The sequence below is a fragment of the Malaclemys terrapin genome, chromosome 4 (assembly GCF_027887155.1).
Source record: "Malaclemys terrapin pileata isolate rMalTer1 chromosome 4, rMalTer1.hap1, whole genome shotgun sequence".
Taxonomy (NCBI): domain Eukaryota; kingdom Metazoa; phylum Chordata; order Testudines; family Emydidae; genus Malaclemys; species Malaclemys terrapin.
The window spans coordinates 152,130,403-152,274,581 of record NC_071508.1 but is presented as its reverse complement, the minus strand read 5'-3'; positions in this window follow the sequence as shown (position 1 = coordinate 152,274,581).

Sequence of the window (144,179 nt, the reverse complement as noted above, 5' to 3'; positions counted from 1 at the left end):
TATTACTCAGAAGATGTTAAAGATAATAGGAAGGTGTCAGTCTGCAGGAGGAAAAAACACCAATATTATCCTTTTCTTAAAATCAAGGATTACTCCAGCTGCTCTTAGTCTCTGTGAGGAAACAAAGAAATGTGTGGTCTGTGCTGTTGTAGGCCATAGAAGTGACTGCAAAGCTCTCAGATGAAAAACACAGAAATGATTTTAAATTCCACTTGGTTACATTCAGGGTCACTGTATCAAAGACAAAGCCTGATTATTAAAAAGGAAGAGAGGAATACTCTCTCAAGGCTGGCTACACCCTTTCCAGTAGCTCTCTAGCTCAAGCTCCATGAAACTCAAAGTATGTCATTTTCATAGTAATTAGTTTAGGTTGTCTGACACATTAGCTTTCTATCACTGGAGAAGTGTCTCAACAACCTGTTTTTCACATAGTGTTGGTAATCCGGGATAATCACCACAGGGTAAGGAACAGAGATGTGCTTTGTTACAGATACTTATGTAAGAGGGGGAATGGTCCTGATTTCTGCACTACCCCAGTGAAGTGGGTAGCAAAAGGCTCTGAGTCCTCGCTCCCACTTCCTTTACCCAGAGGCCTGCCTGCCCTTGAGGACTCCCCTTCCACTCTCCTGTCTGGCAAAGTCCTCGTAACCCTAACAAGGCTGGGCCAAGGATTCCTGGGGGGCTCGACCCCCAACCCTGCTGTGGTCACCCAGGACAGGGGCTAGGGTGTCCCCACTCCGGGGTGCTCTCTCTGCACTAGATGCTTTCCTGACCCACTGATCATTACATACGATTTAAAGCAAATACAATTTATTTAATCAGCAATTAGTTTAAAAAGGAATAAGGAAAACTGGGAAAGGTGAAAGGAAAAGCTGTCACCCCGCTCTGTGGCCCGGGGACGTCACAACCAGCAGCTCCGGGATGCCAGGGAAGTTCAGTCTGTTCCTCACACGTCCCAGGCCCCTGCCCAGGCCCTGGCTGTGCTGCAGGGATGCTGTGGGTCGGACACGTGATCGGGCAGTTCCCACGCTCTCAGGCTCTAGGTGGCAGGACCCTTCTTCCCAGAGTCACCCCCGCCCTGTTGGGGTTACGATCCCCCTCCAAGTCTGGCCTGCAGAGCCTCTTGGCTGAGGCGTCTCCCTGCGCTGGGCCCACTGCCCAGGGTCCCCCTTCTCTCCCCAGCTGCTCCCCGCACCCAGCTCCGGACGTCTCCAGCCCCAGCTCCAGCTCCCTGGGCTGCTTGTCTGGCCCCGCTGGCTCTGTGGCTGCAGCTCCACTCCCAGCCCAGCTCGGGCCCCTGCTCTCTCCTTAGCTCAGCCCCACTCTGTCTGACCGAGGCAATTCCAGCTCCCATGGAGGGCGGGACCCCCCTGGCCCCCTGTCAATCAGGCTGACCTGGAACATTGGCCTCCCCCCATTGTTCCTGGGGACTATCAGTCTCAGGGTCCTGATTTCCCATCGACCCTCCCCCTTTCTTTTGGCACTCGGAGCTAGTAACCAAAACACCCCCACCGAATGTTAGTAAGGGGACACGGTCCCCTTCCATTTACAATGGGTTTATACAGAACTCCTCTCAGATACCGACCCACACAGGCTGCACAATATGGATCGAGATGAACATGGGAATTGACAGACTGGATCAGACCACTGTCCACTTCTGAAATATCTGCTCTCAGCCACTATCAGAACCTGTGGAGCAGTGGGTCCCAAACTGGGGTTCGCAGAACGTTACAGGGGGGTTGCCAGAAAAATTTCACTAATAGCGGACAGAGGACCCGGGCATTGGAGACAGCAGGTGGGGCCCAGTTGCAGGGCAGACACCCCGAGCCCCAGGGAGAGCGGGGCCGGGCAGTTGAGGCTGGCAGCCCGAACCCCAGGGAGAGCGGGGCCGGGCAGTTGGGGCATCCATCACACTGAGGAAATTTAAACTTAAATCCCTGAAAATATTCATTTTTAGGAGGGGGTTCATGAGATTTCACAATTTAGTGAAAGGGGTTCGCGGGCTGTTAAAGTTTGGGAACCACTGCTGTAGAGGAATGGGAAAGAAACCCCAAAGTGGACAATTATATAAAAACCTGCCCACAGTGAAGTTTCTGTCTAACTCAAGATTGTTAAAGGTGATCTTATTCCCCACAGCATGAGGGTTTATAGAGCAGCTGTGTGGAGGACAGAATGGTGTGTTGAGGACATTTTGTGAAGGATTTTGAGAGAACGAAATGTGGCTTCATTCCAAATTGGAATGAAAACTAAAATGTTCAAAATTCTCTGCAAAATAAAATTCTGGCAAACAAAATGTTTCAGGTTGATTGAAATAATTTGTTTTTATTTTGACTTAAGATTTTTGTATTATATTGTAACATAGTACAATTTTATATATACACACACAATATATAATGATACTACATATTATAATGCAGAATAAAAACATTTAATATGAATAATATATTCCAAACTGAAAATCAAAATGATCAGTTCCAAAACGTGCTAATGGGGTGTTTCAATGCTGTTGGAACTTTTTTCCCACATTTTCTGAACTCTGGTGAGACTGATGCAATTTCAATAAGTGTTTTGATTTAAATAGAACTGCATATTCTGATGGAATATTGTCTAATTAAAGCTTCTCTTACCAGCTTTAGTTAATATAGTTTAATAAAACTCTTTTTTTCCTTCTCTTTAATTGTACTGTGTATGTTATGATTATCCATACAAATGTCTAATCCCTTTTTGATTCTCACTAATCTTTTGGCCTCAATGATATGCTGTGGCAATGAATCCCACTGGCTGATTGTTCATTGCATAAAAAGTATTTCCTTTCATCAGTTGTAAATGTTGTTTGTGTGACGAATTATGACCAAAAGTATCTGTATTAATTGCATATTTCAGTCTGTATCCCAAATGTGATTTCTCCGCTTGACTTCTAAGATGGCGTGTAAGACGGACAAAGAGGGGCAGGCAGTTTGAATGCCTTCACCTGCATAGGAGACACAGCTCATTGAGACTGAATGGGTCTAACCACCTTATAAGGGAGCAGCCACACACAGGCATTCTGCGGGATAGGCCCTGATGAATGCTCCCGCCGACTGGAAAAAAAGTTTGAGCAGGAAGAGACTGAGAGCCCCTCAGTCTCTGAGGGTATGTCTACACTACCTACCGGATTGGCGGACAGCGATTGATCCAGTGAGGATCGATTTATCACCTCTAGTCTAGATGCGATAAATCGATCCCTGAGCGCTCTCCCGTTGACTCCTGTACTCCAGCTCGGCGAGAGGTGCAGGCGGAGTCGACAGGGGAGCATCAGCAGTCGACTCACCGCGGTGATGACACCACGGTAAGTCGATCTAAGTATGTCGATTTCAGCTACGTTATTCACTAGCTGAAGTTGTGTAACTTATATCGATCCCCCCCAGTGTAGACCAGGGCTGAGAAACAAGCCGGGAGAGAAGAACAACACAGGACATGCTGACAGTTGTAACCAAGGTTTGCCACAGAGACCTTGGTTGTGAGCTGGACCTGTTCTGTTGCTGTAGCTGAGGAGGCAGGCCGACCTCACTGAACACGTAGTGGTGAGTGTGATTGCACGAGACTAAACAGGCACGTCGGCCACTTGTTGTTTTAAAAAACCCTTTTCTCTAATTCTGTGTTTCACCAAAAAATACAAATACAGTCTTTTGAGGAGGCTATTGGTCATGTATCACTGAGTGGGGGTCCCGAAGGAAGGGACCCAATCCTACCCAGTCAGATTTGCAGGGTGGTAAGTAGTTGGTATGTCGGGCAGCGTCCCTGTGTCTTAGGCCTGGTCTACACTAGGGAGGGGATCGAGCTAAGTTCTAAGTTATGTGAATAACGTAGCTGAATAACGTACTTAGATCGACTTACCGTGGTGTCTTCAATACGGTGAGTCGACTGCTGCCGCTCCCCCAACGATTCTGCCTGCGCCTCTCGTGGTGCTGGAGTACAGGAGTTGATGGGACGATGGGAGAGCGCTCGGGGTCGATTTATCGCGTCTAGATTAGATGCGATAAATCGACCCCCACTGGATCGATCGCTGCCCGCCAATCCGGTGGGTAGTATAGACATACCCTCAGGCAGGTGAGCACCACCATTGCAAGACTGATGTGGGAGAGAGACAGACCAGAAAGGAGACAGAAGTGGAGCTACCCCAGTAACTGAAACAGTTCCATTGAACGTCCCCTAGCCTTGTACTCCATCAAAGGGTAAGTAGGAGTTCAGACCAGTCTGCTCTATAGTATTTTAATTTACCTGTATTAGGAATGTGCTTAAAAGTCCCAGTTTCTCTAGTCTGTCTGCATGTAGAACACTTTCCATGCTTGTAATAATTTTCCTTGCTTGTCTCCAGACCTCTTTATTTCTGCTATATCCTTTTAAATAGATAAATATATATGCCAAAGCCAGAAGGGACGACTGTGATCACCTAGTCTAACCCCCTGCATAACGCAGGCCACCGGATTTCCCTGAAATAATTCTGGTTTGATCTGGAGCAGATCTTTTAAATAAACATCTTTGAGATAAGATGACCAGAAACAAACATAGTCTCCCAGGTGATGGCCATGCTCTAGATTTATTTTTATAAGTGTTTACAATATGGTTATCGTTTCCCAAGCCATTCTTTGAGTGAAGACGATGTTTATGGGCTTTGTAACTTATTTGGGGTGCAAACATGGCTCTTTGAATGTTGCTGAGCTCTCTGGTGTGCATGCCATTGCTTAAAGAGGAAAACAAATCAGGTCTGTCAGTTATACCAATAGATGTAGCAAACAATAAATAATGACACTTCATGTGACTTGAAATCAATCCTATACTCTGCAACCCACCATCACAGACCCCACCTGCCACAACCTACTGTTACAGATCCACGCTGCCTGCCACCACAGACGCCGCCCGCCTGTCAACTGCCCCCACAGACCCCTCCCACCTGCCGTTACAGATCCACGCTGCCTGCCACCACAGACACTGCCCACCTGATGGCTGCCCCAGACACCCGTCCCGCCTGCAACATGCCCCCACAGACTCCTCCCACCTGCCAGCTGCCCCCACGGACCAATCCTGCCTGATGACTGCCTCCACGGACCCATCCCACATGGCTCAAACCACCACAGGTCTAACCCATACACCAGCACTGCTCTCCACAACCCATCCTGCCTGTCACCACCCCGTTGCCATAGATTCATCGCACTGTACTCCCTTCTGCCACAGACCTATCCCATATGACTAGGGTGACCAGATGAGAGACGTGAAATATCGGGATGCCGGCAGGGGAGGAAAGAACAAAAACAAAAGCAAAAAAAAAACAACCCAAGAACCGCCGGAGCATAGGAAAAATTGGCACCCACCGGCAGCTCCACGCCCTGCCCCCCCGCACCAGCTCGCCTCCGCCTCCCCTGAGCGGGCTGCCGTGTTCTGCTTCTCCCCCTTCCCTCCTGCACTTGCGCCACCAGACAGGTGATTAGCACAAGCCTGGGAGGGAGGGGAGAGGAGGGGGAATGCGGCGTGCTTGGGGAAGAGGCGAGGCCAGGGCAGGAATTTGGGGAGGGATCCAATGGGGGAAGGAGGGGGTGGAGTCGGGGCAGGGCCGGGGCAGAGTTGGGGGGGGGGACATGAGCCCCCTCCACCTGTGCGCCGGAGGGCAAAATATCGGGACAATTCATGTCCTGATCGAACATTGTTCAGGACGCGGGACAAACAAGTAAATATTAGGACAATCCCGATAAAATCGGGACGTCTGGTCAACCTACATATGACACAAACCACCACATACCCATCCCCTAGGCCACCACCCACCAGTATAGATCCACCCAGGCCACTGCCACCTGCCAACGTCTTGCCACAGACCCATCCTGCCCTCACCACCTGCCAAAAACCCACCCCACAATGCTACCTGCTGCCACCCATTATCATAGACCAAACCCAGCCACCACAAACCACCACAGACCCATCCTGTATGGCACCGCTTGCTGCCACACACCCATCCTGAACACCACCCGCTGCCACCACAGACTGTCCCACGCACCACGCCATACGGCCACCCACCATCACCGATGCTGCCATCCCACTGATACCCACCCTCACAGATCCAGTACTCAATTCACCATCACAGACAAATCCAGTGCCCAAAATGCCATCCTAGACCAACAAATTAGACTTTTTAATATTTGGTTTTTGATTAAAGTAACTTAATTTAACAAGACAGCTGAGACCTCGGCTGCGAGTCCAGAAGGTACAGCATAGCCCCAGCAGGGCATGTCCTGCCTTCCTGCCAGCTGGCACGTATGCTGCAGTCATTAACATATCTGAGCTGGGGACACCTCTTCACAGGGAAAGAAAAGTGAATCCTGAAGTGCCTGATAGCTGCCAGCCCTGAGCCATCCAGCCATATGCTGGCAGGATGATTCTCATAACAGACATATATCTGGGCATCACTCCACAGCTCTTCATCCCCAGGGAAAGCAAGATTTTGCCCTCAGACATTACAAGCATGAACCACCCATTTATCCAATAATGTGAGCATCAAGGTCTATCTTTCTGTATTCCTGTCCTATAATGAAGCCAAAGCAGTCACACATAAGAAAAAAAATGCATTTGAGATAATTTAGCCATTTCTTTACACCTACCCTCTTTCCAGCATGTCATGATTCACCTTTACATCATATAGTGGAAGATAAATTAACCTTTGTCTGGTCACTTAAATCCACAGGGAATACAGAATGCAAATTTCTCCTTAAACTTGTGGCCAGCTAAATATTGCCGGTGGCATTATACAGAGGTGAAATATACAAGTGAATTCATCTTTAAAAGTGTGATGTATAGTTATCGATATTGATATAGATGAATAGTAATAAATCGAGAGTAACTTGCATGAAGGTTAATGAAATAGAGATAATATCAGAACTGATTAAGAACATAAGAACAGCCATACTGTGGTCAGACCAAAGGTCAGTCTATCTAACCAGTATCCTGTCTGCCGACCGTGGGCAGTGCCAGGTGCCCCAGAGGGAATGAACAGAACAGGAAATCACCAAGTGATCCATCCCCTGTTGCCCATTCCCAGTTTCTAGCAAACAGAGGCTAGGGACACCATCCCTGCCCATCCTGGCTAAAAGCCATTGATGGACCTATCCTCCATGAACTTATCTAGTGCTTTTTTTGAACCATGTTTTAGTCTTGGCCTTCACAACATTTTCTGGCAACGTGTTCCACAGGTTGACTGTGTGTTGCGTGAAAAAATACTTCCTTTTGTTTGTTTTAAACCTGCTGCCTATTAATTTCATTTGGTAATCCCTAGTTCATGTGATATGAGGAGTAAATAACACTTCCTTATTTACTTTCTCCAAACCAATCATGATTTTACAGATCTCTATCGTATCCCCCCTTAGCCGTCTCTTTTCCAAGCTGAAAAGTCCCAGTCTTATTAATCTCTCCTCATACGGAAGCTGTTCCATACCCCTAATCATTTTTGTTGCCGTTTTCTGAACCTTTTCCAATTCCAATAAATCTTTTTTGAGATGGGTCGACCACATCTGCATGCAGTATTCAAAATGTGCACTGCACATCTGCACTGCTACAGACTAGGGACTGAACGGCTAGGCAGCAGTTCTACAGAAAAGGACCTAGGGGTTACAGTGGATGAGAAGCTGGATATGAATCAGTGTGCCCTTGTTGCCAAGAAGGCTAAAGGCATTTTGGGCTGTATAAGTAGGGGCATTGCCATCAGATCAAGGGAAGTGATCATTCCCCTCTATTCGGCACTGGTGAGGCTTCATCTGGAGTACTGTGTCCAGTTTTGGGCCCCACACTACAAGAAGGATGTGGAAATATTGGAAAGAGTCCAGCGGAGGGCAACAAAAATGATTAGGGGGCTGGAGCACATGACTTATGAGGAGAGGCTGAGGGAACTGGGATTGTTTAGTCTGCAGAAGAGAAGAATGAGGGGGGGATTTGATAGCTGCTTTCAACTACCTGAAAGGGGGTTCCAAAGAGGATGGATCTAGATTTTTCTCAGTGGTACCTGATGAGAGAACAAGGAGCAATGGTCTCAAGTTGCAGTGGGGGAGGTCTAGGTTGGATATTAGGAAACACTATTTCACTAGGAGGGTGGTGAAGCACTGGAATGGGTTACCTAGGGAGGTGGTGGAATCGCCTTCCTTAGAGGTTTTTAGGGTCAGGATTGACAAAGCCCTGGCTGGGATGATTTAGTTGGGGATTGGTCCTGCTTTGAGCAGGGGGTGGGACTAGATACCTCCTGAGGTCCCTGCCAACCCTGATATTCTGTGATTCTATGATTCTATGTGGGTGTAACATGGAGTTATATGGAGACAATATGATATTTTTTGTCTTATTATCTATCCCTTTCTTAATGATTCCAAACATTCTGTTTGCTTTTTTGATGGCTGCTGCACATTGAGTGGATGTTTTCAGAGAACGATCCACAATGACTACAAGATCTCTTTTATCTGCCATTTTATTGCCCAGTCACCCAGTTTTGAGAGATCCTTTTGTAGATCTTTGCAATCTGCCTGGGACTTAATTATCTTGAGTAGTTTTGTATCATCTGCAAATTTTGCCACCTCACTATTTACCCCTCTTTCCAGATCATTTAGGAATATGTTGAACTGGTCCCAGTACAAACCCCTTGAGGACACCACTATTTACCTCTTCAATTCTGAAAACTGACCATTTATTCCTACTCTTTGTTTCCTATCTTTAACCAGTTACCAATCCACGAGAGAACCTTCCCTCTTATCCCATGACAGCTTACTTTGCTTAAGAGCTTTGTGAGGGACCTTGTCAAAGGCTTTCTGAAAATCTAAATACACTGGATCTCCCTTGTCCACATGCTTGTTGATCCCCTCAAAGCATTCTAGTAGATCATCGAGGCATTATTTCCCTTTACAAAAACCACGTTGACTCTTCCCCAACAAATTATGTTCATCTAGGTGTCTGACAATTTTGTTCTTTTCCTATAGTTTCAACCAGTTTGCCTGGTACTGAAGTCAGGCTTACCGACCTGTAATTGCTGGGGTCACCTCTGGAGCCCTTTTTAAAAACTGGCATCACATTAGCTATACTCCAGTCATTTGTTACAGAAGTTGATTTAAATGATAGGTTACAGACTACAGTTAGTAGTTCTGCAATTTCACATTTGAGTTCCTTCAGAACCCTTGGGTGATACCATCTGCTCCTGGTGACTTATTACTGTTTAGTTTATCAATTTGTTCCAAAGCCGCCTCTAATGACACCTCAATCTGGGACAGTTCCACAGATTTGTCACTTAAAAAGGATGGCTCAGGTTTGGGAATCTGCCTCAGATCCTCAACCAGGAAGACCAATGCAAAGAATTCATTTAGTTTCTTCGCAATGGCCTTATCGTCATTGAGTGCTTCTTCAGCATCTCGATCGTCCAGTGCCCCCACTGGTTTATCAGCAGGCTTTCTGCTTCTGATGTACTTATAAAAACATTTGCTATTACTTTTTGAGTCTTTGGCTAGCTGTTCTTCAAATTCTTTTTGGCCTTCCTATTGATATTTTTACACTTCATTTGCAAGGGTTTATGCTCCCTTCTATTTTTCTCTCTAGGATCAACTTCCACTTTTTAAAGATGCCTTTTTGCCTCTCACTGCTTCTTTTACTTTGTTGTTTACCACGGTGGCAATTTTTTGGTTCTCTATGTTTTTAAATTTGGGGGTGTCAAGGCTGGATCCCCACTTTGAACTTTAGGGTACAAATGTGGGGGCCTGCATGAAAACTTCTAAGCTTAACTACCAGCTTAGCTCTGGTTCGGCTGCCACCATTTCAATGGATTCCATTCCTGGGAAACCTTGAAAAACCTTCACCAAATCCCTGGTGAATACAAATCCAAACCCCTTGGATCTTAAAACAAGGAGAAATTAACCATTCCCCCTCCTTCCTCCCACCAACTCCTGGTGAATCAAGATCCAAACCCCTTGGATCTTAAACAAGGAAAAATCAATCAGGTTCTTAAAAAGAAGGTTTTTAATTAAAGAAAAAGGTAAAAATCATCTCTGTAAAATCAGTATGGAAATTAACCTTACAGGGTAATCAAACTTAAAGAGCTCAGAGGACTCCCCTCTAGTCTCAGGTTCAAAGTACAGCAAACAAAAATAAACACTCTAGTAAAAGGTACATTTACAAGTTGAGAAAAACAAAGGAAAACTAACACGCCTTGCCTGGCTATTTACTTACAAGTTTGAAATAGGAGAGACTTGTTTAGAAAGATGTGGAGAACCTGGATTGATGTCTGGTCCCTCTCACTCCCGAGAACGAACACACTCCCAAACAAAGAACACAAACAAAAGCCTTCCCCCCCCCCCAATATTTGAAAGTATTTTGTCCCCTTATTGGTCCTTTAGGTCAGATGCCAGCCAGGTTACCTGAGCTTCTTAACCCTTTACAGGGAAAAGGATTTTGGAGTCTCTGGTCAGAAGGGATTTTATAGTACTGTACACAGGACAGCTATTACCCTTCCCTTTATAGTTATGACAGGGGGATACATTTAAGTTGAGCCTCTATTATGGTGTCTTTAAAAAGTTTCCATGCAGCTTGCAGGGATTTCACTTTTGGCGCTGGACCTTTTAATTTCTGTTTCACTAACCTCCTCATTTTTGTGTAGTTCCCCTTTCTGAAATTAACTGCTACAGTGTTGGGCGTTTTCCCTGCCACGGGGATGTTAAATTTAATTATATTACGGTCACTATTACAAAGCAGTTCAGCTATATTCACCTCATGGACCAGATCCTGTGCTCCATTTAGGACTAAATCAAGTATTGCCTCTCCTCTTGTGGGTTCAGGACCAGCTGCTCCAAGAAGCAGACATTTAAGGTGTCAAGAATCTTTATCTCTGCATCCCATCCTGAGATGACATGTACCCAGTCAATATGGGGAGAGTTGAAATCCCCCTTTATTATTGAGGTTTTTTTTTTTTTTTTTTTTTTTTTTTAAATAGCCTCTCTGATCTCCCTGAGCATTTCACAGTCACTATCGCCATCCTGGTCAGGTAGTCAGTAATATATCCCTACTGCTATATTCATATTATTATATTCAAGCATGGAATTACTATCCATAGAGATTCTGTGGTACAGTTTGGTTCATCTAAGATTTTTACTTTGATTATATGCTTTCTTTCACATGTAATGCCACTCCCCCACCAGCATGACCTATTCTGTCCTTCCGATATATTTTGTACCTTGGTATTACTGTGTCCTATTGATTATCCTCATTCCACCAAGTTTCTGTGATGCCTATTATATCAATATCCTCATTTAATACAAAGCACTCTAGTTCACCCATCGTATTATTTAGATTTCTAGATTGAAATACATACTAATATAATTATGGCTAAAAAGGAATAATCACAAATAATCAGCAAGGTATGACAGAAGAATAAGCAGTATGGCATATTGAACAGCAAAATATACATTGACAAAAACTTTAATATTTTACAGTAAGAGCTGGGGACAAGTTAAAGTTTCCTTGTTTATGAAGTTTAATAAACTTTTAATCTGAAATAGGATGGCATTCCTACGTTGACACGTCGGCTATCTTTTTCCTTATTTCCTTTACTTCATTATCTCTCTGATGCTCAAATATGCTCCTTTTTATGAATAAAAATCACACCATCTCATGGCAGTTTTTGAGGGTGTGTTGATTTTTGTTTGTTTTTTGTGAAATCTCGATGAAAGCAAAACCCCTCAGAATTCCAAGTGCTCCGCTTTTGTGGAGAACGTTTCTGGAAGCAAGGCTGGAAAGCCAACGCCCTTTTCGGGTGAATGGGAACATTTGCATTTCTCTTTAGGATGAGTTTGTCATCTGTGGAGCTGCAGAGTCAAAAAAAGCAAGGCAGTCGTTTACGCAGGGAAGGTCGCAGTCACAGCCAGGAGTCCCAGCCACACTTTCTCTTTCAATAACTGTTTAGAGTCTGGAGAACCATCGGACTAGGCTATGCTAGGCCCTGCCGTAAGAAAGCATGTCTCCACTGAAGCACCTCACACACTGCCCATTTACACCAAGACTGAATTTTGCTCTAAATCCTACAGTTGCATGGATTTTACACAACTCTGCGGTTCCATTTCCCCAGTTCAGAACTAACCATTTCAATTGGTTACAGTCATGAACTGCCTCACTGGAGCAGAGTCATTTCAAATCCATGTTTCCCTTTGTTTTCATTCTTTAGAATTATTGAAATTCTTATTGTATGCATTTGTTCACATGACAGCAAAATAGACTTACATTTATGCAGAAGTCTGGCAGGCAACGCATAAGGACAGAAATGTATTCCACCAAGCAATGACTGAGCCAGCAGTTTGTATTTTAGGAATGTGTTTCAAATGAAGCCAGTGAATATATGTATTTAGTGATGGAGGAATAACCTTGCAATAATCTCCATAGTATATGTGGATCATATAAGAACATAAGAACGGCCACACTGGGTCAGACCAATGGTCCATCTAGCCCATTATCCTATCTTCCAACAATGGCCGACAGGTGAACAGAATCATCAAGTGATCCATTCCCAGCTTTGGCAAACAGAGACTAGGCATGGGGTTCTCACAACAGATTTTTTGGTGGCCTCAGAGTGTGGCCACCAACTTCTGCTGGCATGGACGGTGGGTGGAGCCCCCCTTTGGGGAGGCTAGCCCCCAGCTCTGCCCCTTACTCCCGAGCCCACCTGCAGCTGGAGCCCTGAGACCCCCCTGATCCGCTGCAGCCGGAGCAAGGAGCCTCCCCCAGCCAGAGAAGCCCTGAGCACCCCCCCCACACCCCTCAGCCAGAGGTGTACCGGGCTGGCCGGAGGCCCAAGCGCCCTCCACCTTGGCCAGAGGAGTTCCAGGCCTCCCCTCCCCTCTCCAGACCCCAAGCCGCCCGTGAAAAGTCACAGCGTGACAGCATCTCTCCCCCAAGAAGAACCTGAGCTTTTGAAATGCCCCATGCAGGTTACGGGGCGGCTGAGAGGAGATATCTCTCTGGAGCCCAGGGAAATTACTGATGAATCCAGAGAGCTGAACAACACATACCACCTCCTCAGCCACCCCAGAACCTGCATGGGGCATAATAAAGCAAAAACATCCCCCGCCCAACTCGCAACTGGCTGTCGGGCAGCGGCAGAGCCCCCCTGCCCTACTATCCCCACCGCCCAGGCTTGCGGGGGGCCACTCTGACAATTTTTCCCAAAAAGCCCATAATTAACGTTAGGAAAAAACAAATAAATATGTACATACACATGTCCAAATCATTGTGAAAAGTGACATTAACAAACATACAAATATCAGATTTATTCAGCCCCGGCAAGCCCGGGGACAAATTGAGCCCTGGACGGGGAGGTGGGTAAGAAGGGGCCAGGAATGGTGGGGAGTGGGGGGGGGGGGTTGAGCCTGGGAGATGGAGACCAATGCGGAGCTCTGAAGCTGAAACCTGTTGCCCACCACCCCAGGGTGGAAGTCTGACCCCACCACCTCTGGGAAGGTGGGAACTCAGTGGCGCCTGCTCCTCCAGTGTTTGTGTTTCCAGAGGGGGCAGGGCCCAACCCCTGCTAGGGGTCCTGGGGGAGGGTCCACCGCTTTGTTCCCCTGTGCTCCCCCCACCCCCATCACTGCCCGGGAGGCTGCGGCTGCAAGAAAAGCCCCTGCTGGCTGTATGCAGCCATGATGGCCGTATTTGAGAAACACTGCACTAGGGACACACACAAATACATCCATAGCAATACTGTGGCTTTCCCCTGCTGTTTTCTCTTTGTGCCCATGACTGTCTGGAAAAAAGAACTGAACTGCATCATTTCCTCACCACATTTAGCTTCCTTTTCTGCTCAGGAAGTGTCCGTGTGCAGAAGGAGTCTTCCTTCGAAAGGACTCCGCGCATTTTTGAAAGGGTTTGGCTTTCCACCTATGGAGTGAGCACTAGCTGCTCTCTCTGCTTATTACACACTTGACATTCAAAACGTAAGCTCTTTATTAGCTGCAATTGGTCACGAAAATCACATAGTATTGTTTCCACTCCCAGTCTGAATGAGCACAGCTCTTCTACTCAGGAGCAGGCTAAAAGAACCCAGCAGGGCTTTTAACAGCAGTGTAGGGAGTGCCGGTCAATACACAGGATTAGGGGGCTTTAGAAAATATTGAGCCTTTTCCTTTCTGAACCATGCACAGGCCTTGCCTGAGGTGCCATCCCTGGACAAAAGTAAGCTACTGTAAATGCCCGACTTGACTCAAGAGCAGCCTACAATTCGCTGTGGGAAAGTTCAAATCATGAGATTGATGAGATCCACAGCTATTAAAAATAACTCTCTGGGCTACAAAACCAGCTCTGGACAAAGGCTCCACCGCTTGCTAGCTTTCTGCTGCCTTCCCTAGGGGTCTCACACATAATAAGGAGCCAATTGTATTTGCTTTTAATCAGTTAGAATCTCCAGGCACTGAATGGCTTCGAGATTACAGAATGGGTATCCTGCAAGAAACAACACGGTGGCTGAGTAATAGGCATAATAAATATACCTGTTGTTATGTTTGCGCAAAAAGTGTTTTCGCTCACCTCTAGCAATGCCATGTTCAGATTAAGTCTGTAAGTGCTGGGAGGGAACAGAGGTTTGAATCTCTTCCAGATCTCCCCCTGAAATTGGCCAGAGCATCATAAAATATCATTATGATTTTCTGTCCTTTCACAGAGCTGTAGCTCAGGCTTCCATTGCCAACGAAATTGTCAGATTCCTGTAGTCAGGAGATTCAGACGTCAGCATCCAGGGTGAAAGGCTGGGATTCTAACAAGGTTCATTAGCTTTATAGCTTCCCAGGTTCTAGCAGCCAAACTTGCCTCCCTTTTCCACAATCCTCAAAAAGATTACAATTAAATGTATTCTCTAAAGCATTTCCCAGGGAGTCAGTGAAAAAAATGACACTTTGGAGGATCCTACTTAAGGTGGTGTTTTAGAAGGAAGTGTAGCACAAGACAAAGCAGTAGGATGGAGAACAGCTGGGGGATCATTAGTTGAAGAACTGTGAATCTTTTGCATTTTAATGTATATAAACCATTCTCCCTCGATGTATTTGTTTTGCTCTGCAAACTAAGAAGGTCTTGTATGAAATCAGAGCCTTTAGAATTTCCCCAGACATAAGTGTCTCAGCGGAGGAGATCTAGGCAGCTATTGCCTGAAGACTCCTAGACGCAGTTTAAGCTTGCATTGTGTCTCATCTGTGCGATAATATTGTCACAGAAATGGATAAACATTGCATCCGTTCTGACTCAGGTTACGTTTTAAGGCTCTCCTGAGACTGCTGCTCTTCTGTGCCATTTCTGTTCTTGTCAAAATCTTTATCGCATTAATAAGTTATTATCAGAGCAGTGCTTAGATGAAAATACTTAGCTACTCCCTTCCCTCCTAGGAGAGGCAAACTATCCACTTCTCCTAACTGAACTAATTTGAATTAGTATTTGCCCATTTGTCATCGGATTTTTATGTATTTATTTATTTTCCTACAATGTGTCTTTGCTTTAAAAAACTAGAAGGAACATTAGCGGCAGATGCAGTGTCAGTGTATAGAGCAAAGACTTTCCATTCAGTGGCGAGTATACGAGGGCAGTGGTTCTCGATCGGGGCACGTGCACCCCTGGGGATACTCAGGCGTCTTCCAGGGGCCCATCAACTCATCTACATATTTGCCAAGTTTTACAACAGGCGACATAAGAAGCACTAGCGAAGTCAGTACAAACTACAATGCCATAGCGATAAGGACTAGATACTATACACTGAAATGTAAGTCCAATATTTATATTCAATTATATGGTAAAAAATGAGAAAGTCAGTAAGTACTATTTCAGTAAGAGTGGGCTGGGACACTGCTGTATTTTTACGTCTGATTTTGTAAGCAAATAGTTTTTAAGTGAGGTATAACGTGGGGGTATGCCAGACAAATCAGACTCCTGAAGGGGTACAAAAAGAAGAACAGGAGTACTTGTGGCACCTTAGAGGCTAACAAATTTATTAGAGTATAAGCTGTCTGTAAGCGAGGACAGGTCTGTCTCCCAAGATCTGTGAGTATTCTCACACTTCTTATCAAACTGTCTGTACTGGGCTAGCTTGATTATCACTTCAAAAGTTTTTTTCTCTTACTCAATTGGTCTCTCAGAGTTGGTAAGACAACTCCCACCTGTTCATGCTCTCTGTATGTGTGTATATATATCTCCTCAATAATTATTCCACTCTGTATGCATCCGAAGAAGTGGGCTGTAGTCCACGAAAGCTTATGCTCTAATAAATTTGTTAGTCTCTAAGGTGCCACAAGTACTCCTGTTCTTCTTTTTGCGGATACAGATGTGCAGGATAAATACCATGAGGGTGTTACCACAGGAGCAAACATTTGAAATACAGGTACATAGTTAATATTCACAACTTCATATATAAAAATGATAAATGCATGTAAATGGCACAGTCATATTCGGTGAATCATCACTTTTCCATAGACACCTTATTTGACACACTTTGTACAAGGTTTGTTGAGATTATCTTGATCTACATGCTCATATTTTAATCAGATAACATCACAAAGGGCACCTCAGAATGCTGAGAGGTCCTGTTTGGATAAGAACCCCAAAGTTCATGTGTGTATCTACACCACTGTGGGTGCCTCCCTCTCCTATGTATCTTCCCTGCCACATGACTGCCGCTTGCTGCTTCCGAAGGAGGCCATGCAGCCTGCATCTACTCAGCAAGCATCACTGGGGGAAACGCTCCACCCTTTTCCCTCAAAGCATCATGCCTCTTCCGGGCAGGCTTTGCATTCCATTCCTTGGTGCACTTTCCCCTGTCCACAGAGGTTCCATGCTCCTTCACCATACCCACGGCAGTGCTTTCCCTTAGCTTCGGTGTCCTGGCCAAATTCCCATGCTGGAAGTTGCATTCCCATTGTCCATATGCCCTGCTGTACTTTCAGTCATATGCAGCATTTTTCACTCGCTGTCCAATGTTACTGAATATCGTCAGTGCTCAGTCACGCAGTGTTCACGCTCTAGCCCAGCGATGACTGTGTTTCACTGGTGAATGAGGTGATGCCTGTATACTGTTAAAGCCCAAGACAATCGGAAACCAGAATAAAAGGGGCATTGTTACTCATTAAAAATCTCTCTGCTGAGATTTCAACAGCACCACTCTTAAAGCAATGTGGCTGTAATGTGGTTTCTTACAAACTTGTTCACCTTGGCCACTAAGGATAGAACAAGAAGCAATGGGCTTAAACTGCAGCAAGGGAGGTTTAGGTTGGACATTAGGAAAAAGTTCCTAACTGTCAGGGTGGTTAAACACTGGAATAAATTGCCTAGGAAGGTTGTGGAATCTCCGTCTCTGGAGATATTTAAGAGTAGGTTAGATAAATGTCTATCAGGGATGGTCTAGACAGTATTTGGTCCTGCCATGCGGGCAGGGAACTGGACTCGATGACCTCTCGAGGTCCCTTCCAGCCCTAGAATCTATGAATCTATGAATGCATTCAAAATGATAGAATAGACATTTAGTAGCTATTATCCCAAACCACAGACTTCAAGAAACTCTGGTGCAGGGTGAGGAAAGAAGGGGAACTACCCTATCTAGCTTATGTCAGGTTTGGAAGATACAGGGCATCCTCGTAGCAAATCCACAGCATTCCACATGCCGTACACATCTCTTATTAAAGCCACTTGAACCTGATTTTGAAGGACAAAAATGAGCCCAGTGTTGCTCCCTTACCACCCCAGACTCTGAGCTCATTTACATGGGTGGAAAGTCACTGAATTCAGCAGTTCCTCCAGATTCACCCCAGCGTGACCGGAGATGAGGCTCCAGCCCCCAGAGGGAAGACCAGGGTGCGGCAGTGTTTGGCCTGCGCTGCCCCCAACAGCTGTCGGTTCCACAGCCGGAAGCAGGAGGCTGTAATGGTGCACAACCAGCGCCTCTGTGCCTCTGGAAATCCCTGCTCCTCCGGTGGCACTGCCCTGCCTAGGAACCCGGCCCAGGTGGCTCCCTCTCTAGCCCCCCTTGTGGAGCTCTCTAGTGTGGATTCGCCAGAGGATCTGACGGGTGGGAGAAATCGTGGGCGCATCGCCTAGCGGGACCCTGGCCTGCACACTGGGCACTGGGCAGGGTTCCGGGGGACCCCGCTGGGTGACGACCTGGATGAATAGGTGAGCGCAGAGCTCAAGCTTCCTGCAATTACCCTGTGGGGTGCCTCCCTTCAGCCCAGCGCGGCCGCAGCCCTGACTCCCAGCAGGAGCCCGGTGACGGCGAGAACTGCCCATGCCAGTGAGGGCTACAGAGCCTCTCTGGGGGAGGGGACGGGGATGGCTACACAGCAATGTATATAACAGCCAGGCACTTACAGCCCGTGTGGGGGCATTGGGCTCAGCCTTCCTACATTCTTTGTCTGTACTCCATATAATGGCGGCTATTCACAGCTTCCTCTCTCCTTCCCCACTCGCCTTCTGAGAATGGCAACAAATGCAAGAGAGACTGATATACCCAGGGAGCCCAATGTTCTCCTTAGTACCTAGTCCAAAAACGCTCCGAATCCACCTCACTTGTGATGCAGCTATCGACCCAGCTGGGGTTCCTTCCGGACCCCCAAAGCTGATTGAGTTAGACTGAGATGTCTCACAGCAAGGCTCTGATACACCAGCCCTTGGTGAATTGTGTTCTTGGTTCCTTGTTCACAATCCCCTCTGCTATCCCTGGGAGTAGCGCGCACGCGCGCGCGCACACACACACACACACACACACACACACACACACACACACACACACACACACACACACACACACACACAGGATTTGGCCACAAAGCAGCACTGAGCTGCTTCATAGACGGTGCTGAGTGCAAACAGATGAAACAATTCCCCCCACACACACCCTTCCAGGGACGCACATTGCATATATCCGTTTAAAGACTCCGTTACACGCTGAACAACATCTAAACAGAGAAGTAGCCAATGAGTTCACCCTTCTCATGCTACATTCCCAAATGACTCCCTCATCGGCGACGGAAAGCCAGCTGAACTTTCCAGGGTGAAGGGGAACACGGTGTTCCAGCCTCTGCCAAGCAAGCCGTGGATCCCGCTGAAGAAGGGCTGCACTCTACTAAGGATAAAGCCAAACAATGCAACCTGTGAGCGGCAGACAGCGGAGTACTGGCAGGCAGAGCTCTGATGATGATCTGTGGGAACATTCTGTCAAGGAGGTCGTGACTAATATGCAAAAGGAAATGTATAGCACTTCAAACATCATCTTGTTGGGCTTTTTATTGTCCGGAGGGTGCTGGCTAGGACAAAAGCAGATGCAGGAGTAGGAGCGGACTGTTAAGGGCCTTTGTGCTGTGTTTAGGGGTAAAATCTATTTACTACGTAGTGTCTCCTTTTGTGTTCCTTGTTCCAAGCATAAGATTTTAACCTGAGGTGAAACAAACCAGCCTCTCATGACTGAAGAAGAAATTCTACTGCTAGCCTCCCTTTCTGGTTCCCTGAGCAAGTCTGTTTAGCAAAGCTGTGTAATAACCCAAACATTGTCTGTAGGCAGGAGGTACCGTCTTTAAGAAATCAGGCAGACCAAAACGGGAAGAAGAGCCAGACTGAGCTGATCAGAATCTATTCAGCCCTTCAGTACCGTTCTGAGAAATACCATTTTGCATGTCATTGTCCTGTGCTTTGCAACAAGCTGTCTGCATTGGATACATCATGCTGGATCTCACGCACGGTGGGGTGCTCTGACCTAGATTTAGAGTAAGCCCAAAGCCTAAAGAGCTTTCATGGGAAAGTGTTTCAGAAGCTGTAGGATCATAGTATCTTTAAAAGCTAGCGGTGAATTCACCCCTGCACGGGGCTAGCCCTAGCTGCTAAACTATTGGCTACTTGAAGGGGGCATCTCTCCTTTTCCACAAATAGTTTTGAAAGGTTTCATTTTCATTTCAATGCAGAACAAAAAAGTGCAGAAACCTTGACATTTTTCCGGGAATGGAATTCTGGTTTTCCGACCCGCCCTACTTGGCACAAGGTTTGGGCACCGCTTAGGCTATCAAAACGTATGAGTGAGGCCTAAATGATGCTCTGCCTGACGCAGAGCAGGGAGCCCCGGGAAGGACCCTACCACCTGGGTTGGACCATAAATTCAATCCTGAACCTATGAAACCTTCCCATCAAAAGCTTCACCAAAAACCAATACCGTGCCATGGAAAGTCTCAGGTTCAATGAATTGGCATTGTCTAACAAACAAAAAAAGGTTCTGTCCAAAAATTCCCACCCAGCTCTAGTGCTGGCTTCCAGATCAGGGTGAATTTCACCCAGAGAGATGGAAATGGCCAATTAGATCATTGTCAGCACTTTGGAGTCTGGCTCATTGTTTTGTGCTGTGTCTGTTCAGTGCCTACCTTAGTGGGGTCCTGCTCCATGACCAGGGCTCCTAGGTGCTACAGTAATACAAATTTAAATTAAGGGAGATATCCTATTTCCCAGAGCTGGAAGGGACCTTGAAAGGTCATTGAGTCCAGACCCCTGCCTTCACTAGCAGGCCCAAGTACTGATTTTGCCCCAGATCCCTAAGTGGCCCCCTCAAGGATTAAACTCACAACCCTGGGTTTAGCAGGCCAATGCTCAAACCACTGAGCTATCCCTCCCCCCAAAAACTGAGCCTACATTGCCTAGGTCAATGCCAGGAAGGAGCACAGGCAGCACATATGGGAGGGGTACAGTTTAGGTATTATTGATTTAGTCTTTTATTGTCCTGATCCCTTGTCCCCGATTCTGAGTTCCCCGGAACGAATACAGCTCTGGTTACTGTTTTATCCAAAGTGCACAGCTTGGCAATCGGTTTTCTCTGCTTTCCACCTTGACTACAGAACCGCTTACCGCACCAAACACTGTCAAGTTTTGTGGTGAAACTGTGCGTCATGACCCAATGCCAGCATAGCTCAGTGTCATTCTTGACCACACACTCACCTTTCATGAGTACCTCCAAAAAGTAGCCTCCAAAGGGAAGACTCAAATCAACACCATCCAAAAGTTGGGGATCCACTGTCCCAGTGCTATGAACGTTGGCTTGGCCCTGGATTACTCAGTTGCCTAGTAATGTGCACCAGTGCATACCAGAAGCTGCCATGCTTAACTTGTGGCTAGGCAAGTGAAGCAGACCCTGTGACTCATCCCAGGAGCTTTGAAGTCAATGCCTCTACCGTGGCTTTCTGTATTAGCAAACATCAGGCCTTCCGCTACCCGTCAAAACATAGCCACAGCACAAGAACGTAAATGTGCCAAAGACTACCTGAAACTTCCCATCCAGCAGATAATGGACAACATACCCCAGCAATGCCTGAAATCGCAGAAACCAGCCTGGACCACAGGCAATCACCTCATGTCTCTGGATCTGGAACAGGCATGCCAAAGTCTCAGGAACTCATTCACCATTCCAACAAGCATCATTTATATCACTGACCCAGCAAGCTGTCTGCCCGGGTTTGACCTGCCACAAGACTTTGGACCACACTGAACCACATCCAAACAAACCCTATAAGATGTGGCTACTTGATGCACAAGTGGAGAATCAAAGACTCCCCTTCGCGACTGTGGTCGGAACATCCAAACCACTGAATACCGTATGATGCAGTGCCCCAAATATGGATTGGTGAACTGGATGATAGCCACAACCTCAGAGAGGAGGCCTCAAAATGGCTTTTGGTCCTACAACTGCATCTGCAGACGCCATGCATGCGCACATTGTATTACTCTGGGGATTGTGATCGCTATTTGAACCAGGGCTGGGTTACAGTCCTGTATTCCCCAACTGGCGGGAGAGATCCAGCAGCGGGCATGAATCAGCCTGTTACATGCAGAGGCTTTTCCAGGACTGGGGGGAGCAAGAAACAAGGAGCAAAAGAGACGCCCTGCTCCATCCTCCTGGGACATGCACAGACACGGGGGGGGGGGGGGCACCGACACTGGGCAATGTGGGGGGCACACCAGAGGGTAACCATGGGAGTGCACACACAGGGGTCACTGGCCCACACTGAGCACATTGGGTATGCACATGGGGGACACAGCAGAGGTTACTGAGGGGGCAGATACACACACAAGAGGAATACTCATCATATGGGAGCTTCCTGCTTGGTGATGGGGAACGTGGGTTGCTCAGGCCGGAGAGGGCAGCCCCAGCTGCTCCAGCTTCAAGGAAAGACAGACACCGTGGAGAGACCTGGAGCCCCCGCCCCCATCCTGCAGCAAAGCAAGAGTGAGAAGGACGTGGTGAAGCCGTTGGACTCAGCGGTTCCTGGGTACTCCTCCAGGAAGGCATCTTCGGGCAGGGGAGCTTGTGGAAGGACGAATGGTGTTTGGAGACAGTGGATGAGGGGGCTTTGTGTGGGGCTCCCCGAGGCTCAGGACTCAGCCGTCTCAGTGCTAAGAGACACCTGGACTTGCTGAGGGTTTGATGACGTGGAAGCGTATTAATGCCACGGTTTAAGGTGCATCCTCCTCTGCTCTGCAAAATCCTTACACGGCTAAGTACGCTCCTTTCCTCCCTAGTGCGCATGCAGGGATCCCCAGCTGAATGGGCTTACCTCTCCGCATGGTCCCTGACTGTGCCCTGCGGCTGTGCCGGCAGTGACGGAAGCTGGGGGTGTTCACAGCACTAAAACCAGCCCCTCCCACTTTTCTCTTCCCCCAGTAATTAGTCGGGAAATATTTCTTCCCCAGAGCGGCATTCCTGTGCAGGTAGCCTGCCCCAGGAGAGCCCTGATGTATGTTCAGGGCAGCCCGCACTATCTCTTCAGTGTTACGAAATGATGGGGTAAAATCCGCATATCAGCTACCTGCTGGCACCAGGCACGTTAAGTGCTAGGCAGTTTAACTCACCCAGTAATTACCTGGCTTTGAGTTAAAAACGCTAATGATCTGAATTAAAGTGCCCAGCTTCTCTGCGGCACAGAGCTTCTGTCACAGGCCCACAATGGGCTGAACGCCAGTAGAGCATGGCCAGGGCGGTGTACTCCAGCCATACCTACCCTGCACCATGACAGCAAGCACCCTCTGGCCTGCTGCTAAGGGGGGGAGCTGATGCAGGGACCAGCTACCCTAGGTCTGTGGCACCTGAGAGCTCATCCAGGCCAGCCAAACACAGCCACTTTCCAGCCCCTTTGCATTACTCAGGCAGCGCAAAGGGGCTAGAATGCCACGGAGCCCCTGGCCGGATGAAATGCTGGCAGCCTGCCCCACTGCCATGGGATTCAGGGTGAAAGCAGGCACAGCGAAGGGGGCTAAGGGGCGGTGGCGGGCCAGTGTACTTGCACACCCCACTCCCTCTCCAAAGGACCTGACATACATCTGACACAACACACATGACCAAGCTATGCACACTGTGAAGGAGCTGGAAAATAATAGGCTGCCAGATAAGAAAGAAATAATATCCATGAAAATAACAATGAAAATTCGACATCACATGCAATGATCTCAAGGATGTGTAAGTACTACACTTCAGGGGAAAATGATTCCTCTTGAAAATGTGAGGAAATTGGGCTCAAAGCTGTCAGAGAAAATGCAGAGGGCAACCCTTGTGTCTAGATCAGACTTACAGGAGAACCGATATCCATTTATGAACTGGGGGTGTTGAATTTGTACCTCAAATTCCTATGAAATAGTTAAGAGCATGGACCCTTACTAGCACACAAAGAGGCACTTACAGCAAGTTTCAGACTTAATTTGAAAACAAACTCTCTTCTTTTTTTTGAACATTTTATAAAAATTCACTTAGCTCAGGACTTATCCCTGAAAGCTGGACAGTGGTCAAGGTATTGGCATTAGGTTAAACCAGGCTTGGCGAATCACCAGGCAATTAAAGGGCAGTTAGTTTCCCTCCCAGTGAATCAAAACGAATCAAAACTATTCTATGAGCTCAAGCAGGGGAACACTCTGAAAAATCAGTTTGATTAAGAATAACCAGCCCCATCTCCTCTCCTGTTTGCTGGATGCCTGTGAGAAGCGACTGTCGGGATCCCAGCAGAGCACGGTGGACATCAGGCACTATATAAAATGCTGATTGTTTCAGAAATCAAGTAGCATTTCACTTTATAATTCACAGTTAAGATGCAGAGGTGCAAATATGAGACTATTTGGATTGCTGCTATAGGCAACCAATCATGCTCCATCCCCAAAATCCTGCAGGTGCAGTGCAGAGGTAGGCACCAGAGTTTTTCAGCTGTTTGAAGGGTTAAAATCCATGTGCAGTTTATATAATAACCTGGCATATGGATTGTGCCAGCTCTTTTACAGGCCCCAAAGGTCCAGAGTTTGGTCAAGAGACCAGAGGGCTAGCAAATAATGATCAGCTAAGAAAAAGTGGAATAAACAAAAGATAACCTTGCTTTGCTAAAATAAGCCTCGTCAGCAAATTGCCAGGTGTTGGAGCTGAGCACTGACTAATTCTGTCTTATTCAAGTTGCAAATTGAACAAAGAACCTGTTTCTGTTGTGTTAGTTTCTTTTGTAGGGAGACGTTCTTCCCACAGATCCAACCTTGAGTTTATGAAAGGTTGGAACATGTCAGTATAAGATATGGCCTCCTCCCACCTTCCTTTCCCAGGGACCAATGCCTGCCTTAAAACACAAAGGAGACAATCTTTATTGCCATATACTTTCACTGTTTCTTTGCTTTAACCCCTAGGAATGTATCTGTTGGACAACCAAAAGAGCTACTTCATTCCTATGGACCCCAACTCAGAATTCAACATATATATATATATATATATATATATACACACACACATTTTATCAAAGTATTAACTAAATGTTAACTTGAGACCATGGGCAGAGACATTATGTAACCTTTTAACAATTGGCTACTGTGCTATCTTGTCTTGCTGCTAGACCTATCCAGGGGTGTGGAACTGCCTACCCCATCACTTTTCCCCGTCCATGGAAAATCCATATAGAATCATAGAATATCAGGGTTGGAAGGGACCTCAGGAGGTATCTAGTCCAACCCCCTGCTCAAAGCAGGACCAATCCCCAACTAAATCATCCCAGCCAGGGCTTTGTCAAGCCGGGCCTTTAAAAACTTCTAAGGAAAGAGATTCCACCACCTCCCTAGGTAACACATTCCAGTGCTTCACCACCCTCCTACTGATATAGTATTTCCTAATATCCAACCTAGACCTCCCCCACTGCAATTTGAGACCATTGCTCCTTGTTCTGTCATCTGCCACCACTGAGAACAGCCGAGCTCCATCCTCTTTGGAACCCCCCCTCAGGTAGTTGAAAGCAGCTATCAAATCCCCCCTCATTTTTCTCTTCTGGAGACTAAACAATCCCAGTTCCCTCAGCCTCTCCTCATAAGTCATGTGCTCCAGACCCCTAATCATTTTTGTTGCCCTCCGCTGGCCTCTTTCCAATTTTCCCACAATTTTTTCCATATATTCCATTGTAATCACTCCGTCAGTGCTGTACGTAATAAACTCCTATGTTTGACTTCTACACGGTGTGGATTTATGTTCCTTCATGTTTACATAGATGTCCTTCTCTGAAGGTATTGACAATAAAGTACATTACAGAAAGGTCTACTCTTATACAACAATGTTTTATATTTCATCCTTACTTAGAAGACAAGAGACTGTGGTTCAGCACAGAGAAAAGTGAAAATTGTAGGTCCTAAAAGAAAACAAGGTGAAAAATAAAATATGTCCTTGAACAGAAAGATATTGCCACATACTAACCTAGAAATAGATACAGGAATTTGTAAAAAGGGGCTTCTTGTTGGTCTTCTGCTTTTGTGTGTCTTGCTAAAGGAAAACAAAAGCACATGAGTATACATCACTAAAGAAAGGCAACTTACCAAAGCTTTTGTTTCTAGTTTCCTTTGCTTTCTTAGCAATGTTATGTTTTCTTTTCTTTAGTTCCATTCCAGCAATGAGGATGCCCCCCTCTATCCACACACCCCTAGGGAACCCAGAGTTGCCAACACTATAAACACCAATCCCATGGGAAATTCTCCAGAAAGCCGGCTGAGTGGGACAGGAGCGTTTTTTGGGGAATTGAGCTTATTTTTAATCACTGGCTCTGCCCCCACCATCACTTTCTTCGTTTCTTTCACTTGCATTCTATCCTCCTGAGAAAGAAACCAGTGGCCCAGTTTCCTGAAACTCACACAAGCCTCACTGCCCAGCAATTTTGGAGGTGGTGAAATACTTTTATCGCACTGCTTCAGCTACAGCTAGGAATAGACTCCAAACACCTATGCAGTCATTGCAAAGGGCTTTTTATGTAGTGGGGCTGGGTCCAGAAATGGGAAAAAATTCGGAACATGCCTGTGATTGTGAGTTGTGCGGCAAAGAGTTCAACCTCTGCATTGTGCTCCACATGTTGTGTTTGTCACATGACATTCTGCCAAGTGCACATGTTGGCCAGTCCGCATTCATGTAGAGATTACAGCTCTGATTGAAGTCTGTCTCGTCTCTGTGTGGGTTGGATGAGAAAGAGTAAGAGAAGTCTAGATAGGGAGCTTTGGATGTGTCAGTAATATTGATAATGTATTATCTGTCTTACCGCAGTGTCCAGGGATCCCAGTGGAGATGGAGGAACCCATGTGCAAGGCATTGTACAGACTCGTAGTGAGAGGCAGTCCCTGTCCCAGAGAATGTACAATCAAACTAGACAAGAGAGAAAGGAAGGAGAATTATGTCCACTTTACATACATGGAATTGAGGCACAGGGAGATTAAGTGCTTTGTCCAAGGTCACAGAGAGAGTCTGGGGAAGATCTGGGAACTGAACTTAGATCTCCTGACTTCCATTCCAGTGCCTGAACCACAAGACCCTCCTTCCTCTCTGGTTGGTTTTGTTTGTTTGCAACCCCTGATGAAGCTGAATGAAAATTTCTAAAACACTAACAAGTAGACGTGCTGTTTGTCCCAGGCTCTGTCATCCCTGAAATGTGAAAGCTGCTGAAATCTGGACCTTCAGTTCCCTTCTGGGCTCATCTGTGGCAACAAGAAGGCAGCCCCATTCAGTCCTTTCTCACCGTTTCTTCTCGCTTCAGCCAGAAAGAGGTTAACTGTAGAGTTCAGCATTGTCAGACCCTCTGTGGATAAACACAGAGATATTGTGATTGCCTTTGTTTTTTCGGAACCTGCTGGAGACGGGTAGGCTGCCAAAGCTATCATACACAGTGACTGATAAGATAGCAGAGCAAGCACAAGGATTCACCAAGGGCAAGTCATGCCTGACCAACCTGATTGCCTTCTATGATGAGATAACTGGCTCTGTGGATAAGGGGAAAGCAGTGGACATGATATACCTTGACTTTAGCAAAGCTTTTGATACGGTCTCCCACAGTATTCTTGCCAGCAAGTTAAAGAAGTATGGGCTGGATGAATAGACTATAAGGTGGATAGAAAGCTGGTTAGATCATTGGGCTCAATGGGAAGTGATCAATGGCTTGATGTCTAGTTGGCAGCTGGTATCAAGCGGAGCACCCCACGGTCGCTCCTGGGGCCCGTTTTGTTCAATATTTTCATGAATGATCTGGATGATGGGATAGATTGCACCCTCAGCAAGTTTGCGGCTAACACTAAGCTGGGGGAAGGGGTAGATACACTGGAGGGTAGGGATAGGGTCTAGAGTGACCTAGACAAATTGGAAGATTGGGCCAAAAGAAATCTGATAAGGTTCAACAAGGACAAGTGCAGAATCCTGCACTTAGGAAGGAAGAATCCCATGCACCGCTACAGGCTGGAGACCGACTGGCTAAGTGGTAGTTATGCAGAAAAGGACCTGGGGATTACAGTGGATGAGAAGCTGGATATGAGTCAGCAGTGTGCCCTTGTTGCCAAGAAGGCTAATGGCATATTGGGCTGCATTAGTAGGAGCATTGCCAGCAGATCGAGGGAAGTGATTATTCCCCTCTATTCGGCATTGGTGAGGCCACATGTACTGGGTCCAGTTTTGGGGCCCCCACTACAGAAGGGATGTAGACAAATTGGTGAGAGTCCAGCGGAGGGCAACAAAAATGAACAGGGGGCTGGGGCACATGACTTATGAGGAGAGGCTGAGGGAACAGGGTTGTTTAGTCTCCAGAAGAGAAGAATGAGGGGGGATTTGATAGCAGCCTTCAACTACCCAAAGGGGGGTTCCAAAGAGGATGGAGCTCGGCTGTTCTCAGCATTGGCAGATGACAATAGGGTGACCAGATCACAACAGTGAAATATCAGGACACATTGGGGTGCCGTCAGCCCCGCTCACAGTCCACCCCCACTCCTCCCAGGCTCCGCCCCCCAGTCTTCCCCATATCCCTCCCCCTTCCCATTCGGCCCCCCTGACACTGCGCCCTTCCTCAACCCCTGGCCATGGCTTGCTGCATCCCTCCTCAGTCCCCCACCCAACGCTCATCTCTTCACTCACCCGCCCGTCTGCCACTTGCTGGGCCTATGGTGCCGACTTACCCTCTGCCCTGTGGGTGTTCCCCCCTGCCTCTTCCCGCCCCTTCACCACCCTTGCCCCGCCCTCATTCCACTCCCTTCCCCCAAGTCCCCGCCACGCCACACCTCTTCTCTGCCTCCTCCCCTGAGAATGCAGTGTCCCCAACCCTCCCCTCCCTTCCGGAAAGTCCAAAGCACCGCCAAACAGCTGTTAGGTGGTGGGAAGTGCTGGGAGGGAGTGGGAGGAGCAGGGACGCTGCGCACTCAGGGGGGAAGGCGGAGGAGGAGGTGGGGCGGAGGGTGAGGGGAGCTTGGCTGCCGGTGGGTGCGGAGCACCCATGGGGAAAAATTAGCGGGTGCTCTGGGGCTGGAGGACCCACAGAGTGGGCACCTCCTTCCCGCTTGCCTCCTTACCTGAATATCAGGACAAATGGCATCCCGCTCGTACATCGATTGAGACGTGGGACAAAGGGTTAAATATCAGGACAGTTCCGATTTTATTGGGACAGCTGGTCACCCTAGATGACAGAACAAGGAGCAATGGTCTGAAGTTGCAGTGGGGGAGGTCCAGGTTGGATATTAGGAAACACTATTTCACTAGGAGGGTCGTGAAGCACTGGAATGCGTTACCTAGGGAAGTGGTGGAGTCTCCTTCCTTGGAGGTTTTTAAGGCCCGGCTTGACAAAGCCCTGGCTGGGATGATTTAGTTGGGGATTGGTCCTGCTTTGAGCAGGGGGTTGGACTAGATGATCTCCTGAGGTCTCTTCCAACCCTGATATTCTATGATTCCATTTTAAAAAAATGCAGCAGTGCATCACCTCAGAATATGAGGCCATCAAATCCACCCTCCACTCTCTGCACTGGCTTCCCATGGAATATTGAATCAAGGTCAAAAATTCAGTGCTTATCTCCAAGGCACTTCAAGTCCTGAGCCAAGCAGATTCGTAGCGTTCAAAGGCAGAAGAGACCATTAGATCATCTCGTCTGACCTCCTGTATATCAGAGACCATTACCTTTCACTTGTATTCCTGTCCTGGTCGTTATTTACCACTTCACCAATCTTTGTGTCGCCCACAGATTTTATCCATAGTAATTTTATATTTACTTCCAGATCATTGATGAAAGCGCTGAATGGTGTCAGGCCTAGAACTGATCCCCATAGACCCTCAATAGAAAAATCCCCATGTGGTGATGATTCCCCATTGATGACTATTTAACTAAAATAGCATAAAGTTCTGGGCTAGGGGGTCAATAGCTCTCCGCCTCGAGTCCCAGGGAACTTTCTACCACAAGTGTAAAGCTCGTCTGTGCAGGGGACAGAGCTTTCTCAGAGTTGACTGTGCAAGAAACTCCCCCAGGAACTAAGGACCATCGCAAATGTCACCCCTTCTACTCCAAGTGCAAGGAACACATCTGTGACCTGCCTTTACTAATATTAACACAGAGCATTCTGGACCCATTTATAAAAACAAAACCACTGTGCACACAATTCTCCTCGGAAAAGGATGAAAGAGTGAATGAACCACACTTGACAGATTTTGGTCACATTGGTTAACGCACATATGGAAAGTTTCAGAGTAACAGCCGTGTTAGTCTGTATCCGCAAAAAGAAGAACAGGAGTACTTGTGGCACCTTAGAGACTAACAAATTTATTAGAGCATAAGCTTTCGTGGAGTGGGCTGTAGTCCACGAAAGCTTATGCTCTAATAAATTTGTTAGTCTCTAAGGTGCCACAAGTACTCCTGTTCTTCTTTTTGCACATATGGAAGGCAGTGAAGACGGTGGGATAAGAACCCACATAGACTAGACTAGACTCATATTTTACAGCTCCATATTTTCAGCCCATAAGAACGTTGCAGGTGCATTTTCTCCTATCATACAGATTCCTTTATGCATCCTTAATTAGGACATGCAGTTTGTCAGATTGCATTTCTAAACACATCCCGAAGCTGTAGGATACCTGGTCTGCCACATTTGCCTGAAAACAAACCAGTTTAATAGCTAGCAAATTAGGAACACTCCTGCTTGTGCTCCATGGCATAGCTCATTTTGATCTCTCTGTGATTACTTTATTCTGAGAGCACCCTGCCTGATCAAACACGAATAGTCATTATCAGTTCACAGTCAACTTTTAATGAATTTCCATGGCAAGTATCAAAGCTCTACTATAAAAGGTAGATGTGAGTTCTATAGGAAGAATAGTTTCAATAACACCATTGTGTAGACACGCCTCACCTCTAGAGCACCTCCATGTGGTCAGGTGTGGTGTTGCAGGGAGGTTTTCAGGTTAGCATCCCCTTCAGCTGTTCTGGTTCCCCAGCAATATACCATTTTCTGTGGCCTAGACTTCTGGCTAGTTCACTGCTCAGTCCATTCCCCTTCTGGGGGTCAACAAAAAAATAGTCCAAAAACCGGAAAAATAAAAAATCGAATGGCCTTCAATCCAATCTCCTGACATCTATCTGGAATTTGTCATTCTTGGTGTCGTTTAATACCCATACATCCCCTCTTTGTCAGGGGTAGAGATGGGGGAACCCAGCCTCCCCCTTTCCGATAGGTTTGAGCCCATGGACCCTGTTTCAGGTGGAAAAGGACTCTGTTTCTTCAGTCCCTCCGCCACTTTCCTGAGCTGGTCCAACCTTCAGCCTACTTGCCAACATCTCTACTGGGTCCCTGGACTCGGCTCTCCCCACCTGGATCAGTGATTCCTCACGGCTTCTCCTTACCCAGCTACGAAGGTACTTTACAAAGACAACTCCCAGCCCTATGCCTGTCTCTTGTCTGTCTCTTGGCGTTAGAGTGCTCGCTATCTCCCTCCTCCAAACAGGAGTTCCTCATCAGCCCTCTCTCTAGGGCTGGGGTTTGCGTCTCAGGCCTCTTGCCTTGCAGCAGTCAGCTGCCAGGCTTTCTGTCAGCTCACTTTAGGCTGAGAGCGGAGGCCTGGGTTGCCCCATCCAAGGGAGGTGATGGCATAAGGAGTGTTGCAGGACTGTGGTTCTGCCCTCAAAACCCATATACTCCCCAGGGTCTGCAAGAACCCTCTGCATGGCAACCTTCTGTGGCCGCCCTGTGTCCAGGGCCTGGTTCCCTGACAGCACAGCTCAGAGAAGCCCCACCTGGTGCAGCTGCTCAATGCTGTTAAAGGGGCTTTCTCCTCTCCTGAGTGGCCACAGAAAATGTCCTGCAGCCTCAGGCTGTACTACATTGCAGCAGTGATCTCTGTGGTCCCGTTGCCAGACCATCGCCCCGACATGGATGCCTACCATGACCTGGATGAAGGGGGTGGGATAGTTCAGTTGCGGAGGCAGCTGATGAGGGCTTTCTTCACTCTCCCTCGACTGATCTGGGTCAAACTTTGGCCACTAACCCTGACAATGAAGGGTTACAGCTGTAAAGGGTGTCAGCTGTACTTCAAAGGGTTGTTCGATAAAAGAGGCCTCCTGGGGTACCATGCTGACTGCATCTCAACAATCTCTGGATCAAATCTACTCCATTTATGAATAAACTATGATGTTGCTAGCTACCAGCCCTACAAATTCTGCCTGAGGTCTGAAAGTCCAGATGGGCTTCCTCTGGGATCACATGTCTCCAGCAATGGAGATTCTGGAACTGAAGCTTAGATAACAATTCTGTTTGGACGCTTGAGCCAGAGAACAATTCAGAGGATTCTCACATGGCCTTATCATCTCTGGAGGACAAAGAACATGACACTTGTTATGGCTCTAATGTAAGCACTTCCAAAACACACAAGCAGATCAGTTGAGTGATGAGAAGGTGGTATTTTTCATAATACACAATGTTGTTTTGAGGTGAAGGATTCCTGAATTCTTAAACTTGAAGGAAAGAGTTACATGAGTTAGTAAAACTGTATTAAGTCATTATTTCTTGATTAGCCTTTAAAACAGACGTAGTTATAAATAATTTATTCTTTATATCCCTAGACAATGCATTAATTGTTTAATTAGTTTAAAAAAAAGACACATGAGAATGACACATTTTACAGCAAGATCAAATCGGTAGGTTTAGTTAGCTTGGAAGTTATCATAGAATCATAGAATATCAGAGTTGGAAGGGACCTCAAGAGGTCATCTAGTCCAACCCCCTGCTCAAAGCAGGACCAATTCCCAATTATCAGTCTGGATGCAGTTTTATTAACTTAACGTTAGATCGGTAGTTATAGGATTACAATTTTGTAAGTATACTAAATTCACAGTAACTGGCAACCCGTGTTGTTTCATATATACTGATTCTCCCCACTTAGGAAGGACGGCCCATTTTTAAAAAATCATTTTCACACTCTTTCCTTCCAAAAGCCTTTTTCTGCGTCATTTTATTGTAGTGGAAATGGAAGGAAAGCCCCTAGATTTCTAATGTTGTTTGTGTGCATGTGAGACAGAGATGGAGACACTGGTCACAACTTTACTGTTAGAGTCAAGCAAAGCAGCTGGAGTGGGGGCTAAGAATTGGGCTTCTGAAGGTTTTTGTCTCTGCTTATAAATATACCTCTTCACAGGGTCTCGCCTTGGCTGGTATAAAAGGCCAGCATGGATATTTTACAGGGTTTGAGAGGACAGTGTTCACTGTCCCGGTTTCCCCATTCCCTGACATACACACTCCCACTGCTCTGTGCTTCTCTATGGCAGGGGCACCTGCAGCTATCCCTTTAAGGAAGCTGTTGGCTGCTCTATGAAGTTTTTCTGGACTGGTGGACAAGTATCTGGATTATTGCGTTAAGAATCATGGCACCACACTGTCAACTTTAGATAGTATTTCTAGCATGTCAGTTGTATTTACATATATTCCCACTAAAGCAATTAACAAGTTATGCTATACCAATGGTTCCACAATAATCAGGTCTCCAGATGTGATAAATGTTGCATTTTGGTTTATGGTATGTTCATAAACTTGCATGAAAAATAAAACTCTTCAAACTTGTTATTGGGCCTAAAACCATGTAAAGGACTCGCCCTCTCACTTCTCCCAAGACACATGCTCTGTTTGACCTTGTCTAAATGAATTTCCAGTACTTCAATTTTTGAAGATTCAGAAATCATAGACTCATAGGAACCTCAAGAAATCAAGTCCAGCCCCCCTGCACTGAGGCAGGATCCAGTAAACCTAGACCACCCTTGACAGGTGTTTGTCCAACCTGTTCCTAAAATCCTCCAATGATGGGGATTCCAAAACCTCCCTTGGAAACCTATTTCAGAGCTTAATTACCCTTAGAGTTAGAAAGTTTTTCCTAAAATCTAATCAAAATCTCCATGGCTGCAAATTAAGCCCATTACTTCTTGTCCTATCTTCAGTGGACATGGAGAACAATTACTCACAGTCCTCTTTATAACAGCCCTTAACATATTTGAAGTCTGTTCCCAGGTCCCTCATCAGTCTTCTTTTCTCAAGACTAAACATGCCCAGTTGTTTTAACCTTTCCTCATAGGTCAGGTTTTCTAAACTTTTTATCATTTTTATTGCTCTCCTTTGGATTCTCTCCAACTTATCCACATCTTTCCTAAAGCAGGGTGCCCGGAATTGGATGCAGTACTTCAGATGAGGCCTCACCAGTGCTGTGGAGAGTGGGACACTTAATTCATGTCCTTCATACAAAACACTCCTGTTAATACATCCAAGAATAATATTTGTCTTTTTCACAACTGTTGAATCATATTCAATTTGTGATCCACTGTAACCCCCATCCTCCTCAGGAATACTACTGCTTAGACAGTTATTCCCCATTTTGTAGTTGTGTATTTGTTATTTCCTTCCTAAGTAAAGTACTTTGCACTTGTCTGTACTGAATTTCATCCTATTGATTTCAGACCAATTCTCCAATTTGTCAAAGTCCTTTTGAATTCTAATTCTATCCTTCAAAGTGCTTGCAACCCCTCCGAGCTTGGAGTCATCTACAGATTTGATAAACATACTCTCCACTTCATTGTCCAAGTCATTAATGAAAACATTGAACATTACCAGACCCAAGACTGAACTCGGCAGGACCCCGCTAGATACGCCCTCCGATTTTGATAGTGAATCATTGGTAACTACTCCCTGAATACATATTTCAACCAGTTATGCATCCCCCTTATATTAATTTCATCGAGACCACATTTGCCTTGTTTGCTTAAGAGAATGTCATGTGGGACTGTGTCAAAAGCCTTACTAAAATCAAGATATATCATATCTACTGCTTCCCCCATCCACTAGGCCAGTATCCTGTCAAAGAGTGGTCTAAACGAATTGAAAGCTCTTCTTTCATTACCATGGATCACTATTCACATTTTCACGAATTTTTGCAATTCAATTACATTTTTTCACAAATAATTTTTAAAAAGTTTCACCAAAAAGTGTGACTGTTTCTTTTCATGATAATAGATGCCTCGCTGAGGCAGCTGGTTGGTGCAAGATAAAAGCTAAAATTGATGGAAGAAAATCCTATGGTCCTTATTCAGGAAAAAAATCCATTATTTTCAAAGGGAGGTTTGCCTAATTACTCATGGTCCAGTCCAACTTCCTTTTAATTCAGTGGAAAGGCTCATGGTTATTTCAACTGAAAGTGGATCAGGCCCACAGCAAAGATGATTGGTCCCTAAAGTTTTAAAATGTGAGCAACTCAGGATTTGCTGAAATGGCACCCCTTTACCAATGACTGTGGGTAAATGTACTCCAGAAACAGGTCATATCCCTTCCTAGCCCGTCATACATTTATATTTGGATAGGTTATAATTAGAGCTCGGCAAAAATTTTTGGAAGAGTAGCTTATTCAGCCAAAAATGCATGGCTCTGTCGACCTGAAACTATTTCCAAGTTTGACACAGTTTTGGCCGTTCACAAAATGGCCAGAGTAGGAGGAGGTGGTCGTGGTGCTCCCCCACCCACCCACCCATCCACACTTACCCCGTTTTATAACGTTGACTCAGGGCCACTCAGCTGGGACATCAAAGACCCAGCTTTAACTCCCTGCTCTGGAAAAGACTTGATATGGACTTTTGTGATTGATGAAAAATTTGGAAAAAATTCAGATTCAGTTCAACCTGAACCAATTTTTTTTCAGTTGTTCCAAACTGCCACTAAAGTGAAAAATCAATTATTTGCCCAGTTCTAGTCATAACGGTCACTAATCTTCTTATCTGTGTCACTTCACACACAGCGATTGAGAGTGGTAAGAAAAGGGGCAAAAGCAAACAACTTGAAATATTTGGTTTATATACGTCTTGGCAAAGCAAACAAAGAACAAGAAAATAAGTGTCCCCCCGCCCCCCCCCCCCCCACACACACACACAGAGGGCAGTCATCATTGTCAAGTTCTTAAATATCTCTACTGATCAGTTAAATGAAGCCTAAGGTGAAATGTGCCAACTCTGACTATCCTCAAATTGTTTAAGGAAACCTGTTAAGATGCAGATCTGTAGCAGCCTCAGGGCAGGAGAGGAGCCTATCTGTAGGCAAAGGGGAGCCATCACAATTTGCTTTCTTTAGTCTACACTTTGGCAATAATCGTCCATTACAGAGTCCAGCAGGAACATGCAGAGCCACATTGTGCCTCCTGCCCTGTAGTTCTATGGAAGATTAATTTCAGTGTAACACAGTTTACTGCTTGTTGATTTATCTTCTATTTAGGTGCCCTAAACTATGACAGATTTGCCCTGTCAATCAGACTAAGAACAGAATGGCACGGCTAATTTGGCTTACCATCAAGGGAATAAATCTTGTCACCAGGCTGTAACAAGTGTTTTCTTGGTCATAAATGGTTCCCCTCTAAGTAGTCTTGGAGCACAAGGTCCCTCATTGGCTTCAGGCTTCCTACAGGGCTCAAAGATGGAGCTATGCCACACCCTTGCCCTCCCTTTGCTTATCCAAGCAGGGAGCAGATCCAGTCCACGCTGGCCTTTAGCATTAACTCACTGGGCCCCTGCTGTATCTTAAGGCTTTGTCTACACTGGTACTTTGTAGTTTGGGGGTGTATTTTTTTTAACATGCCGAACGACAAAAATTTTTCCGACAAACATTTTACCGATGAAAAGTGCTGGTGTGAACAGTGCTTTGTTGGCAGCATCTGAAGAAGTGAGGTTCTTACCCACGAAAGCTTATGCTCCCAGTACTTCTGTTAGTCTCAAAGGTGCCACAGGACCCTCTGTTGCTTGTTGGCAGGAGCTCTCTCCTGCGGACAAACAGCAGTGACACTGAGCGCCTTTTGGTGGCACGGGTGTCCGAGCATGGCCATGTCGCTAAAAGCCTCGTAGTGTAGCCATAGCCTAAGACATTCAGTCCTGAACAAAATATTCCCTCGCTCTTGTGGGTTTGTTTCACACCAACCACATTATTATTGTTTGGATTTTAATTGTATATTCATTTCTTTAACCTTTAAGCAATCGGCAGAAGGACTGTGAGCAGAATTTACATTTCAAAGCTGCGACCAAGACTGTTCATTAGCATTATCACAAATCTGAAGGAACAGGAAGAGCAATGAGACAGTCTGGTGGGCTGCCACTCTCAACCTGTGTTTGCACTAACCATGCACACACTAGCCATGGTTAATGAAGCCGGAATGACAGTGCCTTGCGTTCTGCTGGACATGGCACTCAGGAAGGGAAGGAAGGCTGCCCCTCTCTTATTTACCCGCTGTTCACGTTTTAACAGGAATTGATCTAGGTTTTGGTGAAGGTTTTTTAAAACCTGGTTATCATAAGGTGGCGATAGTGGTGTGGTAGCCCCTGCCCACAAGCCTTTGGCTGGGTGGGAGGGATAGCTCAGTGGTTTGTGCATTGGCCTGCTAAACCCAGCGTTGTGAGTTTGCTTCTTGAGGGGGCCACTTAGGGATCTGGGGCAAAATCAGTACTTGGTCCTGCTAGTGAAGGCAGTGGGTTGGACTCAATGACCTTTTAAGGTCCCTTCCAGTTCTAGGAGCTGGGATATCTCCATTTAAAAAAAAAATGGTGACCAAACCAGGTCATTATCTGTGGACTGTTCCTCCCTTCTCTAGCTTGTATTGAAAGGATTTAAGTCTATGCCTGTCCCCAGTTAGTGCTAAGGGAACACTCAAGAAAGACAAGACCATTGTCGAGAAGCTAAGTGAATTCTTTGCATTGGCTGTCATTGCAGAGGATGTGAGTGAGATTCCCACACCTGAGCCATTCTTTTTAGGTGACAGATCTGTCCCAAATTGAGGTATTGATAGAGGAGGTTTTGGAACAAATTGATAAATTGAACAGTAATATGTAATCAGAACCAGATGGTATTCACCCACAAGTTCTGAAGGAACTCAAACATGAAATTGGAAAACTACTAAGTGTGACATGTAACATATCACTTAAATCAGCCTCTGTACAAGATGACTGACAGATAGCTAATGTAATGCCGATTTAAAAAAAAAAAAGACACTCCAGAGGCGATCCTGGCAATTACATGCCAGTAACCTTCCCTCTTATCTCAGGATTTCCCTCTTTGCCTAAGAGTCTTAGGTGTAATCCCCGTTTCTTCCCTGGGTTACTCGGGAGCAGGCAACACTCACCTGTGTGCCTGGGCGCCTGATGTTGTTGACGTTAAAGGAGATCCTGAGTATCCCAGTGGTGCTGTTGGATAGGTGGGAATCCTCTATCCACCCCTCTGCTGCAGTCCCTTTCCTCCTAGAGGAATTTACAATGGGCAGTGCCTCCACCTGGCTGTCCTCTGTACACGCTCAATGGCGTGCCTAGGGAACCTCCAGGAATAAACCTTTTCTAATAATAAATCATAATAATCTATGACCTGGGTCTAACTCAAAAATACCAATTATAAATAATATATGTCCCATATACTTAAATTAGGGTTAACACAGTTTTACTTAACAATTTAAAGAAACAGGGTATAACAGATTAAGACTATATGTCACTACTATTTTAAATCCAGAGGGGGCAGTTGAATAAGATCAATTAACGAATATAGTATACGGTGATCAATGAAACGTCTGTAACTGGCATTTACCCTGCCACCATTGGCCCCACCCTGCAGTGCGCACTCCGCCGGATTGCAGAGTCTGAGGCACTGGCGTGGGCGCGCTGGGAGATCTGCAGCTGGAGACAGAGCTCTGTTGGGTGTGTGTCTCGCTCCAGCCAAGGCAACAAGCCGCACAACCCCGCTGACGATTGGAGCTGGCCCCACCAAATGTCAGCAGCTCTGGGCCCTAGTTCGGTGGGACGATCCCTCGGCCTCTCCTCAGACTCAGTCTCTGCTCTGCCCCCCTTGCAAGTACTTTCCCAAGCCAGAGCGGGGGTTACTCACTGTCCTTCCCTGCAGGCCCACCTCAGTCAGCTCCAGGCACAGCAAGTCTCTGCCCCGCTCCAGTGAAGCCACCAACAGCCTCTGAGGCTTCCTGCTCGATCAAAGCCCCGGCAGGCTCCCAGCAGCAGCTCCTGGTACGGCCAGAGTGCCACAGCAGCAATCTCACTCCTCCTCCCAAACTGGAGCCCACCGCCGGCTCTCCCTGCCAGAGCACGTCTCTCCCTCTTTCCCCAAGTCATCATGGGAGTAGTGAATCCATCCATCTCCCACTAAAGTCAATGAAGAGAATGAGTATTGGGGAACTGCCCTCTAGTAGGTCCCATGGAGGTCTGCAGTCAGCTAGATGGACCTTTGGTCTGTCCCATTATGGCCATCTAAGTGCCTATTGCCCTGGGTTGAGGGAGGTTTACTCCAGCTCTTTTTAGCTTCTATGATAGACTCACGGGGCCATAGGCAGCACAGCATATGGTTGAATCTAGCTGATACTGTCCATGTTCGCATCTCATTCCATTGTTGTTGAATAATCGAGCTGTGCTCTTGCAAATGTTTGTGGGAAAACAATTTAAGGGTTGCATGTGTGAATATTCCCACAAAGCCAATTTTTAAATCACATGTATATTTTCACTGGAAGTGCTCAGTGTGTATGAAACGCACCCCCAATGCACAAGAACTATACACCACTTACATCTCATTTCAGCCTTTATAAACCTTCTACCAGCCCCTGTAAGGGTCAGTTTCACCCTGTTGGTCAGTTCCTATTCCCACTGAAATTAGTGAGAAAACTCCTGTTGACTCATTTCAGAGTAGCAGCCGTGTTAGTCTGTATCCGCAAAAAGAACAGGAGTACTTGTGGCACCTTAGAGACTAACAAACTTATTAGAGCATAAGCTTTCGTGGGCTACTGCCCACTTCTTCGGATGCATATTCTTCGGATTGACCCTGTTGACTCAGACTCAAATTCCTGGTCCAAGAGATCTTTCTGTGTAGATCAGTCTGCAGGATCAGGACTTTAAATCATCCCGGATCAGGCCTCATCCGGTTATAGGACGGAAACACCACCATGTGACTGATGTGGCCAATCACATGGCTCTTATTTCAAGTATGGAGTATCAAATACTCTTATGCTATGGCTACACTACAAGCTAGTGTGACTTCCTCTGCTCACGCACATGTAACTCTTCTGCCAGCTGGAGCCGGCAGCAACCAGGGCTGGGTTCAATAGCCAGGGGTTCCTTTTCAACAATACAACACAGAGCCGGCTTGAGCCCCCACCCAGTAACCTGGGAAAATTACACATCACACCTGGGCACCTCTGAGAGGCAATACTTCCCCTCTCGCAAGCACAGAGTCTGAGTGTAGAAAATAAACTTTTAATGAAAGGAAGGAAGTCACCCGACATTAATTATGGAAAATGCCACAAGCGGGATTCATAATCATAGAACTATGCAGAGGAAACGCACGCCACAGTGCATGGGGCAGAGCCTTCCGCCTCATGTTCTTGAGTTCTACACCAAAAGTTCCTTTTCTGTGCTCCTCTCTGCTCCCTCACCCCACCCCACTCACAGGGGTTGTCTTGGGTCAGTGAGGACCCACGGTTCAGAGGTGCATCTGTGTGAGTTCACCTCCCACCTGGAGAAGAAGGCAACTTGCTTGCTCCGCCATCTGAGCACTTGCTCTGGCTGGCTGCCCCGCCAGCTGCTGGTCCTCACTGCCCTGCCGCCCCGCTAGCCGCTGCCCCTTGCTGCATGGCTACCCAACCAGCCACTGTTCCTCACCGCCTGGCTGCCCTGCCAGCATCTCCTGATGGCCAACTGCTTACCACTTTCACCGGCCACCCGTCAGTTACCTTCTGCTGCTACCTGCCTCTCTGCTGTGACCTCTGTAGGTCAGTCTCTTAAAGATTTTTAGCTCTCAGCAGGCTGGGCAGAAACACTGCCCCACCACCAGTAATTTCAGCTTTTATTGAGTACTTAATGAATAACAAACGGCTCTTAATGAAGCCTATTTAGCTCCATCTTTGAACAGTGGGGAGGAACCAGGGTTTAACCAGGCCAGGGACCCTTGGGGAGAGTCCACACCTGCCGGCTGGGGCATCTCTCCCCACCCCTCTTACTTTCACAGGAGTCTGGTGTTCAAGCCCCTGGCTTAACGAGGTCCTTTCAGCTGAGGGTGGCCCCCCTCATTTGGGACAGTTCTGCTCCCCTTTATTCAGACAATAAAGGCAACACTTCACTTACCCCTGCATTCAGTACTAAAGTGATTTGTCAGCCCAAATCAGCCAAAGTGGATCACTTTGAGCAGCACAGCTCTATCTGCTGGATATTTTGGCAGCGTAGGTGTGTTCATGTAAATACAGTTTGCTCCTGAAGTCTCTTCCCGGCCCCAATTAGCTGTCAGAGGAGAGTTCATTCAGACCCTGCTTACATCCTGCACCCAGCCGAGAATGTGCTGTCCCAGCAAATCACAATCCAGATTTTACCAACTGCATGAATTCTCCTTAAAGGGTCTGAGGAAACCTACTATGGCTACTACAACCCGGAACCCAATATGTACTATGGCTACTACAAGCCTGTGAGCTAAGTGTATCACTTCCTCACTAACCACTCCAGGTACATCGTAAGTTAGCCTGTTTCCTGGCCTTATAACCCCATCACGCCTATTGAGAATGGGCACGTCAGGGGCTGGGGGGGCTCCTTCTCAGGCTAGGGATGGTGAGGGTTCCCTTGAGGGTGCCCCCACTACTGGCACACAGGCCCCTGCATCTCTTGCTCTGGTACTGGAGTGCCCAGGGCACAGGGACACCTTCCATTTGTAGGTCCCGTCTGTCCACCAACCTAGGGGTGTCATCACAGGCCTGTTTTTCTTCCAGGGGGTCTGGGAAGGTTGGTGGGAAAAGCTCATTGTCCCAGGCTGGTGTCATTGTTGATAGGGATGGTGGCAGCAACAGGTCTAAATGCTTCTGCTCTGGGATTTAGAGCTGAAGAAGTGGAGCTCTCCCCGGGTTCAGCTGAAGAAGGCCAGAATCTGGTCTTCCTTCTTGGATGCTCCACGGGTAGTGTCGTCCTCTTCAGACTCGCTCTCAGTTGTGCTAGATCAGTGTGGATTAGCCCCATAGGGGCCACTGTGCGTGTTGAGTGGTGGATTTGGTCCAGCACCCTTTTTTCACCCAAATCCCATGTCATGGTCCATTCCATAAGGGGCGCCTACCAATTCCCCCAAAGGCAGTAGGAGGTTTCTATGTATTGTCTTTATTTGCCCTGGCCCCATCTCACGTTTAATCTTGGAGACCAGCAGATCTCCCAGCTTTTCCACCACCACCTCCATCTGTCAGCAATCTTGTGTTTCCCAGCAACACCCAAATTTCGCAGCAGAATTCTGTCTCCTGGTTGGAGCTTCTGCGAACGCACTCTTGCATGACACCGGTGCTTTTTATTATCTGCATTCTTGTGGGCAGCAGCTGTAGTCAAATGATAAGCATCCTGCAGTTTTTCTCTCAGGAAACATACTTCAGATGTGTCTCATAGCTTTCTCCATCCTCTGATACCCAGAAGCACAGGTCTAAGGGTAATCTTGGCTCTCACCCAAACATCAAAAGATATGGGGTGACTCCTGTAGCATCGTTCTTCATGGCATTGTAGGAATGCACCAGAAATGTAACATGCTTGTTCCAGGTTGTTTTCTGCTTCCCAGCATATCCAAAAGAGTTCAATTAAATCACTCTGTCTAAGGGTCACCTTTCGGATGGTAAGGTGTTGTTCTGGATTTCTTAATTCCCGCCATCCTTAGCACCTCCTTCAGAAAGTGAATCTCAAAGTCCCATCCCTGGTCAGATGTTATCTGAGCCAGGAATCTATACACTGAAAAATATTCCTCCCACAACACTCGAGCAATGGTGGTGGCCTTCTGGTCACTTGTGGGATATGCCTGCGCATACTGTGTAAAATGGTCAGTACTACTAAAATGTTCCCAACATTCCTCCTGTCCACTTCTAAAGACAAGAACTCAATGCATGCCAGCTCTAAAGGTTTTGTTGCTGGTGATAGTCTTCAGATATGCTGCTCGAGTGGGCAGAGTTTTCCTTTGAACACACTGAGCGCATGTCTCGCATTTCTTGCATACATCCTCAGCTGTCTGGGGCCAGTAGAACCTACTATGGATAAGTTCCAGGGTTCTCTCCATTCCCAAATGTCCAAAGTCATCATGCAGGGCCCTCATGGCCAGGGCTCTGTACTCTTTTGGTAGGAATCACAGCAATTTCTGATGGCTACAGACACCGTAAAAATATATCCGCATCTACATTGCTTCTCCCTGATCAGTACTGAATGCTGAACTCATAGCTAGCCAAGACAGCCACCCATCTCTGCCCTGAAGCATCCAGGTTAGCACTTGTTAACATGTAAGTCAGCAGATTGTTGTTGTTCACACTTGAAACCTAGCACCATACAAGTAGTCACCAAACTTCTCAATGATGGCCCGTTTCAAGGCCAAGAAATCCAGCTTGCGGATGGGGTAGCTAGTTTTACTATCAGACAGCCCTTAGCTGGCAAAGGCCACAGGTTTACATTTGCCTTCAACTTCCTGGTATAGGACTGTTCCTAAACCCCCAAACTGACATCTGTATGTAGGATAAATGGCTTGCTTGGGTCAGCAAAGTCTAGGAGCATGAGTTAGGCAGTTAATGATTTCTCGAAAAGCCCTTTCACATCTCTCGTCCCGTCATGGTCCAAAGGGCTCTAAGGGGCCATAGAGTCTCTGCTTAGGAGGCCTTGGGGACCTCTCCTTACTGTTGGTCTTAGACTTGTTCTTGCTGGATGGGTATCCCCTGGTGAGATCATTCAGAGGCTTTATGATGGAAGTATAATTCTTCACAAACCTGCGATAGCAGCCACTAAAGCACAGAAAGGTCTTAAGCTCTCTGTAAATATGTGGGCATGGATCCGGATCAGTATTCACGCCCTCTTGGGACATGATGCGACCCACATACTTCACTGATGTTCTGCAGAACTGGCATTTATCAATGGAAAGCTTCAGTCCATAGGCCTCCAACCTGTCAAGCACTTTAAACAGTCTTTCTTCATGCTCCTCTAAGGTTCTTCCAAACACAATCAGGGCACCCAAATAAACTAAGACTTGCAATAAGTTCATGTCTCCCACAACTTTCTCAATAAGATGCTGAAATATGGCAGGTGCTCTAGAAATCCCTTGGGGCAGGCGTTCGAGCTGATAAAACCCTAATGGGCAAATAAAAGCTGTCTTCTTCTTATCTTCTGCTCCCAGAGGATTCTGGTAGTATCCACTTAGAAGATCCAATACTGACAACCACTGACTCCCCAGCAAACAGTCTAAGGCATCTTGTACTCGAGGCATGGTGTACTGGTCAGCCACAGGACGGCTGTTTAGGGTGCGATAGTTGATACACATCCAGATTTTCCCATTTTTTTTTTAAGGACAACCACAATGGGTTGAGGCGTATGGGCCGTGGGAGTCTGTAATGATACCATTTGCAATCAGCTCCTGAAGATGAAGTCACGCATCTTCCATCTCGGAGAGTGCAAACTTCCGAGTTCTCTCCCTGAAGGGTCGAGAGTTGTGTATTCTGATGTTGTGCTTTACCTCTTTTGCCCATCCCACGTCCCAGTCATGCAGTGAGAATACCTTGGATCTTTCACCAAGTTCCTTCCACTCCTCAGACAACGGTGAATCTCCAAAGTCAAACTTTGCAGGACCTATCGCCGGAATTTCAGTTTCACACTGGGGTCTTACAGTGGTTTCAGGCTCAAAGCGGTCTGCTATCTTCTGCCCTTGCTTCAAAACAACATCACGTCTTGTTTTGTTAGCAATCAGTATAATCACCTTTTCCTGGGCTCCAGCAGGTAGGGTTACGACTCCATTGGGCCAGCACTCCTTCAGGGAGCCCTCCCTCAGCCAGCTGCTCTACCATTGCTAATGCCCCTTTACTGCCTTTCAGCCGGGTGCTCATGACAAGCACTTCTCGCTCCAGCCTTGCAGGCACTACAAAGGGGGTTGTGCCCGCGTACCTCAATGCTCCTATCGGTAGCTTAGACATCTTTTTAGTGCTCTCAATTTTCCAATAGGCTTCATCACAAGGCGTATGGATCATCAGGGTGTTCAGGTATTGGTCCCCAGCTCGTTGTCTGCAGCAATCCGCAAGTACCTTGAAGAGACTGGAGATGGTCCCTATCAGCACAGACGCATCAGAGATTCCTTTAGGGTTGGGGCATATTAAGGCATATTAACTAGCTGTCAGAGGAGAGTTCATTCAGACCCTGCCTACATACAGGTTTCAGAGTAGCAGCCGTGTTAGTCTGTCTGGCATTTTTGTTGTTTAATAAGCTGGCCTCATCCATTAGTCAGTAGCCGTTTGAGATTATTTGATCACAATAGAAGTGGGAAAAAGGCCCATTTCTTTTTCTTTGTGGGCTACAGCTGCATCCAATGAAGTGGGCTGTAGCCCACAAAAGCTTATGCTCAAATATTATTTGTTAGTCTCTAAGGTGCCACAAATACTCCTGTTCTTTTTGCTTACAGACACATACTCAAGCGCGCTCTCGTTGTATTCGTGCGAGTATAAATAGCGGCGTAACTGGAGTAGCACTGGTAGCAGCAACGGAGGCTCGGCTGAGCCAGGCCAAGTTACTTGCCCCCTGGTTGCAGGTGGGTTCATACTTGGCATGGCTCAGACGTGCCTCCGCTGCCACTTCCCATGCGACTGGGGCTGCACTGCTAGTTATACTCCCAGTCGCTTGACAAGAGCTGCTGCAAGTGTGTGTAGACGAGCCGGAGATCACCCCCGAGCTTGGGGCACAGACACAGCCTTAGGGAGCTATTCAAGATAACATACAAATATTCAAATACATTTGAATAATGAATAAATCCGAATCATCGATAAATACGAAGGAAAAGCAATATGCTCAAGGACATTTCACCAGAAAAAAAGAGGCTAAATTAAGCAAATAAGAACAAATTATTTGCTCAATTGTAATGATCTGTTCACTCCTCAGTGGGGATTCCATACAAAACAAACACCCGGTCTTGTGCGGTGGGTATTGTGACCATTGCAATAATCCTTATATCACTGTCTTCTAGACAATGCCTGTCTTCTGTAGTAGAAAAAAGTATTTCCCTGCTTCTCTGCTGTTTTGTTTATTTGCCACAACCCTAACATGCAGGTTGAAAGAGCTAAGAACCATATCTGTTCAGCTTTTGAAGCACAGCAAATACAAATCATCCACCCCAAAATGTGCAATTCTAAGAACAGCATTATACTGTGCAAGACAGAGCTTATGCCTGGGGAGGGGCAGACACAAGCATTAGTTTGGGGGCCACATGGATGCAAATTTATTCCAGGTTAAAGATGTTAGAATCAAAGTTGCTGATGCTGTTAACAGGCTCAGTGATGATAATTGAAAACAACAACAAAACCCTTCTGAAATCTAACATGCAGCTGTCTGACTGGACTGACAAACTGAAGATGGATGACACTGATTGGCCAGGCCTTAATGGTTTGTTATTGATGCACATCTTGAGAAGAAAAACAAGCTGAATGTACATTTCCAATCATTCGTATTAGGGCTCTTTTAACATTGTTCTTCAGTCTTCAGCATGAACTACTGCAGGAAATAACTAGATTCCTTTCCAAAGCATCTGAAAATCTGAAGCCCTCTCCAGTCCCCATGGCCTCAGGGGCTGACCCCTTTCTCTCTTACCTTGGGCTGCTGGGGAAGGCCCAGTGGCCTCTGAGATCTTTCAGGTCAGACATCTGCCTGGATGGCCTTCTTGTCACCTCAGGGGCATGCCATATTTGTGTTTTCACCCAAACACTAGGTCCCTGGAAACCTCCCAGTCCCCACCGAAGCCTCACCACAAGATGCTGTCTCCCTTCAAAACATGTTGTTCTCCTGTGGGGACTCTCCCCTCCACCATCCATCTGTTCATTGGTCCCTCCCCAGTTGCTCCTATGGTGAACAGGCTCTGTACTCCCTTTAGCGCTCTGCCCATGTCCAAACATCTAGAACCCACCCTTCCTCTCCTCCTCCCACCCCCCAGCACCCACACCTACATTACTTGGCAGTGGTGCGCTTGTTAGGGGGAACCACGGGAAATTCCCTGCCTCTGATAGAGAGCACCCATTCTGTGGATATTGCTTAGCTCTTTGCCAGAGCTGACTCCCCTTGGGGCTCCTAAAGACACTTCTGAAGAGCAGAATTTTTGCCTTTAGATTACACAAAGTTTCAGGTATTTAACATAGAATTCCCCAGGCAAAATACTTCCTCCCATTTCATATTGTACAGACACAGCATTGAGCTGAGTGGAGTGGAGCATTCAGTGCAGTATTCAAGAGCAAAATGTGACCATTTCCAGCAAGTGCCTCAATACAAATCAGTCTGCCAAGTGGTTTTGCCTCTTGTCCCGGTTACAGTTATGACAGGCTTCTGATTTAAAAAGGGGAAAAATGAGTGGGTCCCTCAGGCCTCATCCCTCTTCTCTGCAGCCCTGGTTATAAAAGAGTTTGTTCCAGACAACAGGGAAACAATTTTATGGGATCCCCTTATTAAATATTAAAATACTGGCAGCACTTCACAGCTGCCTTGACTGTGTTTAATTCAACTATAGACACACACACTTTGCAAGACAACAAAAAAGCAGTAAATGAGGAGTGATTCAAGAAAACTCTGAAATTATTAAACAAATGTGATAACCAAAACTGTCGCCTATATTTATTTTGAACTACAAACATTTTGCTAGCATGACATATGCTTAACTGGTATGTGGGAATAGCAGGTAAGGGTGAGGTGCTGGGTTGTGTAACTGCATCGTTTCTGATATTTATCTTTCCTGCAGACATGTTTTGAGACATGACAAGTGGCATCTTTATAGCTTGACTGGATTTCTCTTTGGTTGCCTAATGATCATCTAAAAGTCTCATCAATCAGTAAGGCCTTTTCATCAGTAAAAACACCTATTTTTAAAAATCAAAGCCACATGGTTTCATGAGATATCAAGACGTGCAGGCGGGGGAGAAAATGTATCAAGAGATGTCAAAAACCTTGCAAACATAAATGATAGGAATTATTTAAGCCTTGCCAATTTATAATATTAGCTTTCTAAATGTAATAATTAATCTTTCCATTTCTAAAAAGCCTAAATACAGTTATTACCCTGCAAATGCGAAATACCTGTCACTGTGCACATTTTAGTAATTTAGTCTGTGAAATGACAAATAATGAGGCGAGCTCCACCAAGTATCATGAAGGAGCTGCTGCAAAAAGTAAGATCCTATGACACACCAAAAACAAATTTAAATTATTACTGAAATCAATGGCATCATAAAAAAATGAACACGGACTTTGGGCATGATCCTCGATTAATTGAAGTCAATGGCAAAGCTCCCAGTGGCTTCAGTGCAGTCAAGATTTCGCCCTTGACAGTGAATTGCAGTTTCATACTGTGAGCTGCTGTGCTGATGCGACAGTGCCCCCTTTGGTCTGACGGGGCATTGCATATGGTCCACTCAGTCTGCAGGGTGGTCAGTTAACTCCTCTTTCCTGAGTCTCTAGGCTAGTCCTGTTCTGGGCTATAAAGGGTGGTAGTTACAGTCCTGCTGGGGTGTGCAGGTTTCCCTTTATATGTGGTGGGGTCAGCTGATGCTCAGGGGTCTGGAAACCCTTTCGGTTCTTAAGTCTCTGAGGGGTTGGTAGGGGAACCCAAGCCTGCCCACTCCACTGGGCTCCAGCTCAGGGCCCTGAAACCAGGCAGCCGCCTTGCCCTGCCCAGCCCTTCTGCTTCCCAGCCCTTTTATTCTCCCAGCTGCAGTGAGGCTGCCAATTGGTGCTGGCCGGCAGTTCCTGCATTCGCTGCTTGGTTGCCAGGACAGCATGGGGTATATAAATCCCATCACACATACCCTGTGTTGTGTTCAAATATATCTCATGCTTTATTTCATGCACACTGGGGCCAACTACCCAGGTTTGTGCCACACCATCCTATTTCCCCATGTCTGCCCTTAGATCTACAATATAGCTGCTTTTTCCAGTGATGTTTTGTGTGCATATTTTTCTTGATAAGTTGCTCTAATGAGGAATAAGATGCACACTTGAAGACGTCCCATTCCTGCATGAGGAATTCCAATCCCTGCATGCTTTAGTAAATAGTAATACATGGCCCTAGAGAAAAGCAACTTTGACCATGCAGATCCATATCTCATTCAATATTATGCATGGTTATATTTCCATTTGTCACTTACTTACATGGAATGCATTAAACACGACTACTACAAATTAAACACAAATAGGCACTGGAATTTGGACATTAATTTGCCTGTCATATTTGTCATTTGTTTTTGTAAATATCCAGGGACGGATTTTAGTGTCAGGAGTATTTGCAACGGCATTTGAGTGAATAGGAAAGGATATCTGAGGAGAATAAAGTTTGAATTATATCATATTGAAACTGGAAACTTGGTTCCAAGTGTTACTCTCACCCAGTCAGGAAACACCATGACACCAAGTGACCTAGCGTATGGGCTTTGACTCACACCCATTTCAAACTAGTGTAACTCCATTGACTTTAATAGAGTTTCTCTGAGTATAAACCACTGCAAGTGAACGGACAATTGGGCCTATTGTATCCGATTGAAACTAACCAACAACATTCAAAGGGCTAATACGGAGGACTTCCAATGAGCTCTAAACACTGATTTTCACCCACAAACGGAGCCTGCGATTGATTGTGGGCACACACCTGAGGCTGCAACACGGGACATTCAGTGGAGGCCCCTCAACATTTTTAACGTAAATGTCTTATTTTGACAATTATCCAAGCACATAGGGCTCCTGGAAACAGCACGGCAGAGCGGCTAACAACAGAGCCAGGAACCGTGCAGCCAGCACAGCTCTAGAGAACCACAAACCATTGGGCACATGAGTTATAAGGTAATGAGGAAAGTATCTTTCTAGTTATTTGTCTGCATTAGTTCTCTTGTCCAAGCCAACATATATTTACTTCTCTTTGTCCTCCTCTCACTGCTCTAGACCTCCAGCCTTTTACTTATTATTTCCCATCAACAGATGCTAACGATTTCCCTTCCCTGCAGTGACTTCCTCTAAGCTGTCTTCAAAATCTAAATAAGGGCCTGTAGGCTCATGCTTTTAATAAACTTCCACACCCAGCTCAGTGCAGGTTGGCCAAGGGTGTGTCGTTCTGACTCTTCTGCACTGGAGAGGGGACAGACTGCTCCCCTGGGCCTTCCACCCCTGCCTCTCACATTAGGCACCTAAGATGCAACTGTCACGTGTGTATCCTGCATCTCTTAAACCAGTTCCAGAGGTGAAATGAACTCCTTTCCCGTCTCCTAGTCTCTGCTGCTCTTCTCTGACATTGCCTTTTGCTAAGGAACTGATTTTCAACCCTGTTGAGCAGCCTCCCTGACATCTATTGGAAAATCAATATATTTTCTGACGCCAAGAGACTGACTGGAAGTAGCATAAACCCTGCAAAGCTTCAAAGCACTTTGATATTTTACACTCTAAAGAGACAGGTTCCACCCCCCCGCCCCCTGCTAGTTAACAACATACAATAGCACATGAATCCCCCATCTTCATCCAGCAAATACACCGGTGCTTGAAGAGAAGCCATGTGGTCTCCAATACGGTGATCTTTCTGCTCCTCCACTACCAGATAAAAAACCTGAACCTGCTCCCAGTGAAGTCAATGGGAAGCCGGGCATTGCCTTTCATGGCAGCAGGACTGGATACAAACTTTTGTAGCTTGGTATTTCAGGTACCCGGGGAGGCAGTGGCTATCTCCACTGCAGGAAACCCTGGGTGAGGTTCTCCAGCCGTGTTAAACAGGTCAGACTAGATGATCACAAGAGCCCCAGCTGGCATTAAAAACCATAAACACGTGAAAGTGTGTGCCGACTGTGACCACACTCTGTAGGAAGATGATAGAACCCGAGCAGCATATGGGCAGTGAGAGGTGGAATTTTAACATACAGATTTCCCAGCAACTGGAAGCCTTAGTGCTAAGCGCCAAATAAGCCTTAGTGCTAAGCACCATATAGCAGCAGGATTGGGGTTGGTGGAACTACACTGCTTTCTCAGACCTAATTTTGTGAACTGTCTCACCCAAGTGATCCGCACTGAGACTGGGAAAATAAAACACAAAGAAGGTAAAGGAGGGTGTAAACTCAACGCCTCCATTAGGGCCATGGTGTTAAAGTCAGCGGGATCACAGAAGGTATGCATGGAATTAGGGGCTCTATGATCAACCAAAGTGATACAAGCCCTAAGTGCTACTAGCAAGGACGGAGTCTTCACACGCGGGGTTCTGTACTCTGAGTCCAATGCCAGCTGCTGTTGTCATGGCAACAACCCCTTTCTACACACTTAGCATGCAAACGGTGTGGTTCCACTGATGGGAAAGGATGTTTTTTGCCAGAAATCTGACATCCTCCTTGGCTTTCTGTTGCCATGATTCTTGCTGGTTCTCCGGTAACCCTCGTACAATGAGCCAGTGGGTGTCTGCTCACACAGAGCTCAGTGCAGGACTGGGCACCTGTCAGTGACTGCAGCTGGCTGAGTAAGATTCATACCGCTGAGTAAATTATTCAACACATTTTGTCAATTTACTTCAAATAAAATACCTGACAAATGATTTTTATCCTCTGTCTTTAACAAGAGCCATTTCTGTTCTGTTCTTTTATCAGAGTTTTCATAATGATGGTGACAGGTTTGTCCATGTTTACTTCTATTAATTAAAAATTAATAACATGAATGATAGATCTTAAGATACAAGCCAAACTTAAATTACTTAACAGACAGATGTTGTGACATCTGAAGCATCGAATTTCCATTTCCTGCTATTCAGGTATGCACTGTCCTCTTTTCTACTCTGTAATTTAATTGTTTTCCTTCTGTTTTATATTTTACAAACAGCATTTTTACTTGGTGGTTGCATTTTGACCTGTTTCTCCTGAGAGAAAGATATATATAATGATTATTGTTAATGGGAACTGGTACAGACTGGGTCTCACTTCTCAACCCAATGCTATTAAATCATAGGCTCATAGGAATTCGGGGCTGGAAGTGACCTGAAAAGGTCATCTAGTCCATCCCCCAGCACTGAGGCAGGACCAAGGAACCCCAGACCATCCCTGGCAGATGTTTGTCTAATCTGTTCTAAAAAACCTCCAATGCCAGGGATTCAACACCCTCCTTTGGAAGCCTATTCCAGTGCTTAATTCCCCTGATACAGAGAAAGATTTCCCTAATATCCAACCTAAAATTTTCCTTGCTGAAGATTAAGTTTTGATTATTTCTTGTCCTGACTTCAGTGGACATGGAGAACAATTGATCAACATCATCTTTATAACAGCCCTTAACATATCTGAAGAATCACCTCCTGTGTCTCACGTACAACACTCTTGTTAATACACCACGGGAGGATCTTAACCTTTTTAGCAAGTACATCACATTGTTGACTTATAATTTATGTTGTGATCCACTGTAACCTCCGCATTCCTTTTCAGCAGTACGACCACCTAGCCCAGTCACTCCCCAGTTTGTAGCTGTGCATTTCGTTTTTCCTTCCTTTGCACTTGTCTTTATTTAATTTTATCTTGTTGATTTCAGACCAATTCTCCAATTTGTCAAGGGTGTTTTGAATTCTAATCCTGTCCTCCAAAGTCCTTGCACCCTCCCAGCTTGGTATCATCAACCAACTGTATGAGCATACGTTCCACTCCATTATCCAAATTATTAATAAAAATATTGAATAGTACCAGACCCAGGACAGATCCCTGCAGGACCCCAAGAGAGACATCCTCACAGTTTGACAAAGAACCACTGATAACTTACTTTCAATACAGTTTTTCAACCAATTGTGCACTCACCTCATAGTAATTCCAACTAGACCACATTTCCCTAATTGGCTTATGAGAATATCATGTGGGATTGTGTCAAAAGCCTTACCAAAAATCAAGATTTAGATATCTACTTTTCCACCCATCCTAAGTTAATATTTTGGTCACTGATCTAGAAGGAAATGTACAGCTGTTGTTGCTGTTGTTTGCAGATGACAGACGTTTCAGTGGGGAGATAACTAAGAATATGGGCAGGGCAGTGTTACAGAAGGAGAAGGATCACATTGTAAATTTCTTCCTTCAACAGACATGAAAGTAGCTAAATAAAAGGTGCGACATCTATGGACAGTGACTCTGAAAAAGGCTTAGGAACAAGCAGTGATGAGCTGCCAAAGTCTTAAGAACCGGTTCCCTACCGGTTCTTCGGCGGCACTTCGGTGACGGGCCTTTCAGAGCCACCGAAGACCTGGAGCGAGTGAAGGACCTGCCGCCGAAGTGCTGCTGAAGAACCGGTAGGGAACCGCCCGGTGAGTACAAGCCCCCGTCCATCCATCACCATCCGACCCCCACCCATGTCCTGCCCCCGACTGCCCCCCTCAGAACCTGCAACCCATCAACGCCCCCCCGCTCCTTGTCCCCAGACCACCCCGTCCTGAGACCCCCTACCCTAACTGCCCCCAGGACCTCACCCCCCAGCCAACTCGCCCTATTCCCCATCCCCTCACGGCCCCCCCAGAACCTCTGCCCCCTTCAACCGTCCCTGCCCCTTATCCAACCCCTCCTCCCTGCCCCGGCCCGGCCCCCTTACCGCTGGAGCTCGCAGCCGCACCCCCAAAGCGGCGGGAGCTGCAGAGCTGCCCAGGAGCGGTCCAGAGCACTGGCGCTGGGCTCTGCGAGAGGGAGGAAGGTGGGGGAGAGGCTGGGGGACCCTCCTCAGCCAGGAGCTCAGGTGGGCCGGATGTGGCCCGCGGGCCGGTGTAACGACAGAAAAACCTCCCTCTCCCAATTGCCTGGTTCTAAATCGGCTTCTAAATTTAACAACCGGTTTGCACGAACCGGTGCAAACCGGCTCCAGCTCACCACTGGGAGTAAGTGCAGAAAACATGAGCTCCCAGCAGAGAGAGGCATGTCCTAGTAGCAGTAGGAAGGTGCTATTACCTGTCCAGGCGTAGGTGAGACCAGTGATTTGCCTTTGTTCTCCCTGCTTTGTGCCACCTTGGGAGCAGAAGTCTGATGAAATGCTGCTGTAAAGGATAAGGACAGGGCATGGCAAGTGATGGGAAGCAGAGCAGAACGCTGCTCTAAATTATGCTGGGGCTATTTTAATGCCCAGCCAGCCCAGGCTTGCAGAAGCAGAAAGGTGGCTCCTCTCCTCAGCAGCGCTCAGTGCAAACTGCGGCCAGTTCAGGCGTGTTGAAATGTTGTTGGGGGGGGGGGGGGAGGGGAATCAGAAAAGAACTACAGGGATGATCTGTGCCTGGGAAACCTGCCTTACAGTGAGAGAGGTAGGGAGCTCCATCTCTTTAGTTAACCCCAGAGAAGGCAGAGACATGTGGTCACAGTGTATATGTTCCTACCCAGGGAGGAGATTTCTGATAGCAGATGGCTCTTCCATCTAGCAAAGGCAGAACAAGACCCAACGGCTGGAACCAGAAATTCAGAAAACTAGAAAACTCCAAACCACAAATGAGGCACTAATTAACCATTGGAACAACTTACCAAGGGACGTGGTGGATTCTCCATCACTGACAATGTTTAAATCAAGACTGGACGTCTTTCACAAAGCTGCACTCTAGCTGACCGAGAACTTATAGAATTTGATGCAGGAATCAGAGGGTAAATTCTTCAGCCTGTGCTATGCAGGAGGTCAGATTAGATGATGAGTTTGGTCCATTCCAGTCCTAAACTCTATGAATATTTTAACAGACCATTCTGGTACAATGTGATTTTGGCTACTATGCCCAAATCAATATCAAGCCTCCCAGTGACATAATTAGGAACAGTAACAATGTCCTCCTTGTCAGTTTGCTGTATTGCTGCTTCACAGGAGAAGGAACACAAAAATAACAGTAGTAATAATTAATATGTATTAAGCATCTCCCCTCACAAGGCACGCAGAGTCTGGTATAGCAACAGTAAAACCACAGCTTCTATGAAAAACATTCCCATAAACCCTCAGTTGAAAAAAACAAAGTCCCATATTCTAATTTGATTATTCATTTACTTAGTAGCACTCTAATGGCATGTATTATCCAGCTCCATATAAAGCAGCAGACGACCTGAACAGTGGTGAGATGCTCATGAAACTGTATTTTTAATTTTTGTCATGTTTCTAAGAGCATTTCTATGCTCAGCCAATTAAAATGCCTCATGCCATCAAATTACCAGGTAATCAAACACTTCATGGTCCAATAACTCAACATAATGGCTCGAAGCAAATGGAGCCTCTCAGCATTGCTAGCATTATTCAGAAATCTGGGTGCATCAGAGACTATCAAGAGCCTAACTGACTTCCTTCTTCCTGCCTCTTTCTTGATTTCTATATGCAGAATTTAAGGTCTCGTCCATTCTCATGCGCTAGTTTGAATCTTTCTAATTATTTACAGCAAATGCTCGGATTTAGAGTTCTCTCCCATATATGAGACCAAATCCTGCCACCTGCTACATACATACAAGCAACCCCATGCTCTGGGTGTTCCTAAGCCGCTAATTGCCAGATGCTGTGACTGGATGACAGGGGATGGATCACTCAATAATTGCCCAGTTCTGTTCATTCCCTCTGAAGCACCTGGCATTGGCCACTGCAGGAAGACAGGAAACTGGGCTAGATGGATCACTGGTCTGACCCAGTATGGCCATTCTTCTGTTCTTATACCCCCAACTCTTAAACATGTGAAAAGACTTCTGTACAAATGCACCCAAATGCTGTACTATCAGTGTGTAGGCTGTGATATATAGAACAGTTATTATATGAAATGCACATGTGTTTTTTATGGCTCCGGATGAGTAAAATATGATTGTCTTGGTTTAGGCCAGAAAAAAGAAGAAAAAACACATAAAAGTAAAGAGATACTTTAATCCAGCCCATGGAAAAAAGGGCAAATTAAGTATCAGTGTGATTTACTCTCTAATAGAAGCAATAGCTACTTGTAAGCATCATTCTCTCTAGCTGCAAGGCAAGGGAGCCTATAGGATTCTGATATGGGAAAGCCAAGATTTCTGCTGTGATCAGAAATACCCCTTCTATTATGTTCCTTCAAATTCTATTAGACCTGCTCTGACTGGGGTTTATGGCAAGGAAAAAACTAGGTAGTTTTTGTCTCCCCAGCCCCCACTATGTTTTCTGACGTTCTGAAGGGAGGATGGCAGGGAGAGGGGGGAATGGCATGCGCGGGGTGAGTTTGGTAGCTTTACATCAGCTGGCTGCAGTTCAGTAACTTTAAACTCTGATCCAGTGATTAGATCTTGCCAGGCCCTACCAATGCACTCAGTAAGACCCCGTTGCAGGAATGGGGCCTGTATACATAAAACCCACTGAGAAGAAGTGGGAGCGTTCGGACGGAAGCACCACTGCTGTACCAAAGTGTTGACCTGGGACAGGAAATAGCATCATTCTATGTATCTAGGCAGTTGTCTTCCCTGTCTTTATAACCTGGCGTGGAAATGAGCCAGGATGCTGGCAACTGGTAACTAACGTTATGGTGTCTTTGCTCTGCAGTAGCCTTCTTAGCACAGGGAGGCTGGGCACTGGTCAGTGGTATGTCTCCAACTTCAGGAGAGACCATAAGTTTGGCCTGTGTGGGCCAATTCTGTCCCCACACGAGGCACATGTACAGGAGCTTGGCGGGAAAACTCTGAAGAAGATGGGTGTGCGGGAAACCCTTCAGCTCAGACCTTGGAGTGACTGTAGAGACATGCAATGGGTTCGACTGTGTCTTTGGCCTGGTCCAGAGAGGAGAAAGGCTGAGCCTGGCCTCGTGACAAGCCCCTACTGTGCATCATTTGGGAAGGGGCAGGGGTGGGGAAACAACAAGAGGAAATGATGTAGCCCATACTGGTGTTCATTACTTGGTGGCTCCTGCTGCAATGGGTGTCAACTACCAACTCTGACGATGGCCACAGTCTGGTGCAGCGAGGACTCCACAACGGGCAAGGCAATGGGACCTCAGTGTCTCTTACCCACTCATTGCACAGTCTCGAGAAAAGTTAAACTCACTAGAGCTGGGATCTTCTCTGGCAGAGCAGAGTGCAAGTTTTCTAAGGCCTACCCTATAGGCAGTGAAAAGACAAATGTGGAAAGCTTTGCTTGGAGAAATCAAAGGCAGAAATTCTGCTTGGTGTCGGGGACATGCAATTAGGTTAGAAGGTTAGAATGGTAACCAGGAGCCAGCTTTCTGAGATGAGACATTCAGCATTTGATCTCCTCTCCCAGCTCCCATCATTAGGGCACAGTTCTGACTTCCTTTCTTTTCAATAAACAATCATCTCAGTGGAAAACGAGTACAGAAGTCCCCTTTTCTCTTTCACCCACTCCTGACAAGCCATAAACCTAGCACGGTAATGGCTAAAAGACAGAATAGTCTGCAAGACTTACAGGGCTACTCTCAGCTTTAATTGACACTAATCACCATGCCTCAGGGCTGACACGTGATGCCAAGTTATAATGTTGAAGATACACTGTCATCAGAAATCTAACTGTAACCCCCCTTTGAGGAGCGGCTGAGAGAACTGGGATTGTTTAGTCTCCACAAGAGAAGAATGAGGGGGGATTTGATAGCAGCCTTCAACTACCTGAAGGGGGGTTCCAAAGAGGATGGAGCTCGGCTGTTCTCAGTGGTGGCAGATGACAGAACAAGGAGCAATGGTCTCAAGTTGCAGTGGGGGAGGTCCAGGTTGGATATCAGGAAAAACTATTTCACTAGGAGGGTGGTGAAACACTGGAATGCGTTACCTAGGGAGGTGGTGGAGTCTCCTTCCTTGGAGGTTTTTAAGGCCTGGCTTGACAAAGCCCTGGCTGGGATGATTTAGCTGGGAATTGGTCCTGCTTTGAGCAGGGGGTTGGACTAGATGACCTCTTGAGGTCCCTTCCAACTCTGATATTCTATGATTCTATGATTCTATGATTCTTTCCTCTCTGGGTTACTCGGGAGCAGGCAACACTCACCTGTGTGCCTGGGCGCCTGATGCTGTTGACGTTAAAGGAGATCCTGAGTATCCCAGTGGTGCTGTTGGATAGGTGGGAATCCTCTATCCACCCCTCTGCTGCAGTCCCTTTCCTCCTAGAGGAATTTACAATGGGCAGTGCCTCCACCTGGCTGTCCTCTGTACACGCTCAATGGCGTGCCTAGGGAACCTCCAGGAATAAACCTTTTCTAATAATAAATAATAATAATCTGTGACCTGGGTCTAACTCAAAAATACCAATTATAAATAATATATATCCCATATACTTAAATTAGGGTTAACACAGTTTTACTTAACAATTTAGAGAAACAGGGTATAACAGATTAAGACTATATGTCACTACTAATTTAAATCCAGAGGGGGCAGTTGAATAAGATCAATTAATGAATATAGTATACGGTGATCAGTGAAACGTCTGTAACTGGCATTTACCCTGCCACCATTTGCCCCACCCCGCAGTGCACACTCCGCCGGATTGCAGAGTCTGAGGCACTTGCGTGGGCGCGCTGGGAGATCTGCAGCTGGAGACAGGGCTCTGTTGGGTGTGTGTCTCGGTCCAGCCAAGGCAACAAGCCGCACAACCCCGCTGACGATTGGAGCTGGCCCCACCAAATGTCAGCAGCTCTGGGCCCTAGTTCGGTGGGACGATCCCTCTGCCTCTCCTCAGACTCAGTTTCTGCTCTGCCCCCCTTGCAAGTACTTTCCCAAGCCAGAGCGGGGGTTACTCACTGTCCTTCCCTGCAAGCCCAACTCAGTCAGCTCCAGGCACAGCAAGTCTCTGCCCCGCTCCAGTGAAGCCACCAACAGCCTCTGAGGCTTCCTGCTCGATCAAAGCCCCGGCAGGCTCCCAGCAGCAGCTCCTGGTATGGCCAGAGTGCCACAGCAGCAATCTCACTCCTCCTCCCAAACTGGAGCCCACCGCTGGCTCTCCCTGCCAGAGCAAGTCTCTCCCTCTTTCCCCAAGTCATCATGGGAGTTGTGGTCTGTAAGGCTGGATTGCAGCACACAGGATCTTCCCAACTGGAACGCTCCCAATAAAGTTCAGAGGCCCCTCTAGTAAAGGGGGTCTACCTATATAATGAGAGATTTCTCCTGGGTTCAGAAATCTGAGAATGGCTATTTCATATCTCGGCGTATGGCTGTAAATCATATGTGCACATGGAAGAAATCCATCTTTGTGCAGCTTGTTGAAGACGATATTACAAAGACAATTCAGCTGAATTTCTTGGGTTGGTAATGATTTTTGGATGGATAATTACAACATTCTTTTACCTTAAGTTCCTCAAGTTTTCTCCAGCTTCACTCCAACTAAATATAGCTTTTTGGCTGGAAATTAAAAAAAAAAATCATATCTGAACACTAAACATGAAAGCCAAAGAGTTTTTGATGTCTCTAATGAGTTGAAGATATGTAGTATTAACCTTAAATCGTTTTATATACCTTTTTAGGGCCAGATGCACCAATACATTTCATATATTTTGCATTTCTCTGGAGAAGCACAAAGCACTCAGAGCAAACCAGCCAGTTAAGAGGGTATTATGGCTACCGAGCACCACTGGAGGAGTGCAAAGTAACTGGAACACACGGATGAATCTGTCCTTAAATTGGCCATTGACTTATTGATTCAGTTATCCAGCATAGCAAATATTGTGTTACATTTTAATATTTTTAACATATAGGGAAACTTACCATTATTATTATTTATAAATTATTGTATGACTATAGCATTGAGCAATGTAAACTTCTAGGATATGAAACTGTGAGATTTGGTTGTCCTGGATGAATGGAAATAGACATTGTTCCATTGTTAGCAAGAGTTCAATATTGATCCAACATGAATTTAATAATATTACTATAACTTATTTATGAGGTTGTTACACATTTGTTTGCGCCTTTACCAAATGTTAAGATGTAGCTACAAGTATGTTATAGCCAGGGCACTTGAAAATATAAGAATACTTATGTTTAGCCAGTTAAGTTACAAAATGTTAAAGCTAATCAAAGAAATTCCAGTAGGTTTCTGCTTCTATCGCCCAAGGACAAGTAAACATTAAGAAAATAAACCTTGTAAAACATTCTTATTTTAGGAAAAGGTCTGATTGTGAAAACAATGCAGAGTGTGTTATCAGTACAATAAATCTAGGTAAAATAGAGTCTACCAACTCCTACTCGCTTGCAAGAAAATCTACATTTGTTCTTAAACTTTAGAGGAAAATGTGTAGTTAGAAATGTTTTAAACTTTTATTTATTCCTTAAATGTTGAAATGACAAATACACCTGTGAAATGCATACTTGCAAATATGTTAGCTAAATTCAGAACTCCTAATATCATTGCTATGTAAATGGTAAAATGTTTTACATACCAACATGACATCTAATGAACTTGCTACACTAATTATTACTGTAAGAAGCCATTTAAATATAGAATATTTATATTAATGGGTAATTAGTTAATTCCTGGGAGTGCACAAACAAACCCTCACCAAACTCAGAAAGCCAAGACAAAAATCATCCCAAGAACTGTCATGCAGAATCAGCAATTCAAGCTAAATACCTTTCTAAAAGTTATTTAATTTTAAAGCCTGTTTTGAGCCTCTTTTATATACAGAGCTGGAGGGTTTGGACATTTCATTTCCTGTCAAATTCTTAACAAAACTGAAAGACCATCTCAGAGAATGTACTAAATACAAAGAAAGCGTTAAAACTAGCTTTGAAGGTTTCTGATGCTTTCCAGCCAAAAGGAGAACAAAGGCAATTAAAGAAATGTTCCATGTGCATTAATAAATTCCATATTCACAAGATGAAGACACTCGTATGGATTGCCCATGAGGGCATGGAGCCAATGAAAGACTCAAAACAACCCATCTGAATCTAAACAAGACTGGAAGAGGTGTGTTTTCCTATCGCTTCAGGAAAATAGGAAGGGGAAAAGGGTACAAAAGACTTTGAAATGTGCAGCCTACTTCACCCTGCCACTCTGCTTAGACAGCAAGTGCTCCACAACTCATCCTGTCCATCTCCACAAGCAGGTGCCACAGACAGATAAGAAAAATGGGGGGGGGGGGGCATGGAAGGGTTATCAGAGCTGTATGGGATGGAGGGGCAAAGAGCAGGCATGTGGGAGGTGGCAGGGAGGATAAGTAAGGATCTGCGGTAACCCTATTCCCACATCCAGTCACCACTATTGATGCCTGTGATTGGTCCATTGGACTGGGGTTGCCCTCTGAGGAAGCACGGGAGCTCAGTCAGTTGCCTCCATCCCTCCTCACCACATCCCTGCCCCCTACACGGAGGTGGGAAAGAAGCCGATAGAGTAGAGCTCCTAAATCAGCAGCACCAAGCCACAGGATTGATTTTGCGGCTGTGGTGCAGCTGCCGTTGGGTGAAGAGGCAAGCCCATCATTGGTCAGTTCTGTCTGGAGTTTAGAAGGCTCTAGGATTCCTCCCTGACCCTAAACTCTCCCATAGCAGCATCTGTGAGTAAAGCTTTCTAGCATTGCTGGCTGGCTAAGAGACCAGGTATGTCCCTGACAGACAGATGAAATCCTTGCCTCAGGCCTTCATCAGCTCTGGGCTGGACGGCAGCAGTACGATACACCAGGGCACAAAGCCGTCAGCCCTTAGGGAACTCCAGTTAGTACAGCCTCTTCCAGCAACTATGAGGAAGGTGTAGTATCGGGAACTGTGCCTTTCAGGCCTGTGGTTGTTGGCCTGCACAGCTCGCTGTAACCAGACAGAGAATAAAGGAGATCTCTGGCAAGTATCTGAAACACTGAGTGATGATGAACACCACAGATGGTTAATTAATGCGACTATTTGCACATCTCCTGCAGTTATACATTAAAGTTGTTTTATTGAAACAGTCCTCAAAGATGGATCAAAGGTGGATAGAAAGCTGGCTAGATCATCAGGCTGAACGGGGAGTGATCAATGGCTCCATGTCTAGTTGGCTGTCAGTATTAAGCAGAGTGCCCCAAGTAATGGTCCCAAGTTGCAGTGGGGGAGGTTTAGGTTGGATATTAGGAAACACTATTTCACTAGGAGAGTGGTGAAGCACTGGAATGGGTTACCTAGGGAAGTGGTGGGGTCTCCTTCCTTAGAGGCTTGACAAAGCCCTGGCTGGGATGATTTAGTTGGGGATTGGTCCTGCTTTGAGCAGGGGGTAGGACTAGATACCTCCTGAGGTCCCTTCCAACCCTGATATTCTATGATTCTAACTGATCCACCCATCACAGAAACTGATTGGGCATTTCAAGCACTCCTTGGTTGCTACTTCAACTACACTCAGACACTGTGATGGTAATTTGCAACGCCAAGGACTGAGTCACCTTGTTAACCCCTGCCTCAGTGAGAGAGACTTACTTGTGCTTAACTGATCATCAGCTCCCGGACACGCAGTCTCTTAGCCACCCAAACAATCTCCTCAGAGCTCCGCCAGCCCTTACTTTGCCTTGCAGGTAAACAATAGCTGAACCCCAATTCCCTCTGAAAGTGTCCCCCGTAATATCCAAGCCTTAACCACTGGATGCTCACAGAATTTACCAGGCAAGAGGTTCCCGAAGAGACAGCGTATACACAGCTTGACTGGTACAACTGAGGAAGAGGTCCTTTATAACTTTACAGCACAAATGTATTTATAGTGAATCAATCATAAGGTTATTATGAAACATTACATGTTAAGAGACAGTTAGTAAACATAAGTGTAAACAGAAATGGTTACATACATAAAACAAAACATAAAACATAATCCTAGGTCTACACTTACAAATTGTTACTTTCCTATTGAATAAAGTAGATTTTGTCCCCAGGATTCAGTCTTTGTCAGAGCTGCTGGTTTTCAGTCAAAACCAGGATCCAAGTTTTCACGAGACCCCACAGCCCTCCAGGGGTTTCCTCAATAAGCGGATATCTAAATGGCTGATTACGTCTCCCTATATTTCCCAAAAGCCATTGATGGCCCCAGAATCAGGATGAGGTGCTGGGTCCGAGGTGACTTCGAATTCCCCTGTTCACTTGGAATGCAAATGTAGCTCCCCTTGTGTTTGACTTAAAATGCTTAATTTCTATCAGAGACAGGGAGAGGTGAATAGACATGCTTTGCCTGCCAGGATACATGTCTCTCCTGGTTGACTCATACTTTGATACAGACTCTCAGGATATATTTTCAGTAAACACCCATACCTTTTTAGATATCATCAGTACAAACCTTTTGCAATGTTATTAATGGCCAGCGTGACACCAGATTCCATCTGCTACCTTACAACACACTAGTTACGGCTAAATACATGGAAGCAAGGTGTGAGGTGTGGGAATTTGTCGGGCCTGATAGGAGTTGCTGACACAGAGAAAAGTGAGAAAGGGTCCTGTGTCACCTTATAGACTAACAGACATATTGGAGTATAAACTTTTGTGGGTGAATATCCCCTTTGTTTGTCAGTCTATAAGGTGCCACAGGACTCTTTCTCGCTTTTTTACAGATCCAGACTAATACGGCTACCCTCTGATACTTGACACAGACAAGTGGATCCTTTGCCAACTGGAACCAGTGGGGCCTCTAACAGTCTCCAGACAGAGGGCCTCAAAATGAGCTAGTGCAAGATGTGTCCCTGAGATGGGATTTGACCTGAACCATGCTAGGCTGCCTGAATGATATTAAATTGACTTGGTGCGTTTGAGGCCCAGGAGCCAAAAGTCACCTTGCTGATTCCCTTACAGACGAATCGGACAAACCTTGGGCCTGGTGAGGAGTGAAAGGATATTAAGCACTGAGCAAAATTCCATTTCTGTGGCATTACCAGCAGCCAGTGTCTTGAAAACACATTGAAGCCAGAAGGACTCGAAGAAAGGCATAAACACGGTGAAAGCTGATATAATGAACGGCATTTCTTTTCACTTCAGCAAGCCGGAATCAAAAGAAGAGTTCTTGTTCTGGGGATCAGCACTCCAAATGATTTCCTCTTAGCCCTGAAGTGACCTGGTGTGACGCAAAGCAGTGGCTGAGACTCGCTCATACGATCATGTTGAAGAACCTGAAAGAAGAATTGAAAGTCTCAGAAACTAGAGCTGCCGGTGGGACTCATCCTACAGGATGGGAAAAATCTCAGTTCAACCACTGCTGAGGTGGAGTTTTACAAAGGGGATTCTGCCCTAATTGCTCAGAAGACCCCAGGGAATGGAAGGCGCAAACATGCTATCTGGTTCCCATATGTAAAGCAGAATCCCTATTGACTTCAGTGGTGCTCTGGGCAGACACAAAAGTCTGTCTACGTGGATGGAGATGGAAGCGTGGAACCTTAGGCCACGTCTCCCCTAGAAATGTTTCCTGGTAGAACTATACCTGCATACCAGTAACTAGTTACACAAGCCAACCTCCTTGAGTAGATACAGGTCATACCAGCAAAACAAAAAAAGCAGCCTTTGCTGGTGTAACTTTTACAAGTACACTGAGTGAAATAAGCCATCCTGCCAAGAGCACTTTCATGCTGGTGCACCAGGATTTCTGCCAGTACATGTTGCAAAAAAACTTGTCTCCCTAACCAGCTTTGCACTACTGGCAAAAGTCTCTAGTGTAGATCTGGCCTGAGTTTGTAGCATGAAATCATTACATGGAACCCTGCCAAGTACTATTATGAACACATTTCAAATAACAAGCTCTGCCCCCCTTCTCCCCAGTCAGTCTGAGCAGCAAGTGAGCTTAAGAGAGAGTTTAGCAAAGAGAAAAACAAAAAAAACATTGTTTTAACAGTACAGTGTGGTCTGGGATAGGGACTGAGGGATGATCCCCCAGAAATGAAAGAGAGTGAATTAGAGCTGGTTGAAAAAGGGTAAGGACTTTGCATGAACATGTTTTGCACAAATTCATACATTTTAAAGCCAGATGGGACTATTCGATTTTTCACTGAAATAAATATTTTTCATTGACTGCCTGGGTGAAATGACACATATTATTTTTGTTTATTTTCTAATTGAAAATTTTCATTTTGTTTTGGTTTACCTTTATTTCCCTCCCCCCAACCCTCTCTCTCTGGGATAGGGGGTTGGGATTTGAGAGAGGATATAAGGAACAGAAAGATGGAGGGGGAACGATGTAAAAATATTCCAAACTAAACTAAACAAAAAACGTGATTAGCTGTGTTTAGAAAGAAGGAACCAGACATTTCTAAGGAAACAAAATGTTTGTAACGTTTTCCTTTTCATTGGGGAAAAAAAAATGTTGACCACATCTAGAGATCACACTAATTGCAGCCCCTGACATTTGACCAGAAATCAAATATCACAGAAACTCTCTCAACAAGTCTTTATCAGAATAATCACATTTCCACAGGCCTCTTATGTTTTATGCATTTACCCATCTGAGTAGCCCTCGCACACTCCTGTAAGAACAGATAGTTAATGATTGCTCCCTAGGGGTGACATTTACGCCTCTGAGAAAAGCTCAACAGGAGACCTGTGCAGCAATTAAAACACACTTACATCCTATTGGAGGACGTGAATGAGATTTCAGTGGTACAGAATCTTGATGTTGACTGTCTGCACAGGAGTGGAACACTCTCTCACCCTGTCTGACTGTCTTCTCCTCATCCTGTCGTATATCTATTTTCTGATATATATATTTAGTATTCAATATGAAACTAGTGGATACATCCTATCCCTGTCTGGAGACCAGCCTCAGTTTCCAATCCTGTTGTCTCTAGACAAACAAAATACCCAAGTCAAAGTGATTTGGCCTGGGAAAGAGCCACAGGATCAGGTCCTCAGTATCTAATTTTCCACCAAAATGTCACACACACATCCTGCTTGTGCACAAGCACCTGGGACCCTCGGTGCGCTTGACCATTTTACGTGTCTAAGTGCCCATTTTTGAGCAATAATAAGGAATTTGCACAGGACTTGCACGTGGCCACATTTAAAAAATCGGCTAGCTGGCTTCCTGCTTCGAGGAAATATCTCAGGCCCCCTACAGCAGGATTATTGCAATGTGTTTTTGTAAGCCAAATCTCCTAAACGGATATTGTGCTATAGACCCTAATAGCATTTTGCTAATTGCATAATACACAGTTACTGTCTTAACTGCTATAGTTAGGGTTGCCTGATTTCCATTATAAAACCCATTTAAAGAGATTTGCACTGTAACTCAGCTGTAAAAAAAGGCTTTGGTTGAAATTAAGTGTACAGTAGTAGGTGGTTAGTGAGACCCCATTTGTTTGAGCAGCTCATAAAAACAGATCACGTTGGTCTTTTCTATGCAATACAAGTGGAAAAATGGATATTTGGTTGTATCAGATAGTTTGGGAACTCTTATAAACTGAATGACAGCTTTGATTTAAAAACTAAAATTTAGTGACTGATTAGACCATAAATTAATCTAATTGTTTTTAAATATTTTGGAAAAAAATAATTAGGTAATGGGGTTTAAAACAAATCGGTTTTGGCACACAGTTTGCATAATAACTTTCTTATGAACATTGTGCATTTTCAATATTTAGTAGCCATTCTGGTCTACTGCACTGAATATATTACTGCTTTCAAAAATATCTATAAATATGTATTTAACCAATAGACTACATCTTTTGGTGAGGTAAGAATTCTAGTCTATGTGCTTTTTACATGTAATATGTAATAAAAATTGCCTAAAGAAAGGCTTAACATAATTATGCTCTAGCATCCAAGAAGAGGAACACAAGCCTATAGAAGTTATAAAAGGAAGGATAAAATAAAATAATGAAGTGTACCTAACATGCAAAGTATCTGTGAAGATCAGTTCATTACGGAAAATTCCAAGAGGGTTTAATGCAGACTGATAACCTTCCCACACAGCTTTTAAACCAACCCACAGGTTCCAATAGCAAGAATGAGATTATCTATTAAATTCTATAGCATGGGTTCAAATTTCTCTAAAAGTCATATAATCCTTTATTCAGTCCCTTGGTTATAGCTATAGATTTTTTCTGGTTCCAATCCTATTAAACAGGAATTGAAAAATGGAAATTAATCTTCACCTATCATTTTCTGCCTCTTTCCCGCTCCAAATAAAATACAGACAAGAATTATCATTTGTATTTCATTCAGATATAATTTTCTCTTGGAAACAAGAGTTGGTTGGTAAGATATACCTATTGGTTATGTACTCTCAAAGCATTGGAAACATGACCATTTGCTACATAATTATTGTAACACCTGGAGTTCGATTGCACATCAGTTTAGATTAGAAAAAAAAACCTAATAATAATAATACACTTTAGTCAGACATGGTGTTTTCTTCTGTGTGTCTTAAAGCCCTTAATATAGATAAACTTAGTATCTATGCCATGATATTTCTAACACATCTGTGTAAATTCTGGACAGCAAAGCTCAGGGCAATGGTGAAGTCATGCACTCACTGTTGCTCGCTGGTATATGGAATTGGGATTGAAGTTCATGAGGTGGGGGGCTCTTTATCTACAGCATGGCCTAAAGGCTGAGCATGACCTTTGTGGCTGTTACTGCCAGGAGCCCCGGTCCTCAACCTCCAGGCTCCAAAGCATTTTCCTTAGCATGAGAAACCAAACTTTTCTCCTCTGGGTTGCTCAAAGACCTGACACTGGGAACCTGGCAAATCCTAATGTAGTGAGAGAAAGAGGGAGGAAGAAAATTATATCATAGATAGATAGATAGATAGATAGATAGATAGATAGATAGATTCTGGATGCATGATTTTTCTTTAAAAATTTCTAAAGGGGGGGTATGTCATTCAGTCATTCAATTTTTTTGAAAAATTAGCATGGACCTCAAAACTTTTACCACAGACACGTGTGTCCATGTACAGACACATTGCTGACCCTGTCCATTAGCCTGGAATTAATTGGCTAGATGCCATGTCACTACAGTCATCAGGAAAGTAGCTGCTTTTAGAACCTAAGAGGTGGAGGTCTCTGGTTCTTCATTGACTCACCGAGATTCAACAATATTTTTACTGCACAATAAAATGTCTTTGCATTCTAGCCACATCAGTTTTAAATTCAGAATGACTAAAGTAATTATATTTCCTACTGCGAATTCTAGTCTAATTGATTAAACTGAGCCCGGCTGCCTTTAGCAATTTAAAAAGAAAGGACACTCATATGCATCCAAAATGTAATTATTATTTTTCTCTCACTACACTGGAGTTCACTGGTTTCCTTGAAGTCAGATACTATGAAAAAAGACTTAGTGTTATTTAATGAAAGTGCCTTGGAATCAGACCATCCGCTCACTTATATCAAGAGCATAAAGCCCTTAACAGCAGGCGGTTTGGGGCCTTTCTAATATTCTGAACATGTTTATCTATTTAATGTATGAGCATTAATAATATCCCTTGTCCCAAAGGAAAAAACAGCAGGGAGATCATGATAAAATTGGTTCAGGCTGTTCTATTCATGGCCCATATTTTAACTAGAGAACAAATTGTTCATTTAGTAGTGATCACTTTACTCTGATCACAGCTTATTTTGATGTTAATGATGCAGTTCTTCGGTAATAGAGTCGGGAAACACAAGTATTATCAGAATAACCTTTCATCATTCAGATCCTTCATAACAATTAGAGAAACTAGTTCGGGAACAAGATGGGCAAACAGACATCAGAGAGAAATCCAGCAAGAGGCAAAGTTACACATGCTCTATCTCTGTCTTGTTGTCAGATGTTTCCATTTCCCATGTCTCTCATACTTCTCTTGGACATCTATCTAGATAGCAACTCCCACCGGAGCAGACAGGACTGGGAAGTCCAGTTACCTTGCTAGTTTCACTGACATCTGCTCTTTCCCCACCAACAGTATCAGGCAATTATAAACAACTTGAAAGATCATTAGGGTGGGCTTTTTTTTAACTTGTTTTTCTTTTTAAACTCCAGAAATATTATCTCACATACAGTCTCCCAGCAATTCTAGTGCAGACACCTGGCAGATTATACCAAATCTGCCTATGCATTTCTGATGTGCCAGTCCTTATGCTGTTTCATGCCAATGTTTTAAATTCACAACTACAAGATAATGTTGCAGAAAGTCATTGGCTACAAGCTGTAGGGCCCAATCTTCCTGGGAGATGCATGAATCAGAGTATTCTGAAGGTAGAAAATTGTCACTTTCATGAGGAATGAACTCCGCATACAGATTTGGCAGAACTTTTAGAGCTTGTCTTCTGGATATGCATGACTTACACTTACCTAGATCCTCTGAGAATGGTATCCCCTGATATAAGCCTTAAGAGCCCTGCTGGATGCCTGGTGATGAACATTGATCTGGATCCTTTAGGTGATGGGTGGAATATCTGGGGCAGAAGACAGGTTCAGCAAACTTCTCACAGATGCAAAGTCTCCAATTCAAGCTACCAACAGCTGAATGAGCCCAACTGCCAACAAACTGAGCACCCATCACAGGGGCATTATCTGGCCTGGCCTGGCTGGCTGGAGGAAACGAGTCTGAGAGAAAAGGAAGACTTCACACCCAGGCCCTCTAAGAGAAGAGCATTAAGCAAAATGGTAGTTGGGCTTGGGCTCAGGCTCACACCGGGAGGGTGGGGGTTTGAGGAAAGGGAGTTTCTCTGAGGGGGAGGAATGAACTGGGGCTCACACACTGTGAAAGGCAATTTGAGAGCAGGCTGTGTCCCAAGATCAACCATTACTCACCTAAGAACATAACATAAGAGCGGCCAGACTGGGTCAGACCAAATGTCCATCCAGCCCAGTATCCTGTCTTCCAACAGTGGCCAGTGCCAGGTGCCCCAGAGGGAATGAACAGAACAGGGAATCATCAACTGATCCATCCCCTGTCGCTCATTCCCAGCCTATGGCAAACAGAGGCTAGGGACACCATCCCTGTCCATCCTGGCTAACGGACCTCCTCCCAATCCTGAGTCATTCAGTCTCCAATGCTTTCCATTGCTAGTGGGGAGGTCTTTTGCGGGTTTTGTGGATGGTATAATTCATATAGATACTTGTGCTTGGTGGGCAGGGCCAGCTCCAGGTTTTGGCCGCCCCAACCAGCCAAAAAAAAATAATAAAAAAAAAGCCGTGATTGCGATTGTGATCTGTGGCGGCAACTCGGCGGGAGGTCCTTCGCTCCGAGCGGGAGTTAGGGACCGTCCGCTGAATTGCTGCTGAATATCAGGACGTGCCGCCCCTCTCCGGAGTGGCCGCCCCAAGCACCTGCTTGCCAGGCTGGTGCCTGGAGCCGGCCCTGTTGGTGGGTGTGACATTGTTCCTCCTCCTGAGGTCCCTTCAAACCCTGATATTCTATGATCCCATGTACCCCATATTCTTCATAGCCGTATGATTATGATATAATTATGACATAATTCTGATGCATTTTGTACAAGATATATCTTGTCAGGTGTCTATGAAAAAAAATGATTTGCTAAGTATAATTATCTTATTTGGGTGCATGTGCCATGTTTGTATCTGAAGTTATGAATATTAACCATTTATCTGTATTTCAAATGTGGTTACCCTGAGTAACACCCACTAGGCAAAAGGCTTCCAGTCTAGACAGCTGGGTGTGAAGGGCCTATTCAGGGTAATGGGCCATTAGGGAAAACAATAGTCCTTAGGAGAAGCTTATCCCCCACCAGATGAGCTTTCCTGAGAACGCTCCAGACAGCCGGTAAGTACTGGCTTCTATGACTCAGCAAGGACATGTGATCATATCACATAACACTGAACCCCATTTTGATACCTGTATTTTCCCCAGAAATGCCTGGGAATGGTTTTTAGAACAAAGGGTTCATAGAATTATAGAATATCAGGTTGGAAGAGACCTCAGGAGGTCATCTAGTCCAACCCCTTGCTCAAAGCAGGACCAATCCCCAACTAAATCATCCCAGCCAGGGCTTTGTCAAGCCGGGCCTTAAAAACCTCTAAGGAAGGAGATTCCACCACCTCCCTAGGGACCCCATTCCAGTGCTTCACCACCCTCCTAGTGAAATAGTGTTTCCTAATATCCAACCTAGACCTCCCCCACTACAACTTGAGACCATTAGTCCTTGTTCTGTCATCTGCCACCACTGAGAACAGTCTAGATCCATCCTCTTTGGAACCCCTTTTCAGGTAGTTGAAAGCAGCTATCACATCCCCCCTCATTCTTCTCTTCTGCAGACTAAACAATCCCAGTTCCCTCAGCCTCTCCTCATAAGTCATGTGCTCCAGACCCCTAATAATTTTTGTTGCCCTCCACTGGACTCTCTCCAATTTTTCCACAACCTTCTTGTAGTGTGGGGCCCAAAACTGGACACAGTATTCCAGATGAGGCCTCACCAATGTTGAATAAAGGGGAACGATTACGTTCCTCGATCTGCTGGCAATGCCCCTACTTATACAGCCCAAAATGCCATTAGCCTTCTTGGCAACAAGAGCACACTGTTGACTCATATCCAGCTCATATCTCGTCCACTGTGACCCCTAGGTCCTTTTCTGCAGAACTGCTACCTAGCCATTCGGTCCCTAGTCTGTAGCAGTGCATGGGATTCTTCCATCCTAAGATCTTGGAGTTGTGGATAGTTCTCTGAAATCATCCATTCAGCGTGTAGCTCAAAAAAGCGAACAGAATGTTGCGCATAATTAGAAAGGGATAAATAATAAGACAGAACATATCATATTGCCTGGATATAAATACATGGTATGCCCACATCTTGAATACTGCATGCAGATGTGGTCGTCCCATCCGCCCCAAAAATATATTGGAATTGGAAAAGGTTCAGAAAAGGGCAAGAAAAATGATTAGGGGTATAGAACGGCTTCCATATGAGGAGAGATTAATAAGACTGGGACTTTTCAGCTTGGAAAAGAGGTGACTAAGGCGGGATATGATAAAGGTCTATAAAATCATGAGTGGTATAGAGAAAGTAAATAAGGAAGTGTTATTTACTCCTTCTCATAATACAAGAACAATCCCAGTTCCCTCAGCCTCTCCTCATAAGTCATGTGCTCCAGACCCCTCATCATTTTTGTTGCCCTCCGCTGGACTCTTTCCAATTTGTCCACATCCTTCTTGTAGTGTGGGGCCCAAAACTGAACACAGTACTCCAGATGTGGCCTCATTAATGCTGAACAGAGGGAAATAATCACTTCCCTCGATCTGATGGCAATGCTCCTACTAATGCAGCCCAATATGCCGTTAGCAGCCCAATATGCCATATGGTTCCCGCCATATGTTATTGGGGTGTGACATCATCTAGGGGCCTCACTCCCCACACAAGAGAACACCCGGAAACTTCTGAGAAACAAAGACTGAACGGGGAAGTGCTGGTCCCAAGCTAAAAATATTTCTAGCCTGTGTATGGAAACTTGTTGGACAGCTTGTATCATCAACCAGGGTGAGAATTTACTAATTCATATCCAAACTTTCTAATATTTTAGGCTTAATTTGGAGTTTTGTTTATTTGCTAGGTAATCTGCTTTGAGCTGTGTGCTATCACTTATAATGACCTAAAATCTATATATTTTTGGTTTATAAACTTGTTTTTGCTTTATCTAAACCTGTGTGCCTTTAAGTCTTTGTGGAAAATCTCAGCTGGGTTAACAACATTTGTAGCATATTCCTCTCCACATTGAGGAGAGGCGAACTGAGTAATAAATTCACACTGGTTGGGGTTTTGACCAGGACAGGACCGTACGGCTCTGGGGTCCTAGGCTGGGAAGCTGGGGGTTACCTTGGCAGTAGCCTCCCTATTGTGGGTTCATGCGGTGGTTGCTCAGCCAGCATGTAACTGCAGGTGGGTGTGCCCCTGCCTGTGTGAATGCTGGTGGGAGTGTAGGACTGGGTGCAGTCTACAGCTTGTCACAGCAGCACAGTGTAAAAGGAAACCCAGGCTGGTGAGTCAGAGGGCTCAGCGGTATCCCAGTTCCAGGTGGCACCCCGGGGAGAACCCGTCACAGTGGAGCCATTCGACTAATGCTTGGTGGGGCCACCCTAAGCAATTCTAGGACTGGGCACGTTTTTCATGACTACAGTGGCAGATTTGAGTCATTTGGGGTAAAATTTGCAAAAGTCCTGAGGTGACTTAGGAACCTAAATCCCGTTGTCAAGAGATTTAGGAGCCTATGGGCCACGATCATTCAATGAGACACAGGAGGTGAAGGCCCAGATTATGAAAGGTAATTAGGTGCCTAAAGATGCAGATTGGTGCCTGTTTGGATTTACAGAGGAAGCTAAATAGGTGAGGAGTCAGGTGACTAACCTACCGAGGTATTTTTGAAAACATCAGGAGGTGCCTATCTGCACCGTAAGGCGCCAAAATACCTTTGGTTGTCAGGCCCTTCAGGCTGTTTGAAAATGTTACTAAGTGGTTTGCATGAGATTTTAAATTGGGAACTATCTGCTTCTCTGAATCTGTAACGCCCATTTGGGGCTACGGAGGAAGGAAAATAACAGGAGATTGAGAGGAATTTATTTTAGCATCTGTTGTCCTTGCAAACGTTCACATTCTCTTGGTGTCACAATTACATTTCGAATGCCATGATTATTAGAGTATGGATCTGTCTTTAGCTGACGAAAGCCCAAATTGATGCATAAAGTAAATGTGGACAGGAAGGGGAGGATTCTCACCTGCACTCAGTCCTGATGTGTGTAGCAAAACAGAGGGGGATGGGCAGTGGAATGACATTGATTGGGGCTCCTGACTCTGTGGCCTGTTCCTGGCCATTTCAGTAAGAAATAGGAATGGCCAGACTGGGTCAGACCAACGGCTATCGAGCCCAGTGTCCTGTCTTCTGACAGTGGCCAGTGCCAGGTGCACCAGAGGGAATGAAGGGAAAAGGGCGATTATCAAGTGATTCATCCCCGTCATCCAGTCCAAGTTTCTGGCAGTCAGAGGCTTAGGGACATCCAGAGCATTTGATTGCATCCCTGCCCATCCTGGCTAATAGCCATTGATGGACCTATCCTCCATGAACTTCTCGAATTCTTTTTTGAACCCAGTTATAGTTTTGGCCATCACAACATCCCCCGGCAATGAGTTCCACAGGTCGACTGTGCGTTGTGTGAAGAAATACTTCCTTTTGTTTCTTTTAAACCTGCTGCCTGTTAATTTCACCAGGTGACCCCTGGTTCTTGTGTTATGCAAAGGGGTAAATAACACTTCCTTATGCAAAGGGGGAAGGGGGTTTCAGGCTGAGAGGGGGCAGGGGGGTCACAGGGATCAGGCACAGGGGGCAGGCAGCTTGGGGCTCGGGCCGGGGGGGGCAGGGGTCTTGGGGCGCTGGATGGGGGCAGGGTCTTGTGGCTCCAGTCATGAAGGGGGACCAGGGGGTCTCAGTGGGGCTCCGGCTGTGGGGGAAAAGGGGGCCTCGGGCTGCAAGGGGTCTCGGGGCTCTGGAGGATTTGGAGATTTCAAAATTTGTTTTTGTTCTGATTTGGAATAAAAATCCCAAAATTTTGAAATTCTCCATTAAAAAAAAATTCTGAAAAAAAGTGTTTCACCTTGACTAAAATATTTCATATCAGTTTTGACTTTTTAAAAATCTATATTACGGTATATAATATAATGCAAAATAAAACAATTCAAAACACAAAGACATTTGAAAAGGAAAATTCCCAATGTTAGGTTTTAACATTATTAGAATATTTTCCCCCCTTCTTGCTCAAACAAAATGTTGCCAAAAATCTGAACAATTTTACAAACCATTTTGATCTTGATCAAACTGCTTTTTCCAACTTCCATCATCATTTTGTTTTTACAGCTCTACACTGAAGTCAGTAGAAACTTTGAGTAGCGAGAGAAAGAGTAAACCTAAGTCGGGATGTCACAATTCGGCCCATTAGTAGCAAACTGACAAGTATTTTTCTTTTAAAAAAATTCATAAAAATAAAGATAAAAAAAGAGAGAGGGAGAGAGAACAATCTTGCTCTCAGACTCTGACCTTGTGCAGTGGAGTTGGAACAATTTTTGATAATGGGGGTGCTGAAGGTGGAAACCATGTATATGAGTTGTTCTGCATATGGGTCTGGCAGCACCCCCAGCACCTATAACCTTGTGAATCAGCTCAGGATTCAGCCATGAGAAAGGGGTTTTTTTTGCTTTTATTATTATAACCAAGTTACAGAACCTGAGTGCTGACACAGCCTAACTAGGGTGGTGTGAATGGCCCCTCTGGGTAAGGATTTGCTATCATCAGGCTGTCAGGTTTATGTAAAAACAGACAAGATAACGATCGTTTGTCTGACAGAAATCTGTGCCCTATTTAGAAACAAGCCCAAGTACAATAGCTCTATGTGCCAATGAAAAGGGAAACTGTTCTGACACTCACCTTGTTGAGATGGTGACATAATGTTGACAAGTTTGCAGTGCAGCAGCATGAAAAGCAGGATTACGCAGGATTGTGGAAATATGGCAAAATCGTGAGCCAATGTCAACAGTTGCTTGGAGGGCGAATTGGTATGAAGTAAGACGAGAGATGCAATAACCAGACATGCAGGGGCTCCTGCTGGGACAGTGTTATTATTTCCTAGCAGTGGTGGGTCTATTTTGCAGACTCCTGCACTGTCACGAGAGTGTGTGCTCGCAGTAACACACATCACAAGCTATCGTTTCTGGAGACCATCACTTTTAATGGAAACAACGGCTTCCGCGTGAAATACCGCTGGGCATCCTGCCTGATCTGAAACTAACATCCCTCACCTCTGTTGGCAACTCCTCTTCTCTGGCCAAGAAGGAGAAGCTACAATGTAAACAGATTTTGTGCAATCCGCCAAACCAACTGAGGTCTGGTCACCGGCATTGTTAATCATTTTTCAGGGAAAACAAAGTCCTCAACTTCCATGTATAGTCCTAGAATTGTCCTAGTCATTCACTGATTTAATTTATATTGTGCTATAAATACCCCAACTAAGAGATAGCCCCTTCCCTGTACAGCTTACAACCAAAGGGACAGGTTGGGATAGACTTACCCTGCAGGGGCACTCTATTCCCATGTGAGGCTTATTCACATTCCCTGAGACTTCTTGTGGGGTAAGGTTGTGTTCACCAGGAGTAAAGGGATCAGCCTGTCCTGAATGGACAAGATGGACAAAGAATGGATTATTTAGCCCCATTTTACTGAAGAGAAACCAAGGCACAAAGAAGACTCAGTGTCTTGCTCAGGGTAGCGTAGGGAGTCCGTACCAGAGCTAGACACTGAACCAGTTCATCAGTGTTTTAACCAAAAGAAGGCCCATCCTCTCTGCACAAATCCCCTGCTGATGAGAGGAGCTGAAATGTTTTCAGTCCAAAATGGCCTTTTTTCAAAAAAGTGTTTTTATATGATAAACTGCTAACTTTCGTGCTTCTTTGATTGTTTTCTGCTAAATTGTTGGGACATTTTTAACGGCGATTTTGTTGGTGACGTTTTATTGCAAATGCTGTCAGCAGGATTACAGAAACACTTCAATTAGAGCAAACCGTGAATTCTTCTTACTTGCTCTTGGTTGGTTATTGAAGAGACCATAGGAAGAAAAGAACATTTAGTGTCACCCTCTTTGAGCCAAATTCACAGCCCTTTGGACAGCCTATAGAGCGAACATGTGAGGGCAGGAATCTTCCCCCAGACTCTGGTGTGTCTGGGGAGCTCCCCTCTGGAGGCAACTGCAGGCCATCAGCCATGGGTGCTGGAACTAGTGGTGCTGGAGGGGCTGCAGCACCCCCTGGCTTGACGTGGTTTCCATCAGATACAGGGTTTACAGTTTGGTTCAAGGGCTCTCAGCCCCCTCACTGTACACATTGTTCCAGCAGCGGGAGCATCAGAGCCTCTGCAAGACCTTCCTTCCTGGGGACAGGACAGGGTGACTCATGGAGGTGTGGAGCCCCCTCCCCTGCCCCCCTCCTTGCTTGCATACTGCCATGCAGGTGGTGTTGTGCTGTGCCCCTGGTGTGTACTAAAGGTAAAGACTGACCCAGGTGTACAGCACCGGTACAAGGGCAATGCACCACTTAGCTCTCACTTACCCCTTACTTTGAAGGGACTTAAGTCACGCGCAGGGTTGTGTGTACACGTGAACATCACCCCTAGCCCCCAGCCCCCTCTCAATACATAAATTGCCAGCAGTGTTGGACCTGTCCCTTGATGAACACGATCCTGGAGCTACAGGAGTGATAATGAGATCAAGACACACTGAGGCAATGGATGATGTTAGGCAAAACTACACAAGCATGATCATTCCAGGGATTTGTATTTTATCTCTTGAAGTGAGAAAATCAGCTGAAAATTCTCATCACAAGGGGAAGAACAGCAAGCAGAGTGTTATTCCAGTACTCTCGGTTACACTAAATGCGCTCTGTCCACTTAGTATGCCAGCGCCTCAGAGATCTGGGTAACAATTTTCAAACTGTATCCTCATAGTGTATGAGATGTAAAATGGCTGTTAAAGTGATTTTATTGAATTGCTACAATAGCCAGGCTTAAATAAGACCTTGGCAGGTGTTTTCCAGCCTCGCTTCCAAATGCGTGGAGCAGGATGTAAAATAAAGGATTTCAGCAGCCTGGTGCTGTGATTTCTCAGTCAAGATAGGCTTCATAAATTGCTTCTACCACTTGGGGGGACAGTTGTCCTGTTGCAGATGGGTTGAGGTAAGTGACTGTAAATGAACCTGCATTTCTGCTTCTGGGTCTTACTGTGCTTGGTCAATTGATCATTAAGGGATGACTTCCTCTTGGGAGGAAAGGAAAATCTAACAGGAGAAACTGCAACACTTTGATTAAAAACTAGAATGCAAGAAAATCAATGTGGCACATCTTACATGGATTCAAAGGTGACTGATAGGTCTCAAAATGTCACTGTAAATGGGGAATTGCCATCAAACAGGTGTGTTTCTAGTGGAGCTCCAAAATAATTGAGTCTTGGGCCTATGCTAGTTAACATTCTTATCAATGACTTGGAGGAGAATATAAAATCGTCAGTTTGCAGATGACAAGAAAATTGGGGGAGTGGTAAGAACATAAGAACGGCCATACTGTGTCAGACCAATGGTCCATCTAGCCCAGTATCTTGTCTCTGACTGTGGCCGATGCCAGATGCTATGGAGGGAATGAACAGAACAGGGCAATTATTGAGTGATCTGTCCCCTGTCGTTCAGTCTGAGCATCTGGCAGTCAGAGGTTTAGGGACACCCAGAGCATGGAGTTTTTTCTTGACCATCTTGGCTAATAGCCATTGATGGATCTATCCTCCACGGACTTGTTTAAATCTTTTTTAAACCCAGTTATGCTTTTGGCCTTCACAACATCCCCTGACAATGAGTTCCACAGGTTGACTGTGTTGTGTGAAGAAGTCCTTCTTTATGTTTATTTTAAACCTGCTATTCATTTCATTGGGTGACCCCTGGATCGTTTGTTATGCAAAGGAGTAAATAACACTTCCTAATTCACTTTCTCCACATCATTCATGAGTTTATAGACCTCTATCATATCCCGCCTTAGTCATCTCTTTTCTAAGATGAACAGCCCCATTTTTTAAAATCTCTCCTCATATGAATTGAGAAATGCCCTTCTCCATACTTTTTTCCAATTCTAACATATCATTGCTGAGAGGGAGCAATCAGAACGGCATGCAGTATTCAAGATGTCAGCGTACCCTGGATTCTCATCGTGGCACTATGATATGTTCTGTCTTATTGTCTATCACTTTCCTAGTGATCCCTAACATTCAAAGCTTCTTAGTCACCTCCTACAAGACAGGCCCAACAAAGAAAGTAACAGAACACCACTAGCTGTCACCTTCAGCCCCCAACTAAAACCTCTCCAGCACATCATCAAAGATCTACAACCTATCCTGAAAGATGATCCCTCACTCTCACAGATCTTGGGAGACAGACCTGTCCTCGCTTACAGACAACCCCCCAACCTAAAGCAAATACTCACCAGCAACCACACATCACTGAACAAAACCACTGACCCAGGAACCTATCCTTGTAACAAACCCCGATGCCAACTCTGTCCACATATCTATTCAAGTGACATCATCATAGGACCTAATCACATCAGCCATACCATCAGGGGCTCGTTCACCTGCACATCTACCAATGTGATATATGCCATCATGTGCCAGCAATGCCCCTCTGCCATGTACATTGGCCCAACCGAACAGTCTCTACACAAAAGAATAAATGGACACAAATCAGACATCAGGAATCATAATACTCAAAAACCAGTGGGAGAACACTTTAAACTGTCTGGCCATTCAATGACAGACCTGTGGGTGGCTATCTTACAACAGAAAAACTTCAAAAACAGATTCCAACGAGAGACTGCTGAGCTGGAATTGATATGCAAACTAGATACAATCAACTCAGGATTGAATAAGGACTGGGAATGGCTGAGCCATTACAAACATTGAATCTATCTCCCCTTGTAAGTATTCTCACACTTCTTATCAAACTGTCTGTACTGGGCTATCTTGATTATCACTTCAAAAGTTTTTTTTCACTTACTTAATTGGCCTCTCAGAGTTGGTAAGACAACTCCCGCCTGTTCATGCTCTCTGTATGTGTGTATATATATCTCCTCAATATATGTTCCATTCTATATGCATCCGAAGAAGTGGGCTGTAGTCCACGAAAGCTTATGCTCTAATAAATTTGTTAGTCTCTAAGGTGCCACAAGTACTCCTGTTCTTTTTGCGGATACAGACTAACATGGCTGCTACTCTGAAACCTTCTTTTTTATTACACTGCTCCACAGCCAAAATGCTTCTGAAATAAATGTAGTCAAACTTTACTAATTCTGGGTCACTGAAAATGAAAATTATGCTTAAAATTGTTGATTGGCTCTAGTTTTCAAGATATGCTATTGGGTCAGTATATACGACCCTTAACTTGGGAATGGCGGAGGATAAGTGAGTTATAAAGGGAAGGGACCTCAATTTAAACCAGAAATGACTAAAATACATCTTTGACTGGATCTATGAATAAATCTATGACTGGGTTCGGACAGTACTTGCTTTTTAGGCAAAACAATGAATGATGCAATCTGAAGCTGGCATTGCGTCATACATGATATGAATTGCATCATGTTATTCCTAGAAGTCTTGGATGATGCAATCATAACAAAGCTTACATCACTCTGCTGAACAAATTGCCCTATATCAGCTCTAGAAATCATACAGTGTCATGCTCTCTTATTTGTCAGTATTTGATTTTGCAAAGGGACACATTTCTGTTTAGCCAAAGTGCGCAGAGATGCCTCGTACTTGTGTGAACAGTACAGATAACTTCTGCTATGTTTGTGGTGAAGTGACTTTTGCATCACAAAAGCGCAGTATAACCACTATGGTTAAGAAAGCCTATCACCTTTATTTTGGCTGCAAAACTGGAGATCAGGACAAGAGGTGGCCCCCACACATATGCTGCAACACTTGTGCAACAAATCTTCTCCAGTGGTTGAACAGGAAAAGGAAATCTATGCCTTTTGCAGTGCCAATGATTTGGAGAGAGCCAACAGATCATACCAGCAATTGTTACTTCTGCATGGTGCCTCCAGTTGGGAAAGGTGTGTCAAAGAAGAAAAAGTGGACTGTGCATTATCCAAACATTCCATCAGCTATACGCCCAGTACCCCACGGAGAAGGACTGCCGGTTCCTGGTGCACCAGAATCATTCTCACTTGAGTCAGACGAGGAAGAGGATGAAACTTCTGGTCCTGAACCATCAATGTCACAGGACCCACATTTTCTCCCATCCTCCTCCTCTGAACCACACCTCATAACACAAGGTGAAATGAATGACCTTGTCAGGGATTTGGAACTACCCAAGAGTAAGACAGAGCTGTTGGGCTCCAGACTACAGCAGTGGAATCTCCTGGCAGGTGATGTTAGGGTTTCCATGTTCCGTGACCGTCAAAAGGAGCTTGTCCCATTCTTCTTCATGGAAGGTGATCTTGTAGCCTGCAACAACATCGATGGTGTGATGGCAGCCCTCAACATCGTTCACGATCCAGATGAGTGGAGACTGTTCATTGATTCATCGAAGACGAGTCTTAAAGCGGTTTTACTGCATAATGGCAATGTTTTGCCATCAATTCCAGTTGGTCATGCAGTCCATATGAAGGAAACCTATGACAACATGAAACAACTTTTGAGGTGCATAAACTATGACCAACATCAGTGGCAGCTTTGTGGCGATTTGAAGGTTTTTGCTCTCTTGCTTGGTCTGCAGACTGGATACACAAAGTACTGCTGTTTTCTCTGTGAATGGGATAGTCGTGCAAGAGATTCCCACTACATGAAGAAAGATTGGCCACTCCGACAGTCACTGGAGCCTGGGAGGAAAAGTGTTTAGCATCCACCACTTGTTGAATCAAGGAAGATTTTGTTACCACCCTTACACATCAAGCTGGGTCTGATGAAGAACTTTGTCAAGGTCATTGACAAAACACAAGCAGCTTTCAAGTACCTCCATGGAAAATTTAAGTGAAGCTAAGATAAAGGAAGGTGTCTTTGTGGGTCCTCAGATTCGTGAACTTCTTCAAGATGATGCATTTGACCATGCACTGAGTGGCAAGGAAAAGACAGCCTGGAAAGCCTTCCAGTTAGTGGCAATAAATTTTCTTGGAAACAACAAGGCAGACAACTACAGGTTGTTGGTGGAAAACCTCCTCAAGGCATACAAAAGCCTTGGTTGCAACATGTCACTAAAGATACATTTTTTGCACTCTCATCTAGATTTTTTTCCACCGAACTGCGGAGCAGTGAGCGATGAGCACGGCGAGCGATTTCACCAGGACATTGCAACAATGGAGAAACGCTATCAGGGCAAATGGAGCCCATCAATGCTTGCTGATATTGCTGGACAGTGACAAGAGATGCTCCATTTAATGAATACAAGAAACAAGCCAAGAAGCGCCGAGTAGACACTGAATATGACAAAACTATGTACATAATAGTCTTTTGCCTTTTGTTTCATAATAAATTTTATTTATATAACCCTTTTGCTGATTTTTAAAGTGTTACATAAACAGGACAGGTGAAATATTATCATGTAAAGCAACCATAAACACATGAAAAGACCTAGGTTTACAATTTATGATTAAAATTCTTCTATCTACACAATATACATAGACATAAAATGTAAAAACTTAAATATCTTAGAAACAGTAGCCAGTTGTTTTAATTGTCGTATTTGAATTCAGCACATCAAAATACATAATAAATAGCACATTTTATCTCTGAAGCAGACGACTTCTCAAAAATTGTAGACTAGTGTTATTATTACTGCCACTGCACATTGAGTGGATGTTTTCCGTGAACTATCCACGATGACTCCAAGATCTCTTTTGTGAGTGGTAACAGCTAATTTAAACCCCATCATTTTATATGTATAATTGGGATGATGTTTTCCAATGTCCATTATTTTACATTTATCAAAATTGAATTTCATCTGCCATTTTTTTGCCAGTCACCCTCAATTACTCAATTAAGTACTCAATTAAACATTAAAGTTCCAAGAATGATACATTACAAAAAGTTCATCTCCATTGATCTATGCTTTGTTGGAATAAATTCTTGAAGCATAAGCATTAGAAAATATGATACGTCAGTTGTGGTTAAGACATTAATTGAACGAGAAGTTTACAAACCATTTATGCTTTTTTGAGACCCATCAGCTGCCCCCTGAAAGCTTACGGAGTAGACTGACTTACAAAGCAGTCCTACACCTTACTCATTAGCGAGGAACAAAATTTGAGACTGCACATAAACCTCAACTTTTGGACAGCGGCATCTGTTACATATTGCAAACTGAACAACCACTGCAATTATGTAACAAAAAGACTGACTTTAAAATTGGCGGTGTCACTTATAATTCTAATTCTATCACACCTCTGCTTGGAAGGACAATAATTACATATGCTGAGAATAGGTAAATGTGTTGGTAATGTTAAGTTTTTGCTGTTATAAGAATTGAAGATGTCTGATTTGTTTAAGGTACACAGAGAAGACTTCAGAAAAAATATATAAAAAAACCATGAATATAATTTCACCACCTTACCTCCAGAATCATAGAAGTGGAAGGGACCTTGAGAGGTCACCTAGTCCAGTCCCCTGCACTCAAGGCAGGACTAAGTATTATCTAGACCAGGGGTTGGCAATGTTTGGCACGCGGCTCGCCAGGGTAAGCACGCTAGCGGGCCGGGCCAGTTTATTTACCTGCTGACGGGGCTGGTTCGGCTGATCGTGGCCCCCACTGGCCGCAGTTTGCCGTCCCGGGCCAATGGGGGTGGCGGGAAGCCGCGGCCAGCACATCCCTCGCCTGTGCCGCTTCCCGCTGCCCCCATTGGCCCGGGACGGCGAACCGAGGCCAGTGGGGGCCTTGATCGGCCGAACCTGACACGTCAGCAGGTAAATAAACTGGCCCGGCCTGCCAGGGTGCTTACCCTGGCGAGCCGCATGCCAAACGTTGCCGACCCCTGATCTAGACCATCCCTGACAGGTGTTTGTCTAACCTGCTCTTAAAAAATCTCCAATGATGGAGATTCCACAACCTCCCTAGGCAATTTATTCCAGTGCTTAACCCCCCTGACAGGAAGTTTTTCCTAATGTCCAACCTAAACTGCCCTTGCTGCAATTTAAGCCCATTGCTTCTTGTCCTATCCTCAGAGGGTAAAGAAAATATTTGTTCTCCCTCCTCCTTGTAACTAACTTTTATGTAGTTGAAAATTGTTATTATGTCCCCCCACATCTCCCATGTCTCTTCTCCAGTCTGAATAAACCCAATGATTTCAATCTTCCCTGATAGGTCATGTCTAGGTCTAGACCACTAATCATTTTTGTTGCTCTTCTGTGCACTTTCTCCAATTTGTCCACATCTTTCCTGAAGTGGGGCACCTAGAACTGGACACAATATTCCGGTTGAGGTCTAATCAGCACGGAGTAGAGCAGAAGAATTACTAATTGTGTCTTCGCTTACAACACTCCTGCTAATACATCCCAGAATGATGTTTGCTTTTTTTTTTTTTTCTTTTACAAGTGTTACATTGTTGATTCATATTTAGCTTGTGGTCCACTATGACTCCTAGATCCCTTTCTGCCGTACTCCTTCCTAGGCAGTCATTTCCCATTTTGTATGTGTGCAATTGATTGTTCCTTCCTAAGTGGAGTACTTTGCATTTGTCCTATTGAATTTCAGCCTATTTACTTCAGACCATTTCTTCAGTTTGTCCAGATCATTTTGAATTTTAATCTTATCCTCCAAAGCACTTTCAGCCCCTCCCAGCTTGGTATAGTCCACAAACATTATAAGTATATTCTGTGCCATTATCTAAATCATTGATGAAGTTACTGAACGGAACCAGACCCAAAACTGATCCCTGCAGGACCCCACCCGTTATACCCTTCCAGCTTGACTGTGAACAACTTATAACTACTCTCCGGGAACAGTTTTCCTACCAGTTATGCACCCACCTTATAATCGCTCCATCTAGCCTGTATTTCCCTGGTTTGTTTATAAGGTGGTCATGCAATCCTGCAATCTTTATTCAGACAACTATTCAGTTTGGGCCTGATTCTCTGTCCCCGTTATCTTATGCAGCCATTACACTGTGCAAAACACAGCACGTGTAAAATCCTTCCAAATCAGAACGGATAGCATTGTAGATTCATTTACTTCTGTGGGAGCCCGTGTCACACTCAGCTGACCTTCATGGAGTCCTGACTAGGGCTGGGCAGGAAACGGTTTGGGAGGGTCCCACAAATATTTTAAAATTTCAATTCCCTCCCCCCCATCTCAAATCAGGACAAAATGTCAAAGGCTTGAAGAGACTCATGACCTGAAAAAGTTTTCTATGTTGCATTTCAGTTTTGGATTTTTTCCACTTTTTAATTTCCTCTGATTAGCTACAATTGAACCAGAAAACTGGATTTTTTTTTGTTTGTTTAAAAAAATATCAAAATGAAACATTTTAACAATTCTGAAACTCTTTTCTCGCCATTTTTTCACATCAGGACATTGATCAAATCTGACCCTGTTTCACAAACGGTTTTGCTTTCCATAAATCACCATTTTCCGATGAAAAATGATGAGTTCAAAAATTCCCAACCTGCTATAGCCATGATCTGTGATGGCTGGATTTTGTCCTAGAATCTTGAGATTCTGCCCCCTGGAATGTCAACTGGAAATTTGCCATTAATTTCAATAAGGCCAAGATATCACCCTGGGAGTTTCTGCCTGAAAAAGGACAGCAGAACTGGGCCCACCTGAAGTCGCACTTCTGAGAGCTACTGAAAGCGAGTAAAAAAACAAACAGGAACAGGATTTTTCCAGAGTCCACTTACATTATGGGTGGAAAGCAGGGGGGGCAACCTCTGATCCACTATCTCTGAAAACTTGTGAAGAACACTAGCGAACAAAGGAGCTAGAAAACAGGAGCGGCAAACAGACACGTTGGGCAAGTGAGTTCTCCAGGTGAAGGAGGAGAGATTGCACAATCCTTGGGGGTGAGTTTGTCTCTTAGATTCTTTGCTGGGCCCTTGCTTGCTTGAAGTTTACCGTCTGGTCTGTTCTGAGGGCTGAGCCAAGTGGCCTGCTAGGCGAGGCAAAGCTGACACAGGGCTCTAGCCTGCTATCCTTTGATCCCTAACCTCTTGAGACAAGGGGCTAATTCAGGGAGAACCGAGGATTTAAAAGCCAGCTCCACAGTGCCAGAGGAGTCAGCCAGCAGGGGAGTTTTGGGAGGGCATTGAGAGAGGCATCCCTTCCAGGTCCAGCTCTCAAGCAGAGCAATCCCCGCAACAGAGTGAGCAATCAAGGTAGGGAGAGTTTGGCAGCAGTGAGAATTCAGCGGCAGGAGATGGCCAAGGGATTATAACCTAATGACTGGAAGAACACCAGAAAATCCCCTAGAAAAGAAATACAGAAGGGAGGAAACAACACCAAAACCTAGACACCTAAAGAACATTCTCCAAACTATAGGCAAAAACGAACAAAACCCTGCAAAAGGAAAAAGAAGGCAGGCAGAAGTGCAGCTGCAGAGCAGGGCTCCCCAGTTCATTGCACAGAATGCAGCGTGTGTTATTTCGTGCCACGTGGGCAGGTGGCGTACGTGTGTGCGTTCACTGCAAACAACTCACCGCCCTCAGAGACGGAGTGTGGGCACCTACGACCACAGTGGCTGCATTGGAGGAGCTATGGGAGACAGCGAAGTACATAGACAAGACTTTCTGGGCACAGTAGATCCATCCCACCCCCAGTCTGACTGCCTCTGTGCTGCTGAGGATGGAAGTCATCGGGAAGGAGAACATCAAGTTGGAATGGAGGGAAACGATCATATAATTGGGATCCTCCTTCCAGATGATGTCATGGTATCCTCTCATACTGAGGATACCTCTCCCGGGGAGGGGAACTATGTCATTAGGAAGAGACAGGTAATAATAATGAGGGATTCTATTATTAGAAATATAGATAGTTGGGTTTGTAAGGACTAGGAGAACTGCATGGAGAATTCCCTGCTGGGTGCAAAGGTTGCAGACATCTCTAGACATCTAGGTAGACGTATGTGCAATGCTGGGGAGGAGCCGGTGATCATGATACATGTAGGTACCAATGATATAGGGAAAGGTAGGAGAAAGGTCCCAGAAGCCAAATTTAGGCTGCTAGGTAAGAGATTGAAGTCCAGGGCCTCCATGGTAGCAGTCTCTGAAATGCTCCCAGTTCCACGCGCAGGGCCAGTCAGACGGGAGTTTTTAAACAAAGGGTTGGGGGAAAGCCGACAGGTGTGAAGGAGAACACAGTTCAGACAGAGACGTTGCTTAATGGAGGATTTATTAAGGGAATATTCTATATCCTAGTAAATAATTTAGGATAGAAATTGATAAAGTACGTGTAGGAACTGATGAGAAACAGTCAAATGAAAAAGAGTCCCATTCAATTACATCACATAATGGCAGACAGCTAAAAAGTGACAAATGTCATAAGTGTTTCTGTTTAACTGCTAGAAGTTTAAATACTAAGATGGGCGAACTCTGGACCTGGAAGTGATTAAATGAGGATATTGATATAAGGAGCATCACAGAAACTTGGTGGAACAATGATAATCAATGGGACATGGTAATATTTGAGTACAAAATATACAGGAATGACAGTCGATCATGCTGGTGGGAGAGTGGCACGATATGCGAAAGAAAGCATAGACTCAAATATAGGAAAAATCTTAAATTACTCAAACAGCACCACAGAATATCTATAGATAGAAATTCCATGCTTGAATAATAAGATTAGAGCATTAGGAATATACTACCAGCCTCCTGTCCAGGATGGTGACTGTGAAATGCTGAGGGAAATTAGAGAGGCTTAGTAATAATGGGGGATTTCAACTATCCCATATTGACTGGGAGGGAACATGGCCCCCCAGGACAAGATGCAAAGATAAAATTTCTAGCCACTATTAATGACTGCTTCTTGGAGCAGCTAGTCCTGGAACCCACAAGGGGGAAAGGCAAATCTTGATTTAGTCCTAAGCAGAGCACAGGGCCTGGTCCAAGAGGTGAATTTAGCTAAACCAGTTGGTAATAGTGACCATAATGTATATTAGCTGCATGGAAACTATTTACAAACACAATAATAGCGGCTCACACTAACTGTATACCCCAAAAAGCAGTAAGAGGACCAAAAACATGCTACCATGGTTAAACAGTAGAATAAAAGTGGCTATTAAAGGCAAAAAGGAACCCCTACAAATAGAAGTCAAATCCTATTGAGGAAAATAGAAAGGAGCATAACATCTGCAAGTCAGGTGTAAAAGTATAATTAGGCAGACCAAAAAATAATAATAATAATTGAAAAGCAACTAGCAAAAAGGCACAAAAACTAAAAGCATATTTTTTTTTAAACATCAGAAGCAGGAAGCTGCCAAACAGTTAAAGGTGCCACTGGACAATCAAGGTGATAAAGGAGCACTTAAGGAAGACAAGGCCAGTGGGGAGAAACTAAATACATTCAAAGGAAATCATGCCTCACCAATCAATTAGGATTCGCTGCGGCTGTCAACAAACATGTGGTCAAGGGTGATCTAGTGTACATCGTGTACTTGGATGTTCAAAAAGCCTTTAACAATATCCCCCACCAAAGGTTCTTAAGCAAAGTCATGGGATAAGAGGGCAAGTCCTGTCATGGTTCAGTAGTTGGCTAAAAGTTCGGAAGCAAAGGGTAGGAACAAATGGTCAGTTCCCAGAATGGAAAGTACGAAATAGCAAGGTCCATGGGGCAACACAATGGCAGACAAAATTCACTGTTGATAAATGCAAACTAATGCACATTGGGAAACGTAATCCCAGCTATACAATCAAAATGACAGTCAGGAGCTCTGTTTTTAGCTCTCTTTTCCTTAAAGTGCAATTCTAGTCTCAGAATGGACTGTAAAATGGCATCATGGGACTCCACATTTACGGTCTCAATAGACTCCAGATCAAATGTTTTTAGTTTATAAGTGAAAAGATTCTTTTTTTCTTCTAACTGTCAGCCCTTCAACCTCAGTTCCAGACCTGAGAGTCAAGCTGGGTTCTTTTCTTCTCATGCATCATCAACTATAATAAAACTTCTGCAGGTCAATTTAGGCTTTTTGTTATCCTTCTGACCACCCTGTCTTCATAGGTCCTCAGTGACACATGGTGCCCAACTCCTTCAGTGGGGAAATCAGCATTGCTCTGCTGAAGTCAACGGAAGTACACTCACTTAGACTAGCTGAGACCTGCCCACTCTTACATCCAGGCCAATTCACTGAAGGTAACTGATTGAAGGGTTAGACCCAAAATGGAAAAGAACCCAGCCCATTCCCTCTTTGCTAGGTCTGCTCTGCTGTGCTAAGAGCAGGAAAATGCCATGAAAAGTCTTTGCTTGTAAGCAGATCTGACTCTGAATACACACAGGGATTGGACCTGTGGAGTAAGGAGATACCATTCCTACCTCGTCCCTTTTCAGTGCAGAGCAGCACACACTAATCACTTTGTAATAGGAATGTGAATAATAGGAGTGCTAATAAAATGTACTCCCGTTTGTTCTTTCACTAAATGCAATTGCAACCGAGCATGCCCTGTTAAATAAACAGAAAGGCTTCTGGCCATGAGTTCTGGCTAGGAGCTTCCTGAAAAGTAGAGAAAATCTTTGGAAATACACAGGCCAAAGCTCTCTGAGTCATGCAAAGAAATTATCCATGTCTATCTCTCCAAATTTTGTGCTAGAATGATTGATGTTGTATTGCTGTGTTTCATGTGAACAGAGAAAACCATAAAGCCCCAGATAAAACTTGTATTCATATATTTGTAAGAAATGCTGGGATAAGATTAATGTTTGCATACATCAGAATTAAAATGATATCAGTCCTGACATCCCTAACTAGCATAGAGCTTGGCTAGTGAAAACCCTGCAAATTACCCAGAGGTATTTGGAAAATGATCCTGTAATTACCTATTATAAATTCAGACTGGGTATTCTGCTAGTTGGCATCTAATTTATTTTTTAAACAATAAATGGTCAAAAAGAACCCACTGTGAAAGATAATTCTACTGTGTGCTTACGAACACCTGAAATCAGTTCATTAAATAAACCCTTTGCATAATGAGATTGTAAAACTACTCTTTGACATAAGGTAATTTTATTATCCCATGGTGCTGAATCCTGTGACACAGAAAACGAGCGGGAGCACATGTTGTACGTCATTATAGCAGGACATTGTATCTCATAAAATGTGAATGTAGGTTGTGAAGTGTAAAATAATTCCTTTTTATTAGGAGTCAAGAATAGCTGGAATTATTCTGTTGTCTCTAATGACTATCCTATTCCCCAGATTATTGGTAGATGCCTAAACTCTTTGTAAGATGTTCTTTACTGTAATTGCATCTACAGATATTTGGCTTTATTGGATCTCTTACCAAGAGAGTTCAGTAAGCAATCCCTAATTAAACAGGGCTAGCTTCAATCCTACTTTAAAATCCTACTGACTCCAATGGGAGATTTGCTGAGTAAAGACAAGATGAGGTTCACAAAAGGGAGCTATAGGAAACAGGCTCAAATTATTTCTTGTATACAGTAGCACCTAGCAGTCTCACCCAAGATCAGTTCCCCGTTGCGGTAGGTGTTCTGCAGACCCATGTCTGGAGACATCTCTATGCCCCAAAGAGCTCACAGTCTGAAGAGGCAAGATAGATAAAGAATGGTAGAAAGGAAGTGATAGTCAGTGGCAGAAATTGAGATTAAGGGATTTGCCCAAGGTCACAAAGGGATTGTATAGCAGCTGAGAACTGAATCCAGATCTCCTGAAGCACAACAGCCTTCCTCAGCCTGGATTAAATCCATCAGGGTGAGGCATTGCAGATGTTTCTTTTCAAATGGAAGACTTTGCACTCTGTGTGGGCCAAATCAATTGCAGGGCAACTCAGTGCGGGGCTGACTGTCACCCAGCAAGCTCTGGAGAAGGCAGGTGTGGGGTTTGAAAATGTGATGGTGCCTTCTGGGCAGAAAAGGATTAGACAATAATGTACAAAACATCTCAGCTTTGCTGTGCAGGGGTTCTTGGCTTGGCGCCCTCAGTGCATTGCTCACACGCTGATGTAAGAGTATTGGGGTGTTCAACCGAAATTGCACGTCAGAGCCAGGTTGTGAAAACACGAGCCTCACGAAGAGCCGTTTACACAGGGCCGCACACTGCCTTTCCATACATGCACTGAACGGCAAGCACGCGCTATGGGAACAAAAGGTGTTGGGATTTTACAACACTGGGATCAGTGGGGCAGGGTTTCACATGCTGGCCTCCCATCATGTTAGTCCGCTGTGCCTTGACGGGATTTTTCTTTACTCCCAAACATATTATAGGCGGCGGTGGCTGCATAGCACAGCACTGCCATAGCAAAGTGGCCTTATAGCCAATAGTTGGCCATAGAAGGGCCGTCCCAGTGTAGGGGAACCCTGGGGGAGGGGTATGCAAAGTATCAGCTACTGCTCCCTCCATTCCCCAGAGAATGTGAGTGGGGGAAAGGGCCCATGGCCACGTTTTCCCATACTCCATCAATTTCTGGCTGCCATATTGACCCCTTGGGGCGGTGAGAAGCAGGTGTAAACTAGAACAGCCCTTTAGCTGCTCTAGGTTCCACCAGGGGACTGGCCTGCTGCACAGCTGTTAGAGGGTCGAGAAGCACCGACATATCTCAAAGCCACCGCTGGACCACTCTGTTCCTGAGATGCACTGTGTGCAGCTGAGGATGACAGCCCAAATGTCCTCTCAGCCGAGGAAAGTTGCATCCCCGTCACTGATCAGGAGGAACTGGCTGAGAGTTCACAGGAACGTCACAATGTGGGCTCCTCCCAGTACAGCGCTGCCAGTGAATATCCCATTAGAGACACCCAGTAGGTTTTCCCTGAGCATTCACAGCTGTCTTTCAGTTCTGCTGCAGGATCCAGCCAGGACAGCCACAAAGGGTGGGGCTGGCTTAGGCCAAGGTGGGACTAAGTCTGGTGACAGCGATTCAGTGCCGCTCTGCCAGTACTGCTGCCCCCCTTCCACACACACACGCTCTCTGGATGGTGCAAACCGCATCTCAGTGCCCTTGCTGAGGCAATGGTGGCCCACACACCTTTGGTTTTGCACTACAAGGCCTGAGCCCTTCCACTCTGAGGCCCAGATCCCAACGTCCTACGGACAGAAGGGCCCAGGGGGCCAGGCTGGGGAGCTAGGATGGGATCCTTGCTGTAATAGACAATTTCTTTCTCAGGTTTTTGGTTTTGTACATGATATGCACGTCTCATCGTTGCTATCACAACTACTTGGCTATTTGAAGGTTATCCAAAGAGGTTAAAAATGGGACAAAACCTAGTAATGATTTGCTGAGGATTAAAGCCATACCGTAAACCACCATGTCCGGGAAATAAGAACTTTGCTGTGGTATTTCTGTATCAACTGGAGCCCAGCATTAAGATCTTGTGGCTCAAAAGGAGCTGAGATGGATTTCTCCACTTCTGTGTCAAACGACTAACGAATACCGAATGGGGGGAGGGCCAAACTGTGGAGAACTGACCTTTCCAAATGCTGGCAGGCAGAACTGAAATACCTCGCAGGCCCTCTGAATTACTGGGGCTGCTTTGTTTTATCAGCTGGGGAATCATGCCATGTTGAATTTATTACTTTCCCTTGATAAATCATGGGAGGCGAATCATCTGTCATGAGGATGAACATTTTAATCAGCAGTCTAAGGCATAAGAGAAAAGGTATAAGAAGGGAGGAATAAAAAAAGAGGAAGAGAGGTGTATGGCAATAGATACCCTGATCAATCCTCAAAGGATGTGTGCTAGACACACGTTACACATATTGACCAGTATCATACTCCTACACTGACCATGATCCCAGTTCTGCACTGAACGCCACGTGGACAGACCTCTGTGCCCATGCGGAATTAACTGCAGGAGTAGAGACAATATTTCTGCAAAGGAAAAGCTTGGGTTAATGCAGGATAATGACTGTCTAGAACTAAGGAATCCTAGAACACTGGGAATGTTATTTCTTTATAGAAGGAATCCGCGGCAAAGTCTAGTCACATACCCAAGGCTTGGCTTCTAAAACCACTGCCCTGCAACTGCAGACACTGACCATTTGCCATTCTCCACACTCAGGCTAGGACACTCTATTGAACCCTGTCGGTTTTATATTTGCCTGAGGAGAACAGCAGCGGCTGAGAGGGAATGAACAGGCTTTGAAAACTAGGCCAGGTGACCTGGACAGCCTGCTGGCTTTTCAGAGCTATTCCCAGGCCAGGAAGGAATAAAAACTGTGATGAAGAAAACTGATAACTACCAAACAACTCATGTGTGTCCCGCAGTGGCCTTGTAATTCAAATCAAATACATGGGGCAAGTGGCTGGCTAGCCTATATAATTCAAGTACCAGGGGGTAGCCGTGTTAGTTGGTATCTACAAAAACAACAAGGAGTCTGGTGGCACCTTAAAGACTAACAGATTTATTTGGGCATAAGCTTTCGTGAGTAAAAACCTCACTTCTTCGGATGCATAGAGTGAAAGTTACAGACGCAGGCATTATATACTGACCCATGGAGAGCAGGGAGTTACTTCGCAAGTGGACAACCAGTGTAATCTGTTAGTCTTTAAGGTGCCACCAGACTCCTTGTTGTGTTTCTGTATAATTCAGTCAGCCAGATTTTTTCCTCCCTTCCTAACAAATAAGAAAGAATTTAAGAGACATTTTGCACACGAGCTTTCTCCAGATTAGCTCAACATTTGTTTGTTTCTGGCTTCCAAAAAGTCGGAGTGTGGGATTCAGGGGCCACCCCCCTGAGCAACACAGTTAAAACGGCCTACCGTCCCCCACCCCTGGCCCCGCTGTAGACAGAGCTAGGTCAATGCGAGAATTCTCCCGTCAACCTTGCCACCATCTCTCAGGGAGGTGGATTTCCTACCCAGCAAATGGGAGAAGCCCTCCATCGGCGGAGGTGGTGTCTTCACTGAAGCACTACAGCTGTACCCCCGCAGCATTTTAAGTGGAGACAAGCCCTAAGTGATTTAGGAGCACAAGTCCCATTGAAAGTCAGTTTATCTTTTTTTTTTTTTTTTTTTTTTTTAATACCCTCTAGATTTTCCCCTCTCCCCCCCATTCTTTCTAAAATAATGGGATTTTCTAGTCTGTTCTATTCCTAGTAGAGGAGTGAACAAGCCACTTCACCTTGAATGTTCCTTGAAATATGTGCTAATTCCTTATGCTAAACAGTCTGTCCCGCCTTGCATTCAGCTGTGACACTCTGTATGTCTACACTGCGATTAAACACCCATGGCTGGCCTGTGTCAGCTGGCTTGGGCTACGGCACTTTTTAATTGTAGGGTAGATGTTTGGGCTCCAGCCCAAGCCTGAACATCTACACCCCGACTACACAGCCCTGAAGTCTGAGCCCTGCCAGCTCACATCAGCTGACACGGGCCAGCCCGGGGTGTTTAATTGCAGGGTAGACATACCTGAGCACATTTCCCAGCCCCGAAGACGAGCTCTGTTTAAGCTTGAAAGCTTGTTTCTCTCACCAACAGAAGTCGGTCCAATAAAAAGTATCACCTCCCCCATCATGCGTCTCTAATATCCTGGAACCACACAGCTAGAGCAGCACTGCAGACAGCTCCCTCGGTGTCAGTGTCTGTCTTCATGTTACAGGCAATTTTTCCTATTTCCTTTTCCACCCAGCTCTGTTCATTCACACCTTCTCCATTGCCATGGAAACCTGGAATTGGGAAACAAATTCATTAAAGTTCTGAAATCCAGCCAAATTTTGCTCAGAGCGGCTTGCTGCAAATTTGCATCACATAAACTCATGCAAAGGGGATGGGAATGTCAAGGAAAGCTCTGGACACCAGTGCCACAGCAAGTCAAATAAGCGGGATCTCCTCTCTCATACCTATGTATTTGTCCAAACAATCTCGGCACACTTTGAAATGTTGCTACCGTTGTTCACCTGCTAATCAAGACTTGTGGAAATCAATGTTGCCCTCTTCCCTCCTCTCCCATGTCCCTGCTCTAATTAATACAATCCCTCTTTTTTCTCCCTTTTCCCTGAATGACAGCTAGTGCTCACGCTTCTTCTTCTTCTTCCTATAGAAAGATCTTCGCTATCCCATGCAGACGCAATGCAGCTGCACTATGCCTTGGTTACCAAGGCAACCAGCTGTGTAAAATGGGAAGAAGCCATGTTTGTTCATCTTTTTCACACTCAGGCTCCTGAAGTGACATGGTAAAACGGCCTCTCCCCAAACCACCCATTTAGTCACGAATAGCCTATAAAATCTTATCATGAAGGGCCAAATGGGAGCCATTTACACTCCTTCTCCAAAATGTTTTGTATCTGAAATACGAATACTGTTCTCTGGCTGACTGGCCTCAGGTAATTCTGCCTTAACAGTCCAAACTATTGCAAATAATCGGCCCCCTCAAGAGTGCTTGCTGGTGCTGGCAAAGCCGAGTGCCCTCCTAGAATGGCTGTGAGCAGCCAAGACATAATGCCTCTCCCACATGAATTAACCCTTCCCGCAGCAGCAAGAGCGGCTGCAAAGAGGCATAGATTGGTAGAGGAGAAGGGTGCCGGGAAAGGCCAACCCCAGATAGGGTGACCAGATGTCCCAATTTTATAGGGACAGTCCCGATTTTGGGGTCTTTTTCTTATATAGGCGCCTATTACCCCCCCCCCTGTCCGGATTTTTCACATTTGCTATCTGGTCACCCTAACCCCAGCGGGGAGAGCAGAGCTGCATTTAGTTTCATTTGTCTGACACCCCGCATAGCACAGGCCCAGCAGTGTCAGCATCAAGCACAATAGCTTGTATTTAGGAAGGAGCACAATAAAAAGGGAAAGGAGGGATAAAATAATGAACAGCTCGGCCCAGAGTATCTCTGCTACTGAGCCAAAACCACTCTGGGGATCAGGACACCATCTGAGGCTCTGAGAACAGCAGTCATTCTGGACCATCCTGTTGGCAAGAGGGGTTTGGCCCTTGCAGAACTGATTTAAGTTTTGGCCTATACACACACTTGACTGCCAACTGTTTCTTTTGGATGCTCTGACTCATTTCAAGCCCGGTTGGATCAAGTTTACTAAAACTTCTACCTTTTATTTCCCCAGGACTCTTATGAATCTGCCCCCGTGCATTTTATTCCCCATGTAGGTAACATAAATTGTGCATTTAAGCTTGTGAATGTTGTTTGGGTTGGAAAGCCCTGAGGGTTTGTGGCAGAGTGAAACACATTGCTTTGGAATTAGTCCTGCAATGTTTTCGGTTTTCGGTTTATGTAAACATGTGGCTTTAGTCAATGCAAGAGAACAAGGGCTTTAAGATAGCTATGAGACCGCTATAAATACTTTATAAGAACAGGAATGCTGAAGGAAGTAAACCTTGAAATGCTTAGGAAGACCTTGAGGTTTGTTAGTATCTTTTCCTGACTTGTCCCGCGAAGAGCCATTTCATCCATTGCACAGTGGGCAGGCAACAAATTCTTTGCCTTAGTCTCAGGCCAGGAATTTTACTGACAGAGGGAAAAATGCTGAATCTCATTTTGCAATTTCTTGCTGTAGGGAGGTCGAAGACTCACCGGTGCAGCACCTCCTGTTGGTCCTCTAGGAATTAGCTCTTTTGTAGCCTCAGAGCGCCCTCTGCTGGCTGGTGCCTTGCCTGCCTCAGGCCCTGTGTCCCTCCCGGACCCCGGTGCCCCTTTACCTCAGGGTTCTGCCCCAGCAGTACCCCCATGCTCTGGGTCTCCCCTCCCAGGGGAACCCCAACCCCCTATCCCCACCTTGCCTCAGTGGCTACTGCCAGTCGTTATCTAGCCCCCGCTCCCTGGGGCAAAATGCAGTCTGTCTATCATGGCCACTCATCATTGGCCACGGGGTAGGACATGCTGCCTTTGCTTAGCCCCAGGCTGTCCCAGTACCTTCTTTAGGCCTTGCACAAGGCCTGCAGCCTGTGGGCTTACCAGGCTGGAGCTCCCCAGCTCCCTTTACCCTTCCCTAGCCCTGCTCCACTTCAGGTACCCTGTGTTCCCAGGCAGCCAGGCCCTTCCCACTCCAGGGCTACAGTGAGACTCCTCCAGCTCCTGGCCCTCCAACCCCCTTATAGGGCCAGCTGGGCCCTGATTGAGCTGGCCACACCTGTGGTCAACTACTCCCTCAGCTGCTCTCACTGCTTTTATCCCAGCCGCAACCCTTTTAACCCCTGTTCTGCTGGAGTGGGGCAGTCCCCCCACTAAGCTCGATCCTGCAAGGGGCTGAGCCCCCAGAGCTCCTACTGAAGTCAGTGGCAATTAAGAGCAATCAGCCCTCTGACTAGTTACTTTTTCTATATTAGTGTTTGGCCTTTCAAAGAATCACAGAATTATTGAAATGCCGGAGAAGTCAAGTCCAGCCCCTTGTGCTGGCACAGGACCAAGTAAACCTAGACCATCCTTGACAGGTGTTTGTCCAACCTGCTCTTAAAACTGCCAAAGATGAGGATTCCACCACCTCCCTTGGAGCCTGTTCTAGTTCTTAGCTACCCTTAGAGTTAGAAAGATTTCCAGTCCTTCTCAGTCTTAAACATGCCCAGTTATTTACCTTTCTCCCATTGTGGTGTTGTTAAGAATCATAAAATAACAGGGTTGGAAGGCACCTCAGGAGGTATCAAGTCCAACCCCTGCTCAAAGCAGGACCAATCACCAGACAGATTTTTGCCCCAGATCCCTAAATGGCCCCTCAAGGATTGAACTCACAACCCTGGATTTAGCAGGCCAATGCTCAAACTACTGAGCTATCCCTCCCCCCCACCAGTCAGCTTTTCTCAACTTTTTATCCTTTTTGTTGCTCTCCTTGGGACTCTCTCCAGTGTGTCCACATCGTTCCTAAAGTGCAGCTCCAGAACTGGACACAGTACTCCAGCGGAGAGCTCACCAACGCTGAGTTACCTCCAGCATCTTACATACAGCACTCCTGTGAATACACCCCCGATGGATATTAGCCTGCATCACATTGTTGACCCATATCCAATTTATGATTCACTTGACCTGGCAGATCCTTTTCAGCAGTAATGCCCCTAGCCAGTAGAAGGCACCTCGAGAAGTCATCTAGTCCAGGCCCCTGTGCTGAGGCAAGACCAAGTAAACCTAGACCATCCTGGACAGGTGTTTGTCCAACTTGTTTTTAAAGCTTCCAATGATGGGGAGTTTGTAGCTGTGCATCTGATTTTTCCTTTCTCAGTACTTTGTATTTGTCTTTATTGAATTTTATCTTATTGATTTCAGACCAATTCTCTAATTTGTCAAGGTTGCTTTGAATTCTAATCCTGGCCCCAAAGTGCCAGCAACCCCTCCCAGTTTGGGGTCATTTGTACATTTTATAAGCATACTCTCCACTCCATTATCCAAGTCATTAATTAAAATACTGACTAGTACTGGACCAGAACTGACCCAGCGGGACCCTCCAGATACCCCCTCTCAGTTTGACAATGTACTAATGCATGGTCTTTCAATCAGTTGTGCACCCTCTTAGAATAATTTCATTTATAACACATTTCCCTAGTTTGCTTATGAGAATGTAGCGTGTCTGAAGCCTTACTAAAAATCAAGTTATAGCCAGTCTTCTGTTTCCCCCCATCCACTAGGGCAGTAACCCTGTCAAAGGAGGAAATTAAGTTGGTTTGGCATGGTTTGTTCTTGACAAATCCATACTGGTTACTCCTTATAAAACTATGATCCTCTAGGTACGTACAAACTGATTATTGAATAATTTGTTCCAGTATCTTTCCAGGCATCAAAGTTAGGCTGAGTGGTCTATAAGTTCCTGGGTCCACTTTGTTCCCCTTTTTAAAGATAGGTCTTAGTTCGCCCTTCTCTAGTCCTCCAGGTCCTCATCCATCTTACATGAATTCTTGAAGATAATTGATAATGTTTCTGGGATTGCTTCAGCTAGTTTCTTCAGTACCCCAGGATGAATTTAATCAGGCCCAGTTGACTTGAATACATCCTACTTACCTAAATATTCTTTAACCTGTTCTTCCCCTATTTTGGCTTGTGTTCCTTCCCCCTTGTTAATATTAATTGTGTTGGTCACCATTAACCTTTTCAGTGAAGACTGAAGCAAAATATTATTAATATTAATATTATTGCTTTTTATGTCCTTGCTAATATAACTCATTTTGTACCTTAGCCTTTCTGATTTTGTCCCTACATGCTTGTGCTAGTCTTTTGTATTCTTCCTTAGCAATTCATCCATGTTTCCAATTTTTGTAGTGTTCCTTTTTGATTTGTAGGTCATTATTAAGCATATTGGCCTCTTCCTATTCTTCCTATATTTCCTGTGCATCAGAATAGTTCACCGTTTTGTGTTAATCTTGTCTCCTTGAGAAACTCTTTGCTTTCCTGAACTTCTTCATCGCTTAGATTTTCTTTCCATGGGACGTCACCTACCCATTCCCTGCGTTTGTTAAAATCTGCTTGTTTGTTTAAGTCCATTGTCCTTATTCTGGTGTTCTCACTCCTTCCTTTCCTTAGAATCATGAAATCTAATACTTTGACAAAAATTGCCTTCCACCTTCAGATTCACAACCATGTGAGTCAGAATCAAGTCTAAAATTCCACCCCCCATTTGGTTACTACCTCCACTTTCTGAAACAAAAATCTGTCCCCAGATTCAAAGACCTTAATGGAAATTTTTTGTGTTGCCATGTCATTTTTCCATCACACGTCTGGGTATTTAAAGTCCCTCATTACTTCCAGGTCTTATGTTTTCTATATTTCTGTTATTCGTTCTCAAAATGCCTCCTCCATCTCCTCTTCCTGATTTGATTGTCTGTAGCTGACACCTACCATGACATTGCCCCTATTTTGTCCCCTTTTATCGTTAGAGAGATTTTCAACTGGTCTCTCTCTTGCCTCCTTCTGGAGCTCAGAATTAGAGTATATATTCCTGAGATACACTGCAACACCCTCTCCCTTTTTACCCTGCCTATCCTTCCTGAACAAGCTATAGCCTTCTTTATCAGTATTCCAGTCATGAGACTTAGTGATGCCACTTAAGCCATAATTTAGCTGATGCACTAACATTTCCAGTTCTTGCTGTTTATTTCCCATGCTCCTTGCATGGTGTAGAGAGATCTAAGATGGTGAGAAGATTTTCCCGCTGATTTCACTCTTGTTGCTCCTCTGACCCTACTGTAAATGTCTATGTCCTCCCCACATCTAGCTCTCTGTTCAGGTCACGCCTTTTTATGTTGACCTGTGGACTTTTGCCGCCTGACCCCTTTGAACCTAGTTTAAAGCCCTCCTCATGAGGTTGGTGAGTTGGTGCGTAAAGATGATCCTCCTCTGCTTGGTCAGGTGGGTCCCTTCTTGTCCCAGCAGACCTTTTTCCTGGAACAGCATTTATGGTTGAGGAAACCAGTATTTCTCGACAGTATTTGGTCCTTCCATGAGGGCAGGGGACTGGACTCGATGACCTCTCGAGGTCCCTTCCAGTCCTAGAATCTATGAATGTATGAATAAGCCAAAGTCCTCCTCGTGGTACTATCTGCAGAGTCATGCATTCATCTCCAGAATGCACGTGTCCCGGCATAGGCATTTACAGGTTTGTATGCAGTGTTGTTGTAGCCATGTCAATCCCAGGATACGAGAGAGGAAAGCTTGTCTCTCTCACCACCAGATGTTGGTGCAATAAAAGATATTACCTCTCCCACCTTGTCACTACAGGTTTGGGCATCTGGACCATAAATTAAACTACAAAATATTCCAAAAGGCCTGCGCACCAGCTCACAACTTTTTCAATGGCTTTAGAAAAAGAAAGAAGACCAAGCCCCATATGCCTTTCTGAACTATGTTTCTGTCCTCACCGGTCATAGATTCACAGAAAGGACTAGTACAATCATCTAGTCTGACCTCCTCCACTGCACAGGCTGGGGAATCTTACCCAGTGATTGCTGCATCCAGGGCTGCTTGTCTCAACACTGCACACCTGATGTCTTACTTGAGGAGAATGGCCTTCTGGTTAATGCACTGGACTGGGACTCAGGAGGTCTCTCTTCAGATCCAGGCTCTGTCACAGATTCTGAGTGACCTTAGACAAGTCAGTTATTCTGTATGTGCCTTGGGTCTCCATCTGTCAATGGAGAGGATTGAGAGGTGCCGACCTTGTGATTTCCGCAGGGGTGCTGGACCCCTGCTCTAATCCAGGCCCGGCCCCCTCTCCAACCCTTCTCCAAGTCCCGCCCCCGCCTCTTCCTGTCCCCTCTCCACCACTTCCCATGCCACCTCTTTCTGCCCCATTCCATCCCCCCCGCCTCTTCCTGCCCCTGCCTCTCCCCCCCAGCACCTCCTGCATGCCACTGAGCAGCTGATCGTGGCAAGCAGGAGGCACTGGGGGGAGGAGCTGATTTGTGGAGCTACTGGTGGGTGATGAGCACCCACTATTTTTTCCCGTGGGTGCTCCGGCCCCAGAGCACCCACCAGAGTCAGCAGTTATGGAGAGGATTCTTCCTCTCTCTTCTGCTCTTTGTCAGTCTTCACTATTTACATGCTTTGAGGAAGGACCTCTTTCTTCCTTTGTGTGTATACAGAGCCTAGCACAACTGGGCTTTGATCTCAGCTGGGGTCACTACAAGCTACTGTCAAACAAAATACAAGTAATACAGTGCAATATTGGTTTACCACCACGGATTTACGTTTTGGACTGAGTGTTGTATTCCTGTTCCCTTTCACTGATTCTGTAGATTTTTCCCATCATGGCAGACTTTCCTGAATGTTATGATAGAGAGCTCTTTGGAGACAGAATCAGAGTTTGTTTGGTTCAGTGGATCTTTAGATAGTCAAATGTGCAAAGCCTCAGTGATTTAATTTACTTTTTTTCACTGGCTCTGGATCCAGCAGCCTGTGCCTTGATTGTATGGCAAGTGCAACAATAGGCTGTTTGATCAGTTGTTGTGAACTTGCCTCATCTCTTTTGATTCCTTTCATCTGCTGTTCCATCCTGATGTGTCGCTCTTTTCTGGTTTCAAAGGTGTAAGTGGCATCCCCAGAGAGAACAGATTAGCGATAATGGCCCATAATGGTGCTAGGGTGGAGGGTTAGTCCTAGGTTTACTTATCAACACCATATTTGGTTTGATAAACAACCCTTTTGAAGTCTGATTTTTCTCATAGCTGAGATATATGGCAAGCTCAAAATCCAAAGACTCTGCCTGGAAAATGAATGCCAAATAATCACTTTGGAGTTTTCTCCTCAGAGAGAGACGCAAAGGTACAGATCCTCACTGTACAGCACTGATGGGATAACCCCAGTTTCTCATGAGAAATAAACATGTATTAATTAAGCCTTTAAGACTTGAGCTGGAATTCAGGAGGCTGAAGAGACTTTGGGAAATATGAAGTATTTTTGCATGTGTAAGTTTGATGTATGTTTCCTGCTGATTGTAAAAATGGAGGAGACACAAGATCTCTCCTTTTAACTGAACAGATGGAAAAATTAAACTGACCATCAAGGAGAGATGTAGTCTTTTAACGATTCCCCCAATGACTCCATACTGTCGTGAACGCAAAGCAGTATCAGTTCTCAGCAGAAACGCTTCATCAACGCATTTGCAGTGACCTGAGTTTTCTCTCCCTCTAGGGAAAGGCACAATTTGGACCTTGGCCACAACCCAAGCAAAGGGCTAAGGGGCAGAGTGGCTTAGGCTGCTACTCCCTGTCCCACGCAGGTGTGTGGCGAGGTGCAGAATCCATTCCATTCACCGGAGCTGAGGCAACGCAGAAGGGAAGGAATCTGTGCCAGGCGTACAGCCAGCACTGTGACTTCCCCCTGGAGCAAAGAGGGAACCAGGGACCAGAGTGTGACTCAGGGCTCATGCAAAAGCCACAGTTGAGCCCAAATCGTTGAAATGATTCAGTGCTTGTGAAAGGAGTTGAGGTGACAGATTGAGGAATGGTCGATAATTAATATTGATCTGGACCCCAAAAGGTGTTTTCTGGACAGGATTCCTGACAGGGAGGATTAGAACAACCAGGTTCAGCACATTCCCCACAAGCACAAGGCCTGGGACTGCAAGCTAGCTAGGCTGAATGGGTCATCTGCAGACTTGCTGAGGGTGCAGTCCACGCCATCCTCCAGATCATTAATGAAGATATTGACCAAAACCGGCCCCAGGACAGACCCTTGGGGCACTCCGCTTGATACCGGCTGCCAACTAGACATGGAGCCATTGATCACTACCCGTTGAGCCTGATGATCTAGCCAGCTTTCTATCCACTTTACAGTCCATTCATCCAGCCCATACTTCTTTAACTTGGTGGCAAGAATACTGTGGGAGACCGTATCAAAAGCTTTGCTAAAGTCAAGGAATAACACGTCCACTGCTTTCCCCTCATCCACAGACCCAGTTATCTCGTCATAGAAGGCAATTAGGTTAGTCAGGCATGACTTGCCTTTGGTGAATCCATGCTGACTGTTCCTGATCACTTTCCTCTCCTCCAAGTGCTTCAGAATTGATTCCTTGTGGACCTGCTCCATGAACATGTCAAGATCTATATAGGACAATAGTTCTATCTTCTCTTATTTATTAAGTTAGCTTTAGGAGGGCTGTCTAGCGCAAGAACTATTGGGTTGCCTATAACTTTCCAGTCCTACTGTTATGTGTTCAACTACAATGTATGATACCATAAATTACAGTGCACACCATTAAGAAGTCCACATGTGCTAAGTTTCCACACAACAGTATTGAAGATACCATTGTCTTCCTTGTCGTTAGAATAGGAAATAAGTAATGTCCTAATTCTCTTCTCATTGTCAGCACCAATGTAACTTTATTTCAGCATTTATTTCCAATACAGATATCTAGACATGGTGACCTGGGATCCAAAACCAAAACTGGTGACAACCCTAGCATTGCACTTGTTCTCCTTTTAAAATATTGTTGCAAAGCTCATACAACTATTTTATTAATTTCCCTTCTAACAAATGTTTCAATAAAAGTTCTGCTTAGAAGCATTTCTGAGACCACAGCCCCATGCATAACCAACCCTGTGTCTGCCTAAGACACATAAAATTTGAGCAGGAAATCAGCTTTCAGTTGCAAGATGAAAAATGCTAACAAAGAAAAAAATCATAATTAAATATATCTTCCTAGAGTTCTTGTAACTTATAGCCGGATTTCCCACTGATGTCATCAATAGCTGTAGGCCAATGTTATTAGGTTTCTATATATCGATTTAGATGCCGAACTTTAGGCGCCAATGTTTGAAACATGTGGCCTTAATAACTTTACTGTCATTGCAGTTCAGTGGAGCAGAATACCACTAACCAGCAGTGGTCATTGTGCCCAATTTCCCAGTCAATCAAGCACTAAACACTATAAAACCTCTTCCAAACAAGAGAAAAATTCTTCTGTTTTTTTTCCACCTCATACCAACCTAATAATAAATCTCCTGCTACCAGTGTGGTGCAACAAATTATAGAACTTTCAACAAGAGAGAAAAAAATATTCTCTTTCATTAACTTTTTAAAGCTTACTGATTTTGTGGAATTGTTGCAGCAAATTGTAAATGATGTATGAATTAAAAGATTCATGCCCACGTATTATATAGAGAGAATGCAGAAAGGACTCTGTAATCAGTGCTGGGCTGTTTTCTGTTATACTGAACTTCCATGCACAGCAAGAACAGGTTGCTCAGGTGTATTCTTCTTGAGGCAAACCTATATGTGTGTGTGTGTGTGTGCATGTGTGTGTACACATGTGTGTACCCAGAAATACTATTCCCCATGCTAATTAAAAGTTATTATTTTAAATAATGATAGTGTGAAATTCACCTTTGTGCAGAGGAAGAACACAAAGGACTAAGCAGTACTCAAGCCCCTCAAACTATGGCTTAAGTTGAACATTAGCAAAACAGAGCAAATATTTTGGATGAAACTTTCTGGGGGGAAATGCAGATTCAGCAAGACCAAGATGTTTTTCATATTTATATCGAACAATTCCACAACATTCTCACCATTTTGTTTTGACATTTTCTAAAGGAAACATTTTGATTTTTAGAGTCAAAATGGTTTTGAAAATGTCCTTCCTTAAATTTCATGTAAAATTTGAAACATTAAAAAAGGCTCAAAAATGGAAAGGAAACATGTCGTTTGACACACACCAATTTTACCCTCAACTTTTGGATTTGCCAAAACAATTATTTTTAATTCAACCCCAAACTATTTTTTAATTAATTTTTTTTTTGGCATTGCCAGCAAACTCCCTAATCCATTATTGACCCTGCTCTCCATGTTTGTGCAGAGGCCAGCACAAGGCCTATGAACTGAGGAGGCATTTATGCATTATGCAAGTTTTAATACAAATGGGCCAAATCATGAAGCTCTTACATTGTCCTTACCCAAACAGAATTCCCAGTCGCCAAACTCATCTGAGGTCATAGAGTTTAAGGCCTGAAGGCACCACTCTGACCTCCTGTGTATCCCAGGCCACTAACACCACCCAACACCCACACACGAAATGATAGCCCCCACAGGCCAGGCTGTTGTGTGCCACAGGCAGAGAATCGGCGGGACCGAGGAGCACCAGTGGCTCAGAGCCCTGACACTTCAGCCTGCTCACAGCAGAGAGGCACCCACGGCAGCAGGGCAGGTGGTGACACACCCCACACTGGGTGAGTGAACCCCAAAGCATCACAGGGTGTATCTCAGTTAATCATTTCCCTGTCACTGGCATACCTCACTTCCTAGTAACTACAGTGAATGTCAGCAAGTGACAGTCTTGGCCTAAACAGGTTTCTCTTCTCTTGCCACTTTCCAGAGACTTTCAAGCCCCTGGCTGAAAGGTTCACCTTTCTCAGGTGTGCAAACGCTCTGGCCTCTTGCATCTGCCCATTAATAACTTCAGGCCCCTGGTGGGGGTTGGGTGATTAATACCACCGCAGGAGGCACAGTATTGCAGCTGGCCATTAATGGTTCACCTTTCTCAGATGTGCAAATGCTCTGGCCTCTTGCATCTGCCCATTAATGATGCCAAACTGGCTTTCTGTCCTTACTTAGGTCTCCCAGCATTCATTAACCTTGCTTCAGGAAGCAGGAAGGTTCCCCGGAGCTGCAGCTTCCATCTCCTGTTGAGAGTGTTAAGTGGCCACCTTCCACACTGGTTTGACCGCCAGCTTTGTCTACCCTTCACGTAAATGTAATTTCATTGTCTCTTCTTGCTCCATTTACAACTGGGGACACATTCAAGCAGGTGGAACCACATCCCTTTGTTTGGGGTGGTGTGACTTAAGTCTTTCCTGACAAACACATTTTAAGGACATATTTCCAGCATATTTATATTGCTTCATAGATCTCTCATAGACGCACCACGCAATGATATCAATGACCATCGTGTCACCAGGGTATAGATGATGACTTACACAACACCGTTTCATTACAGAATATGACCACGGTGAGCTAGGCAATGAGTAAGTCAGACCCAATATATGAGGTGCCCTCTGCCAGTTGGCATTGACGGAGTCCCTGGGTCACGTAGTCAGAAAATCTTGGCAAGTGACCCACACCCATTCACTGCAGAGGAAAGTGAGGAAAAAAAACAAACTAGGTCACTGACAATCTGACCTGGAGGAAAATTCTTTCCTGACCCCTGGTAGGACAATCACTGAGACTCTGAGCATGCGAGCAAGAACCAGCCAGCCAAGCACCTGAGAGAGAGAGAGAATGATTGGTACTACCACCTCAGAGCCCTGGCCTTCCCTGTCCAATATCCCATCTCCAGCCATGGCCATCCCTGATGCTTCAGAGAAAGTAGACAAAAATCAAACAAACAAAAAGAAGAACAGGAGTACTTGTGGCACCTTAGAGACTAACAAATTTATTAGAGCATAAGCTTTCGTGGACTACAGCCCACTTCTTCGGATGCATATAGAATGGAACATATAATGAGGAGATATATATACACACATACAGAGAGCATAAACAGGTGGGAGTTGTCTTACCAACTCTGAGAGGCCAATTAATTAAGAAAAAAAAAAAAAAAAAAAAAACTTTTGAAGTGATAATCAAGCTAGCCGAGTACAGACAGTGTGATAAGAAGTGTGAGAGTACTTACAAGGGGAGATAGTCAACGTCTGTAATGGCTCAGCCATTCCCAGTCCTTATTCAAACCGGAGTTGATTGTGTCTAGTTTGCATATCAATTCTAGCTCTGCAGTCTCTCTTTGGAGTCTGTTTTTGAAGTTTTTCTGTTGTAATATAGCCACCCGCAGGTCTGTCACTGAATGACCAGACAGGTTAAAGTGTTCTCCCACTGGTTTTTGAGTATTTTGATTCCTGATGTCAGATTTGTGTCCATTAATTCTTTTGCGTAGAGACTGTCCGGTTTGGCCAATGTACATGGCAGAGGGGCATTGCTGGCACATGATGGCATAGATCACATTGGTAGATGTGCAGGTGAACGAGCCCCTGATGGTATGGCTGATGTGATTAGGTCCTATGATGATGTCACTTGAATAGATATGTGGACAGAGTTGGCATCGGGGTTTGTTACAAGGATAGGTTCCTGGGTTAGTGGTTTTGTTCAGTGATGTGTGGTTGCTGGTGAGTATTTGCTTTAGGTTGGGGGGTTGTCTGTAAGCGAGGACAGGTCTGTCTCCCAAGATCTGTGAGAGTAAAGGATCATCTTTCAGGATAGGTTGTAGATCTCTGATGATGCGCTGGAGAGGTTTTAGTTGGGGGCTGAAGGTGACAGCTAGTGGTGTTCTGTTATTTTCTTTGTTGGGCCTGTCTTGTAGGAGGTGACTTCTGGGTACTCGTCTGGCTCTGTCAATCTGTTTTTTCACTTCAGCAGGTGGGTATTGTAGTTTTAAGAATGCTTGATAGAGATCTTGTAGGTGCTTGTCTCTATCCGAGGGATTGGAGCAAATGCGGTTATATCTTAGAGCTTGGCTGTAGACAATGGATCGTGTGGTGTGTCCTGGATGGAAGCTGGAGGCATGTAGGTAAGTGTAGCGGTCAGTAGGTTTCCGGTATAGGGTGGTATTGATGTGACCATCGCTTATTAGCACAGTAGTGTCCAGGAAATGGACCGCTTGTGTGGATTGATCTAGGCTGAGGTTGATGGTGGGATGGAAATTATTGAAATCATGGTGAAATTCCTCAAGGGCTTCTTTTCCATGGGTCCAGATGATGAAGATGTCATCAATGTAGCGCAAGTAGAGTAGGGGCGTTAGGGGACGAGAGCTAAGGAAGCGTTGTTCTAAGTCAGCCATAAAAATGTTGGCATATTGTGGGGCCATGCGGGTACCCATAGCAGTGCCGCTGACTTGAAGGTATATATTGTCCCCAAATGTGAAATAGTTGTGGGTGAGGACAAAATCACAAAGTTCAGCCACCAGGTTAGCTGTGACATTATCAGGGATACTGTTCCTGATAGCTTGTAGTCCATCTTTGTGTGGAATATTGGTGTAGAGGGTTTCTACGTCCATAGTGGCCAGGATGGTGTTTTCTGGAAGATCACCGATGGATTGTAGTTTCCTCAGGAAGTCAGTGGTGTCTAGAAGAGAGACTGCAGAGCTAGAATTGATATGCAAACTAGACACAATCAACTTCGGTTTGAATAAGGACTGGGAATGGCTGAGCCATTACAAACGTTGACTATCTTCCCTTGTAAGTACTCTCACACTTCTTATCACACTGTCTGTACTCGGCTAGCTTGATTATCACTTCAAAAGTTTTTTTTTTTTTTCTTAATTAATTGGCCTCTCAGAGTTGGTAAGACAACTCCCACCTGTTTATGCTCTCTGTATGTGTGTATATATATCTCCTCATTATATGTTCCATTCTATATGCATCCGAAGAAGTGGGCTGTAGTCCACGAAAGCTTATGCTCTAATAAATTTGTTAGTCTCTAAGGTGCCACAAGTACTCCTGTTCTTCTTTTTGCGGATACAGACTAACACGGCTGTTACTCTGAAACTTGTCATCAAACAAACAAAAAAACCCAGAATAGATTGAAGGGAAAATACCTCCCTTCCTGACCCCCTACAGGTGACCAGCTGAAGCCCTGAAGCATGAGATTTTAGGAACAGAGGGCATGAACCAGAAGCATCCCCCAGGGCTGTTGAACTCTCCCCTCGCATCATAAGCAATGCCATTGCACAAGCCCACTCACACATTTCTCCAGTTCTCTCTTAGGACTAATAAAGTTGTTTATCCCACAATTCCAGTTGGAAGGCTGTTCCAGAACCTCACTCCTCGGAGGGTTTGAAACCTTCTTCTACTTTCCAGTTTATATTTCCCCCTGGTGAGTTTACACCCATTAATGGACTGAGCCAGGGCTTGTCTGTGGTTGAATTGCTGCAGTGCTTCGGTGTAGACACTACCTAACCCAACGGGAGGGGTTCTTATCCAAAATCTCAAACATTGTCTGGAACAGGAAAATAGGTTTCCTGCCCAGCTCAAGCAAGGAGAGACGGAGCTGTAGCCCGTAACTGTTACTTATTACTGCCAGGAGTGGCAGGTCTGGGGGAGAGAGACAGGAAACAGCCAAATCAGCCTGAGAGTTGTAGCAATACACACGCACCCAAAAATGATTCCAAGTAATCTGAATATGCAGATTAGCACACACATATATATTCAAATTTTCTCCTAGCACCCCTAGAGGTAATTGGCTGGCCAGCCGCAGAGGAGGTGCATGCTGTACTCCTCCCATAACCATGGCATAGCAGCTGCAATACTGTGCCTCCTGGGGTGGTATTAATCACCCAACCCTCGCCATGGGACCGAAGTTATCTGCCACCCTTTCCCCTGACCAGGGCCGGCTCCAGGCACCAGCTTGCCAAGCAGGTACTTGGGCGGCCACTCCGGAGAGGGGCAGCACGTCCAGCTATTTGGCGGCAATTCGGCGGACTGTCTCTCACTCTGCCTGGGAGCGAAGGACCTCCCGCCGAATTGCCGCCGCAGATCACGATTTTTTTATTTTTTTTTTTTTTGGCCACTTGGGGCGGCAAAAACCCTGGAGCCGGCCCTGCCCCTGACTGCATAACAACACACTCCCCTGGAGAGAGAGACTCAAAGTGCTTAAGCTATTTAGCATAACAGAGAGAAGGTTACAGAGGACTTGGTTACAGTCTATAAGTATCTATACGGGAACACGTCTAGCAGAGAAAGGTATAACATGATGGAATGGCTGGAAGCTGAAGCTAGACAAATTCAGACTGGCAATAAGGTGTGACAGTGAGAGGAATTAGCTATTGGAACAATGTACCGGGGTCCTGGTGGATTCTCCATCCCTAACAATTTTTAAATCAAGGTTGGATGTTTTCTAAAAGATCCGTGCTAGGAATTATTTGGGGGAAGTTCTGTGGCCAGCATTATACAGGGGTCAGATTAGGCGATCCAAGGCCAGATAGGGCCCTTGTGAATCTATGAATCTTTCTAACCAGAACATGGCAGCTTCAGGGTCAACTTTGTAAAAGTTTTCCTCCGTTACTTCTCTTATTGCTTTATTTTCTAATGACGGGGACCTCTCTCCACTTGGTGTGTGCACCGAGCTCCTGTAGGCTCTACTGGGATTGATAGATGTGCAGCAAAGGGAAAATAGTATATTCACAAGGAAACATAACAGTGGTCCAGAACTTGATGGTACAATTATCAGAGCAGCGTAGTTTGAATAGAGTGCGAAAGAACGGCCACAGAAGGCAAGCAGAACATGCCAAGCCAGCAGACTCCTCCTCCTGCAACCTAGTTTTGGGATGATTTTTTAATAATTCATTACTACCACTCTCCATCTTCAGCTGATTTTATATGATACTGAGGGGACAGCAGAGAAGAAAGTGGATGGCAGACCTGGTGTAAAGGATGCTGATTGTTGTCCAGCAGACATTCTTTTAATTAAACTGAGCAATTTTGAACAACAAGCCTACTAACTTAACATAAGAACATAAGAACGGCCGTACTGGGTCAGGCCAAAGGTCCATCCAGCCCAGTATCCTGTCTACCGACAGTGGCCAATGCCAGGTGCCCCAGAGGGAGTGAACCTAACAGGTAATCATCAAGTGATTTCTCTCCTGCCATCCATTTCCACCCTCCGACAAACAGAGGCTAGGGACACCATTCCTTACCTGTCCTGGCTAATACCCTTTAATTGACTTAACCTCCATGAATTTATCCAGTTCTCTTTTAAACGCTGTTATAGTCCTATAGTTCACAACCTCCTCAGGCAAGGAGTTCCACAGGTTGACTGTGCACTGTGTGAAGAAGAATTTCCTTTTATTTGTTTTAAACTTGCTGCCCATTAATTTCATTATTTTCTAATTATAAACTTCAAAAGACTTTGCACAAGAAGTGGTCTTATTCTACAGTTATGAGTCATCTGGCTTCCTATGTGCTGTGACAAAGTTCCTCCTCTATCTTGGTGGGTCCTGCGCTTATTGGCGGATTTTCTTGCCGCAGAGATTCACCATGTGGGTTGGGGAACAGCCCAGAGACCTTCCCCTCTGGGAGAATCCACAGTCCAGGTCAATTGGGAGGTTTGGGGGGAACCCGGGCCCACCCTCTACTCCGGGTTCCAGCCCAGGGCCCTGTGGACTGCAGCTGTCTATAGTGCCTCCTGTAACAGCTGCATGACAGCTACAACTCCCCGGGCTACTTCCCCATGGCCTCCTCCAAACACCTTCCTTATTCTCATCACAGGACCTTCCTCCTGGTGTCTGATAACGCTTGTGCTCCTCAGTCCTCCAGCAGCACACCCTCTCACTCTCAGCTCCTTGCGCCTCTTGCTCCCAGCTCCTCACACTCACATCACAAACTGAAGTGAGCTCCTTTTAAAACCCAGGTGCCCTGATTAGCCTGCCTTAATTGATTCTAGCAGCTTCTTCTTAATTGGCTCCAGGTGTCCTAATTAGCCTGCCTGCCTTAACTGGTTCTAGCAGGTTCCTGGTTACTCAAGTGCAGCCCCTGCTCTGGTCACTCAGGGAACAGAAAACTACTCATCCGGTGACCAGTATATTTGCCCTCTACCAGACTCCTGTACTCCACTGCTCTGGGTCTGTCACAGTGCATAAATATCCACCAGTACTGTAACCTGACTGGCACCTGGAAACACAATGCACAGGTCTCAGTCCTGCTCCACCCTTAAAAGTTGTACTGGGATCGATATTTCAGAATAGGGCTGTGATTTGTTTATTGCAATAGATATCCCAGTAACAGCTGTAGTATGCATGCAGTTATACTGGCATAAAGGTTAGTTATTTCTCTTCCCAAACAGAAATAACCTTAACAGTATTAAAGCACCTTTATAATGATATAACTGCATTCATGTTTTTGGGTTATTGGTACAACTTTCTGGTGTAGACAAGCCCTTAGAACTAGGGAGGGGAGAATGGATATTAGTCATGAATTGGGTATTTGTGATTGTTTGAATAGTTTGTAAATCTCTGGGCCCCATTTGGGAATATTCCTCAAACAAACCCAAGACTCCTGTTACTGATTTAAGCTCTGCACACACCACCACCTACGTTGGTATAAGTCCTGTCACTCAGGTGGGTGAATAAGCCACCGCCCCCCCCCCGAGCGATGTAAGTTACACCCACCTGAGCGTTGGCGTGGACAGCGCTATGTGGGTGGGCAGCTTCTCCGCCTGATGTAGCAACCGCCGCTCGCGGGGACTGGAGTAATGGAGTGGATGGGGGAGCTCTCTCCCGATGGCTGAGAGTGTCAGCACTAGCAGTGCTCCCGTAGCACACCTGCACCGACACAGCTGTGCCACCGCACTGAGCTCTGTAATGTAGCCATAGCCAGGGACAATGCAATCCTTTCCCTTAGCAAACATCCAAACCTCCAAAAGATTTGGGTAAACATAAAAATTGGGTGACATTCCGAGTAGTTCTCCTTTTATCAGATACAGGTTGCTCGTCCCTTTCTTACCTAAGCGAACCGTTTCTTTTTACTCTCAGTCTTTCATCTCGTCCTTCCCTCCACGTGCTTTACATTGCTAGCGCATGTTTACATTGCCTCCAAGTCAGCGGTATGGAGTTGTGACCATGCGCAATGTGCATCTAATGGCAGAAACAAACTCACTACAAACAAACAGAGTGAGTGAAGTAATATCTTTTATTGGACCAACTTGTGTTGCTGAGAGAGACAAGCTTACACAGAGGTCGTCTTCAGGTCTACAACACCACCCCACTGCATATAAAAATAAACAGAGCAGGGCTAGATGTGTTTAGTGCTGGAAAGCTTTCTAAAGGCTATTCTCTCTGAAACAGCACCATATGTGAACAGTCAATATGGATCCCAGCCAGTTTGATCCTAAACGTTGTTGTGCCATAAATATTTTGCAACCACCTGTCCTGTATTATGTGTCATAGCCGATCCTGACTCATTATATGAGGTATACATGGGTGAGTTATAGACAATGAACCAAATCCAGGGCTGTTGGAATAAGAGATAACGCCAATGACTTCTATAGGAGTCATGTCCAATTCTTACAGGGCTGATATTGCCTGGTTTTACTGGCTAAGATAGAAGACAGCTCTAGTAAGTGTTGATGATATTGTTCTGCAATTCACTAATCCATTAGTCAGTCTGATGGCCAGCCTATGGCATTGAGGAGTATGGGGCAGACCCACAGCTATGGCTCCGGCTGCTTTGCAGTGAGAACCACCTTTCTCCCCACAGATGCACTGAACACAAACATCAGAGCAGTTAAGGATCTAGCCCTGCATTACAAGCCCTCTAGCAGGAAAACTCCGCTCTGTCTAATATCAGACTGCAAGCACTAATATGCAGCACCGTGCAAAATAACTGGGTGACAAAATATACACATTTTGGCTGTCATTTATAAAGTTGTCTGTAGTTATGAAGTCAGCCATTTGAATCTACTGCTAGTCACGATTAAAATCTTCACATTAGAATAAGGCACTTTCCCCTATAGAAAAATTTCCCCTTCTTGCTGCTGTATGCTTGAAATGAAATGAATAGATTTCGGTTTCTTTTTGCTATTCCTGCTGTCTTGTTTCAGTTTGCATGAACTGAAGCAATATATTTCAAATATTAAATTAGCTCCTGATATTTTCTTTACTTTAGTAATTACAGTGCATTGAGCAGAAGATTTGATAGATTGCTTTTCATCGGGTTCTGGATCAATAAAAACATGTATGTGTGGAAAATTAAAATTAAACCCATAGTGGGTGCCTACATTAATAAGACTTTTATCAAAGGCTACATTAATTTTTTCCAGGCACTTAGGGACTAACTTCTGTACTTCACTTAATAACAGAGCTGGTGGAATTCTTTTTGATTGAATAGTTTTCCATCAGAAAAAGCAGATTAATCAAAATCAAAACATTTGCCGGGAACGTGTAGATTTTGACTTCATTTTAGATGGAATTTTGTTAAGGTAAAAATATTTCATTTTGACTTTATCATTTCATTTTCTTTTCTTTTATCTTTTACATCATAATATTTGAATATTCTATTCGCTATATCTGGGACCTTTATCCACACAGGACAGGTTAGGTCCTTCAGCTGTGGCTGATAACCAGTCTAGGAGTGGAGCCCGGAAAGGCAGGCTGAGAGAAGATCTCTTCTGCACTGGCAACTCCTGCAGTGTAGCTGGTTCCAAATGTATCAACTCCCGTCCTTCCTTTGGTCCTAACCCGTGAAGTCAAGAGGGGGACGCTGACACACAGCAAAGCAGCGCCTCCATATCGACTGCCCAGCTACTGCAGACACATCACATGGAGAGGACACTCCATCCTTGCTGGCAACATGGACGCAACACGGAAGGTGGCAGTTACGGGTTATAAGCTCTCACTTGATTGGCGGAGAAGAGGGCGCCACAGGTCACCTTTGGCGGTGAGAGGAATCACTGCAGTCCATTGGTCAGCCACCACCTGCCACAGCTGGGCAGCCCCCGGACAGTCAGGTGCTGACCCGCCACCGTCTACCCGCCTCATGAGGTGTGCGGGACTAGACCAGAAGTTGAATGGCAGATGGAAACCTTGCACCTGGCAAAAATCAGAAACCAAGAACTTTCCAGGTTGGCAGCTGGAATGGCAGGACCACGTGTCCAGGATTGACAGACAATACACAAGCAGCATACAGAAGTCAGCTTTGATAGACTGTGAGCTGTACACACTCAATGTTGACATTGCAGCACTTCAGGAAACAAGACTTGCAGATGCTGGTTCTGTCCAAGAGGCCAATTACACCTTCTTTTGGCAAGGTAAAAGCAGCGAAGAGAATCATTGGCACGGTGTCAGTGAGAAACAAGTGGGTAAAGCTCCTAGAAACACCCATTGGGAAGTCAGAACGTATCATCTTACTTAAACTTCAGATGACCATCGGCCTATGCACCAACACTGAAATCTAGCCCTGAGGAGAAGGATACTTTTTACGACTCTTTGCATCAAGTCATCAAAAGAATACCATCTATTGAGCAACTTTTCCTCCTTGGTAACTTTAATGCAAGAGTTGGTGCAGACAACAACTCATGGCCAGATTGCCTAGGACATTTTGGCATTGACAAGATGAATGAGAACGGCCAACGACTTACTGAATTCTGCGCCCAAAACCAAATGTGCATTACCAATTCATATTTTACAGGAAAAGAGCACCACAAAGTGTCAGGACAACATCTATGATCAGGCCACTGGCACCTTCAAGTATCAGAGGGGTAGCCGTGTTAGGCTGGAGCTGTAAAAAGTGACAGAGAGTCCTGTGGCACCTTATAGACTAACAGATGTATTGGAGCATAAGCTTTTGTGGGTGAAGACCCACTTCGTCAGATGCATGTAGTAAATAAATACCTATCTCATAGAACTTGAAGGGACCCTGAAAAGTCATTGAGTCCAGCCCCCTGCCCTCACTAGAGGACCAAGTACTGATTTTTGCCCCAGATCCCTACGTAGTGCCCTCAAGGATTGAGCTCACAACCCTAGGTTTAGCAGGCCAATGCTCAAATGACTGAGCCATCCTTCCCCCGCAACTGCCAGAAGAGGCCCTCATCCTCCCTGATTGAACTAACCTCGTTATCTCTAGACTGATTCTTTCCTGCATGTTTATACCTGCCTCTGGAAATTTCCACTACATGCATCCAATGAAGTGAGTATTCACCCACAAAAGCTTATGCTCCAATACATCTGTTAGTCCATAAGGTGCCACAGTACTCTTTGTCAATTAGACCTTGTTACTGTCAGGAGGAAAGACCTATCCTTAATGCAGAACACTCGCATGTTCCACAGTGCTGATTGTGACACTGACCATTCCTTGATCATTAGCAAAGTGAAGATTACAGCCAAGAAACTACATAGAGCAAAACCTAGGAGCAAGCCCCAAAGCAATGCTATTAACGCCGAAAACCAGAGGAAATTCCAGGAGTTTCTGAAGGCTTTTGAACTTAGCATGCATCGGATGTCATTACTAGAGAAGGCAGAGGAATTTTAGGAAGATTTAAGAACAACATCACTAAAGACTCTTAAGGAAAGTAGGCAATCATGGGATAAGAGGAAAGGTCTCTTTTGAAACAGCTTTAGCTACATTTGGGGGAAAGAGACCATCAAAAAAAAGGACTGGTTTGAAGAAAATGAAGTGGAACTATTACCTCTCATTAACATTAAGAACACAGCCTATCTTGAACATAACAAGAAGCCAACAGAGAGCACCAAAGTGAGCCTTCGACATGCAAACACTGAGGTGCAGTGAGCGAGCAGACACTGTGCAAATCATTACTGGATCAAGCTCTGTGAAGAACTACAGACAGCATCAGACACAGGAAACCTCAAAGTCATGTATGACGGCCTGAAGAAAGCTCTAGGTCCCACTGCCAGCAAGGTTGCTCCTCTTAAACCGCACAGCAGTGAAATCATTACTGATAAAAGCCAGCAGTTGTCTCATTGGGTTGAACACTATTCAGAGCTATACGCACAAGAAAGAATCATCACCAGCTAATCACTGGACCGAATACCAACTCTACAGGTCATGACAGAGCTAGATGTGAAGCCCACTGTAGAAGAGCTAAGCAAGGCCATTGATTTGCTATCAGGTGGCAAGGCTCCTGGAAAAGATGGCATCCCAGCGGAAATTCTCAAGTGCGGGAAAGACAGCCTATTACCATATCTCCATCAGCTGCTACTGAAATGCTGGAAAGAGGGTGAGGTACCACAAGAGATGTGTGATGCAAACATCATCACTTTGTATAAAAATAAAGGCGAAAAGGGCGACTGCAACAACTGTAGGGGTATCTCGCTACTAAGCATAGCAGTATTCAGGGCTGGAAGATCAATTACAGACATGATATTTTCACCCCGTCAACTCCAAGAAAAATGCAGAGAGCAAAACCGACCACTGTACATCACCTTTGTGGACCTAACCAAAGCATTCAACACAGTCAGCAGAGCAGGTCTATTAGCAATACTAGAAAAGATAGGATGTCCACAAAACCTGTTAAGTCTTATACGTTCATTCCACAACAATATGAGAGCAACTGTCCAGGTTGATGGGTCCACTTCAGTCAGCTTTGAGATGAAAAGCGGAGTGTATTCTTGCCCCTACACTCTTTGGAATCTTCTTCTCGGTACTCTTGAACTTTATGTTTAAGGACATGAAAGATGGAGTGTGTCTCCACACAAGATCAGATGGGAAACTCTTCAACCTGTCACGACTTAAGTCAAAGACCAAAGTCAAAAGGTGCTAATCAGGGAACTTTCATTCACTGATGATGCTGCCCTCATAGCCCACAATGAAGATCTATTACAAGAACTCATTGTCGGAGAAAAACACACTTCTCACTTTTTGTTTGGGTACAGCAAGTCAGATGCTTTATTTCTCTCACAATTGCGCAGAGGGAGAGAGCTAAGCAGGTCTTTCAACAGGTAAACAATTAGAGCAAGCATTTATACCTTTCATTACAGACAATAACAAGCAACAGCTGCATTTTGTTTATACATAGGCCATCTTGATATCTTATTTTTCTCACTTGTTTTGACTCTAGCCTACATACAATATTTTCTACACATTATCTACACAAGGTCGCAACAACTTCTCACACAGTTCTTTCCCACTCGCCTCACACAATCCTCACTTCTACAAATCTTGCGTTATTAGGGTTACAGTTAGCCTGACTCTTGCTAATGAACTGTCATGTATTGCATCCCCTTTCTGTCAGATCTTTCTCTGCTTCCACATCATGGACTGCCTTTCAAGTGTCTGTCAGGCATTTGCTCTCACCATCATCATCAAGAAAATAGTTGTATTAGGACAAGACGTTCCACAAGATCCTTCAATTACCTCAAATGAAAACCAGCTAGAAGTACTTCAAAGTTCAGCTATGTAGGTTCTTCGGTGACCATCTATGTCTCACTGTATGAAGAACTAAATGTTCGCATTGGAAAGGCTGCCATCACCTTTAGCAGACTAACCAAAAGAGCACGGAAAAACTCAAAGCTGACCATCAAAACCAAAACGCTAGTATACCAAGCTTGTGTCCTCAGCACTCTCATGCATGGTGGGGAAACATGGACAACTTATGCTCATCAGGAGAAAAGGTTGAACAGTTTCCACCTATGTTATTTATGCCACATACTCAACACCAAACGGTAAGATAAAGTCACCAACACAGAGGTTCTTCAAAGGGCAAATTTACCAACTGTGACAGCCCTGCTCAAGCAAAGATAACTGCATTGGCTGGGCCATCTGAATAGGTTGGAAGATGGATGCATGCTCAAGGACATGCTATCCAAGGAGATATCAGAGGGAACAAGAACAACAGGATGTCCCAAGCTTCTCTATGAAGACACATGCAAGCGAGATATGAAGGAATTTGGAATTGATCCTAACCAATAGAAAATCTTGGCAAGTGATCATAACAAGTGGCGCCATCGTCTCCATCAGGGTATCAAAGTCCATGACAGGAGCTGGCACCTACAGATTGAAGAGAAAAGAGCCCGTAGGAAGCCAGCAACTCCCAACCAAGACGTAGACATTTGCAATAACTGCCAAAGATCATGCAAATCTTGGATTGACCTATTCAGTCACATGTACATCATAGGCTGAAATTCCCACTGTCTCTCACAGATGAAAGGATGCCAACAACGTTCCAATTCAGAATGAAAACTATAATAAATGCAGATGGGTTCTGTTAAGATTATGAATCAGTGACATGGCAAATAGTAAACCAATTGGTTTATTAAGTCAGATTTTTCTAACTACAAATAGAACAGCATGCTACAGAAATGCAATCATTTATCGGTCTGCAGGTCAGCTTGTGCCAGATTGATTTACAATTCCGTAGGTGTTATTGACTCATTTTGCACTTTAGGTCTAGTTGTGCAGCTTAGAATTAACCAATCAGAAATATTCTGTTATGCCTTACAGTGTTTAATATGGAGATATACCTACCTCATAGAACTGGAAGGGACCCTGAAAGGTCATTGAGTCCACTCCCCTGCCTTCACAGCAAAACCAAGTACCATCTCTGACAGATTCTTGCCCCGGATCCCAAAATGGCCTGCTCAAGGATTGAACTGACAACTGTGGGTTTAGCAGACCAATGCTCAAACCACTGAGCTACCCCCACCCCCAACACTTTTAATGTACTTAATAATAAAGCTTAACACACGTTCAAAACATGTCAAACAATCATTTCATTTGTCCTTTGCAGTTTGGAACATTTAATACATTGTTCAGCTTTATGTTAATGTCACACTGTGCTTATGCACCTGCTAGGTGTACAGATGCCCCCTGACCTACGCAATTGTTCCATTCCGGAAAGCCTTGTGTAAGTTGGAAATGTATACCCGTGTGTTTTGCAAAAATTTCCACAACTTGAAAATCCTATTTCTGGCTTATGGAACTTTTTCCATACGTGCGAATTTGCATAAGTCGGGTCTTGCATAACCCGGGGCACGTCAGTATAATGTTCCCCTTGCCCATCTACATGGCCTTTATTGTGGTATCAGTTACGATTTCATAACTTGTTGTTCACATTGCATAATCAATCATAAGCACAAAACAATCTTAAGCAGCTGTCAAAATAGGTTATGAAAGTATGTCATGCTCTTAAATATATGTTCCACTCTATAAGTAATCTAACTTCTTCTTGCTACGAATTTCAATTGTTTCTCTTGACATAACTCATGTTACTCTTGCTTATATACTAATAAACTCTTAGCATAATCAGGAGGGATATTTGGGGCTTCAGGTCGGTGTGCTAATATAACTAATTTCAATTTGTCAGCATTTACTTTCCAGCCAACTCAATTTAATAATGCAGCCTAGTTGGCATACTATTCACCACTTAATCTGCAACACCAGAGAATGTGAACATATATCTATAACCAAAAGGTAAAGGGTGTAGTAGGAAGAGACCCTGAGACATAAGCCTAGGTTTGCCAACTATCTAATACCAGAAACCCAGACACCCTTGCCCCGCCCACAGCCCCACCCTTCTCTGAGGCCCCGCCCTAACATACCCCATCTTTAAGGCCCTGCCCCCTCTCACTCCACCCCCCCTGCCTATGTCTCTCGCTCTCCCCCATGACAGTGCTGCCCGTGGGAGCCAGCTGAGGTCACTCAATCAGGGTGAATTGCAAACAAAACGGGGCAGACAAACCCCACACGATGGTGGATATTCCAATACTTAGATTTACCAAACCAGCACAAAACAGCTTCTATAGTACCTCACTGGTTACTCAGAAGTCCAAACAACGCAGTTCCCTTAAAGTGCCCAGCCTCAGGCCTCCGTCCAGACACAGCTGTCAGATATGATGATGATTACTGAAAATCTTATCCATCATATAAAAGAAAAGGTTCTTTCAATCCCAAAGGATCAGCCACATACCCAGGTTCAATTATAACTTAGATCTTACCCATAATACACACTATAGTCAATTCTTATTAACTAAACTAAAATTTATTAAAAAATAAAAGCGAGAGAGTGTTGGTTAAAAGATCAATATACAGACAGACTTGAATTCAATTCTTGAGGTTCAGATACATAGCAGAGGTGATCTTGTAGTTGCTAAAAGTCCTTTTAGATACAGTCCATAGGTTATAGTCCAATGTCCATATTCAGGGTGACTCCAGTCAATGACTGGGGAATCTCAATCCTTATGGCTTAAGGTTTCTCCCTCTTGAAACCCAAAGCAGATCTGAGATGAAGCAGGATCGTGTCCCAGGGTTCTTATACATTTCCAGCAGCCTTTCGGCCTGAGAAAACAATAGGCCTAACTCTCCTTCTTCCAAACATCCTGGCAATTAGCACAGGGTAATTTATCCATTAAACAGTTCAGATACAGGTTACCACAACCTTCAAAGAGACATATAGACAATAATACTATTTCCCTCAAGTATCATCATAAATGTTAATATTCCTTTTTTGATCTTTGAATTTAAAACTATAGCAATAGACAAGACTTGTTTGCTTACATCACAAGCCCTGAGCAAACAGCTACCCTTTTACCTCTAACAATGCAGACTTGCATTTCAAAGCTCTATTAATTTACCTATCTTTCTAACCAGTTTCTACAGTTCACCCATGGGTCAGGTCAGTCTGAGTTAATTATCTCTTTCTGGCCCTGTCATCTTTCAATGAAATACTGTTTTACACTCATAACATCACACCCCCACCCTCACTCACTTTCACCAGGCTGGGGCAGAGGGTTGGGGTCTGGGAGGGGGTGCGGGCTATGGGAGGGAGTTTGCGTGTGAGAGAGGGCTCAGGGCTGGGGCAGGGGGCTGGGGTGCGGGCTATGGGAGGGAGTTTGGGAGCAGGAGGAGGTCCGGGGTGCAGGCTCTGGTAGGGAATTTACATGCAGTAGGGGGCTCAAGGTTGGGGCAGGGGGTTGGCATGTGGGAGAGGGTGAAGGGTGCAGGCTCCAAACAGGTGGCACTTAGCTTGGGTGGCTCCCGGAAGTGACCGGCATGTTCGGCTCCTAAGCTCAGGGGCACCCAGGCGGCTTCGCACACTGCCCCTGCCTGCAGGCACTGCCCCCATAGCTGCCATTGGCCGTGGCCCCTGGCCAATCAGAGCTGCAGAGTTGGCGCTGAGAGTGGGAGCAGCGCACAGAGACCCCCCCAGCTGTCCCTGTGCCTAGGAGCTAGAGCGATTTGCCAGCTGCTTCCAGGAGCAACGCAGATCCAGGGCAGGTAGGGAGCCTGCCTTAGCCCCGCTGCGCCGCTGGACTTTTAGTGCCTAAAATCTCCCAGATTAGCTTCAGGAGCCTCCGGGAGATTGAGCTCGATTCTGGGAGACTCCCAGCCAATCCAGGAGGGCTGGCAACCTTACCTAAACCCTTGTGCCAGAGGCCTGGTCTAAAGTAGTTGTCAAAGCTTTACTGATATAAAGCAAAGACAAGCTGTGAGCAAGAGGCAGGCCCTGCTCACAGAATCTGGCAAGAACAGGGCTGATATTGCAGAAATACACCTTTCCAAGATGGGCTAAGCCCAGAGTGCTCACGCAAACACATCCCGATATCAAGTGGTACCAGAACATCCCAATATCAAGGATGGTACAAAAATTCCCCATGATAATAGGCACTCACTGACCCCTCCTAAAAGATAAGGTCAGGATGATAGTAATAGAGATATTTTGATCAAACCAACATGTACAAGGTGATGGGTGAAAACTACCCACGTCAGGGGATAGTAACTAACTGTCAGAGGGGCAGTATTAACTTGTTTGTATTGGGCTATAAAGATGTAGCTCAGAGGGAGTGTCTTTGTCTAGCCTAGGGAGGAACAGAAAGTTCTGCCATTCACTGAGCTGGTCCATTGTTACGGGCATACATGTATTAGAGTCTGTGGAATACCGGTACTGTGCTTCGTCGACACTAAACCGGGCCTGTTACCTTCGTACCTTGACGGATCTTTTGGTCATTGGGCAGTTCACTCGAGGTCTGCTGTGCAGAGCTGGGACAGCACACAGGGAGAACACACACACACAGCCAAACATCTAACCACAAAGAGGACAACACACTTTCTTGATTATGACAAAAAGTTTTCCTCTCTTTGTTTAAAAAACACAAAGCAAAAAAAAACAAACAAAAAACCTAATTTGAAATGCAAGGGAAGACTCAACCAGTACTAGAGAAGCTACATACAGAAAAACCATTAGTTTTAAACCTGGAATTGTTCTACATTGCAATCAGTTATGTTATAAAGTAAGGATGGGCAAACCAGGCAGGATTAAATAAGAATGTTTCCCTCCCTCTCAGCAGCCCCACACCTATACTCATTTTCAGTGCTGAACTCAAGCCAAAACATTTTTGAGGTTCTGAAATGTTTGGATAAGTATTTTTTTTTCTCCCCATCACTTCTGGATTCTAGCCAGAACTGGTAATAGAAGGAGCATAGACATTTTATAAGAAAGCCAGTTTTTGAAAGATTGCCAGATTTTTTTTCCCCAGACTTCAAGGGTTTGGATAAACTTTAGATAAGGATCAGAATTAATCCTTAACTCTGATCCTTTTGAGATTTGTCAATCCTTTATATAAAGAGATAGGTATAGCCAAACCCTAGCCCGCATTCCATAACTATAGGAATAAAACCATGACCCAGCTACTGGTGTAAATTCCATTAGCAGTTTGTGGCAATATGCTTTTGCCGGATGCCACTAAAAAGATACTTATGTGGTGCTATCTAGTATAACTGCATGATGTACAGTTGTTGTTAGAAGTTCCTGGAATAAAGAAACTGCTAGCTGTTAAAATGTTGCTTTCTTCTTACTACATAGTGGTGATAAAAATGCTTGTTCTCCCATTTACACTTGTTTTCTACATTCCTGTCTCGCCCTCCTTAGCTTGTAGTGCTTTTTAAATTCTGGTTTTGAATGTTTGAGAAATATAGTCTTGCTATCAATAGGGATGACTTTCCCGATGCCAGGAATCAAGCTTTAATAATAAACTCTCTCGGTACTGAAGGAAAACATGCAGATTACACACATCCTCTTCCCAATGACTGTCATCGTTTCGTCTTTGAAGAATTTTTTTCATGCTCAGCGTGAATGTGGTAAGAAAGATAAAAATGTTGCCAATGAGCACAGAGGGTGGGGGTGACTAAACTACCAGTTCACATCAGGGAGCAAGGAAGAAGGGAGGGAAATTCTGATTGGGAAAATGTGAAAAAGTCCTGATGAGAGAATTTGAAACCATTTTCTGGATAGAGCAGCCCAAGCACACATATGTGACTGAATATTGCTTCAACCAGACCTAAATGTCTCAATAAGCCAAACTGAATTTGCTGTGGCATAGGCAAAATAATTGTTCCACGAACTACAGACCCATAATGTCACTGTTAGGTTGATACAGAAATGGAATACACAACAGTCTTGAGCACAGTAAAGTTCACGCAAGGTTAATTGACCCTGTGAGCACTACATCATTCAGCACACTCCCTTAGACGGTTCCCTTGTGTGGCTAAGTGCACCTTAGCCAGCTGCCAAGGATGTGTGACAAAGGACACCTCTTGCCATCCCCGTCACATGGAAACCAGGAACCTGAAGTCACTGTCTCTGTTGTTTCCCAAGTGAGGGTAACTGCACTTCACCTCGGCCCGTTCCTAACCTGCTTTACTAGACTGATGTGCGCTCCTGCCTTATTGCACAGATGCTGAATTTTGGTTCAGTTGTGTCAGCCTGAATCTACTTCCCAGCAATGATTTCATTGTGAGCAGTTTACAGAATCCAACCAACCTCTGGAGCCTTACCGGACAGAAGTAGGCCCTGGGCTTTGTCACTGTAGCACTCCAGGATGGGAGCATGTTCAGCTCGAGCACCCCTCTGGCTGAAAGGACCCTGTATACAGCTTTCAACCTACCAGTGGTAATGGATGCATTTGTTCTGCCTTGTGCTGAATAACCATCACTAACAATGCCGGTGTCTATGAAGGGGGTTAGGAGAAGCAGAATGAACACTGAAGAGTGGTCAGTGCCTGTACTGCATTCTACACAACACGAAGTGTGAGACAAGCTGTGGAGACATTCCTGCAGCTCGCATTGTTTCACTCAGCTTTGCCAAGGACTGACACCGGCGTAGAGGCAGATCTCGGCCTATCAGCAAGACAATGCAGAAACGATTGCACCACTGACCGTAATGCCGTATCTACAAAATGAATCAAAGCAGTTTGTGAAACATGCCCTGTGCTACTCTGAGCGGATGACCAACTGGAAACACAGATGTAGTTCTAGATGTCTTGCCCTTCTTTCTGGTTTGCAGTGAGTTAGCCCCACAGCACACTGGAGATGTGATTCTTTTCACTCAGCCGCCAATTGACTCCAAAGCAGGTTTGCCCAGCTGGCTCATTCAATGAAGACTCATCAGGGAGCTGTCTAAAGTGAAGAAAGGCTCTGGGCAGGGAAAGACAGAAACAGAGAGAGCTATTGGGGTCCATGTTACTTTCCAGATGCATAAGAGCATAAAGACCATAACAAAAATGGTACCAATGAATCCAGTTCCCTTTCATAAATCTACATGAGTAAAGGTTCCGTTTGTCATAGTAAGACCTTTCGAAATGGTACGAAAGGGCATCTATGTTGCTATTCCTGTAAATGATCACTTCAACAAAATGGCCATGAGTAACCTGTTTTTCGGAGATTATGTCCAAAACCCTAATCAAGTTCTTGCTAACAATTTTCACTTAGGCAGGCAATCCATGTGATACTGGCAATAGACCCGAGTTTACATCCATGGAATATGAAAAATGTCTGCAGGAAAGTAGTATGAAACATAGACATTCATCCATTTATTATCTTCAGACCAGCAGGGAAATAAAATGCTATAATAGCTGTTTTGAAAGACTGTTTGCAAACAAATGACCTAGAAAGAATGTCCTGTTAATCATTTGCCATTGATTTCCTACGGAGCTACCGCGCAGCCCGATACGCAACAGCCCATTAGACCTGGTCAGCACATTTTCAAAGAAATGAAAGTTTGTCAAAGCAAATCACCCAGACTTACTGGTTCCAACAAAGTTTTCTCAGAAGGATTTTTTTGGGTGGCGGGGGCAGGGCAGGAAGATGTGAAAGCTGTCTAGCCTGCTGGTTTTGGCAATGGTCAGAGAGACTCATGTTACAGTCCCTGCTTTGCCTGATTCAGAGTGATCTGGAATGAAAAACTCTGCTCTGAATCAGCAGAGACTTGGCCCTGGGTCTCCCACATCCCAGGCCAGTGAACCGACCACGCCAACACCTACCACAAAGTCCCCAAATCAAAAAGCTCAGGTTTCAACCTGAAAATGAACATTTCAACACAATTCTTTTTTTTTTTTAATGTTCAAAAGTGTTTGGTTTCGATCCAATGTGGAACAAAAAAGAAATATGAGATGCTAACACATGCAGCAAAATTGACTTGTTGTCCTCTAGTCACCTCTACAGCTCACAGACCAACTGAAGTGAAAACACAGAGTGTTGAGAGAGGACATGAAGAGGAGTGAACACAATAAATGAAAACAAAGCAGAACAAACTGAAGAATTGTAGCAAGATGGGAGATCAAGGATTTCTGTGCACCCTTTCACCATGTAAGAAACAAGGGGACCGTCAGTGAAACTGAAGGAAAACAAATGTAGGGCCCAGTTCAGGAAGGCATCCACCTTCATGCATAGCTTTAAGCACGTTTAAGTCTCATTGACTTCAGTGGGATTTCCATGCATGCTGATGTGCCGCGCAGAATCAGGGTTTAAAACTGGAGGGAGTGGGAGTCGTTTTTGTTGTGTGTTTTTTTTTAAATAAACAATGCAAAATTAACCCATGCAACTCATTGCCACAAGGCATTACTGAAGTGAAGAATTGGAAATAAAAAAAAAGATTAGACATTTATCTGGAGAACAAGACCATATACCGTCGCCATACATTAGAGGACATAAACAACTTTAGAAGGGATAAAAAGAACAAGGAGTCCTTCTGGCACCTTAGAGTCTAACAAATTTATTTGGGCATAAGCTTTTGTGGGCTAGAACCCATTTCATCAGATGCATGGAGTAGAAAATACAGTAGGAAGATATCTATCTATCTAGATATATATACAGAGAACATATAAAAAATGGGGGTTGCCATACCAACTCTAACAAGACTAATCAATTAAGGTGGGCTATTAGCAGCAGGAGAAAAAAAAAACTTTTGTAGTGATAATCAGGATGGCCCATTTCCAGCAGTTGACAAGGTGTGAGTAACAGTAGGGGGACAATTAGCATGGGAAATAGTTTTTACTTTGTGTAATGGCCCATCCCAGTCCTTATTCAAGCCTAATTTGATGGTGTCCAGTTTGAAAATTAATTCCAGTTCTTCAGTTTCTCCTTGGAGTCTGTTTTTGAAGGTTTTTTTGTTGGAGAATTGTGACTTTTAGGTCTGTAATTGAGTGTCCAGGGAGGCTGAAGTGTTCTCTGACTGGTTTTTGAATGTTATAATAAAAATCCTTATGCTTAAGGATATAAGTCAGTCACTAATTGCCTGGGGTTAGGAAGAGATTTACATTTTGGGAAGACTATGCCACAATTGTCCACTCTTTAATTAGACCTACAGTTGTTTGGTGGATTTTATTGAATATGTATGGAGCTTTGCTTTATATTCTCTGGGCCCACTTCTTCACTGCCCATTCCTCAGCTATTTGCACCTGTTCAAAGTTGATGCAAAACACAACCAGATCAGAACGGCAAGTCTTTGCACAAATGCAGTGCAGAAAAGAATCAGGCCCTTTATGGTGACCGCATTTGAACACCAGAGTTTCCATGCTTCTCACCACTAAGACTGCATAATATAGATCGGAGAGGGAATAAAACGATATTTGATATTAAGAACAGATATTGCAATTTCTAACCTTCAGAAAACCATCAGTGTCTAAGCCATGCAAAAGAAGGCTTCTAAATGTAATGACACATCGTTATCTCAGGCAATAGGAACTGGCTCATATGGTGGAAAAATGTGGGGTTCTGCGCTTAAGAGGTAAAATGCAATGGGAGGAAATATGGAATGTATATTTAGTAAATTAATGGTTCTGTCAGTAGAAATTGCAGAGGCAAATAGCAATGAACAAGGAATGTAATTGAGAAAGAAGCTTGCATAGATTGCTAACCACAAAACCGTGTTTCCTTTTTTTAAAGACTTATTTTTAGTGCTTGATTTAACGATAATAGACCAATAACCCTTTAAGGAAAAATGTGCGTGCGCACACACACACACACACACACACTTCCCACACAAAGCCTGGCTGAGGGGAGAGCCTACAACATGGATGTTTACCCTGTATATGGGACTAGACACCAGGGATGGAGTAGATGTTCTGCTGCTGTAGAGGTGATACCATTTCTCCTCTCCTGCTATGCTATCTATTTACATGGTGTTATTAAGTGTGGAAGGCTGGAATGTCATTACCACAGTAATGCTGCCCAGGCTGCCCAGGGCTTCTGTCCTGGGAGTGCCAATGTTATCATTACTAACAGTGGATAAGGCAGCCTGCGCATTCAGCAGACCTCGAAGTTACTCATAAAGACAGACCACAGACTTAGTTTGACGGTGAAGGACCTCGGACAGCTATATTGTCAACGAAGCACGGTACTAGCTCCCTGGATCGGTCTAAGGTATACTAAAACATGTATGCTTGTTACAATGGACTCGGCTCAGTCAGAAGCCAGACTCTCTGCTGCCCCCTCGGCTGGACAAAGGGGTAAGGCAAGGTACCCCAACATTTATAAACAAACAACTGGGACAAAGAACCTGTGTACCACCTTACGTGTTTCATGACATTTGTTTGTTTCCTCCCCTTGTTCCTGATATCCCTATTAATTATTTTGTCAAACCACCTTATCTTCTGTTTGATTGGGGTGTATCCATACTAGCTGGAATATATTTACGTTAATAGTAGTGCCTTGTACACTAGTAACAACTTTGCCAAGTTCATGTACTGGACAGTGAACTTGTAACCATCTGCTTTAACACATGGCCTGACTTTGGTTCACAGGCTCTGGTTCAGGCCTCAGATCTTGCACCAGGCCCAGTGATCCAAGCTCTCTCTCTCTCTGTACTAGATAAAGCCATCACCATTGTAGTATCTGAGAACCTCACAATCATTAATGTATTTATCCTCACAGGAACCTGTGAGATAGAATACCCCCATTTTACAGATGGGAAACTAGCACAAGGTAGATTAACTGACTTGCCCTGGGTCATACTGGGAATCTATGTAAAAGAGCCAGGAATTTAAACTCAAGTTCAGTTCAGATTGAACCTAAAGTAACATATAACAAATAGGGTAAAAACAGAAATAACCAGTAACTGCTATAAATTAGAAGTAATGGATGTACAAAATGGATAAGGGAAGCTAAAGACTTCAGGGACAACACCATGGCTAGCAGGGCTAAGGACAATAAGGAGTTATTTATGTCTATTAAGAACAAAAGAAATCATAACAATGATATATGTCCCATTACTAAATGGAGATGATAAAATTGTTAATGATGCAGAAAAGGCAGAAGTGTTCAATAGCTATTTCTGTTCTGTATTTGGAAAGAAGCAGAAAGATACGCTTGTATCACATGAGGATGATGACATACTTTCCAGTCCATTAATAACTACATAAGATGTTAAACAACATCCAAGAGTAAATATTTTAAAATTAGCAGGCCTAGATAACTTGCACAAAGAGTCCTAAAAGAACTGGCTGAGGAGATCTTTGACCTGCTGTTAATTTTTAATAAACCTTGGAATACCAGTGAAATTCCAGAAGACTGGAAGAGTGCTGTGTTGTGTCAATATTCAAAACAGGCAAGTGGGATGATGTGGGGAATTAGGCCAGTTAGCCTGACATCAGTCTTGGACAAAATAATGACAGGTTTCAGAGTAACAGCCGTGTTAGTCTGTATCCGCAAAAAGAAGAACAGGAGTACTTGTGGCACCTTAGAGACTAACAAATTTATTAGAGCATAAGCTTTCGTGGACTACAGCCCACTTCATTCAGTGACAGACCTGCGGGTGGCTATATTACAACAGAAAAACTTCAAAAACAGACTCCAAAGAGAGACTGCAAAGCTAGAATTGATATGCAAACTAGACACAATCAACTCCGGTTTGAATAAGGACTGGGAATGGCTGAGCCATTACAAACATTGACTCTATCTCCCCTTGTAAGTACTCTCAGACTTCTTATCAAACTGTCTGTACTCGGCTAGCTTGATTATCACTTCAAAAGTTTTTTTTCTCTTAATTAATTGGCCTCTCAGAGTTGGTAAGACAACTCCCACCTGTTTATGCTCTCTGTATGTGTGTATATATATCTCCTCATTATATGTTCCATTCTATATGCATCCGAAGAAGTGGGCTGTAGTCCACGAAAGCTTATGCTCTAATAAATTTGTTAGTCTCTAAGGTGCCACAAGTACTCCTGTTCTTCTTTTTGCGGACAAAATAATGTAAAAGCAGATACAGGATTCACTTAATCAAGCATTAACGGACAGGAATATAATTGATGCCAGTCAAGGTGGTTTTATGGAAAACACGTCTCATCAAATAAATCTGATTTCATCCTTTGTTGAGATTACATATATAGTTGATAAAGGTAACTGTGTAACTTGTGTACATGTAACATACTTAGACTTTAGTAAGTCATTTGACTTAGTATCAAACAGTATTATAATTAAAGAATTAGCACTACACAATATCAATAAAGCACACATTAAATAGATTATGCCCTGGCTAACTGACAGATCTGAAAATGTAGCTGTCAATGAGGAATCATAGTTAAATGGGATGTTTCTAGAGAGGTTCCACATGGATCAATAATAGGCCTGATGCTATTCAACATTTTCGTCAATGATCTGGAAGTAAATAAAATCACTGGTGATAAAATTTGTGGATAACACAAAGATTGTTGGAATGAAAAATAATGATGAGAATAGGGCAGTCATGCAGAGTGATCCAGATTGCTTAGTAAACTGGGCCCATTCAAACCCAATGTGTTTTCACACAGCCAAACACAAAGTTACACATATAGGAAAAAGTCATGCAAGCCATACCTACAGAATGGGGAATGGTATCTTGGACAACAATGACTCTGGAAAGGATGGAGGGGTCAGACAGGACAAGCAACTCAACATGATTGCTCAGTGTGATACCACGGGGAAAAGGGCTGATGAGATAACTGGACGTAGAAAACAGGGGAGTTGTGTGTAAGAGCAGGGAGGGATTTTACATCTGTGTAGGGCACTGGTGAGTCTGATACTGGAATACTGCGTCCCATTCTGGTGTCCACATATTAAAAAGAATGTTGAAAAATTAGAGAGAGTGCAGAAAAGAGTCACAAAAATTAGTCATGATCTGGAGGAAATGCCATACAGTGAGAGATTTAAATATGTCTATCTGTTTCGATTATGAAAAAAGAAGATTGAGAGGTGACATGATTACAGTATATCAGTACCTTCACAAGGAGAAAACTCTGGGTACTACAGAGCCGTTTAATCGAGTGGAGAAAGGCTGAACAAGGACAGACGCTTAGAAGCTGGAGCTTAAACAAATTCAAAATTGGAAATAAGGCATGTATTTTTGACAGGGAGGATGATTAATCACTGGAACAAACTTCCAGGGAAAGTGGGGGATTCTCTGTCTCATGAGGGTCTTTAGATCTAGACTGGATGCCTTTCTGGACTATATGCTTCAGCTAAACATGAGTTATTGGGCTCAATACAGGGGTATCTGGGTGACATTTAATGACTGTGAAATATACAAGGTCAGACTTGATGATCTAATGGTCCCTTCTAGCCTTAAACCTATGAATTCTCAGTCCAGTGCACTATCCACAAAACCCTTCTTCCTGCCCCTTTCCCAATGTAGGGAGTGCATAAGGGCAGAACTGCCCCAGTGACTGCCGGGTCACTACTGTCATTCATTGGTCTGGGGAAGGATTCCTGCCTCCTGCTCCCCCATGTAACAACCCAGAACACAGTCCGGTTATTGGGTTGGGTGCTGGACAACGGGGAAAGTTCTCCCTTCTCAGCTGCTCCATGTCACATATCAACAATTCTATGGCAGGGCTTATATTCGCCGAGCAATTCAACTTTATGTTTGTAAGTACTTAATGTTTTTCCCCACTGATTTGAAAGTCATTGGATTTGTGTTTTCTAAAGGGAATTCAATGAGTTTTCTGGTCTTATTTCACATAGATGTGAAATGGAGCACAAGCCACATGGCAATCAGTTAATCGAGCTGCAACAGTGGTGTGTTAATGGCAGCTCACAGACTAGAGGACAATATCCATATGTTTATTACTCTCCGTCGGAATGTGTGTGTGAGTACTCTGTATGGAAAGGAATTTGTAAGTGACAAAACATCGTCAAACAAAAACTTTTTAAGCAAAAGTATTGACATAAAAATGACCTATTGGCTTGATATCCAGAGGCACCAAAGACACTTTCTGCAGAAAGACCTTTTTTTGTATAGTTATTGAAATGTTATTCTCACCTTCAAGTTGTTCTGTTTGATCAGTATATCCATCTCTTGTAGCTTGTTCTCCAGGGATACTTTGTTGTGACCTCTCATCCCAAGTTCCATTGATTTCATGGTGCAATTGTAAAATCCAGGCCTTATTGCCAGTGACTTAGTTCTGATTTTCTTCTATTCTGTACTTTTTCTTTGAGAGGAACCAGGAACATTGTTATGTAGGAACCATTTCTGACCATTTATTTGGTATCACAGAGCAACATCGGAAGGATTACTGTATGAAAGATTTGTTGGCCAATTGCATCAATTTTGATAAAAGTTTGTTTTGTAAAAAATTGGAAACAATGCTTTGAAAATGTTAAAATGTCCTGATTTGACAGTTTTAGAATTAACATGCAAATATCGCTGTCATTTCTTTTTCCTAGTTAATAAACCCTTAGTTAGGTTACCATCGGATTGGCTGCCAGCTTTGTCTGTGGTGTGACATCTGAGGTACAAAGTGACCTGGGGGACGTGACTGGTCACTTGGGACTGGAGGCAGCCTGAATATTTTGTGATTTTTGGTGTAAGTGACCATTTATCACCTGGTCCAGCTTGCTTGGGTGGCAAGAGAGACTGGAGAGCCCAAGGGGACTGTCTGTGACTCCATGGTAAGACTGGTATAGGGCTTCATGGGTTCACACGTGTTACTGGGTTGGTGAAATCTAATTACAGAACATGCCACCAGTTTGGGGTCTCTGCCCTGCTTTTTGACAGTCTGTCCTGAGGTTGGCACTCACGGTGGTTAACCACTCCAGACAGCATGACAGAGACATCCAATTTTGATTTCAGACCAATTTACACCAACTATGGATATGTCTTATGATCATATGCAGGGCTGGTGGAAGGATGTTTCGCGCCCTAGGCGAAACTTCCACCTCCCCCCCCCCACCCCCTGGTCTCCAAGCCCCCGCCCTGAGGCGCCCCCCCCCCCCACGGCAGCTCCCCCCCTCCGCCCTGAGGCACCCCTCCCCGCAGCAGCTCCCCACCCCGCACTCTGAGGCACCCCCCCCCCCCGCCCCAGGGTTTTTAGCAACCCCTCCTAAAAACAGTAGGGTCAAGATTCCAAACACAAGCTTCATGATCATTTAATGTTACCTTTGGGAAACATCCATTCCCAGCATGCCACCATAGAGGTCACCAGATTGAACTGTAATTAAAACAGAGTAGTGTTATATTTTCCTCATTGATTACTAGCTACAATACTAAGGTAAGTAAAACTTGTTTCTTTCTAGAATTTCTCCAAAATATTCCGTTAGCAAAATATGTGACTGAAAAGATGTAAATGCCTTGGATAAGCACAATCAAGAAAGGAATCAGACTTTTGAGGGTGAGGGAGGGAGAGAAAGTGTGTGGGGTAAGCAAAATAATTAATGTTGAGGTGGTTTGAAGAATTTAGTAGAAATAAGAAAGAATTGCTCTCGAACTCCATTTGTTTGTTATGGAGTAGCGATGGAGCCAAAATATTTTAATTGATGGGAATAAATCTCCTTTGACCTAGCACTGACATGCTGGAGATACCAGATTAATAAATATTCATTATCTGTATCTTCCAATGGAGACCCAATTTACCAGCATGCTGTGCACAGAACTGCATTTCAACAAAGGGGATGTAATGTAAGCAACAGTGAATGGCATTTTTTACTGGTGAAACATGGTTTCCAGCAGCTCTGGGCCCACAAAGGTTGGATCGTGTAAGTGGCGAACAGCGCGGTGGGGAAATGGTTTTGCTCCAGAGGAAAATGGAGACACGAGTAGTAAATTATTGGCCCTAAACCCCATTCAAGTGCAGCCAACGATCAATTCAGGGAACCACAATTAGTACAATAAATTCTGGCACAGTAGCATGTCTTTGATCCTGCAATTAACAGTGCATTTGCTCACTAATTGTGTGCCAGGCTGAAGCATCATTAACAGCAGAGAATTTCTGTTTGCCTTTGAGCTCTACCAGCTCTGCAGCATCAACCATCTTTAAGATTCATTTCCAAATCCCAGTGTTACATCACACCGCTATCATGTGAGACACAGAGCAGCCAGCGTTAGTGCACCGGGTGCATTAGTCAAGTCACCAGGGTGTGCTGTCCATTTCCTCTCCCTGCGCGCAGGGTGCCACCTTTCGTAGCTGTGAAAATCCTCTCCATGCACGCAGGCCCTGCTGCTCCCATCTCTCCAGCGGTTTGCAGTTCGGCTCTGGCCTCCTGTGTGCCTGCTGCCCCCCTTCCGCACAGCCCTCTAATTTTGGGATTGTCTGCAAATAGGACTGTGATTTAGTTCATACCAAAGCAACCCCAATGAAGAAAGTGATAAGGGAGACATGGGAAGGGCAGAGAGGTTGTTTATTCCTTATTTTATTACTTTTTCTGGTCAAAAAGCTTTTTTTAAAATCCTAAAATGGCCCTGGGCTAGACGAAAAGCAGGGAGTTGGAGTCTACCCGCTGCCTCAGGCCTGGGACAAGTGCCACTCAGCAGAGTACTTGGAAGTGCTCCAACGGCCCACAGTAGCACACATGCCCCAGTTAGGGACGCATTGGTATAGATCATTACCATGCAACCATTGCAAATATCTGCACACCCAGAGAAAGCTCAGTTCAATGACAGAGAGAAATAACGCAGGTCAAAGGGAAACTAACAATGAGATGAGAAGGCTCCTTTAGCGATTTTCAGGGGACTATGTAAATGAAGTTTGAGAAATGAAAGGGCGGCTGCTTATAATGCATTTGAATTGCACGTTATCCTTTTCTAGGTTAGGCTCTGCAAAAGGCACTCTGACAGCGGAGACTGTTGAAAGTGACATCCAAAATGTTGGAGATACTGAGACGCCTGCGTTAAAATACTTAGCTCAAAGCAGAGCAAAGAGTAATTTATCCCAGGCACCATTACACAGCCGGGTTAGATGGTACCACAGTAGCTGAAGTATCCCAGAATGATGGACTATGTTTTTTTCCTTGGCTGTTTTCACTATAGTTTACAGTGATTAGCATATCAATCAAACAGGATTCTATTAGCTCCAAGCTTTCCTTGAATGCATTTGTATTAGCGGTCCACACACTGTGGGGCCCCATTAGGAGCTGTCACTTGCTTCAAGCTGAACAAACTTTATAATTCATGCCTGTAACACCGGTCATGGTTAGCAGTTTGTTCATTTGTAACCCCATTGTTCTCTGCCTTTTGATTACAGTACCCGCAGGATGTACAAAGTGTGTTCTCACAATCAAATCAGTGTCACCTTCATTGTTTTAAGCACTTTTAAATTATTTTCATTGTATTAACATGCTCACACCCTATAGTTGTTCTCTGATAGCTGCAGTAATGTTGTGCTGTACAGTAACTCCTCACTTAAAGTTGTCCTGGTTAATGTTGTTTTGTTGTTACGTTGCTGATCAATTAGGGAACATGCTCCTTTAAAGTTGTGTAATGCTCCCTTCTAAGGTCGTTTGGCAGCCGCTGGCTTTGTCTGTTGCTGGCAGGAAGAGCAGCCCATTGCAGCTAGCTGGTGGGGGCTTGGAACCAGGGTGGCCCGGCAGCCCCCCATCAGCTCCCCGCTCCCCTAAGTTCCCTGTGCAGCAGCTGCCGGCAGTTCAGCTGTGTCCCTCCCCCCACTGCCATGTGCTGCTCCTGCCCTCTAACTTGGAGATGCTCCTTGAGACTCCTGCTTGCTGTGCCGGGGGGGGGGGGAAGGAAGAGGGGGGCTAATGTCAAGGTGTCCCCCTCCCCCCTGCTCCTGCACCCCACTTACCCCATCTTCCATAGAGCAGGGGACACACCAGGGCTCAGGATGGAGGGAGCTTGCAGCAGCTGTAGTCTCAGCAAGCTGATCTAATTAACAAGGCCGTGTAATTAAAGGGGAAATGCGCATCTCTCCCTCCATTCCTGCTGCCTTGCAGAGTGAGAGAGTTAACTCTTGAGGGCTCAGCCAATTCCTAGTTCATCATTGAGCAGTAAGGGAAATATCCCACCTTCTGACTCCTCCACTTCAACCAAGCTTCACAATCATCATCACCATGTACCAGTATTAAATTGTTTGTTTAAAACTTACACTGTGTGTGTGTGTGTATATATATATATATATATATATGTAGTCTTTTGCCTGGTGAAAAAAACTTCCCTGTAACCTAACCCCCCCCCATTTACATTAATTCTTATGGGGAAATTGGATTCACTTAACATCGTTTAGCTTTTTTCAGGAACAGAACTACACCGTTAAGTGAGGAGTTACTGTACACAGACAAGAAGATCTAGTAAAGGTCTGACGGATGAGCTTGCAGTGGGAATACATTTGATAGGAGTTTTATTGTTATTAAGTTAGTTGTTGAATTGAACTCACTCTTCCCCTAAGAATTTCATTTATACACTGCAGCATTAGCTCCATATGGAAACACAACACACTTAATGAGTCAAATCTCCAAGTCTTCTGTTCTCTTCAGGTGGGCAGGTTAATTTTCCGTATAATTAGTTAATTGCAAAACTTTGGCTGGTGATATCTACTTGAAGGGAAATCAATATGACACTTCTCCCCTGTATCTGGAGGGAAAGGGGGGAAAGACAGCCATGCAATGATTACAGGCTTTGGAATTTCCTTGGTTTTAAGGAATTAGAGCAGGAGGCATAAGTAGTTTCGGACCAGCCAAAGGCCATCGTGCACAATGTATGTGCTCTTCTTTGGCTTATCTTATTTCACTCCTGGAACTTTTTCCATCTTCTTGTTCAATGTTCTGGAAACAAATCAGGATGCCTCTTGAACTCAGCTATTCATCAATGCCTGGTAATTCATTGCAGTTTATTTATTGCTAGAGATGTTGAACGAAAAAAGCTTCTATCCAAATTTGCATGTTTTAAGTGCCCTCCATGTTGGACTGATTTTATGGCATTTCAAAGTGATAGTGAAAAATCTTTCACAAAGTTTAACAATATCTGGATGTTTGTGAACGACACTAAAAGCCACTTGCAGTCCAAAATTCACATTATTGAGAAAGGTCACGGGGCTGAGTGGATTTAACACAGGGCCACTGAGTTGGGAGGTACAACGTTGTAGTCCTCACCCACTACTGGCAGCCCTGCTGCTCTATAGCAGAGTAGGGCTGGTGGAGAAAGCAAATGTTGATCTGCATCACCCTGGTCAGAGCTGTCTTTACCAATAGCTGATGTGGTTCATAAACCTTTGGTATTCTAACCTGTGGCATCCTCTGGACCAAGCTAGCTAGACTCTTGTCCACACTCACAAACCAGCATGTCCATTGTGTGTCTAACGCACTGTCCAAATCAAGGATGACACAGGAATCTTCAGTTACGATTATTTATATCTGAAAGCAGCAAACAGTTGAAAGTTTGACTCTATCAGCAGAAGAAGGAATACATCCAGGCCTCCTTGAACCTCATGTGCCACAATGCCTGCAAAGACATTGACACTGTTGTATTGAGACCGCAACCATCACACATGGTTTTCTTGTACTCTCCTGTCTGCTTTAATCCATCAGTTGGGCCTTATTTTTTGGGGGGGGACCATCTTTTCATTATGTGTTTGTATAGCACCTACTTCAATGGGGTTTTGCTTCATGACTTGGGCCCCTAAGTGCTACAACAATGATACATGAATAAAGGGATAGGTTTGCCAATAAAGAAATAGTGACAATATTATTGCACAGGAAAATATAGGGTCTGATTCTTCTCATTTACCCCAATGTAAACTATGAGTAAATGCATCGCTGGAGTTACTCTTAGTTAAGAGAAGAATCAGACCCCTCGCACAAAGCCTAGCTAAGGTTAACTCATATCCTTACAAGTGGAAGAAAAAGCATAAAAGCCAACCAGCATTGTCAATAAGGGACAAATAATAAGAAACCAGTAAGAGGACCAAAAATATCACTACAGCTTAACAGCAGAGCAAAAGAGCTGAATAGAGGGACCCTTTAAAAATTGGAAGTCAATCCCTACCGAGGAAAATAGAAAGGAACATAAAGTCTGCCAAATCAAGTGTAAACGTCTAATTAGGCAGGCCAGACGACTGGAGGAGCGCTGTACCAGTCAGCTGGTACAGAGGCTGATTTGAGCAATAGGCTATATACCACAGTTAATAGTTCTGTAATTTCATAGTTGAGTTCCTTCAGAACTCTTGAGTGAATCCCATCTGGTCCTGATGACTTATTACCAATTTTTTTTAAAAGGCTCCAGAGGCAATGCTGGCAGTTACAGGCTGGTAAGCCTAACTTGAGTAGCAAGACAATTGGTTGAAACTATAGTAAAGAAACGAATTGTCAGACACACAGAAGAAAACAATATGTTGGGGAAGAGTCAACACAGCTTTTTAAAAGGAAAATCATGCTTCACCAATCTATTTGAATTCCCTGAGAGTGTCAGCAAGCATGTGGCCACGGAGGTTTCAATGGATATAATGTACTTGGAGTTTCAGAAAACGTTTTGACAAGGTCCCACACAAAGGCTCTTAAGCAAAGTAAGCAGTCATGGGATGAGAGGAAAGGTCCTCTCATGGATCAGTCACTGGTTAAAAGACTGGGAACAAAGGGTAGGAATAAATGGCCATTTTCACAATGGAGGGTGGTAAATAGTCCTCCAGTGGTCCGTACTGGGTTCTGATCTGTTCAACTTATTCATAAATGATCTGGAAAGGGGGTGAACAGTGAGCTGCCAAAGTTTGCAGACGATGGAAAAGTACTCAAGATCGTTAAGTCCAAAGCTGACTGCTAAGGGTTACAAAGGGATCTCACATGATTGGGCGACAAAATGGCAGATGAAAGCCAATGTTGACAAATGCAAAGTAGTGCACACTGGAAGAAAATAATGCTACCTATATACATACCAAATGATGTGTTGGGAGGGATCACGGCCTCAAACCTGGGTCCATGACACCCAGCAACTCACCTGGGTAACTATGGAAGAGCTAGCTTGCAGAGGGCATTGGCCCCAAAGCTTCCAACTGGGGGAACATCCAGCCATCTGATTGGCTAAGGAGTACTATATAAACCAGGAAGTAACAAGAGGAAGTTGTCTGAGCAATTAGAGGAATCCTTTGCTGGCTATTCCTATAGACCCCTCCTGCTTACCTGACTCCTGACCCCTGCAATTCTGCCTGCTCCTGGTACCTGTCCTCCCATCCCAGATCCGTGTCTACTCCCAGTTCCTTCTGCCCTACTCAAAGCCCATGCTCCTCCACCTTACATCGGACATTGTCTCCAGCTCCGACCCCTAGCTTGGTACCTGACAGTGGTTTTGGTTTTGATCCTCAGCTCTGACCACAAGGCCTGACCGCCCTCACCTCGGTCATTGCCTGGGGCCTAAATTAGCTGTTACCACACCAGAAAGATCTTTGAGTCATTGTGGACAGTTCTCTGAAAACAGCTGTTCAATGTGAAGCAGCCGTCAAAAGAAGCTAACCGAATGTTTGGAACCATTAGGAAAAGGACAGATAGTGAGTCAGAAAAATATCATAATGCCACCATAGAAATCTGTGGGATGCTCACACCTTGACTATTGCGTGCAGATCTGGTTGCCCCATCTCAAGACAGATACTAGAATTGGAAAAGGTGCAGAGAGGGGCAACAAAAAGTAGTAGGGGCGTAGAACAGCTTCCATATGAGGAGTGATTAAAAAGACTGGGACTGCTCAGCTTGGAAAAGTGATGACTAAGAGGAAATATGACAGAGGTCTATAAAATCATGAATCGCAAGGAGAAAGCGAATAAGGAAATGTTATTTAACCGTTCACATAAGACACAAACCAGGGCTCACCCAATGACATTAATAGGCAGCAAGTTTAAAAACAAACATAAGAAAGTACTTCTTTACCCAACACCCAGTCAACCTATGGAACTCTTTGCCAGGTGATGTTGTGAAGGCCAAAAGTATAACTGTATTCAAAAAAGAATTAGGTAAGTTCATGGAGGGCAGGTCCATCAATGGCCATTAGCCAAGATGGTCAGGGATGTAATCCCATGCTCTGGTGGTCCCTAAGCCTTTGACTGCCAGAAGCTGGGATGGACGACGGGGGACGGAGACCACAATTGTGCTGTTCATTCCCTCTGAAGCATCTGGCATTGGCCACTGTCAGAAGACAGGATACTGGGCTAGATGGACCACTGGTCTGACCCAGTATGGCCATTCTTATGTCTTCGTGTTGACATAATTGAACAAGGGTTTAGGTAGGACATCTTTTGGGTTGGAGGGACGGGGAAAAGCCACCTCATGCCATTCCCTGAGAGCATACACACAGCCAATCAACAAGGTGCATTATTTTCTAATTGCATCGATACCAACCAATGGGGAAGGGAGTAGGGTTTCACTCTCAATATCCTCATTTGGGTGTAGTATTTCCAGCAATTATGTTAACACATCAGCAATGCTGATTCCAATGAAAAGCACTATCATCTCAGAAACACTGCTGATGAGAATAGAATGGTCAAGTGCTGTATAAAGAACAGTTTAGCCCGACAACATCCCTGTGAAATAGACATGTATTGCATCTTGGTTAAAAGATGGGAAACTGGGGCAGAGAGATAGTGGCCACAATCCAACTCTACCCAAAGAGACCGGAAAGACTCCCAGAGATTTGGGCCCCAGCTACCTCGTTGAGCTGAGCAGCGAGGCGGTAAATATTTTTATTCCTTTTCACATTTCTGAAGCATAAAATCAACCTTTCCGCCCTTGTGTTCACAGCCACCTGATTGACCTTGAGGTGTAAACAACATTGCACACACAAATCAGGCAGCTAGAAGCCGAAATTCTGCCATCTTTCCCTGTAATTGGCAAGTAGAGAAATTGCTGGTTAATCATTATTCTGGTGGAGGAGGGAGTAGCTGTTCGTACTGAAACATCCCCATAGCTCTGCTTTCATGCTCTCTTTTCTCATGTATACAATAAGTGCTGTATTGTTGTGCTCTGGGTATGTTTTCCAGAGGAGACATATGTATTCTAGAAGGATCTATTTTACTAATGAACATGAATATCCAGGATGGCACACAAAATGAACATAGGATTTATGCATCGTTATATGGTATTTTGTGCCAATGCAATTTCATCTAAGAGGAGCATGCAGCAATTCTAAATGTGCATTTGCTTATTTTAGATAATTACCTTCCATTTAGCCTTCTTTGGGCTCTTAAAAATAAAGGAGAATATTAAAAGGATTGAGTAACTCTGCTCCCTATGATTATGGCCAATGGATTGTCACATTTTGTCTCTGAGCTTGGAAATCTAAATGGAGGACGTGCACAGGAAAACTTAGCCTACGATGCAAAGAGTCCTGTGGCACCTTATAGACTAACAGACGTATTGGAGCATGAGCTTTCATGGGTGAATACCCACTTCGTCAGCTGCATGTAGTGGAAATTTCCAGAGGTAGGTATAAATATGCAAGCAAGAGTGAATCAGGCTAGACATAACGAGGTTAGTTCAATCAGGGAGGATGAGGCCCTCTTCTAGCAGTTGAGGTGTGAACACCAAGGGAGGAGAAACTGCTTTTGTAGTTGGCTAAACTAGCCTGACTCACTCTTGCTTGCATATTTATACCTGCCTCTGGAAATTTCCACTACATGCAGCCGAAGAAGTGGGTATTCACCCACGAAAGCTCATGCTCCAATACGTCTGTTAGTCTATAACAGGGGTCGGCAACGTTTGGCACGCGGCTCGCCAGTTTAAGCACCATAGCGGGCCGGGCCAGTTTATTTACCTGCTGACGCAGCAGGTTTGGCCGATCGCGGCCCCCACTGGCCGCGGTTCGCCGTTCTGGGCCAATGGGGTCGGCAGAAAGCCGCGGCCAGCACATCCCTCGCCCGCGCCGCTTCCCGCCGCCCCCATTGGCCTGGGACGGTGAACCGCAGCCAGTGGGGGCCGCGATCAGCCGAACCTGCTGCGTCAGCAGATAAATAAACTGGCCCGGCCCGCTAGGGTGCTTACCCTGGCGAGCCGCGTGCCAAACGTTGCCGATCCCTGGTCTATAAGGTGCCACAGGACTTTGCTGCTTTTACAGATCCAGACTAACAGGGCTACCCCTTTGATACTTAGCCTACAATGTAACTGATACGTATTGTACCCTGAATATCTAACATTGAACGTTCATGTAGGCAGCCCCTCAGTAAGAAACCTTGCAAAGATGACACTATGGCCCATTGTTATGGCAGCAGAGGTGCTGGGGTAGTCTTGGTCAGTGACTAGTGAATGTTTCTGGCAATGAATAGTGCCAGAAAGCTGCCTTTAGGATTGTGTTTTCCTCCCCATAGAGACTCATTTACTTAGAGTCCATCTAGACAGCTTCATTCTTTTTAATGAAGACATTGTTGGCAGGACCCTACTGAAAATGAAGTTTTACATCTCACTTGAATTGTTTCCATTACACATTTTAATTTCATTAAAGAAAATAAATTAAACAATGTATCACAACAAACCATTTGTTAAAGAGAAAAAAATGCAAAGTAAACCTGCTAAATATACAGCCTCTTAGCATAACAATTTGCCCAAATGAAATGGACTCTACTTTCATTTGAGAACTTTCATCACATAGGCGTGCATATTTGCTTATGTTTGTGTCTTACATACTCAAGGTTTAGGGCCAAAGTCAGCCTTTGGATGCATGCCTATGTAATTCCCATTGATGTAACAGTACATCCAAAGTCAGAATTTGCCCATTTGTAAATACAGCCACAACCGTTGCTTCCATAAAAAGTAGCACTGTATTCAATTATTTTCAGTAAGTATGTGCCACATAATAAATTAAATTAAACTAGAGGACTTCAGGGCCTGGCACTGAACTCTCTCTTGCACTTGAATATTTAATTAAACTGCTTATTTTTCTTAAAAGAATCTTTACAGAGGACCCTTTTCAATTAAAAGTATACAGCATGTGGCAGTCAAACTACACATGGCCGTGCATTTTAACACAACTAAATGCCAGGTCATATATCTCGGAACCAAGGATATAGACTGCATTTGCAGATTGAAGACTATGTTTTGGAAAGCAGTGACACAGAAAATAACTGAGAGATCAAGGTGAACCAACTGAACACGATCTGCCAGTGCTCTGCTGTGAAAAGGAAATGTGATGCTTGGATATATAAGATAGTCCATTGGTCTGATGTAGTGTGGCAGTTCTTACGTTCTTGTTTAGGTGCCTAACGTGGTTTCAGAATGTTAGCCTCAGTGACTGATAAATGGGAATCTTAACCCAACTACCATTTGAGCAAAAATGGATATACACAGGTGTAAAACCTCCTAAATTGAGGGTTTTTTTAGCATGAACAAACTAAGTTAGAATGGAGTGTGTAACAGGGACAATTACCTCTTGGGCACCCCCTGCTGCTGCAGGTGGTACTACAGGCCTCTTCCTGGTGCCCTCAGTAGGTTATTGGCCTAGCTTGGCAAGTCTACAATGGCTTGGCCCTCCAATTGGGTCACAAAAATCCAAATAAACCCTTTATTAAAGTCCAATACCTTAGTCATTTGCCATCGCCAGGGTCCTCAGCCCCAGGCCCTTTACCTTCAGCCTTTGCTAGGGCTCCAAGATAAGGCCTGCCCCTTCTTGGAGTTTATGCCACTTTACCTGTGGCCAGCAGGGGAACCTGGATCTCCCACTACTCCAGTTTCCAGCCCAGGGACCCGATAAATAGCAGCTACGCACTGCTCAATTCCAGTTCGTTGCGGCTTCTTCCCTGGGCCTCCTTCCTGCCTGGCCCCTTTGAGATTCACCCAGTTTCTCAGGGTGAAGGTTCCTAGGTCTTCACTCTCCCTGCAAACCCATCTAAGCAAATACAGCCAGACCCAACCCTGGTTATCCTGTGAGCTCCTGTGGCAGGAGAGGAGAGCTGGGCTCTGCTTCTTTGAGGCCTCTCTAGGCAGGACTGGAGGACCCACCTTCATTGCTCCTTTCCTGGGGAAGGGTGCAGTAGGACTGCTGGGCCTCTTGTAGGGAGCTGCAACGGCCAGGCCCATCCCAGAGTGGTAAGAACTTAGAATTTCACCTTCCTTCAAACCCCTGATGTTTTCTAATGAAAACTGACATTTTGGCCACTGTCCACATGCTACTTTGGTTTCCTCGACTCAACGGATAATAAATGAACGTTCTCTGAAAAGAGTGTTATTCACATAAGTAGATTTCATTGAAGCGTCTCTGAATGCCTTAGCACATTTAACAATTAGAAATTGTTTTAAACTTTCTGGCCACATTTCTGGAGTGGAAATGTAGGCCCCAGTTCTGCAATGATTTACACACATGTAACTTTACACACTGAGAGTAAGCCAATTAACTTCACTGTTAAGCACGTGTTTTTTTTTTCTTCCAGAATTGTGGCCTTATTAGTTAATGTATTTGGAATGCTCTGAAGCCATAGTGTTATATATAACGTTTAGACAACACCGTCTAGTTTGTGTGCCTGGGTATAACCTATAGGCAGCAGCTATATCTATGAAAGTGATACCATGAAGGGGAAGACTTGGGAAGAGGGTTTCAGGAGGAAGAGACTTCACTGGTGATACTCTTACCAGCTGATGACAACGGCACTACAGATGTCAATAAGTATTCTTCCGACATTAACTCCCGTACA